The sequence below is a fragment of the Spermophilus citellus genome (assembly GCF_964194105.1).
Source record: "Spermophilus citellus genome assembly, chromosome: X".
In the NCBI taxonomy this organism is placed as follows: domain Eukaryota; kingdom Metazoa; phylum Chordata; class Mammalia; order Rodentia; family Sciuridae; genus Spermophilus; species Spermophilus citellus.
Window position 1 is genome coordinate 32168134 of NC_138190.1, and position 139326 is coordinate 32307459.

Below are 139326 nucleotides of genomic sequence, written 5' to 3' on the forward strand. Positions count from 1 at the left end.
TATTATAGACCTGTAAGGCAGTTAATGTCACCCTATTTACAAATGTGGCAGATTATATATGGAGAGAGTAGGAGTCCCACTTAGCTTTGTCCAGTTTGTAGTCTGAACAACCTTGCTTCCCAAAGGAGGGGAAAACTGAGGTGTATAGAATTCACTCAGTAATATTGTATTTTTGTAGGTCACATCTTGTTTTCCTATGCATTCATATGTAACCATCATAAAATAAAGAGGCAAAAAGTCATCTTCCAGAATGAGTACATTTATATATCTGTGGTAATTGTAAGCAAGGGCTCTAGAATCAGACCCAAGGATCCTTGAATTATTTGTGTGAACTAGAATGTGTTCCCAACTCTTTCTCAGGGAATTCACATTAAAATGGCAGTTTAAATTATCCATTAATCATTCATTAATCATTTACTTACAAAGCACACTGAGGCATGCTAAGAAACTGTTTAACAAGAAACACTTATCTGGTGTGGGATGTTAAAAAAGACTTATTATGTAACCCAATTGACCATGCCCTTTTTGTTGATACACTTTTCTATAGGTTCTTCCTTTATGGTCAGTTTATCTCCTTTTCAGTTTAACCATCTTTTACTGAGCCATTAAATTTTAAATTCTACGCTACTTATAATAGCCTCTTTTTCCTTCCCATTCTAGTTTACCTGTCCCCAAGGTTGTTATCACCACATAAACCCAGGAATTCACCAAATATGTGCCTCCATATGGGGCTTCTGCCTACCAATTGCCTGCTCAGCTCAAACCTTCACTTGGATATCTTAGTGTGCTCAAGGCTGAACCCATCTATCTAACCCAGAAAGGACTTTAAGTCTAAAAACTGAAGAAGGGGAAGCTGAAAGGGAAATGAGACCTCTGGGCAGAGTAAGTTGGCTGTGTGGCTCATAAGGCAGTTGGTTCTTTCCAGGAATTCAAAGAGGCTGGCTCCAGGTGAGGGGCAGGGTTTGGGGCCTGTTAAAGAATCTGAGATTTTATCCTCAGGAAACCACTGAGGGGTTTTAAGCAATGGAGGGACAGGACAGGATCAATTACAGGTGTTCCTGAAATCATTCTGCCTGGCTTGGCTACTCCGTGGGGAGTAAATTAGAGCAGCGAGAACAGTTCAAAGACTATCGCAGGTGCTGATAAATGGTCAGGCTGACTTGGATTTCAGTGCATTGGCACTGGAAAGGAGCAGGCAGATTTAAAAATATTTTAGGTGGTAAAATCTTTTTTTTTTTTGTGGTAAAATCTATAGGAAATGGTGTCTGTGTATCAACTCTTAAAAAGTGCTGGATTACCAAATAACAGATCAACAGCAAAAAAAGGACCCAAAGGATTTGTTGTTCACTTTTAAAGGATCATAATAGTTACTGTGGGAAAATCAGAATTTAAAAAAGACTTACATTAGTTATAATATGCTTTCATTTGCTTTTTTAAAATTTTCAGAATGCAGTAAAGCACATTTTGATGCTGAGCACTTCTGTAAGTATTGATGTACCCAACACTCAGTTTCCCAACATAAGCAAATTGGAGTGGGGTGGCACAATTTATGGATATGGGGAACTCTGAGGAAGGGGGCTTGGGTTAGATAGATGGGGTACTGTGAGTTCAGCCTTGAGCACACTAAGATATCCAAGTGGAGGTTTGAGCTGAGCAGGCAATTGGTAGGCAGAAGCCCCATATGGAGGCACATATTTGGTGAATTCCTGGGTTTATGTGGTGATAACAACCTTGGGGACAGGTAAACTAGCATGGGAAGGAAAAAGAGGCTATTATAAGTAGCATAGAATTTAAAATTTAATGGCTCAGCAAAAGATGGTTAAACTGAAAAGGAGATAAACTAACCATAAAGGAAGAACCTATAGAAAAGTGTATCAACAAGAAGGGCATGGCCAATTGGGTTACATAATATGGACAAATAGGGTAAAAGCCAAATGGCTACTTAATTGCGCAATGTGGTGATCATTAGTGTTGTTGAAAAGAGCTGTTTGGTAGGATGATTTGAATAGTTGCAGAATGGGAGAAACTGAGGGAGACATCAAGGTGATAGCTTTGGATAGGATATAGAGATGGATTCAGTGGGAAGGGGAGACAGTAGTCAGGGAAGTTAGGTGGATGAAGGGCTTTTGTGAAACTTGGAGAAACTTGAGAATACTGAGGACTCAAATGGAATAGCTGGAGAGAGTGTGCAGAGTCAGGAGAGTGTGAGAATGATCAATAACATAAAGCAGGAGGAGATGACATCCAGACCCCATGTGGAGGAGCTGTGTTAGTTAGAAGGAGACAACATTTCTAGCATACAGGAATTGAGGGAGAAAGACCCCATTTCACAATATAATTTTGATGTATATGATACATTTATATATGTAGATAGATGACATCTATATACTGTCAATATATATAATCTAGAGTTATGTCATATACATCATACTTATAGCTATGCTATAGTTCTAGATCATATATGATACAATATATGGTGATACTATTGTCCAGCTCAGAAGGCTTTTGGGAGATATTAGGTAATGCATGTGAAACAGCTTGGAGCCTGGTATAGAATAGCACTCAATCATGTTAGCTATTATTAATGAGGCAGAGTTGACTGTGCCAATTGTGCTCATCAGCAAAATTTAGGCTGTGCCTCAGTACAAACACCCAAATCTCAGTGGCCTAACACAAACAAAGAAGTTTCTTTCTCATACATGCTACACGTTCAATGTGGGTCAATGGGGATATCTGCTCCTTCTGGTTACACAGGGACCCAGGCTACTGATGGAGGGTCAGTTACCTTGTAGCTACATCATATGCAACTTGTGATCTCTTTGGATGCTGTAGCAGGGCTAGAGAGATGGAGCAGGAAATTAAATGCTTGAGGCCAGAAGTGACATGTTTCTCCTTCTTATAACCCATTGACCAGATCCAGTGTTATGTGCCTCTGTGTTCTACCAGGGGCCTGAGGAATGTGGGAGAGCCCTTGAACATTTAGTGAGCAGTAAATACCTCTGCTGCAATCACTGCAGTCAGATGGCTTCAGCTCATGGAGTTTCCTCCCTCATGTTGGAGAAGGCGGGTGTTCCGCAGTTTATGACTCTCAGCAGCAGTCATGTGCTCTCTTTTGATGTCCTCTGCATACAGGGCCAAACACTCAGATACTCCTCAGGAAATCGTGTTGATACACAAAAGTCATCACACATCTGAAAACATGTACAAGACTTAGCAATTTCCTCTATTAATTCTAGTTTTTATTCATTTCTGGAGCATTTTGTGTCAACTAAAAATAGAGGCATTTATGAACAGGGAAGACATTTGATAGATTATGCTTCCTAGCTGAATTCATTTCTTTTTTTGACAGCATTCATCAAAACTTCCAAGGTCTGCGTTCTGAGCTGCATTACAGTGCAGCTGCCATCACTGTTTATTTCTCTCTTTGGAACCATATAAACCGATGTGTCTCCACTTTGCAACCTCCATTATGAAATTTCCACAAGCATCCAAAATTTCAAAACATATTCTAATAGCTTTTTTGATTTCTGAATTTTTTCATGCAGCACTGAGGACTCATGAGTCCAAATCTTGGCTAAAGTTTTGCTTATGAAAAAGACAAAGGTAGGTGGGGTGTACTATGCTACTACCCCACCAAAAAAATTTGCATTTTTGTTTCTTTCATAATTAGTTGGTATTTAAAAATCCTTTATTTGTACACTGATCATCTAGAGATCTTGTTAAGATTTTGATTCTACAGATCTAGAGTAATCTGAATTTTTAAAAAATTCCCAACTGCTGCTGTTGCTGCTGATTATAGATCACACTTTGTGTAGTGTGTTAATCAGCATTTTATCACTGGGATCAACATATCTGACAATAACTACTTAGAGGAGAAAAGGTTTATTCTGGGCTCATGGTTTCAGAGGTTCAGTTTATGGTCTGCCAACTCCATTGCCCTGAGCCCAAGATGAAGCATAAGATCTTTCTAGAAGAGCATGGCAGAGAAAAGTGGTTCAACTCATAACAGACAGAATAGGGAGCACAAGGAGCCAGGAATGACCCACTTTCTCCAGTTACACTTACCTGTCTACAGTTACCACCCAGTTAGTTCATTCAAATTATTAATCCATAAAATCTGATTTATCTACTGTCTTGGTTATAGCTCTCCTAATCTAATCATTTCACCCCAAACATTTCTGCATTAATGCAGGAGCTTCTGGTAGATATCTCATATCCAAACGATAGTAGGTAACAAGAACTTAAACTGTGGAAAGGTATCAAAACTAGTCTATAGAAGCCAGAAAGGAAAAGACTGATATATGTGATTGTAGGTTCTCCCTTTATGGTCAGTTTCCTTTTTAATGGACAAAGAGGCTAGTATTAAGAATATGTACAGGACACCAATAAATCAATAAGGAAAAGGCAAAAGATGAGAAAAATGGTCAAAGGAGGTGCTGAGGTTGTGGCTCAGTGGCAGAGTGCATGCCTTGCACATGTGAGGCACTGGGTTCAATCCTTAATACCACATAAAAATAAATAAAAATAAACAAAAATAAAGATAAAAAATGGGCAAAGGATATTGCCTTCATAGAGGTAAAAATCCAAATGGCCAATATATTTACCAAAAGCTATTCAACCCTACTGGACATAAGGGAAATGTAAAATAAGTAATAATTAGATAACATATTATACTTGTAAGATTGGCATTAAATGTAATAATATCAATAACTTTAGTTTTGAGTGTTTATGCAGGATATATCTTCATAGGAAGACTACTGCAATCACATTAGAAATTAATTTGCTAATGCTAATCAAATTGAAAAGGTAATCTGTGCCAAAGAGGCATACATGAGGATTCTCATTACAGCAGTAACCTAGGAAAAAAATGGATATGATTTGCATCAGTTTCCTCCAAAAGAGGGAAGTGTGTTAAAGGTTTGTTTGCTAATCTACTACAATAATGGGAGATGGTGGAATCTTTAGTAGGTAGGGCCTACTGAAGGAAGTTAGGTCATTGGGGGCATGTTCTTGTAGTAGATATTGAGAGACCATGGTCTCTTCTCATTTCCTTTGCTTCCTGTTTGCCATCAGGTGAGAAGTTTCCTCTGTCACACCTCCTTCCACAATGTACTGCCTTGCCTCAAGCCCAAAAGCAGTGGGGCTAACCAACTGAATCTATGAAATTTTGAGTCAAAATAAAACTTTCCTCCCTATAAGTTGCTTATTTCCGATATTTTTGTTGCACTAATGGAAAGCTGACTAACATTTAACCTAAATGTCCATCAGTAAAGGAGTGGACACACTGTTTATTTATATAGCAGAATATTATGTAGCAGTTAAAACTAACGAACCAGTTCTACATGTATGAAAGTGAAGAATTCATGAAAACATAAATTTTGAGAGAAAAATAAAATCACAAAATGATGCATATTATATTATGCTATTTTATTAAAAAATTAAACTCAGAAATACCTTCCAGTGGCTACTGTGTTCATTCAAAATGAAAACCAAAGTCTGAAAGCCAAAGTCCCAACTATAGCCTACATGACTGCATTATATGGCTCTCTACCTCACTGAGCTCATCTCCCACTCCAAATCTGAACAGCAAGGAATAATTAAATCACTTTACACATGTTAGTGATTTGTAAGTGATTCTGTTAGCGAATATTGAACCAGGATTTAAACCTAGTTTTATTCCACACTGGACTCCCTCCGTTATACCATGCTCTAATAAGATGGTGATTTTTTGCTCTAATGTGAGCATTACTTTTGCTAGACATAACTCATATATCCAAATGAGACGAGTCCCTTTCTTTGGGAGGTCACCTAGCCTAGCATTGCTGCAAATTGCTGAGAAAATTCTTGGACTCTTTTTTTTGGAAAAGACACCAAAGCATGGGATATGTTTTGGTTAAAACGCTATGGAAATGGAAAATCCTTAATCTTTGCATATAAGAAAGATTTTTAGAAAACAATTTTCTTTTGATTAGATTTTAGGAAGCCAAGTTATTTTGAAGAAAATTTGAAGTGTAAATTGATGAAAATTTAAAATATTGTCAAGAACAAAAATAAGTTGCAAATACAGGATGACTACCAAGAAGTAGATCTGATGATCTTGGATGGCTCATAAATTAAATCAGGATGCAGTTGCAAAAGAAGAATTTTCCAGTAACTGTGACCATAGTTGTATGATGAGACAATGTCCTGGATAGCTACTTTGAAGGGCCGTGTAGTGTGGTGATTATAGCTTAGATTAATCTCTCTTATTATGCACTAGCTATTTCCTAAGCATTCTATGTATTAACTGCTTATATATTACAGGAGAGAAAACCAAGGTATACAGAGATTATGTTACCCATGGTCTCTCAGCTAAAATATAGTAGGGCTGAGGTTTGAACACAGGCAAACTGGTTCTAGAATCTATGCTTTTAAAAACTACACTACTGTCTCTTGAAACAGCACTGAGCAGTACCCTTCAAATTTCTAGATTACACGTCCTTCACTTCTCATAAACCCAAAGTCATAAGACTTAAGAGCCTATTGATGTAGCCATGCAAATCAGCTTTCCTGGGTTGATATTTGGCACTTAAGACTATCCACTGGTGCACAGACTCGGGGTGGGGGGAGACTGAGGAATGAGGCTCAGATGAGAGGGCAGAGATCAAAAGATACTACCCAGCCAAAGCAGTAATGTGCATTTACATATTTATATGTATGTACTACTGTTAATATGTTGTATGCATTGTAAAACATTCATAAAACAATAGAAGATTTAAAATGGTAAGATTAAAAAAATAACTAAAAGTTCCATTATTTGTTTTGCCTCACTGAGATGGATTGTCTTGAACATCCCATGGGGGACACACATCCCAGACTAGGCTTGGGATAGCAAGGTTTTGAATCCAGGCATTACCCTAGTACTCTGGGCAGTTTCTTGCTCTCTGCCTCTGACTCTTCATCTGTTGAATCAGGATAATAACTTCTAATTTGCAGAATTATATAGTTTAAATGAGATGCTGTGAACAAAACTATAGTTCCTGTCTTTTGGCAAGCTCTTTACATATTACTTTGCCTCATAGTTTTGATTCCCTTTATTTGTGTTTCATGGTCTGTGTTTTTAAAGTTTCATTACTTTGTACACACTCCTGTAATTAAGTTGGAAGCAGCCTTGCAGTTAGGCTTGGTGCATCTAGATGGAGCCAGATTAATAGCTTTTTCATGCTGCATCATTCTAAACATGGCACAGCTGTTTCTCTTTCACAGCAAAGAAAACTGGGCAGGAGACATCTGGAAGAACCTGTGTGCATTTTACTTTGTGTAAAGCACTATAGGAATCGGGAGGGAGAGAGGGAGGACTTAATGACTATCAGACACTTAAAAATGAATGGCCCAACTGTTCAGCAATTGTGTCTGTGAACAGAGGTTCCCTTTTACATCAGCTGTTTGTCATTGCCCTTTGTGACTGGGAATCAGGCTTGAAAACTCTCTCAGTGTATTCTGAGCCATTTTTATCTCAGCCTTTCCATGGGTCACTTTTTCCTAACCGGGTCGCTTGGATACATTCAGCCCATTTACCATTACCATTCACTGAAAATTTCACCTTTGATCCCAACTCTGAACTTTTGTTCCCTCCTTATCCTCCTCTTAAAATGCTAAGTCTGTTGGGTTTCCATGGCATAAAGTTAACTAGAAAAGGAATGTACTTGAAGGCCCATCAACTAGGTTTCCAACTAACAGGAACCAGTTTATAGGAGTTTATTGGATTAGACAAAGGGAGATGAAGGGAAGGGACCGGGATAGAAATAGGAAAGACAGTGGAATGAATTGGACATAACTTTCCTATGTTCACATATAAATGCACGACCAGTGTAACTCCCCATCATGTACAACCATAAGAATGGGAAGTTATATTCCATGTATGTGTGATATGTCAAAATACACTCTACTGTCATGTGTAGCTAAAAAGAACAAATTAAAAAATTTAAAAAGGAACCAATTTTAAAGGTGTTGGCACAAACCCAAGGCATAGTGCTAATATCAATGTTGGACACACCCAAGGCTAACAGCAGTGAAGGTGTTACTATCCTTTGGCCCAAAGACATAAAGGGATGGAGAGTTTATTAGAACTTGGAAAGAGAAGGAGTTGTGTAGAGCAGGTCACCTTGAAAGGAAAAGTAAATTTCTATTGAAGAGCAAGCCAACCCATGATATCCAGATAGGGAGAGAACAATGAGAATAAACAATCTTCACTTGACCTTTCCCCATTTTTCTGCTGGGATTCCAATAGTCAAATCCAACCAAAAGCTGGACGAATAAGAGAGCTCATTGATGTAGCCCACACAAATTAACTTTCAGAGGTAGATATCTAATATGTGGGGCAATCAACTGTGGCAGAATCAGTGCAAAGGCTGGGGATGACAGGGGAAGGAGGCTCAGTAATAGCAAAGACAGATCAAGAAAGGCCACTCAGGGCTGGGGATGTGGCTCAAGCGGTAGCGCGCTCGCCTGGCATGCGTGCAGCCCGGGTTCGATCCTCAGCACCACATACCGACAAAGATGTTGTGTCCGCCGAGAACTAAAAAATAAATATTAAAAAATTCTCTCTCTCTCTCTCTCTCTCTCTCTCTCTCTCTCTCTAAAAAAAAAAAAAAAGAAAGGCCACTCAGCAGGAGTAATCTAGCTCAGACATCACTTCTGGATGTAGCTGCTGCTTTCACCATACTTCTAATTTCATTGATTGTCCCTCCACCATTTGGTCACACTCTCAAGAGCAAAGTCCTGAGTGGGAACATTCAATTGGCTGAGGCTAATTCACCTGTCCACACCCTCTTTTCCAAGTGCCTGGTAGAGGCAATATTGCCTGCCTTTGGCTTTCCTGGTGGGAACTGGGAAACTGCCTTTTGAAACTCACACAATTAGAGATTTCTAGGTATTAAAAAAAAGTTCAGAAACAAGGCTGTGTCCTTTCTAAAAACAGACAAGTCTCTACTAACAAATGACCTCCTTAGTCTTTATTTTTATTAATCTGCAACAGTAAGACTATCAAACAAGAGTACTGACTTTTTAAAATTTCTAGTTCCCTCCCTGTCCTCTCTCTCTCTCATTTCCTTCCCTCCTCCATTTCCTGATCTCAGGAAGGCCTCTTTATCTCTCTAGATCTTTATGCAAGAGAGCAAGACCATGATACCCAAATTTAGTTAGGAGTTCAAATGCTGGGCAGTCAAAAATATATACAGGTCCATCTAATAGAATTCTCTAGTCAATATTTTCTTGGTAGAATGCTTAAAACCTTTTGGGCTATGGATGTATAAACGTCACTGAACATGCATTTCTGCTAATACAGTATTGGAGTTTTTCAGCTGCTATCTTTATAGGAAACATTTATATGATAGTTATGTCCTTAAAATGAAATGCAACATTTATTAACTGAGTCATAAACATGACAGACATAGGAGGCTGCCACCCTATATGGCTTCTGGTATGTACTCATAGGGACATCAACATTGCTACCCACTGAGAAGTCTGTCCACATTTTCCGTAAAAACCTTCTTGTCTCCAGTCTTTATCTTGCTCTTCCCATATGCCTAATTATCTGGCCAAATCATGAACCACTGCTCATGAAGTGGTATAGATCCATGCCTCGGATCATCTTTCCTTTCAGGTAAAATGCAGTGAGGCACACTGCTTGGACTTGTGCTCACTGAGAACATTACCTTATTCACTCCTTGGATTCAAGATGGCTGCTCTTCAATCTACAATGATTCTTGAATTATTGGACCAATATAAAATTACATTTCTCATCCTTGATCAAACATCGTTATACTCTATTCCATATACACTTCTCAGAGTTTTACCAACAAAAACTAGAAATTTGGAAGTTCATTGACTTTTTTTGGCTTTTGACTTTGTTAGTGCCACCTCCTTCTCAGGGTCATGCTGACATCTGACAATCTTGGGAATTGATGGGGGAGGGAGGAGGATGAAGTGAACTGGCTTCATCTTGCAAGGTAACTCCCTCAGGTGAAAGAGCATCTTCAATCAAGGGAAGAATAGTCTCATCAGGCAAGGTAGGAAAGGTTTCTTAAGCTGGCAAGGAAAATTCAATGAGAATTAAGGGTTCAACGTTCGTAGGGTCCTCTAAATCCTCTCATATATTTCCATGTCAATTTTCCAGCTTTCAATCTAACCCAGATAATGCCACAATATGCAACTCAGAAACCTGTCAGGGCTGTGAATACTACTGATATTGTAATTCATCAACACACTGGATCAAGTCAAAGTCTGAATTTATCTTCAACCATCTCAGATCTGCTGAGGCAAATGACTTTTTTTACACCATTAAGCTATTTATTATAAGAAGCAGTCACCTCATCAGCTGCCATTGAACTCATCGTGCCCTTCATACTATTCTCCTTTGAATTGGATGTTCATTGGACATTCCAGGCAACCATAGGCAATTGTTTAATAAACTGGTTTGCTGCTGTGTTTCTAAGGGGGAGTTTTACTGTCAGTCAACCAATTCCAGTTTTATCAATTTTCTCTGAAGGTCAGTTGCCTCCAGCTTATTTTATGATACCAATTTCTGAATCAGGGTTCTTGGAGGAAAAAAAGATTTAGTGGGAAACCATCAGGGAACTCATAGAATTAACATGAAGGCTGGAGAGGAATGCTTGGGTAAAGGTGGGAAACTAGGGAGGGGAGGCAATAGGAGATTAGGTTGGGGTGTAACCAGTATCTTTGCTGTATTCCACAGCTACTACTGGACCTAGTCACTAAGGCAAGACCTTGCTAGCCACTGGATATGGCCAGAAATACTGGTGGATACAAGCATGGTTGTCAGGATCCGTCCATGGGTTGCATGTGGGTGACTGTTCATGGAAGCCTCGTGGATAGAGACATCTGGTGTCTGGGAATGGCCAGTGGACATTTCCTCTGGTCAATTGTCCAGGGACAATGTGAACCTCTATCCCACTCTGCTGTGGCCCACACAGCACCTGAGATGGGTGTGACCTGCCAAGATGTCAATCAACCTGCTGACTACAAGACATCACAAAGCAAAACTCTGTCTTTGAAACCTTATCCCTGCCTCTGATGTGCCCCCTTAAATAAACCACTAGATGTCATTTTGTCTTTGTCTAGTTTCAGAATCCATGTAGACTAGATCTATCAGGGGCTTTGCTTTCTGTAAATATATTTCTGAGTATTTGTGCTTTGTTATTTACTAATTATTTGAGATTGTTTTAGGGTAGATTATCCTGGGCAGGAAGAGGAACCCCTTAATGAGCCAATGGTGCTCTCCCCAACCCCGTACATGGTAAATTTCATTTCACTGGATCTTTTTCTTTAGTCATTCAAGATTCAAAGCCCAAGGTAGGAGCATCTACTGGACTGTGTGCCAATAAGTTATATTTGTGAAGGGTGGAGAAAGAGTAAAACTTTATACTAACTGAAGTGGGGGTTTAGATGCTGGGCAGTGAAAACCCTTCCTTTTCCCTCAATCAAGAGTAAAAAGAGCCCCCTCCCCCCGCACCTGCAAGGTAGGTGGACCTGCGACCCACCGGCAGGTCAGGCACAGCAACCTGCGGAGTGGCAGAGCTGACCCACGCGCCTGCAGGGTAGGCGGAGCTGCGACCCACCAGCAGAACAGGTCCAGCGGCCTGCTGAGGGGCAGGCCCGCCCCCTCCCCCCGTGCCTGCAAGGTAGGCGGACCTGCGACCCACCAGCAGAACAGGTCCAGCGGGGGAACCCGAGGAGACTGCTTCTTGGAGCCTGCTCCTAGCAGAGCGTGCACCGAGCTCAGAGCAGCCGGGTTCTGGCACCCGGAGCTGCTTTGGCCCAGGGCTGGGGAACCCGCGGAGACTGATACTTGGAGCTTGCTCCTAGCAGGGCGTGCACCGAGCTCGAAGCGGCCGGGTTCTGGCTCCCGGAGCTGCTTTGGCCCAGGGCTAGGGATCCCGCGGAAACTGCTTCTCGGTCCGAGTCCTGCTGGGTGCTGTGGGGGCCAGAGGGGCTGAGTGGAGCTGCCGCCTGCGCCCAGAACAGGCCAAGCAACCCGCCGGCTTGGTATCATGTCACCCCAACTGCAGCTGGGGCCGAAGAGAGCAGCCGCCCACGCCTGGAACAGGACCAGCGACCCGACGGCGTGGTAGTCAAGTCACCCCATTTGGAGTAGGGGCCGAGCAGAGCCACCGCCCGAGCCTGCAAGGTAGGCAGACCTGCGACCCACCCACGGGACAGGCCCGGTGGCCTGCCAGCGTGGTGGACACGTCGCACCGATTGGAGTGGGGGCTGAGCGGGGCCACTGCCTGTGCCCGGAAAACGCCCAGCGACCCACCGACATGGCAGTCAAGTCACCCCATTTGGAGTGGGGGCCGAGCAGAGCCGCCACCCGAGCTCGCAAGGTAGGCAGACCAGCGGCCCACCGGCGGAACGGGCCCAGCGGCTGGCCGGCGAAGCAGACACGTCACACTGGTTGGAGTGGGGGCGGAGCAGAGCCGCCGCCCGTGTCCAGAAAAGGCCCAGCGACCTGCCGGAGTGGCAGTCAGGTAGCCCCATTTGGAGTGGGGGCCAAGCAGAGCTGCCTCCCAAGCCCGCAAGGTAGGCAGACCTGCGACCCACCAGCGGAACAGGCCCAGAGGCCTGCCGGCGTGGTAGACACGTCACACCAATTGGAGTAGGGGCGGAGCAGAGCCGCCGCCCGCATCTGGATCAGGCCCAACGACCCGAGGGCGTGGTAGTCACGTCACCACAATTGGAGTAGGGGCAGAGCAGAGCCGCCACCCACGCCCGCAGGGTGGGCAGACCTGCGACCAACCGGCAGAGCACACCTAGCGGCCCGCCAGCGTGGTAGACAGAAAACCCCAATTGGAGGAGGATCACAGCCACTACCTGCCCTGCAAGGGAGATTTTTCAACTATACAAGAGCAATATAAATAAATAGAGGGAAAATTTCAAAAAAATAACAGTTTCACCAAGCAGAAAGAAACGCGAGCAGTATGAAAAGACAAGGAAAGAAAGGACCACAAGCAATGCAGGTCAACTCAACTCTAGAAGAGGTAATAGCTGCAACAGATGGAATGTCAGATAAAGAATTCAGGATATACATGCTTCAGATGATCTGGAGTCTCAAGGAAGACATGAGACAGCAAAATCAGACAATGAAAGATCACTTTGACAATGAATTACATAAACAAATCCAAGAAGCAAAAGATCAATTACACAGGGAGATAGAGGTAATAAAAAACAAATAGAAATCCTAGAAATGCAGGAAGCAATAAACCAACTTAAAAACTCAATTGAGAATACTACCAGCAGAGTAGAACACTTAGAAGATAGAACATCAGACAATGAAGACAAAGTATTTCAACTTGAAAAGAACATGGACAGCTCAGCAAGACTATTAAGAAACCATGAGCAGAACATCCAAGAAATATGGGATAACATAAAGAGACCAAACTTAAGAGTCATTGGGATACAGGAAGGCATAGAGGTCCAAACCAAAGGAATAAACAATCTATTCAATGAAATAATATGAGAAAACTTCCCAGACTTGAAGAATGAGACAGAATCCCAAATCCTAGAAGCCTACAGGACGCCGAATGTGCAAAATCATAAGAGATCCACACCTAGACACATTATAATGAAGATGCCCAACATACAGAATAAGGAGAGAATTTTAAAAGCTACAAGAGAAAGGAAGCAGATTACATTTAGGGGTAAACCAATCAGGATAACAACTGATCTTTCAACACAGACTCTGAAAGCTAGAAGATCCTGGAATAACATATTTCAAACACTGAAAGAAAATGGGTTCCAACCAAGAATCATGTATCCGGCGAAATTAAGCTTCAGGATGGAAGATGAAATTAAAACCTTCCATGATAAACAAAAGTTAAAAGAATTTGCAGCTAGAAAACCATCTCTTCAAAAAATCCTTGGCAAAACATTACAGGAAGAGGAAATGGAAAATAACAATGAAAACCAACCGTGGGAGGTAGGACAGTAAACGGGGGAAAATAATCAAAGAGGAAAACAAATCAGGTTTAGTAACACTAATAAACAAATATGGCTGGAAGAACAAACCATATCTCAATAATAACCCTAAATGTTAATGGTTTAAACTCACCAATTAAGAGACACAGGCTAGTTGAATGGATCACAAAACAAGACCCAACAATATGCTGCCTACAGGAGACGCATTTGATAGGAAAAGATATACATAGACTGAAGGTGAAAGGTTGGGAAAAATCATATCACTCATATGGACTGCGGAAACAAGCAGGAGGGTCCATACTCATATCAAATAAAATAGATTTCAAGCCAAAGTTAATCAAAAGGGATAAAGAGGGACACTACATACTGCTCAAGGGAACCATACACCAACAAGACATAACAATCATAAATATATATGCCCCAAACAATGGTGCTGCTATGTTCATCAAGCAAACTCTTCTCAAGTTCAAGAGTCTAATAGACCACCATACAATAATCATGGGAGACTTCAACAAACCTCTCTCTCCACTAGACAGATCTTCCAAACAAAAGTTGAATAAGGAAACTATAGAACTCAATAACACAATTAACAACCTAGACTTAATTCACATATATAGAATATACCACCCAACATCAAGCAGTTACACTTTCTTCTCAGCAGCACATGGATCCTTCTCAAAAATAGATCATATATTATGTCACAGGGCAACTCTTAGACAATATAAAGGAGTAGAGATAATACCATGCATCTTATCTGATCATAATGGAATGAAACTGAAAATCAACGATAAAAGAAGGAAGGAAAAATCATGCATCACTTGGAGAATGAACAATAGGTTACTGAATGATCAATGGGTTTTAGAAGACATCAAGGAGGAAATTAAAAAATTCTTAGAGTTAAATGAAAACACAGACACAACATATCGGAATCTATGGGACACATTGAAAGCAGTTCTATGAGGAAAATTCATTGCATGGAGTTCATTCCTTAAAAAAAGAAAAAAACCAACAAATAAATGATCTCATACTTCATCTCAAAATCCTAGAAAAAGAAGAGCAAAACAATAGCAAAAGAAGTAGAAGGCAAGAAATAATTAAAATCAGAGCTGAAATCAATGAAATCGAAACAAAAGAAACAATTGAAAAAATTGACAAAACTAAAAGTTGGTTCTTTGAAAAAATAAATAAAATTGACAGACCCTTAGCCATGCTAACGAAGAGAAGAAGAGAGAGAACCCAAATTACTAGCATACGGGATGAAAAAGACAATATCACAACAGACACTTCAGAAATACAGAAGATAATCAGAAATTATTTTGAATCCTTATACTCCAATAAAATAGAAGATAGTGAAGGCATCGATAAATTTCTTAAGTCATATAATCTGCCCAGATTGAGTCAGGAGGATATAGACAACCTAAACAGACCAATATCAATTGAGGAAATAGAAGAAACCATCAAAAGACTACCATCTAAGAAAAGCCCAGGACCGGATGGGTATACAGCAGAGTTTTACAAAACCTTTAAAGAGGAACTAATACCAATACTTTTCAAGCTATTTCAGGAAATAGAAAAAGAGGGAGAACTTCCAAATTCATTCTATGAGGCCAACATCACCCTGATTCCTAAACCAGACAAAGACACTTCAAAGAAAGAAAACTACAGACCAATATCTCTAATGAACCTAGATGCAAAAATCCTCAATAAAATTCTGGCGAATTGGATACAAAAACATATCAAAAAGTTGTGCACCATGATCAAGTAGGATTCATCCCTGGGATGCAAGTCTGGTTCAACATACGGAAATCAATAAATGTTATTCACCACATCAATAGACTTAAAAATAAGAACCATATGATCATCTCGATAGATGCGGAAAAAGCATTCAACAAAGTACAGCATCCCTTTATGTTCAAAACTCTCGAAAAACTAGGGATAACAGGAACATACCTCAACGTTGTAAAAGCAATCTATGATAAGCCTCAGGCTAGCATCATTCTGAATGGAGAAAAATTGAAGGCATTCCCTCTAAAATCTGGAACAAGACAGGGATGCCCTCTATCACCACTTCTGTTCAACATAGTTCTTGAAACACTGGCCAGAGCAATTAGACAGCTGAAAGAAATTAAAGGCATAAAAATAGGAAAAGAAGAACTTAAATTATCACTATTTGCAGATGACATGATTCTATACCTAGAAGACCCAAAAGGGTCAACAAAGAAACTATTAGAGCTAATAAATGAATTCAGCAAAGTGGCAGGATATAAAATCAACATGCATAAATCAAAGGCATTCCTGTATATCAGTGACAAATCCTCTGAAATGGAAATGAGGACAACCACTCCATTCATAATATCCTAAAAAACAATAAAATACTTGGGAATCAACCTAACAAAAGAGGTGAAAGACTTATACAATGAAAACTACAGAATCCTAAAGAGAAAAATTGAAGAAGATCTTAGAAGATGGAAAAATATACCCTGTTCATGGATAGGCAGAACTAACATCATCAAAATGGTGATATTACCAAAAGTTCTCTATAGGTTTAATGCAATGCCAATCAAAATCCCAACGGCATTTCTTGTAGAAATAGAGAAAGCAATCATGAAATTCATATGGAAAAATAAAAGACCCAGAATAGCAAAAACAATGCTAAGCAGGAAGTGTGAATCAGGTGGTATAGCGATACCAGACTTCAAACTATACTACAGAGCAATAGTAACAAAAACAGCATGGTACTGGTACCAAAACAGGCGGGTGGACCAATGGTACAGAATAGAGGACACAGAAACCAACCCACAAAACTACAACTTTCTTATATTTGATAAAGGGGCTAAAAGCATGCAATGGAGGAAGGATAGCATCTTCAACAAATGGTGCTGGGAAAACTGGAAATCCATATGCAACAAAATGAAACTGAATCCCTTTCTCTCGCCATGCACAAAAGTTAACTCAAAATGGATCAAGGAGCTTGATATCAAATCAGAGACACGGCATCTGATAGAAGAAAAAGTTGGCTACGACCTACATACTGTGGGGTCGGGCTCCAAATTCCTCAATAGGACACCCATAGCACAAGAGTTAACATCTAGAATCAACAAATGGGACTTACTCAAACTAAAAAGTTTTTTCTCAGCAAAAGAAACAATAAGAGAGGTAAATAGGGAGCCTACATCATGGGAACAAATCTTTACTCCTCACACTTCAGATAGAGCCCTAATATCCAGAGTATATAAAGAACTCAAAAAATTAGACAATAAGATAACAAATCACCCAATCAACAAATGGGCCAAGGACCTGAACAGACGCTTCTCAGAGGAGGACATACAATCAATCAACAAGTACATGGAAAAATGCTCACCATCTCTAGCAGTCAGAGAAATGCAAATCAAAACCACCCTAAGATACCATCTCACTCCAGTAAGATTGGCAGCCATTATGAAGTCAAACAACAAGTGCTGGTGAGGATGTGGGGAAAAGGGTACACTTGTACATTGTTGGTGGGACTGCAAATTGGTGCAGCCAATTTGGAAAGCAGTATGGAGATTTCTTGGAAAGCTGGGAATGGAACCACCATTTGACCCAGCTATTCCCCTTCTCGGTCTATTCCCTAAAGACCTAAAAAGAGCATGCTACAGGGACACTGCTACATCGATGTTCATAGCAGCAGAATTCACGATAGCAAGACTGTGGATCCAACCTAGATGCCCTTCAATAGACGAATGGATAAAAAAATGTGGCATTTATACACAATGGAGTATTACTCTGCATTAAAAAATGACAAAATCATAGAATTTGGAGGGAAATGGATGGCATTAGAGCAGATTATGCTAAGTGAAGCTAGCCAAGCCCTAAAAAACAAATGCCAAATGTCTTCTTTGATATAAGGAGAGTAACTAAGAACAGACTAGGGAAGAAGAGCACGAGAAGAAGACCAACATTAAACAGGGATGAGAGGTGGGAGAGAAAGGGAGAGAGAAGGGAAATTGCATGGAAATGCAAGGAGACCCTCAGGGTTATACAAAATTACATAGAAGAGGAAGTGAGGGGAAAGGGAAAAATAATACAAGGGGGAGGAATGAATTACAGTAGAGGGGGTAGAGAGAGAAGAGGGGAGGGGAGGGGAGGGGAGGGGGGATAGTAGAGGATAGGAAAGGCAGCAGAATACAACAGGCATGAGTATGTCAATATGTAAATCAATGGAAGTGTAACTGATGTGATTCTGCAATCTGTATACGGGGTAAAAATGGGAGTTCATAACCCACTTGAATCAAAGTGTGAAACATGATATATCAAGAACTATGTAATGTTTTGAACAATAAAAAAAAAAATTAAAAAAAGAGTAAAAAGAGGAGAGGCGCAGTGGCACACGCCTTATCCCTGTACAAGGCTAACATTAGGAGTTTAATGCATGCATAATTTAAGATCTTACCTTTTATCTAATGAGTTGTTTCAAGTGATCGTTTTGACCCAGTTGTTTATTAAATATAATATTTCTACATATGTCACATTCTACATATTTATTGAATTTCCCTATAATATTAAATACTGAAGCATTTTTTACCTTACTTGCCTTATGACATTTCTTGTTGATTTTAATAATTCCCTTGGTAACCTCCTCCCCTGCCAATTTAAAATGAATATAAAAATCAAGGTGAATCTTAGGGAGAACAGTGATAAAGGAAGTTGATATTCCAGGAGGCCTTAGGGTCTTATCAAGGTTGATGCATCACTTTTACTTTAAATCTCTTATCTATCTAATTATTTCACCACTTTGATTAAATGAAGCTAAAATTGGTATTGATGAAAAGAGAAAGCACAATCAAAGAAGCAGATAAGCAAATAATTGAACACAAATAACTTTTAATTATACTCTCTTAATAAAGTTAAGGAATGGTGTCAGGTGTCAATATCACTTTGTCAAATCAAAGGGCAGAGTCAGGATGAAAAAGAAGAAAATAGCTCAGAATGTTTTGAAAATTGTGGTCCATTTCAAAAGTATAAAACACTTCTATAATAATGTGGCTCCAAAACAACCTTAAATCCTGGGCCAAGAATATGTTCATGCCCTCCAATGAAAACTCAATTGTTTACATCCCTCCTCATGTCTTAACCCTTTGTAGAATCCTACTAAAGTCTCCAGGATTCTTTAAACTCAAAGAAATAGGTGGGCTTCCAGACATGACAGTTATACCTGGCAAGTTTAAAATGCAGTTCAATTTGGAATTAAAGTAGGGAAACTAGCAAATAGCTTTCACTTTAAGTTGATCAAATAGTTTCTTCTGAACTCAATAATGCATTTACCCTTTGCCCCCTTCCTAACCCAAGGTTATCTGGATTATTTGTTCTCTCTGTCTAGTGTTCTGCTGCTATGATGCAGAGAGTATGAGAACAAATACATGGTAGTGATACATAGATGGTTCCTAACTTACAGTGGTTTGGCTTTTTTGTTGTTGTTGTTTGTTTTCTTTATAATGGTACAAAAATGATATGCATTTAACAGAAACTGTACTTGCAGTTTTGAATTTTGATCTTTTCCTGGGCTAGCTCTATGCAATCTGATACTCTCATGATTCTGACCAGCAGCAACAAGCTCCAGTTCCCAGTAAGCTACATAATCACAAGGGGGAAACAACTAACAATTGTGGTGTGCTGTGTTGCTAAGCTAGGATAGTCAGTAGGTTAGGTGTATTAAGTACATGTTTGACTTAAAATTATTCTTTTCTATTACTGAGGATTGAACCCAGGGGCACTCAACTACTGAGTTCTAGCCCCATCCCTTTTTATTTTTTATTTTGAAACAGGGCCTCACTAAGTTGCTGAGTGAGGCCTTGAACTTGTGCTTCAGCCTCCAGAGTCACAGGAATTACTGGCATGCACCACCGTGCCTAGCTTCTAAAGATGATTTTGATGTGTTATTTCCACATGGACTTTGTAAAATGTATTGTTGATGTCTCCAGAGTCATTTTGTGTTCAATTGATTGGGGCAAACCTCCTTTAGAAAATGACTGACTTGTTTTCATGGTCCTCATTGCTTTGAATAAGCAGACTGTAATTGTAAATTTTAAGTGGCAAAAAGAGTAGTGGCCATGATAGTGAAGAGATTTTATGATCCATTTTTATTATACTTCTTTACACTGGAAGGCAATAATCACTCTTGGCATTTATAGAGTGCTTTGTATTTTTGAAGCACTTAACAATCATTAATTACTTTATCTCATTTTCATCTCAAATGGGATAGGTTGCTTAGTGACAGGGTCACAGAAGGACAATAAAAGATTAGAAACTTACAATGTTAGTCAGTTGATGTATTGAGGGAGAACAAAGTTCTTTGTTTTCACATCATTTATGGGAAAAAGGAAAAGAGAAAAAGAAGCCACACCATAGGTACTCACTGCAAACCATTGCACTTGTTTCTTATTTTTTTTTTTATTTAGAGAACAACAGGGTGATTTGAAATTTCATACAACCCCAAAGAGTAGATGAAAGAAAGTAAGGCCCCCAAATACTTTTATTTCTAGGAAAGTGACTATTATAAAACAATCACAGGACCAGAGGTGGGGGCTCTCACCACATGTACTGATTGTAGTAATTTACAAAAGCTAATATTTATTGAACACTGATGGGTTAGGCACAAACATGGCTGTATTTAGTCTCCTTTGCCAAGACTTCTGGGGGGCTATGTTATATTTTTAGTGTGTACCAAGGCTGGGATTCAGTTATTTATGGTTAGTTAACGTTGTGGTTCAGTGTTTAGATTTAAGGTCATAAACATTAAGTTGTAAGCATGCGCCCCCTTATGTAACCTGTTGGCAGTGTGCCTTCTTTGTTTGGCCTGCATATAAAAGGGATAGGCTAATTGGGACAAAATGAGGACTAAAATGAAACTGGCTGGTGGTTGAAGCTGAAGCTGGGGGCTTGCTAAAGGTGATGGCCGCCTCCAAATAAAGGATGACCAATATCCCCACCATGCCTCTCATCTTTCAATTGCCAGAACCTCCAGCCCTGTTTCTTGGATCTCATGACAAACACTGAGCCACGTACCCTACAATCCACTATCACATTCCATCCTTACAACACAGCTACAAGTAGGAACTAATAGTACCACCAATCAACAAAGGAGGGATCTGAGGCTTAGAAAAACTAATTTGCTTAAGATAAATTGCTCCCTCCCAAATCCTTGGATTAACTCGCCTGCACTGCTTCCCAAATGATTTGCTTATTCCTTAATGGCAATACACTGGGTAACAATCAAGGGTGACCTGAGAATGAACTACTTGGTTTTCCAAAAGAAATGATCCTGAACTCCAGTTGAAAAATTCTGGAGGATGAAATCAGTGATGATGAGTGCCCAGTCTCATAACCCGGCCTCCAAATATTCAACTAAGTTGCATTAAAAGGGCTTGTTTCTCTTTTATATTAGAGACAAAAGATTCCCATAGTGTATCTTCTAGATACTGGATAGGTTGCATCTTTACAGGCCACCGAGTTGTTTCCAATGGATCAGCCTTAAGAAAAGAAGGCTGTGTTTAACCAACAGCTGAAGGTGAGGGCTGAGCACTTGCTTAGTACATGTAGCCTAAAAAAACAATCAAGAGCAAGTTAAGATGACTTCCCAAGTAGGGTCTGGAGAGAGGCATCAACCACAAAGATGATTGCATGTTTCATCAAGAAGTAGAAATGGGCATAGAAGGCATTCAATAAGCATGGCTTTTGAGTACATCTAAGGATATGTGTCCTGGACTTGAGGGGAGAATATTGCCATGGAAATTATTCCCGACACAGTGCTTGTAGACTAAGTAGGAAGCAATGCCAATGATCTCACAAGGTCTTCATTACTCAGGCCTGGAAGTGTCTAGTAGTCCCAGGGAGCTTCAGGGATGATGGTTGAGACACTGGTGAACTTTGAACATCTGTGATTTCCCTGTTTGCTTAATGCCTGATAGCCTTTGGTCTGCCAATAAATCTCCTTTATGCACAACTTGACCTCTGCACTTCCAAGGGGAGGAAGTGGAATCAGCCTATGGGGGAAGAGATGGCTCTAGGATTCTGGGTGGGAGCTTGAGCAAATAAAAGGGTACCCTTGAAAAAGAACTTGCCCTTTGTATCTCATCTACCTCTGACATGAGGTTGGATCATTAACCATAAAATTTTTACCCTTTTCCTAACTTATAAATTGTGCTGTGCATTTCTTAGTCTTGTCTTTTATGCTGAAATTTACTAGATCATAAAATAAAAGGCATTAGGCATAAAAACTTGAGATTTTTGTCCCTTCTAAACTCTGGAAAATTCAGAGCTCAGATTAAAACCAAGAACTGCAAGATTAAGTGATCATCAGAATGACTTCAATGGCAATGTGGTCTATATATCAAGAGAAGAAAGATTATATTTTCTTCTCTTTACATCAAATTTAAGATTTAAGCCAATCTTAAATTTGATGAACAGCATTTCACACTCTGTTCAGAATTTTGGACTTCATGGGGAAACTGATTACCTTCTTCAAATGCCTCAGTTGAAAGTATACAGTGGGAAAAGGGGTAGAGATAATCTTTACCGATTTCACAATTTCCCTTAGGGCCTGCCATTTGAACAAACACTTATCAGTGTCGTAGCAAGAAAACACCCCTGAATCAATATTTTTAGACAAAGTACCATTACCATCTGTTAATTGAAAAGTAATTTTCAGATTTTCTGTAAATCAGGAGCTCCTTGGGTAACATATAAACATGGGGAGAGAAAAATATAACCAGCTGATAGGTGATTTCTTTCACTACCATAATTCTAATTTTTTTTCTTATTGCCAGTTCCCATGAAGATCCAAGTCACATAATAATTCTTCCATAAGGCAGAGCTTTACAGCTTACGAAGCATTCCAGGGATATTAATGCATAAGAATTATTGGATTCTTCCCCATACTGGATCTGATCCAGGACATAGAAAGCTCATAAGAAAAGGGAAATTGGACATCAATATGTTGGGGGAAAAATCCTCAATCTAAACCACAAACCTTAGATGAAACTTATCTCAAATAGATCACAGATCTGAATACCAAATGTATGGCCATAAAACTTTCAGAATGCAGAGAAGAAAATCTTTGTGACCTTGGGTTATGCAAAAAGTTTGTAGATATAATATCAACAACTTGATCCGTGAAAAGAAAAAAATGGTAAATTGAACTTGATCAAAATTTAATTTTTTTTCTTTACAAAATATACTGCGTAGAGGCTGGGTTTGTGGCTCAGTGGTAGAGCGCTTGCCTAGCATGCGTGAGGCATTGAGTTTGATTCCTGGCGCCACATAAAAATAAACTAATAAATAAAAGTATTGTGTCCATCTACAACTAAAAAAAATATTTAAAAAAAAACTTAAAAAATATATACTGTCTGACCAGGGGGAGGGAGAAGGGAAGAGAAAGGGGGAATACTGGGGAATAATATTTGCTAAATTATATTGTTATATTATGTGCATGTACAAATATGTAACAATGAATCCTTACTTTATATACAACTATAATACATTAATAATAATAAGGAAAAAAGACACTGTCTGGAAAACAAAATACAAGCTACAGACTGGGAAAAAAGTATTTGCATGTCAAATATACAATAAAGATCTTGTATCAAGAATATATATGTATGTGACTATATATACACAATAAGAAGTAAATTAATTTTTAAAGGGTAGACAATAGGTTCTAACAGAAATTTCACTAAAGAAGACATGGATGACAAATAATCACATAAAAAGATGTTCAAAATTATTAACCTTTATAGAAATTCAAATTAAAACCATAATTTGCACTACATATCTGAAAAATAGTGACAATACCAAGTGCTGGAAGGATCTCTCATGCTTTACTTCTGGTGCAAAATGGTGTAGTCATTTTGGAAAACAATGTGACAGTGTTTTCAAAAGTTAAGCATATAACTACAATAAGATCCAGTCTTTCTACTCTTAGATATTTACCCTAGGTAAATCAAATGTATGTTCTCACAAAAACATTTACAGAAATGTTTATAGCCGATCTATTTAGTATAAGCTCCCCAACCAAGAAGCACCCAAGTGTCCTTTATGGGGAATGGATAAATAAACTGTGATATGTTCTCACAATTGGGTACTATTCAACAATAAAAGGAAAAAACTAGTGATACATGCAACAAGGATAAATTTTGAAGACATTATGCTGAGTGAAAGAAGCCAATCTGAAAAGATTATGTATGATTCAATTTATGTTACATTCTGAAAAAGGCAAAGCTGTAAGGGAGAGAAAAATCATCAGTATACAATGGGTTAGAGGAGAAGGTGTGATTACTTATGGATTTAGGGGCAGGTTTTCTGGGGCTGAGGTTGTGGCTCAGTGGTAGAGCACTTGCCTAGCAGGCATGAGGCACTGGGTTCGATTCTCAGCACCATGTACAAATAAATAAAATAAAGATCCATCAGCAACTAAAAAAAATAATAATAAAGGCAGGTTTTCTGGTGTGATGGAACTTGTTTCTATTTATAAATAAAGAAATTGACTTGCTTAAGGTTATTCAACCAATAAGCAATAGGTTCTGAACTAGACATGATTTTTTCCATGTTGTTATATAAGAAATAAATCCTTCAAAACCTAATCCAAATTGTGTATTAGTAGGCATTTGGCAACAAGTAACTAAACCCCATTTCGGAGTGATTTCAAGAACAAGGACATTAATTATTTCACATAATAAGGTGTTAAATGGTAGTGAAGGTAATTATGTTGGTTGATTTTAAAATTTAATAATGTCATAAATGACTGAGTTTTTTCCTTTTTCCACTCTGCCAATCACAATTTCATTCTAAGGCTACTTCCTCTCATGTCCATAGGATGGACACTGGGCTCAGACAAGGATACAAGGTTTTTTGTTCATATCCAGTAGAAAATACAACATCTGCAACAATTTCACAGAACTTGGAAGACAACTAAAGGGTGTATTGCGTGCAAATGCTGTGGTTTCTTTAGGAGTCTATAGACAACTGGCTATAAACATTATTTATGTAATTAGTCAAACTCAGAAATAAACCAGAGCTTCTCACTATAGTAACAACTATATTCCTTTTTGTATAGAGCTCAAATTTGCAATATATGTTTTTTGTAATAGTTATACCATGCTGTTAGACACTTTACCTCATGTTTGGTAAGCATGCTAAGGTTTCCCAAGCACTGTCTAAGTCATTTTATAAAAACTTTTGTTGGATAGATGAGGATTCTGAGGATCTCAAGTGACTCAATCAAGTTCACCATCAGTGACTGAGTCAGAGATCACATTTGATCTTCAAACATCATTCTCTTCATTCTTTCTTTTACATCACATTGATTCCCTGTCTAGTGCATGGATTTTACTAGGGATATAACTGGAGGGACATCATGTTAAGCAAAATAAGCCAAACATAGAAAGACAAGTATCATGTTTTCTGTCAATGAGGAAACTAAACAAACAAGAAGATGGTCTAAATATAGGAGAGGGACTATGAGGGACTGGGAAGGGGGTTGTGGGGAAAAGGAAGGATGGACACAATAAAGCAGAATATATGCATGTATGGAAATATCCCATTAACTTATACAATTAATAAGTGTTAATTATAATAATAAAAAGGAGTGTCAGGTATGTCAGGGAAGACTGAATGCCAAGGAGATACAAACAGGACACAGACACTCATGGTTTTATATTTTTCATGGCGTTCTTTGTGGTAGCAGGACTTCATTTAAATGGTCAATGGATGGGGTGGACCCTTCTTTCCACCTGTGAATCATTGGTCGTTACCCTATATACTCTATTTGTTCAGTCTTCTGTGTCTATTCAAAGCTTCTTCATTTGCTATAAAATCCCTTTAGATCCTTCCAATTTTGAAAATTCTCCAGTTCTTGCAATTCATTGAAGATCAGGACCACCTCCTTCAGAAAACCTATCTAATCCCTATCCTCTGATGGTGGAAGCTGACTGAGGGTCAAGCCAAGCTGGAGGATCTCATGTGGCCAAAGAAGGGAGTAGGTAACAAACCCCTCTCCCTTAATTAGGATGTACGGAGTCAAAGGACAGAGACAAAAGTTGTATCCCAGAGTCATTCCAAATGATGAACTCCAGATGGGAAGGGACTCATCTCTCATCACTATATTCCTCAGAGCCCACCCAGCACAGAAAAAAAATATGAATGAATGGAAGACAGAATAAACAAAGGGAACAAGGTAGGAAGTCAAACTAGGCAGTTGAAGCTGGATTACAGAAATCACGAGGGGTCGACAAGAGCCCTTGGATGAATTCTGAGGATGGGCATCAAAGCCAATAAGGTAAATAGGCTCCAGAGATGGCTTAGTCAGTGAGAGAGCCTATCTTTTCAGATTCAGTGAAATGCCTTTAATCTCAACTCACTTCAAGTGCAGCTACTAATTTCTATGGGCAGCATCCATTTCCCTCAGTCCCCTCCAGCTTTGAGCTCCTACTTCCTTAGAATTAAGATTTGTGTGTTGTTTCAGCATCTCAGAAGTGGTACCCACGTTCTCTAGCTCAGAACTACAAACACAGAAGACAAGAATGACTTCTCCCTGAGAATTGCTCATGCAAGTTGTTTGTGTGGTTAGCACAATTTGCTGACGATAACAAGGTGATGATATGCACTATTCCCATGCAAACATCCAATTTGCCTCCCTTGTATTACGTGAGCAATTTGACTTTTCTGAAACCTGTCCAACAAATGGCCTCATTTTGCCTCTTTAAAGATGCTTTACTGTCTTTTCAAACAAAGCAGCCATCTATTCTACTTGGCACATTTACTTTCTAATGTCTCATCTCTGTGCCTTTACAGTTGCTTCTTCCTGGAATATTCTTTTCCAGAATAGAATATTTGGCAAAGGTTCAGAAATTTGTCTTTCTCTTTATCTCACATCATTCTCCATGAGTAGAAGGGAATAGTGTCAAGATTTATTCCCCTGCTAACATCAATTATGGCATCACAACTATCCTTGTCCCTGAAGTGGCCATAGTTGGTTTTAAAATCACACTCATTTTTGTATTGTTCAGACTTCTAGAAAGTGCTTTCCTAGGTTGGGTAAGTCATATAAATTGGCCAGAAGAGGTGGCACCCACCCCTTTCCCTTCTTCCTAGCCCTTCCTATCTTGGAACATTCCCCCTTCCCTGTGATGCAAGACAAATTTATCTGGACCACTCCTGTGGGATTGTGTTATGGATGTTTATTTACAAATATTATCATCTTTATTGAAATGCAAACTTTGCAAAGGTCAGATCATTTCCTTTTCCGAAATTCTAGTCTAGCCCACTGTCTAAGACACAATACACTTTGGAAACATCTGATTTATATCTATGGATAAATGAATGAATGTGAAGCTGTGGATGGTCCCTTGGTGATCTGGAGAGACTGCTGGTGGGGAGGGAGGACAATATAAGACTCCCTCCTCACTTCTACTGATGGTCCGATCCTGCTAGAACTAATAAGCAGCTATTTATTTATTGAAACCTACTATGTGCAAGGAACAAGGGAAGCTCCAAGACAGATCTTTTTATCATACCTCTTTCCTATCTCTAGATTCTCCTCTCTCTCTCTCTCTCTCTCTCTCTCTCTCTCTCTCTCACACACACACACACACACACACACACACACACACCTTCCAAGCCACTTCTTTCTGTTTGCTTTTGTGGAAAGCCTGGGACAGAGAGGTAGGAAAGTGGAAATACTCAGGGCTGTCACATCTACATCTGGGGTTCTGCACTGCCAGTTCACATTTTCTGAATGAGTTATTTCTATGTACCTTCACAGCAGCCAGCACCACAGTGCCTTGCATACATTATATGCTCAATGGGTACTTGTCAACTGATTTTATACAAGTATCTGACAGTATAAATACATTATGAAAAATGAGGAGGCTGGGCACTAAAAGAGTCAGGATTTTTTTTTTTTCAAAAAATACACAGCAGTGGAATTAGGCTTAAAGTTCAAATGCTCTTGCACCCTGCCCTGTTGTATCTGTAACCAGAACAAACGGATAAGGTGGTTGAAGGGTGATTCAACCTTTGCCCCCTCTCTGCAATTGAAAGCATTCACAGCTTTGAGGTGGCTCCCACTGGCTGACTTGCTGTGGAGTTGTCAAGAGCATAGAGTTATTCTTTACACATCAAAAGAAGATGCTGTTTAATTTGAGGATCCTGTTCAACAATGCATCTCTTAGAAATGGTCACAATTTTGTGGTACGAAATTTTCGGTAAGTGACAGAGATTTGGGTCTGGTTTAGGAACCATAGTGATAAATGAAATTGCATTCTGCAGAGGAGTGCAGTTGCAAAAGATCTCTTTCTGCAGAGTGTAACAGCATGGTCTAGCTTACGTGAGACAGCTGTCTCTAATTCCAGTGAAGCTTTCATTTCTCAGTCTTTCTGTAATCAGATTTCATTGTGCACCGGGTTGGGGGAAGCTACCAGCAGCAGGTATAACAGACTAAATATTCTTGACATCTTCCATTTGTGTACATTTTAAACAAGCAACTGGCTGAAGGAAATGAGAGGAACTAATTTACGCAGGGCCTTCAACTTGTATTTGGGTTTTCTGGAAAATAATATATCACTCTAGGGTGTTGGGACTAATCAGTTCCTTTTAAAAGCAGACTACAAATAGCAACCCGGAAAATATTTACAAAGCTACAGTAAAGGACCCTTATATGTAATGAGGATAACTGTGGGGTTTTTTTTTGTTTATAAAATCCAAATTTGAAATTCATCTCTGAAATTGTTGGTGGCATGTGCAAAGGAGGTTGCCTACAATGAATTCATGATAAAAGCTTATATCCTGCTTGCAGCCATTGAGCATGTGGTTGAAGGTGACATGGAGGATGGCAGTGGGGAAGAGGGAAGAGAGAGCAGGAAAATGAGTTAGCTGGGTAAGCAAGGCCATGAAGTACAGACACGAGTGCCAGGAAGCTTCTAGAGTATAATTGCCTGTTGACAATCAGAATTTCCTCAGAGCCTCTTTACACTCTAAACCAACCTTAAAAGAACCTCTCTGACTTCCTAAAGGAAGAAGGTTCTGGTGTGGAGTTTTCTCCTACTATTAGGAAGTGGACCTAATCTGACAGTGGCCCTGGGCCTCACTTCTCTGGATCACCTGACAGCTCTAGGTTCTCTGTACTCCACTGTTAGCTCTCCTTCTCCTCCTCCTCCTCCTTCTCCTCCTCCTCCTCCTCCCCCTCCTCCTCCTCCTCCTCCTCCTCCTCTCCTCAGCCTTATTTTTCTTTTTGGTACTGGGGATTGAACCCAGGGGCACTTTGCTACTTAGCCACACCCCTAGCCCCTTCTAATTATTTAATTTTGAGAAAGGTCTCTCTAAGTTGCTTAGGGTCTTGCTACATTTCTGAGGCTGACCTTGACTTGGCATCCTCCTGCCCCATCCTCCTAAATTGCTAGGATTATAGGCATCTGCTACTACGCCTGGCTAGCACCACTTCTTTGGTGAGGCTCTTGGAAGTCAAAATGGCATAGTGACTGATGATGTAAATTAAGCCCATAGTATTAGACTTAGGTGAGACTTCATAGCTATGAAATAATGCCTTCTCTTATTTTATAGAGAAGATCAATGAAACCCACAGAGATTATGGGGTTTACCAATTAATGCCAGAGTTAGGCCATATAATCCAAGAATCTGGAGAAAAACTCGGATTTAAGAGCCTAAAGAACTAAGTTCTGGGGCTGGAACTAACTAGCTATATGACCTTAAATAAGTCATTAAACTAATCTGTAATGTTGTTTCCCCTACAAAATGGGAAAAGGATAATACTTGGCTCTGCCTACATTACAAGGTAGTTCAATCATTAAGCCTACAAACATTAATTGAGCACCATTTCATGCCATGCCCTATGCAAGATGTTGGATATATAGTAGTAAATAAGGTAATAAGATATTTCATGCCGGGGCTGGGGTTGTAGCTCAGTGGTAGAGCACCTGCCTTGCATGTGTGAGGCACTGGGTTTGATTCTCAACACCACACAAAAATAAATAAACAAGATAAAGTAATTGTGTCCATCTACAACTAAAAGAATACATTAAAAAAGATACTTCATTCCAGCCACATGAAGTCACAATCTAGTGATAATCAATGAGACAGTGTGTGAGACCTATAAAGTAACAGATCAATGTCCGTTGTTTCTTTATTATCTTATTCCAGTGAGTTATATCAGATAAAAATGTGATGGAATTTTATTCCATACTTTTAAAAAAATTTTAAACAATGTTTAGTTGTTGATGAATCTTTATTTATTTTATTTATTTTTATGTGGTGCTGAGGATTGAACCCAGTGACTCACACATGTTGGGGAAGTGCTCTACCACTGAGCTACAACCCCAGCCCTTATTCCATAGTTTTTAACAAAGAAAAAAATTGTTGAGATGAAAATACTCTAATGAATGGATAACCAAAACTTGATACTTGTACTCTTCTTGGAAAATTACAGTTGTTTGATTTTTTTAAACTATTCTTGCAGATTAAATTTGGCAGGTAGAACTTCTTCCAAATAACTGGGCCTTTTTTGAATATACACTAATATTCTCTTCTCTATATCCAATTAGCTAGACTACATTTCTGAAAATCCTGGCTAGCTATCTTTCATAGTGAAGGAGACAAGGGCAAAATATGGCTAAAGCAAGCCAAATCTATACTTGCTGTTTGAAAATAAGAAAGCCTCAAGCCACCTAGGTTGTGAGAAATCCAATAGTACGTCTCCATTGAAAAAATAAGTTATCCTTGAAATGGTTTCAATACGGTGTTCTCGTGTGGCACAGGTATTTTTCTTTCCTACTATGTTGTTTAGCCATACTACCTGCCAGCTAGATGAATTCAGAATTGCTGGTCTTTAATAAGACCTACAACCTTTCATAAAAAAAAAAAAAAAAAAAAAAAAAAAACCTCCCCTCAATGAGAGAGAAAAGCTCCTGGGCAACTTTGTGTTATATTTTTATTTTGATTTTCAGCCTTCCACCAAGATTTGGGTTCTTTGTGTTTTTTTCCCATCTCTTGGAGAAAGTGGAAGATCCTTGTTATGCAACATACCATATGAGTTTACCACTAGAGACTAATGGGAAATAGGTGGTTAGGATTTGGCAGTGCTATAAAAAAGAAATTGCACAGTTTTGAAGTGAGGAGCCATTTTGCCATGGACAAGATAAAATAACAGCTGAAGTGAGACTGTAGCCATCTACACAGGCCCCTGGATCAATCATTTTTAGTCAATTAATTTTTCTTTTTTACAAAATCAATAAGATCAGACACCAAGACTGCTGAAAACATCCAATCCACAGGCTTTCCATCTCACAAACAAGGCTCTGGAGCCTGGCTGTGTTTGGATAATAGTGTCCTATGATTTGTTGCCTATTAGGGAAACCACTTAGAGCTTTTAAAGAAACCACTAAAAATCTCTTTCTTTATCAGAGAAGACCAATTTGTAAGCGCAGTTCAATTTCATCTCACAAATAGAAATTTCTTCAAAGAATATTGAGCTAAGCTACCAATTCTGTAGAGGTTATGGATTGGAGCTGGAGGTGACTGGTTTTCAGCTATTTCATTCCAGACCTCTATAAGGACTCACATAACTCATTATGTTCCCTTCATCCCACACACGTGCCCATCTGTACACACATGGACACACAGATGAAGCAATTACAGACCTTCCATGCTTTTGTATAGAGGAGAGAAAACAGTGCTCTTTGATTATTCACATTTTATGTCAAAACTAAAATGAATGCCTTTTGAAAAAAACATTCATCTTAACTTGACTTCAGAAAACCATGTAAGACATGATACTAGGACCAGAATAGAGACATGATGTTTCCTTTGGCCAACAGCCGAATTGTTTCCTAGTTTGTTATTTTTAGCAATTTAACTAAGAAAAGAACCCATGTATTTTTAAGCAGGTTCAGGTTTCCAGCCCTTTCATAATAAATCTACCTAAAGTAAGCCCTCATCTGATCTTCAAGTCTCAGAGAGTTTCCACAAATTTAGAATATTAACAATCAAAGATATTTTAGAAACACCCTTTCACTCAGTTGTTAATAATAATTTACACTTCATATGGACATACTCTTTCCATGAGTTGAGAAGATTTCAAGTGAATTCTGCTTAAAAATGATTATAGCTGCTAAAAATAAAATTAATAATTTTAGAAAATATTTGTATTTTTTTATATATACATATATCCACGGAATCATTTCAAAAGTATTGTGAAAATAAAGTTGCTTTCCCTTGCTTACTTTCTAATATACCTTTTTGAGAATGAGAGAAAGGGATGAGATTAAAGAGAACTGAGAATTGAGAAATATTGTGTTTATAAACATCATGAGTATTGTGGAAGACAAAGACATGGAGAAGCACTAATTTAGTTCATTTTCTCAGTTTTTTCAAATGGGCAATTGAGACCAGAGATGGCCAATGACCTTCCCAAGGTCATAGTTTATTCCTGCAACTGGGCTGTAGTAGGTCATATTCAACTATTTAAAGCCACAGTTCTTTTCAATATGCTAACTTTGGTCCCTCCAAATTGATCAGGTTGGCCAATCTACCCTTGCCCCTCCTTTTTTAGGTATGACCAGAATAACTCAAAAAAGTAAAAAAAAAAAAAAACACAAGAAAATATGCCTTAACTCTTGCATTAATAAAAGGTTAAGAAAATATCAATTTCAGGCTTCAGGCCTTTTGGCCCTCTCTTATGACTCCAGAAGCTAAAGTCTTTATCTCAGATTCTCAAGGGAGTTCAGAATATCATTTGACACTGAAGTTTTCTCTATTCTGGCAAAGTCAGTATCTGACTGACCATATTTTACTCAAATCAAACACTTTCTTTTCCAACAAAATACAGTTATAGCAGAGAACCCCTCCAAATCTCTTCCATCCCCCAATTTACCAGATTTGGAAAATGCAGACTGTAGCAATGAAAGGCTTCATTTTGCCAGTAGCAAATTCTCTTCCATTTTCTAACTAGGAAGATATTTGGGTAAAGCTAATTCAAGAATCTATTATTACCTTGGCTTAGCTTCTTAGCATTCAGTGATTTGAGGTTAAGAAATCTCTGTAATTACTTTTTCAAGGGGTAAAATTAATATAAAGAATGAGTCGTGCCTTTTTTTTCAAAGGCTCTGGCTCTAGCCAGGCTGCAAATGACATTTTAAAAAATCTTTATTTTATTTTGTTTTTTGATTGACACATAATATTAGTACACATTTATGAGGTACAATGTGATATTTTGATTCATGTATATATCGGATAGTGATCAACTCAGGGTAATTAGCATATCCATCACCTTGACAGTTTTGATGGAAAATCTGTAAGTGGCTCCCATTGTTTTCCCAAAAGTTGTCTCCTCCTTATTATATGTGAGCTAAAGAATGATAATGTGCTGTAGGTCTGGTTTAGCAAGGCAATTGCTTATTTCTTTCTGGCTTACTTCTTATACACTCTGATATAAGAAGACCAAGCCTTTGATGGAAGGATAACATAGTGATTTGGGCCTTGGTTCTGGAGCTTGTGAGCCAGAGCAGGCTGTCTCTAATTGAGGCATGGAGTCTCTTTAGGAACTTAATGACCTTATGCCAGCAGCTGTGACTAATTCAAGTGTGCATTTATCATCAAAAAGCAAGAAAATTATTGATACAGACCAGATAAAAAGAAGCCTGTATTAGAGGCATTTCTATGTGCTCCAATTGTAGAGCTCTAATTCTCTAATTTTTATTAACTTTGCAAAGAGGAGTGGCAGCTTCATTTTGGAGCCAAAGGGAGGTCTTTGAGGAGATAATAAACAGGATAGGAATTTAAAGTTGGACCATTGTGTTTGCTTTCCTTCCAGTGATAAATTTTCCTGGTTAGTTCTTGATATCTCTGAAAAACAACTCTTTCCCAAGCTAACATTTCCTGCCCCACCTCTTGGATAGAATGGAGGGAGGTGGTGATTACTCTAATGACTTTTCAACCATATAAACAGCATGGCCCCCTTCATCAGTAGAGCTACAGTTTTTTAAAAAGTTTTCTAGTTAATCACTCAAGTCCTCACACACTGGTGTGACAAAATGTACAGTATCCATCTCTCTACCATTTTTGTTCCCAAGGACCCTGAGGATTTATTCTATCCAAAAGGGGTTTGTCCATCACTATCACTGTACTTCACATTCAACCCTCACCATGCTGTGGGCAAATGCTGGTCCTGCTTGGTCTTCTCACCAGTTTTTCGGGTTTGGACACTTTATTCAAAGAAATGTTCTTAAGATACAAGGTTATAATGCTCTTGTTTCATGAATATATGTCCAACCCTTGTTCCCAGTAGGAAAACTAATATATCAGACTAGTTGGGCTCTACAGCCTTTCAGCTTTAGCAACACTCTAGGCCACAATCAATTGTCCTCCATGACTCTCTTATTGGTACCAGGAATTGAACCCAGGAGTTCTCAACCACTGAGCCACACACCCCAGCCATTTTTATTTTTTAATTTTGAGACAGGGTCTTGCTAAGTTGCTTAGGGCCTTGCTAAATTGCTTGAGGCTGGCTTTGAACTTGAGATTCTCCTAACTCAGCCTCCCCAGCCACTGGGATTATAGGCATGTGCCACTGTACCTGGCCCTCCATGACTCTTAAACCTGTGTTGAGCCTGGTTCACAGCCTATACTTGCTCTTGCTCAACTTGTTTTGAAGGTTCTTGGTGTCTTGGATCAGAATTTCGTTAAGACATTGAAAATCCATCATGGTAAATCTCTCTAAATTCATTCCCAGAAATCTACTGAATTTGGTGGTTCCAGAGACCTACTATCATTTTTTCTTTTTTTTTTATTGGATGTTCACAACTTTACAAAGCTCATGACAAATCATATTTCATAAATTAGAATCAATTGGGTTATGAACTCCCATTTTTTCCCAAATACAGATTGCAGAATCACATCGGTTACACATCACATTTTTACATACTGCCATATTAGTGACTGTTGTATTCTGCTACTTTTCCTATCCTCTACTATCCCCCCTCCCCTCCCCTCCCATCTTCTCTCTCTACCCCCTCTACTGTAATTCATTTCCCTCCATGTTTGTTATCCCATTCCCCTCATAACCTCTTATATGTAATTTTGTATAACAATGAGGGTCTCCCTCCATTTCCATGTGATTTCCCTTTTTTTTCTCCCTTTCCCTCCTGCCTCATGTCTCTGTTTAATGCTAATCTTTTCTTCCTGCTCATCCTCCCTGTTCTGTTCTTAGTTGCTCTCATTATATCAAGGAAGACATTTGGTATTTGTTTTTTAGGGATTGGCTAGCTTCACTAAGCATAATCTGCTCTAGTGCCATCCATTTCCCTGCAAATTCTGTGATTTTGTCATTTTTTAGTGCTGCGTAATACTCCATGGTGTATAAATGCCACATTTTTTTTATCCATTCATCTATTGAAGGGCATCTGGGTTGATTCCACAGTCTAGCAATTGTGTATTGTGCTGCTATGAACATCGATGTGGCAGTATCCCTGTAGTGTGCTCTTCTAAGCAGGAAGTGTGAATCAGGTGGTATAGCGATACCAGATTTCAAACTATATTACAGAGCAATAGTAATAAAAACAGCATGGTACTGGTACCAGAACAGGCGGGTGGACCAATGGTACAGAATAGAGGACACAGAGACTAAACCACAAAGCTACAACTATCTTATATTTGATAAAGGAGCTAAAAACATGCAATGGAGAAAGGATAGCATCTTCAACAAATGGTGTTGGGAAAACTGGAAATCCATATGCAACAAAATGAAACTGAATCCCCTCCTCTCGCCATGCACAAAAGTCAACTCAAAGTGGATAAAGGAGCTAGATATCAAATCAGAGACTCTCCGTCTGATAGAAGAAAAAGTTGGCTCCGATCTACAGATTGTGGGGACGGGCTCAAAATTCCTTAATAGGACACCCATAGCACAAGAGTTAATAACAAGAATCAACAAATGGGACTTTCTTAAACTGAAAAGTTTTTTCTCAGCAAGAGAAACAATAAGAGAGGTAAATAGGGAGCCTACATCCTGGGAACAAATTTTTACTCCTCACACTTCAGATAGAGCCCTAATATCCAGAGTATACAAAGAACTCAAAAAATTAGACAATAAGAAAACAAATAACCCAATTAACAAATGGGCCAAGGACCTGAACAGACACTTCTCAGAGGAGGACATACAATCAATCAACAAGTACATGAAATAATGCTCACCATCCCTAGCAGTCAGAGAAATGCAAATCAAAACCACCCTAAGATACCACCTCACCCCAGTAAGATTGGCAGCCATTATGAAGTCAAACAAGTGCTGGCGAGGATGTGGGGAAAAGGGTACTCTTGTACACTGCTGGTGGGACTGCAAACGGGTGCGGCCAATTTGGAAAGCAGTATGGAGATTCCTGGGAAAGCTGGGAATGGAACCACCATTTGACCCAGCTATTGCCCTACTATCATTTTTTCATTCATTTACTTGAATTATTTGTTGAGTGCCTACTCTATCTCAAGTACTGTAATAAATACTGGGTATATATTAGTGAATAAAACAGGCAAAGTCCCTGACATCATGGATCATATAATCCAATAAGAAGTTTAAAAGTAAGCAACAGACAGACATATGAATATATATTAAAAACCATGACAAATGTTATGAACAAATTGAAGGTAAAATTAAGAACACTTAGCACTATTAGGGAAGGAATCTCACAGGAGACAGTATTTAAACTCCCAGCCCAAAGAGAAGGAGTCAGCCTTGGAGCTGAGGGAAGAGTGTTATAGACAGAAGAAATGATATATCAAAGTGTCCTGTGTTGAGAAAGCATTTGGAGTAAAGGATGCCTTTCTCTTTCATGGTTCTAATATGCATGAATTTTAACCACCACAGTTTAGTTAATAGCACTAGTATCCCAAAAATACAGTTTAATTTTTTTTCCATTTTTTATTTGCTTTTTTCTTTTTTAAAATTGATTTAAAAAATGACAGCAGAATGCATTACAATTCTTAATACACATATATACCACAATTTTTCATATCTCTGTATATAAAACATGTTGACACCCAATTCGTGTCTTCATACATGTACTTTGGATAATGATGCCCATCACGTTCCACCATCCTTGCTAGTCCCCTGCCCACTCCCTTTCCCTCCCACCCCTCTGCCCTATCTAGAATGCATCTATTCCTCTCATGTTCCCCCTCCCTACCCCAATATTAGTCAGCCTCTTTATTTCAGAGAAAACATTCAGCATTTGTTTTTTTGGGATTGGCAAACTTCACTTAGCATTATCTTCTCCATCACCATCTATTTACCTGCAAATGCCATGATTTTATTCTCTTTTATTGCTGAGTAAAATTTCATTGTGTATATATATGCCACTTTTTAAAAAAATCCATAACTCTGCATCTAATAGAAGAAAAAATAGGCCCTAATCTTCATCATGTGGGATTAGGCCCCAACTTCCTTAATAAGACTCCTATAGCACAAGAATTAAAACCAAGGAATAATAAAAGACCCAGAATAGCAAAAACAATGCTAAGCAGGAAGTGTGAATCAGGCGGTATAGTGATACCAGACTTCAAACTATACTACAGAGCAATAGTAACAAAAACAGCATGGTACTGGTACCAAAACAGGCGAGTGGACCAATGGTGCAGAATAGAAGACACAGTAACCAATCCACAAAACTACAACTATCTTATATTTGATAAAGGGGCTAAAAGCATGCAATGGAGGAAGGATAGCATCTTCAACAAATGGTGCTGGGAAAACTGGAAATCCATTTGCATCAAAATGAAACTGAATCCCTTTCTCTCGCCATGCACAAAAGTTAACTCAAACTGGATCAAGGAGCTCGATATTAAATCAGAGACACGGCGTCTGATAGAAGAAAAAGTCGGCTATGATCTACATACTGTGGGGTCGGGCTCCAAATTCCTCAATAGGACACCCATAGCACAAGAGTTAACAACCAGAATCAACAAATGGGACTTACTCAAACTAAAAAGTTTTCTCTCAACAAAAGAAACAATAAGAGAGATAAACAGGGAGCCTACATCCTGGGAACAAATCTTTACCCCACACACTTCAGATAGAGCCCTAATATCCAGAGTATACAAAGAACTCAAAAAATTAGATAATAAGATAACAAATAACCCAATCAACAAATGGGCCAAGGACCTGAGCAGACACTTCTCAGAGGAGGACATACAATCAATTAACAAGTACATGAAAAAATGCTCAACATCGCTAGCAGTCAGAGAAATGCAAATCAAAACCACCCTAAGATACCATCTCACTCCAGTAAGATTGGCAGCCATTAAGAAGTCCAACAACAACAAGTGCTGGCGAGGATGCGGGGAAATGGGTACACTTGTTCATTGTTGGTGGGACTGCAAAATGGTGCAGCCAATTAGGAAAGCAGTATGGAGATTTCTTGGAAAGCTGGGAATGGAACCACCATTTGACCCAGCTATTCCCCTTCTCGGTCTATTCCCTAAAGACCTAACAAGAGCATGCTACAGGGACACTGCTACATCGATGTTCATAGCAGCACAATTCACGATAGCAAGATTGTGGAACCAACCTAGAAGCCCTTCAATAGATGAATGGATTAAAAAAATGTGGCATTTATACACAATGGAGTATTACTCTGCAATAAGAAATGACAAAATCATAGAATTTGGAGGGAAATGGATGGCATTAGAGCAGATTATGCTAAGCGAAGCTAGCCAATCCTTAAAAAACAAATGCCAAATGTCTTCTTTGATATAAGGGGAGTAACCAAGGACAGGGTAGAGACGAAGAGCTTGAGAAGAAGATTAACATTAGACAGGGATGATAGGCGGGAGGGAAAGGGAGAGAGAAGGGAAATTGCATGGAATTGGAAGGTGAGCCTCAGGGTTATACACAATTACATATAAGAGGAAAGGAGGAGTAGGAGAAAAATTATATAAGTGGAAGAAACGATTTATAGTAGAGGGGGTGGAGAGAGAGAAGGGGAGGGGAGGGGAGGGGAGGGGAGGGGGGATAGTGGAGAATGGGATAGACAGCAGAATACATCAGTCACTAGAAAGGCAATTTGTAAATCAATGGAAATGTAACTGATGTGACACAGCAATCTGTATACAGGGTAAAAATGGGAGTTCATAACCCACTTGAATCAATCTGTGAAATATGGTATATTAAGAACTATGTAATGTTTTGAACAACCAACAATAAAAAAAAGAATTAAAACCAAGAATCAATAAATTGGATGGAATCAAACTAAAAAGTTTCTTCTCAGCAAAAGAAACAATCTTTGAGGTGAAGAGAGAGCCTACATCCTGGGAGCAAATTTTTACCCCTCACACATCAGATAGAGCATTAATCTCTAGTGTATATAAAGAACTCAAAAAACTAAGCACCAAAAACACAAATAACCCAATCAACAAATGGGCCAAGGACCTGAATAGACACTTCTCATAAGAGGATATACAATCAACCAACAAATATATGAAAAAATGCTCAGCATCTCTAGCAATCAGAGAAATGCAAATCAAAACCACTCTAAGATATCATCTCATTCCAGTCAGAATGGCAGCCATTATGAAGACAAACAACAATAAGTGTTGGTAAGGATGTGGGGAAAAGGTACACTCATACATTGCTGGTGGGACTGCAAATTGGTGCAGCCAATATGGAAAGCAGTATGGAGATTCCTTGGAAATCTGGGAATAGAATCACCATTTGACCAGGTATCCCTCTCCTCGGTCTATACCCAAAGGACTTAAAAACAGCATACTACAGGGACACATCCCTATCAATGTTTATAGCAGCAAAATTCACAATAGCTAAACTGTGGAGCCAACCTAGATGCCCTACAGTTCAAATTTTTATTACCATAAATTGTCAGTAATTGTATAAAGTGAAATCTATATTGTTAGCTCTTCAGTCCACAAATCAGTATGCAAATAACAGATATGCATCATGATCAGTGACCAATCACATCACTTCTTTCAAGTCTGTTGGTAATTGGTCATTGCCTATCTGTTACTCAATTCACATACAGACAGCAAAGAGTGTAGTTGTGCAGCCTCCTTTTCTCCTAGTGATAAACCCATGGATGTTTTATGGAAATGGATAATCAAAAGAGGGAATTGCCAGCTGACAAGAAAGTTCAATAGAGAAATAAAATGTGATAGCACTGCAAGTTAAATTTGAACTGAATGTAGATAGAATTATGGAAGAAAAAGCTGATTGAGACATTGTCAACATTGCCTCTGTTTGAGAAGCACTAGATACACAGCCAGAGGAATTTAGTGAAGGCAAGGCTATTGATGTAAATGCTGAAAATGGTTGTGATGATAAGGATAGAGATGTCCCAGAGGATGTTATTCTTTGTGGATTAATAAGAATAAAGTGATTTTTTTCTGCTTCTTCTTCTTCAAAAAAGATGTCTTAGAGGAAGTGACAAAACACTTGACATTAAAGGAATTCTAAGAGATGTTATTAAACACTGAAAGTGCAAAGGATAAAATGTTGGAAGTTAGTTCAAACTGGGAATGGAATATGATAATTCACCAAAGCACAGAAAAGATGCTTTCTCTATATGCTAAGTTATATGATTAGAAGGCAAGCACTTTGCAAACTACCTCTGACAAGAGATTTTTGCAAAAAAATAAACTACTATAATTCTCAGTGTTTCTTTTAAAATTGTGGTGTAGCAAATATACATCAGTTTTACTTTTTATCACTTCCCTACACATTTGAATGGGCCATAAAAGAGTTTTCTATGCTTTAACAAAAATTTTTAAAATCATGGAATGAAGCTAGGCACAGTAGTACAGGCATGTAATCCCAGAGACTCAGGAGGCTGAGCAAAAGAATTGCAAGTTCAAGGCCAGCCTCACCAACTTAGTGAGGCCCTGTCTCAAAATAAAGAAATACAAAGGGCTGGGGTGGTAAAGAGTCTCTGAGATCAACACTCAGTATCCAAAAAAAAAAGTCATAGAATGATCATTATTTTCCCCACTATTAAGGTTGCTTTGCACAGTTTAAGATTTAATGGTTATTTATAGTCTCACACTACTATGCAAAGCCAAGACAGCCTACCTGTTTTTCTTTTTTAAAGCAAGCTTTGGAAGACATTATGCTTAGTGAAATGAGCCAGTCACAAAGACAAATATTCCATGATTTCATTTATATGATGTGTCTAAAATAGTCAAAGTCATAGAATCAGGTGATACAATAGTGGTTGTCAGGATCTGGGGAGTGATAGGTATGGGGAGTGTTCAACTGATATATAAGGTTGCAGTTATGCAAAATGAGAAAATTCTAAAGATCTGTTGTACAACTTAGTGTCTATAGTTAGCAATATGGTATTGTACACTACAAAATTTGTTAGAATACCAGACTTCATGTTAAATGTTCTTTCTGAAAAACAAACAAACAAAACCAAAAAAGGACACAAGGAAGCATTGGTGGAGTGAGCTTATCTGTTACCTGTTTATTGCTGGTGCAATCTCAGGGCAACAAGAGTGAGAGGAACATCATCGGAAGCCATTATCATGGAAGAGAGATTCTTCTGATCACATATACACCCAGGAGAAGTATTTAAAATACAATTTCTGTTCTATATAAATTTGAATATCAAATTTGGCAAAAGTGAAAGATTCAATCAGGATGTTTGTTCTTTCTACCTTTGTACTTATATGCCTTCTGTCAGTGGACACAGAAATGGTTCTATCTCAAATATAATCCCAACAGCGGAATATAAATCTGAACCCTAAACACAAGCTTAACCCCACCTCCAACCCAGAAACGTCTCAAAGTGTGTAAGAAGAAATATAAAAAAGCCACAGAGATTTTATATCTCCTTCAATCTGTCTTTTATTTTCTAGCAGGGGAAGGGTAATAAGAACTGGAAGTTGGAGTAGTAAAGTTGGTTCTCCCTTTTTCTGTATCCTTTCATGAAAAGTTGGGAGAAAAGTTTAGATCCTTGAAATTTTACCTTTTCCTTTTTATTTCTACTTGGATTTCTCTGAGGCTCAACAAGAACAACATAATTTTAAAATCTATGATATTATTTTAAATGAAACTTGGAATCCTGTGATAATTGAGAAGGAAGGTATATGACAAAATCCTACAGAAGATGAGAGTGGCAGAGAATATTGAATTCCTTATATTCAGTTTTCATTAGCTCCAAAGTAACTAGAAGTCTGAGCTTGAGTTCAAGAGAAAAATTAAGGCCTTGAAATTAGAACCGTAGTTGTTTTTCCTGTTGTTGGTGAGGTGAGTTCTACAGCTATGGTGATGCTCCCCAAATTCCTGAAACATAGAAGTAGGGTTTTCCAGAAAAGTATTTAAAATAATGTTTAAGGAAGTCTTAAGTCATGGAATAGAAACTTGTTTATGTAAAAAAAAAAAAGAGTCAAGAGAGTATATCTTCTACAATTATATGTTGCTTTGATCTTATTTCACAATTAAAAAAATATTTTCAAAACTGCCCTAAATGTGAATTATTAAAGATTAAGCTACTGTGCCTCCATTCCAGGCCAGATATGTAAAATAGGTTTTACAGATCCTCCAAAGCCTCCAGTTGACCCTGAAAATGCATGAATATCTGTCAATGGATCTACTTCTCAACAGGGTCAGTATTGCTATATTACAAGTGTTGCTTAATATTATCACGAATTAATATTATCAGAGCCAAACATATAACTTAAAATCTCACATAAATTCAAATTTCCTACCAAAAGGCCATGCTTCCAAAGCTGTTGAAGTACTATGATTGAGATATTATGTACACTTAAATATGCTTTTTGCTAGGGTTCCAGTAGAAGGAAGCAAATGAAGTCCTGTTATAAAAACTTTTTAGCCATCAGAATGTTTTTGTATATATACAAACTAGTTTTTAAAATATTTTGCTCTTCTTAGTCTCAATATTTTTGTTTAGGTTTTGCTACATGGATTATCTATTAGTATAATAGCATATATATTATAAATAAGTAAGCATAAACTATGAACCCATGCTCATAATTTTTTTTAAATGCAAGGGTATGTAGTTCAGAAATTAAGGTCATTATTTATTATGACCTTAGTTATTATGTAATGTATACATGTACTTGAACATCACATCATACCCATAAATATATACAATTATTATTTTTCAAATAAAATGAAACAAAACTTTTTTTTAAAAAAAAGAAAAGAAAATCATTAAAAACAAAACAAAGAGAGGGGATAAAAGGAGGATTTTTAGAAAGTGTTACCTTTGTGTATGATGTGCCCTCCCATCAAGTGGGTACCTTTTCTTCAGTTTAAGCATAGGGAAAGTGGTTCCAATGGGACTAATATCCTCACTAGGAGAGTTTGGGGGCCCTGCAAACAGATGTCAGTACTATGACTGAGAAAACTAAAGTAAGAAGTACTGGCTAATTAGCTGTTCTGAGGACAAACCAAGAGAGGCGTCTATTCTGAGATGGACCTGACTCTTGTCAGAGCAATGAGTATGGAAGATATGGAAGACTTCACATGAACCAATATGGTGTAGCAAAGAAACTTACCATCATATTGTTTCAGATAGGACCAAGAGATCTCCTGAAGAAGTGGAAAAATCTTAGAAACAAAAAGGTTGGTGTATCTCTTCAGTGACAGAGGAAATGTAATAATGTAATTGTCCACATCAAGAACTGGTGTGAGAGATTCCTGGTGATGATGGAACTCTCCAAAGGATCCCCCAGAGCAACCTGCAAGACAGAATCAGCCTCAAACCCCTAAACCAACACTAGATAGTCTGAACATAAGCTTAGAACAGAACTGGACTTTCTATTGGCTCTTAACTTCTCACCTTCCCTTGGCTTCACTTGGAGAAATGGATGGCAAGGACACAGAGGAAACAGCTCATAGCCCTTCTTCCCCCATAGAGAAGGCCTGTTTGTATCAAGCATGAGTTAGAAGATAAAGGTGTCAACTTGCAGTAAAGTTCTTAAGCATTTTAAAAAAATGTTATTATATTATTACATGTTATTTTACTTGTTATTTTACTGTTATTAACTCTTTGGGTTAATATAATAAGCAGAGGTCTTCTTGTTTGTGAAAGTTACAAGAAAAGCTACAGGGTCCATTGTATTTTCATTCAGGAACAAAAAAAAAAAAAAAAAAAAAAAAACCCAGAGCCAAAAGAACAAGTCTTAAGAACACATTCGAAAGGGAGTTGTAGAGGGAGTGTGAAATGGTATCTACAGTGCATTACAAATTCTGCTTATACAGTCTAATAATTTTAATAATAATAGTTAAATGTATAAAATGCATATTATATGCCAGACACTATCTGTTTTATATGTATTAAATGATTTCATCTTTGCAATAACCCTGTAAGATTATTATACTCATTTTGTCAGTGAGAACTTTAGGTACAGAGAGAAGTTAAGAAACTTGCAGGAAATTCCATGACTAGTAAGGGTCAAAGCTACTCGTATGGGCTATTTCAAGTGAATCATGTTTTGGTTTGGATATGAGGTGTCCCCAAAAAGCTTATGTTTAAGACAATGCAAGAAGGTCCAGAAGAGAAATGATTGTGTTGTAAGAGTCTTAACTCAAATCAGTGAATTAATACCTGATGGGATTAACTGAGTGGTAACTGAAGGTAGGTAGGGTGTGGCTGGAGGAGGTGAGCATTGGGGGTGTGCTTTTGGGGCATATATTTTGTATCTGGAGAGTGGAGTCTCTCTACTTTCTGATCATCACGTGAGCTGCTTCCCTCTGCCACACTCTTCTGCCATGATGTTCTGCCTCGCCTTGAGCCCCGAGGAATAGAGCTGGCTATCTATGGACTGAGACATCTGAAACCATGAGCCCCCAAATAAACTTTCCTCCTCTAAAATTGTCCTTTTCAGGTCCTTTAGTCACAGCAGCAAAAAAAGCTGACTAAAACAAATCAGAATCCAATTTCTTTCCTCAAATTCTTCTTTTCTTTCAACCATTCAAAGTACTTTTCTTTCAACCATCCAAAGTACTGGATATCTGAAATATAAATCATGGCCATATCAGTTTCAAAACACTAACACTTTGTAGGCACACACCAGAGCATTGTCATATTTTGTTTGAAGAATAGAAAAACAGACCACTGTACAACATGTTTTTTTTTCTTAAGTCAATTTTTCTCTTCTTTTTCTTCTTTTATAGGTGTGGACAACCGCTACAAAATGAAGTACGGCTAAAGGGTCGTGACCTTCTGACTCTAAAGGACTTTACAGGAGAAGAAATCAAGTACATGCTGTGGCTATCAGCAGATCTGAAATTCAGAATAAAACAGAAAGGAGAAGTACGTAACATTTGCTTTTTACATTCCATTAATGTAATCAGCCTTTTCAAAGGCAATCTTCTCAAAGAAAGAGGGAAAATAAAATACATTAAAATTCCTTAACAGTAGCTAAGTAATGAAACCTCACAGTCAAGGTAATTGATTATCACTGAGTGTACAGGCATATAAAAAGCATAAAAATCAGTTATTCTATGACAAGTCATTGCAATTCTTTCATGTGGAATGCTGAAATTCATTATTAACTGGATCAGAACCTAAGGAACCATTTGTCTGGAAAGATTTTATTTTTACACCTTTTTTCTGTGTATTTTCTATCAAGTTAAAAATAAGGATGGTTTATTTTTTTCTGGCACTAAATTCCAGTTCTAGATGCATATCAGATGTAAGATCATTAGGATAATATTTTAAAATTCTCAACAATGTGATGGTGTTTAAAAAGCATTAGATTAGCAAAGAAACAATTAAATGGTAGCCAAGTAGGGAAAGAGATAGGATATGGTACTTAGCTATAAGCATTATTCTGCATTTTGAGCAATTTATGTTTGAAACACAGTTAATTAATGCAGTGGCTTCATTTAGGCTGCTTAATTGTGAAAGCATTTTTGTATTCCAAGCTTGTTCAAAAGCTTTCTAAAGAGCTTGTTTCAGGTTGATAAAGTTCGACACAACCTTGATTTTCTTATCTAGTTGGCTAGCTCTCCAAGCTTCAATGTACAAACAGAGAACGGGAGTGACTCCAGCTGCTGTGGGTTGGTGTTCCTATGGAACCCTTGAAATGAAGAGAAAAGGTGTCCCTAGATCCCAGGCCTTTGTTCTTCACAGTCTGTACATGAGGAAGGTTAGCTGGCAGAAATCTGTTTGCTGTAGAACTTATCCTATCAGGAAATCCATCAACAGGAGAGGAAGGAGGAAGAGCTCCACCCCACACCCAAACTCTCCAGATTGTTTTCAACTGACTTCCAGAAACAAAGCCTTTGTATTCCCACGAGAATATGAGATGAGCGTCTAGCTGAAAATCTGAGGCTTTCACTACTGACCTAAGTAGGAGTCTTAATGCTTAGTGATCTAGTAGCTTATTCCCAACTGAGAAAACACCACAGAACCAAAAATATTTTCAAGGTCATTAACAATTGAATGGGGATTTCAACAGGGTTAAGTATGACGATGGTTCCAATATGAAATATCATTATACTTTGGAACAAATGCCCAGGTTGAACCCATAATAATTAATATTGCTTTCCTAATTACATGTCAATAAGCTGTGGGAGTAACTATTCCCTTTCCCCATTTGTATTGAAAAAGAAAAAAAAAACTGCTTTAGATTAACTTTTTAAACAATACTGTGAATATTTATTTAAGTGGTGATTAATTATTCTATATTTCTAGTAGTGTAAACAATAAGTTTTGAAACATAATCCTCCATGTTGGATAGGAAATATATTTTGCATTTTAATTATATTTTGTTCTTGATTTTCAGTATTTGCCTTTATTGCAAGGGAAGTCCTTAGGCATGATTTTTGAGAAAAGAAGTACTCGAACAAGATTGTCCACAGAAACAGGTGAGTCCACTGAAGAACTTCCATTTATGTTAAAGAGGACTTAAACCCACTTGTTGTCCGGTAAGGACTTGGGAGTGTAAGTCAGTGGGGGAGTTTGTTTGCCTCTTTAGCAACCACAAATAGCAAACATTTTCACTGGGAGCAGTAGTGTAAGCCCATGAATGCTTCTTCCAATTCTCATAAAAAACTGTGAGCAGAAAGATTAGCTTCATCTCTTGGAATTCCATGACGATTTGAGTACAAGTCCAACACAATTCTTCATGTTGAGGGCAAAATGTAGATGGATGCAAAATCTCAGGCCTTAAACTCATGTGAGTAAATGATGTGTTCATTTTTATGACACATTAAGAATTTTTTCTTGTGTGTCCCATTTCTGCTGGTGGGTGCAAATGATCTCTGCCACATTAGGCAATCCTCAGTTGTTTTAGGGTTTTCTTTGTCAATTTCAGGTCTTCTCTCCCTTCCCCTACAGGCAGGGCTAATCCTGGAGGGTATCTGAATGTCAAGATATCTAGGGATCTGGTTCTTGGTCATCAGAATTTCATCATCAAATGTCTATGTTAGAGTCTGCTGGGACTTCTATATTTCTGTTGGATCTTGGCAATCTCTAATTTACTGCAGGGTTTGCTTCACTCTAATCAAAAGACTGAATATATCTTTGTTTGGTTCTCTATCCAACCTACAATGGGCACAGAGATACCGCAAGGTTGTCTGTGCTCTATTGTTCTTTCCACAAGCTGGGTGCCAGGGAGATTTTTTTTTTTTTTTTTTTTTTTTTTTTTTTTTGCAGATGGGTACCAGGGATTGAACTCAGGGGCACTTGACCACCAAGCCCCCATCCCCAGCCCTATTTTGTATTTTATTTAGAGACAGGGTCTCACTAAGTTGCTTAGTGCCTCACCATTGCTGAGGCTGGCTTTGAACTCGTGATCCTCCTGCCTTAGCCTCCCAAGCCACTGAGATTCAGGCGTGTGCCACCATACCCAGCCAGAGAGCTTTTGAACTGTCACTCCTTTGTAGAGCTCTGTTTTAAAAGCAAGAAACAGTTGTTTTCAGTTCTGGGGTTCTTCAAACTCATCTGAGATTTCTATCATGTTCCCTACCCTTTGGAAATTGGCCTGGGGAACACACATCTGGTACAGTGTCAATTCTATTTCTGTTGCTTCCTCTCTCTTACTCCCCTTTGGGTTCCCAGTGTTGAAGGCCAGGTGATAAAACAGGAGAAAAAACTGGTTCTGACTAGCCATGTGTTTTTCCAAATCTATTGTTTGTGCCTAGAATTCCAGGCTGTGAAACTCAAATTTTCTCATTTTTTCTCAAGCTATTATCTCTGTGATGAGTTTCAAAAAGCCTATTTTGACATTTATAAGCCATGAATTGCCTCTTTCTTTCTCTCTGTATTTCTGCTCCATCAGACCTCCCTTAAATCAATAATATGACTGCTTAAATGGACTATCAGACAAAGCTGAGGAGGAAATATCAAAAACAAAAACATATCAGCTGGGCTAGGGTTGTGGCTCAGTGGTAAACCATTTGTCTAGCACATGTGAAGCACTGCATCTGATCCTCTGCACCACATAAAAAATAAATACATTGGACTGGGTTTGTGGCTCAGTGGTGGAGTGCTTGCCTAGCATGTGTGAGGTACTGGGTTCAATTCTCAGCACCACATATAAATAAAGAAATAAAATAAAGGCACATAAACAACTAAAAATATTAAAATAAATAAATAAATGCATACATAGAATGAAGGTATTATGTCCATCTACAACTAAAAATAATTTTTAAAAATATCAGCTGGTTCTTTTAGTATCTTATCCTAATTTATAAGCATCAGAGCTTTCTAGAGCTTAGATGTAAACCACTACTGTACTACATGTGATTTTTGCCTTCCTTGTAATGAATGATCAATAATGAAATTCACCAAATAGATAACAAAAATGTTTATTATCTAGGGGGATTAAGTGACTTCTAAGTTCACTCAATTAATACAAATAGCACCAGAATTCAAATATCAAACCCACTTTTCTTATTACTGCAATCCCTTTGCTCCTTGAGAGAAGGAAGCTGGAAGAGGAGAAACATATAAGTTTTTCAATCAATAGTTTTCAAATTCTGCTCCCTTCTGACACCAGTCTTTTATGAGTTGAGCTGAATTTTATTTCATCTTTTTAAAAATTTTAGCATTACAAATTAAAACTACACTGAGATCCCATCTCATTACAGTTAGAATGGCAATTATCAAGGATACAAGTAGGGCTGGGGTTGTGGCTCAGTGGTACAGTGCCCACCTAGCATATGTGAGGCACTGGGTTCAATCCTTAGCACCACATAAAAATGAAATAAAGATATTGTGTGCCCACCTACAACTAAAAATCCATATTAAAAAAGAATACAAGTAACAATAAATTTTGGTGAGGATGTGGGGAAAAAGGTTCACTTATATATAGCTGGTGGGACTGAAAATTGGTGCAACTACTCTGGAAAGCAGTGTGGAATGGAACCACCATTTGATCCAGTTATCTCACTCCTCCCTCTATACCCAAAGTACTTAAATTCAGCATACTACAGTGACGTAATGGATCAATGTTTATAGTGGCTCAATTCACAATACTCAAGCTATAGAACCAACCTAGGTACCCTTTACCAGATGAATGGATAAAGAAAATACACTGGAACATTACTCAGTCATAAAGAAGGATGAAATTATGGCATTTGCTGGTAAATGGATGGAACTGAAGATTATCATGCTAAGGGAAATAAGCCAGTCCCAAAAAACTAAAGGCTGAATGTTCTCTCTGATATGTGGATGCTAATTCACAACAAGGGAAGGAAGAGAGGGGAAGAACAGAAGTTCATTGGATTAGACAAAGGGGAATGAAGGGAAGGAAGAGGGGATGGGAATAGGAAAGATACTTAAATGAATTGGACATAACTTTCCTATGTTCTTATATAAATACACAAATAATGAAACTCCACATCATGTACAACCACAAGAATGGGATCCTAATTAGAATAAGTTATACTCCATGTATGTATAACATGTCAAAATACACTCTACTGTCAACTATAACTAAACAGAACAAAATTTAATAGCAAAAAAAATTAGCATTAGTCCTTAACACAGGTGGTCTTCTTGGAATCCGCCAAAAGAACTGTTGAATAGAATTTTGAGTTGATAGATTGACTGAAATGGACTTTTCTTTGTTGTTTGTGTTTCTACCACTTTTCTCTGTTCAACTGTTATGTTTAATATCAAAATGTCCCTGAAGAATTGATCAATTTCACCATTCACAATAATATGGTAGTTAAGCTACGAATGAAAACAAGAGCGAGGATTTAACATGGTTTTGGATGTAGACTTTGTGCCAAGTGCTCTATATTAATTGCATGGATTATCTCGCTTAATCCTCACAACAACTCTATGAGGCAAGACCATTAATGAAAACGGGCTGCAATGGATTCAGGAAATGACCAGTGGAGACATAGTTAATGAACAACAGGCCCAGGATTGGAAGCTATTATTAAATATATTAAATATATTTTAAATATCCAGTTTAATTCAGGCATGTAATGGTCATGTTTTGTTCTAGTAAGTTTTTTTTTCTACAAATGGCATTAAGCCTTTTGTTAAATTTTGGCTTTCTCTAAAGAGGTGTTATAAAACCTGCACATAATTGCAAACCATCACAATAAATATATGAGGGATGTTTGTCCCTTAAAACTTAGGGTTCACAGAGTATTTGTTATTATCCTCAATAAGTACCTGTGGGTCTAATTGCTTATGGCATGCTGCCCAACTTGGTAGTAGAACAACCTGGCAGAGTGAGAAGCTGCTCAAAAGCTTATGGAAATCATAATCATGGTAGAGCATTTCTTTGTGTTTGTGCATCTCAATAGTTGTCATTCAGTATGATTTTTTTCAACAGATAGAACAGGTCCGACCTGTTTCATTGGCGTTTAGAATGAAAATAAGATGCAATTAACTGTCTATTACTGCCCTCAGAGTTGTACCAACCCCTAGGATGGGGTGATCCTCACATGATGGTCCTTGAGGATTCCATCTCAAGCTGGACAGAGATCCAAGGGCCAGGAATGTAGCTTAGTGGAGAGTGCTAGTCTAGCATGTGTGCGGTCTGGGGTTCCACCCCCAGCACCACAAACAAACAAAACAGCACAGATATTTTGGGGAATATAATAAAATTCTGTACTCAATTTAAACCATATTAATTGTTTATGTAACATGTTCATTAAAATGTAACATGTCAGCCAGGCACAGTGGCACCCTCCTGTAATCCCAGCAGTTTGGGTGGCTGAGGCAGGAGGATCAGGAGTTCAAAGCCAGCCTCAGCAACTTAGCAAGGCCCTAAGTAACTCAGTGAGGCCCTGTCTCAAAATAGAAAATGAAAAGGGCTTGGGATGTAGCTTAGTGGTTAAGTGCCCCTGAGTTCAATCCCTGGTACCAAAAATAAATAAATAAATAAATAAATAAATAAACAAACAAACAAACAAATAAATAAAATGTAACATGTCTATAGAAAAACACACAAATCATTAAGTGTACATGTAGTTCAATGAATTCTTACAGTGAATTCACTGTTGTCACTAATACACAGGTATAGAAATAGAATATTATTAAGTACCCAGAAGCCCTCTCCTCCCCCCTTGTATTTCCTTCCACTTGCCCCATCCAAGGGTAAACATTATACTGGCTTCTAATGCAGATTAGTTTTGCAACTTCATGTAAATGGAGTCATTCAGCATGTATGCTTTGAGTCTGGCTTCTTTCAGCATTTGTGTTTGTGAGGTGTGTCCTTGTTGCTGTGTGTGCTTGGAGCTCTTTCCCTCCTCATCCGATCTGTGTATACCTCCCTGGCCAACCAGGCAATTCTCCTGTGTGTCTGATGATTATATTCTTTTATTCCAAATTAATTGAGCTGATGGACAGATACATTTATTAATCTCAGGAAGTGCAGTAGCTGATAGAAAAATGCACAGGGCATTCTAAGAGATGGTTCTTTTCATCATTTAACAGATATGATTCACTTTCAAGGTGAAATAGAAGTTGGTGCCTTAGCAGCTGTTTCAAGTTCATCATCTTTGAAAAGAGGCTAATACGAAAATTGTGATACTATTCTGTAGCTATGAAAGTCAAGCACAGAGAAGTTAGTAAGACCCTGTCTTAAACAAATAAGCAAAAAATCTGGGAGTTTGGCTCAGTGGTAAAGTGCCCCGGGTTAAATCTCCAGTCCCCCCCCCCAAAAAAAAGGTTATTGGTTATAATCATCATTAAACTCAAGTATCTCACTTCAGAGATAATAGAAATTTGTTTATTTTTATTTTTTTTGTATTAACAAGATGAGGGAGAATTTGCCAATGTGGAAAATGAGCCCTTTCTCCCAAGTCCTTCCTTCTTTTCATTCAAGGAGTGTTTCTTGAGCACTTACTATCCACCAATATTTATTTTAAGTGCTTGAGTAAAAGATACATGAGTAAGCAAAACAGGAAATTCCCCACATTTGTGGAGCTTGCCTTCTAATGTATACACAGACAACAGACATAAGAAATAAATGCTTGATATAATGTGTTGGAAGGTGATAAGTGCTCTCAGCAAGCAGAAGAATGTGCCCAGAACTGAGTGGGAAATGTACGCCATTATTGCCATTATTGGGACTTTGGTTTTCACTCTGAGTGAAATATGGGCTCATTGGAGAGTTTTGAACAAAGGAGGGACATGATCTAATTTGCACTTTAAAAGATCACTTTGATTGCTCTATTGAGAATAGGCCTTAGGGAAGGGGGGTTTGTAGAAACAAGATACAAGCAGTGAAGCTTGTCAAGAGAGGGGAGAGGGGTAAGAGGGGCACATTCTAGATATGTTTGGAAGGGAGAGCCATCAAGATGATTTATGAGGGGCTGGGGTTGTGGCTCAGTGTTAGAGCACTTGCCTAGTGTGTGAGGCAGTGGGTTCAATCCTCAGCAACACATAAAAATACATAAATAAATCAAAGGTATCATGTCCACTAAAATTTTTTGGAAAAAAAAAAGGCGATTTATGAATTTGGCAGAAGAGTGATATCTAGAATGACTTCAAGATTTCTGCCTGAGCAACTTGAAAACTGCCGCTGAGGCAGATTGAAAGGGGAAGATCAGGAGTTCAGTTTGGGGTGTATTGAGTTTGAGATGTTTATCAGATGTACAAAGAAAGGTGTTGAAAAGGCAGTTGGATAAGAGTCTGGAGTTTCGGAGTGAGATCTGGCTAAGAGAAATTTGGAAGTCATCAGTATATAGAGGGCATTTAAGTCCATGGGACTGGATACTGGATTTGAATTTTTTGCTAGTGCTAAAGCAAGGAACACCTGCATTTTCCTAGAATACCCAGATGTAGGGCAGAAGAGGAAGGTGGAAAGGTGAGCTTGAACACTTTCAGGAGTCAAACATCAAAAATGTCATCAGACTCTTTATTACTGGACCTATGGCAAGAAGGACCATTTGGGTGTTTCATATTCTCTAATTCTACTTGGAACCTAGCACATCTAATCTACAAGGGATCTCAGGACTTTAGTCATTTTCCAGAAGAAAAAACATCTGAGTACAGTTTCACTATGTTGTCCTGTTCCTGTAGATCACAATGTGGGCAGGCTCAGAGGGAAGCTCCCCTACAGGGATTATAAAACAATCTTCCACAATTTTTTATATTCTTTGATTCTCAGAACCCCCATCTATAAAATTCTTATAACAGCATATACTATGCACTTTATCAGAGCAGAGGATTCAGTAGAAGGATGTTTATAAAACTTGCACATGACTGTGTTCTGTGAATAATTATTGCAAATGTCAGAACATGGTGGCCTCTGGATGAAAAACATTTGGTTTGGATTTATTTCAGGGAGAACTTTTAAGTATAAAATAGGTAGAATATAATTATTTCATTTTTAAACAGTGACAGAAACAATGACAAGTTTTCAAATGAATAGAAAAATAGAAAGATTACCAGAGGGAGCACACTAATACTCTTTTTATCAATCTAACAATTGTCAATATACTGCTTACTGTCTTTTATTTATTTTTTTATTGCTGAAATCTTTTTGATTTTTTTTAGTTGTAGATGGACCAATACCTTTATTTATTTATTTATGGTTTTTTTGAGGGGGGGGGTACCAGGGATTGAACCCAGGGGCATTTGACCACTGAGCTACATCCCCAGCCCTATTTTGTATTATATTTAGAGACAGGGTCTCACTGACTTGCTTAGCACCTCACTGTTGCTGAGGCTGGCTTTGAACTCGTAATCCTCCTGCCTCAGCTTCCCAAGGTGCTAGGATTACAGGCAAGCGCCACTGTGCCCGGCAATTTTATTTATTTATTTTTATGTGGTGCTGAGGATCGAATCTAGGGCCTCACTCATGCTAGGCAAGCGCTCTACCACTGAGCTACAACCCAGTCCACTGCTAAAATATTTTAAATTGAATTAAAAGTACAATATTTTTATCCCCAAATACATCAATTTGCATCTTTTTAAAAACAAAGGATATTTTACTATATAGCTATATCATTACTTACATAAGACAAATAATGATTCCTTAATATCATTTAATACCAGTCCATTTTCAAATTACATTATTCTAATTTTGTTAAGGCATCAGAGGAGAATTTCATAAGTCCTTGAGTCAAATTCTCATTTGTGGGTCTAAAACAAACTCCTCATCTCTGGTGTGGGGCTGTGGCTCAGTGGCAGAGCACTTGCCTAGCACATGTGAGGGCCTGGGTTCAGTCCTTAGCACCACATATAAATAAATAAATAAATAAATAAAATTGTTAAAAAAAAAAAACCCTCACCTCCTCCAATTCACTATGCAATTAATGATTTCCTCCTCTTTCATGGAAAACAGATGGGATTATCAAACTGTGACTGTTGCATATTTCCCAAAAGATAAATTAGGCACAATGTAGTATGAAAGGAAAAGTAATATTTGCAAAATACCTCAGACAATTTTCTATCTTGTAATTATGCTTATTTGCCTTTAATTATGTTTTGGAGGAAGTCTGCCCGTTGAACCTGTCTCCAATGAGATAGCAATGTTCTGGCTGGATGTCACCATCTCCCACAGTTTTGCCCCAGAGGAAGTGACAAAAGGCTCTGCTTGTGCCTGCAAGTTAAGCTGTGACTTGGAGCAGAGTCCTCTGTGTAGCATTCTCTTCTAAACAATAGAATGTGTTACAAGGGCAGAACAGGGTGGGAGCCATCCTCACCTGCTCAGGTATCCACAATACTCTCTCAATGCAAGGGTGATTGAAAAAGCAGTGAGCATAATGTGTGAATGGAACTTCACAAGAAAATGTGAATGTCTTCATTAGAAAATGTAGAAATCAGTAAAGTAACCCTTTAACACTTAGTGACTTGAAAGCACAATTTCTTTGCTTACTTTATTTTACTTTTAAAAAAATTAAGGTACTTTTAGTAAAATGCATAGCTTTTAAGCATATACTTTAATCAGTGTTGACAAGTGTGTATATCCATGTAATCCACAGTAACCCACACTGTATATAAAAGATATAAAACATTTTCATTGCCTGACACAGTGGTGCACACCTGTAATCCCAGTGGCTCAGGAGGCTGAGACAGGAGGATTGAGAATTCAGGGTTAGCCTTAACAACTGAGGGAGCCCCTAAGCCACTTCGTGAGACCTTCTCTGAAAATAATAATAATATCAAAATAATAATAACAACAATAGGCTGGTGTTGTAGCTTAGTGGTTAAGTGCTCCTGAGTTAAGTCTACAATGCAAAAACCCACCAAACAAACATTTTCATTACCCTAGAAAATTCCCCAATGCTCCTTCCCACTCAATCCCCCACTCCAGAAGCAGCCACTGTTTTAATTTTTGCCACTCTAGGTTAGTTTTTTTGTTTTTGGTACCAGGGATTGAACCCAGGGACCTTAACCACTGAACAACACCACCAGCCCTGTTTGTATTTTATTTAGAGACAGGGTCTCACTGAGTTGCTTAGGGCCTCACTAAGTTGCTGAGGCTAGCTTTGAATTTGCAATCCTCCTGCCTCAGCCTTCTGAGCTGCTGGGATCACAGGTGTGCGCCACTGTTCCTGGCTCTATGTTAGTTTTGCCTAGACTAGAACTTCATATACACGGAATCATAGTATTTATTCTTCTGGATCTAGCTTCTCTCATATTATGTTGGAGATAGTTTATTCCTGCTTATTACTGAGTAGTATTCCATTATAATCCATAATAGCCCATATAACTATCTTATTTTTCTATTTTCCTGGCTGGACAGCTTTCTATATTGAAAGAATCAAACCTAGGCATAGATCCCAAAAGGGAACAATGTTCTATCACTGCCATGTCCCTAACAAATAGATGCAGAGATAAGTATACACCTGAAGGAAAGTTAAGACCTTATGCACAAAATTTCATCCACTTCCCTCAATTCTTCATTTTGCTTTGTTTGGAAATTCCCTGTCAGAGAGGTCGAGAGCTTTAAAGATGGTCACTTGTCAATTGAGATGGTGTCAATTGCTCGTAATTTTGTTTCACATTCCAGTTCTTTTTTTTTTATTATAGGTTTTGCACTTCTGGGAGGACACCCTTGTTTTCTTACTACACAAGATATTCATTTGGGTGTGAATGAAAGTCTCACGGACACAGCTCGGTTTGTAAATCTTTTCTTCTCTCCAAATATTATTTCAAAATTTGATGGATAAATTTCAAAAAGAAAATGTGCTACTCTGTAAATAATGGTTTTCCCTCTGAGAATCCTTTCTACCATTCTCCATTTTGTCTTTCTCTGTTTACCGGATATTTGGACTGCCTCTTCATCATCCTCTGGCCACTTTTTCATGAATTAAGATATTTTTTTGTGTGGTGCTGGGGATTGAACCCGGGGCCTTGTGCATGTGGGGCAAACTCTCTACCAACTGAGCTATATCCCGAGACCAAGATAAATTTTTCTTAGCATTTTTTGAAGAATTTCTGATTATAAAATTTCAAACAATGAAACTCGGAAACCATGAAGTATGATTCTTACGTTTAACAGTTGTGAAAATGGAGGTCCAGGAAAATTAACATAACTAGTTAGTATCAGAGTAGGTAATAATATGAATAGCTAACATTTATTGAACATTTATTATGTGCCAGCTCCTGTTCTCAGTTCATCTTTACAACAACCCACAAAGATTATCAAAAAGATGTTAAACATTCTAATTAGGAACATACTAGCTGCTCTAACACAAAATTTCAAATGTCTTAACGTAGTCAATGACTTAACTTAGTGCAGATATTCTTGATTGCTAAGAGGGAAGGACAGATTATTAAGTTACAGATTCTTTCAGCAACTGGCCGAGAGTAGCTCTGCCATCTTCAACATGTGGCCTCCAAGGTCACTCTGGATGTCAACATCCAGCTAGGACCTAGGAGAAGAGAGCATGAAGAAGGGATACTTGCTTCAAAGCCACCTTAGCGGGGAAGTGGCACAATCACTTCCATTCACATTCCATGGGCAAGTACTAGGAGCTCAGCCTAACTTAGATGAAAGGAGAGATGGCAAAAGGCTCTTGTCCTCTATGTTATAGTGAAATACTGAAACAGGCCTTCCGACTCCACATGCAATGCTCTCACCACTACAGAATGTCAGGCTGAGAAATCCAAGCAAACGTCTTTGTTAAATGTTTTACCCTCAACAGAGAAGACTAATGTTTTTTTCCCCCCCTGAAATGATATGCTATAAAGTAACTCCTTGCAGACACTGTCTGCTTTTTATGGCAACAATCCAAAGGTACACTAAAGAATTCACCTTATTTGACTTGCTGAAAAGATTTCAAATATCTCATCTTCAAAACTTTTAGTTATGTTATTTCAGGTGGGGCAATGCCAGAAATAAGAAGTGTGATTAGCCTCTGGATACTAGAGAAAGAATAAATGAACATAAATGAGTTTTTCTTCCAGATATGCTGCCACTGACTGCGATTATATTTGCCGAACATTTTGCTTATGCAAAAGTGAAACATTTTATTCATAAGCAAATATTAAAATCAGGTTAAAGGATGAAGTCAGTGAAGCATATAGGAGAGAAGTTTCAGTGGAGATTCTCCACTCAGGACCAGGTGAACCATGGTGACTAAGTCATGTGTGAACTAGTGGCTAGAAAATTGTGTAGTTAAAAGAACATGGAGCACCCAATAAAGACTTAAGCAGGGCAGATTAGCATCCAGAAAGAGGTCAGGGCCTAGAAATCAGTAGAGTGGGAAGGATCCTATAACAAATAGCCAAGCATAGTTTTAAATTTGAGGATGAGTATAAACATGCTCATTTTCGTGCCTGCTGTCCACACAATTCCCACTATGAGTCCTTGGATAGAGGAATTCTAGAAAGATACTAAGGAAAATTGTGCTCAAAAGTTCCAACATGATTGCAGCTTTCTGAGTTCATGTATTTAGTTCCATTGCTTCATAAATATATGCACACATAGGACTGGATCCACATAATTCTAATTGATCATTTCATCTGATCCAAAAGACTGAATGGAAATAATCGGCACACCTTAAAGGGTAACTGTTATGGACCTCTTATGTCATTATCTCTAGATCATTGTAAAGATCTTATAAAGTAAATATTATTGGTCTGTTTTTATAGATGAGGAAACCATGGCTCAGAGAAGTAATGGAACTTAGAAGCTAATTTAGGATTGAAGTCATGCCATCTTTCAAGGCCAGGTTGTTTTGATCACCCCAAATGCTTCTTCTATTTAGACCATGAGAGGGGCAGTGAAATAAGTTATGGAAAGCATTGGTTTATGTGTAAGGAGGCCCCCAGGGCCAGTAGAAGGCCTCAGGACTCAGCATAGTCATATTCAATCAGCAAGGGGAAAAGACACAGGTAGTAAAGTCCATAGGAAACCAGGTGAAAGCTTCCAAAAGTCTTCCCCTAGTGGGGTCACGTAGGGAACACACGTAATTCTCTTAGTAATGGATTCTGACAACACATGTGCAATGTCAACAAAGGAAACTCATTAGAGACTGTGCACCCAGGGTTTTTATTGGAACCTGGTAACATTGGAACCCTCTCCTTGGCATGTACCCAAATTCCATATGTCCAAAAGGAAAACAGGTGTTCACCTTATGTCATATTGTTTGTAAAAATGCTTGAGGCATGGTGAGTCATTCTTATCAATCCTGGGAATGGTGGAAACTCTTCCCAGAGTGAAGTTCCCAGATGTCATCCAAGTGCCAACCTTCAAGGAAATGTTTCAAAGAATAGCAGTCAGGTATATAGTTAGCGCATTTTGGTGAGGCTTGGAAATCAGGATACTTGAGACCTAATCTCAGCTTTCCAACTTACCTACTCTGATTTCATAGGAAAACATTTCACTGGATCTTCATTTCCTTTTCTACAAAAGGAAGTCATTCTGATTTTTAAGGTCCAATTTATCCTCCTAAAAGCATACAGTATATCAGATAACAGGTGATAGTCCTTAAACAGAGTTGTGTGTCCCAGTATAAACTATGTGTAGACAGATGCAGAGGAATTTAGATCAGGGTAGAGATAGTAGGTAGAGAGATTAATTCCAGGGTTTCTAAAACCCAGTTTGGGGATTATATTGGGGCATTTGTTAAAATGTAGAATTCTGGACCCCACACTCAGAAATTCTAATTCTCTATTTTAAGTTTCAGATGGCGTGAGGTAATCTACATTTTTACAAGCTTCCCACGTGATTCTAATGCAAGAGTAGGTGAACTATACTTTGAGAGATCCTGAGTTGACAGATGATATAGGAAACCTGGGCTGTTGTGCTGTGTATGTAGACTAGTAAAGTCATGAATGGTAAAGAATGGATTGATCATAAGAGATTTTTTTTGTGATTTCATGTCAACTGATTATGACAGATGATTAGATAATGGAGATGAAATGATTCCAGATTCATTACTCTTAAAGGATGTGTGTGTGAGTGTGTGTGTGTGTGTGTGTGTGTGTGTGTGTGTAGGCAGAAAAGGAAAGAGAAAGAAGTTTCTGCTTTGTGGAGAAGGAATATAGATCAGGTATTGGACATACTGCATTAAAGATTGAACCTTTAAATGTACCATGTTCACAAGCCACTGGAGATAAGCACCTTGGGTGACATTGGGAACTGGAAAAATATAAATACCTATAAGCTCAGTGGTAAAGAAAAAGAAATGAGCTCCAGAGTCTCTTGGGAGAATTGTAGAAGGCTGTACCTTGAGGGCAGGTGTAATTAGAGTAAAATGAGAATAAAGATAGTATAATATTAGAACATCTGGAATGGGAGATGTGGGGTGTCAGAAAAGGGGACAGAGCAGCTTACTGTGGAAATCTGTCTTTCTCCTGTGTGTCCCAGTATTGCTTAATCTGCCAAAATACCTAACAAACAAGATACGCTGAGACTCAGAAATTCAATAAATCCAAATTGAAGAAGACAAGAAAAATCCACTGCCTTTTACAGAAGTAATTGAACAGGAGAAGTAAAGAAGCAGATCTTAATGACATCTATTCTGCAACATGCACCACACAACCCTTAACAATTGCCTCTTTTGCTTTTTGTAGAAGTTTAAATTTTTAAGATGTAAAGGGATTGGGTGATGTTTAAGTGACAGTGCTTGCCCTTTCAAATCAAGAAAATAGTGCACACCTGACACTGATTGATGGTGTCGCTTCTTCAATCTACCTGTCTAGCTGCTCTGGGGGCCTGGTAGAATAAAAAAGTGCCTACACATTGGTGAAAGAAGAAACTGAGGGAGAATTTAGTGAATGCAGTAACAGAAATCGGGGGAGTAAAGCCAGGCCAGTCTCTTGAAAGGTGTTAAATGCAATTTCCAAAGTGTCACTTACTTTTTCAAGTGATTTAATTATCCATTTATTCAAAAACAGTTATTGAATACCTAGTTTTTCTTCCAGACATTTTAGCACTGAGAATAAAATGCTGATCAAGTCAAACAAGATCCTTGTTGGAGTGGAAATAAAATCCAGAGTGAGGAGAGCTTTTAATAAATAAACAAACAAAGCATGAATAAAAAAGCAGGTTGAAATATGTACTATAATGAAGCTAAGGCAAGGTGATCTGTCAGTGGAGCTGACCATCAAGTTTAGAACTCAATGAAAAGACAGAGCCAGAAATGCAAAGCTATGGGAAGAGCATCACAGACAGAAAGAACTGCTGGTGCAAAGGCCTAAGGCATACACATTGCATGTATGCAGGAATAGAAGGAAAAGCAGCAATGTTGGAAAATGTCCGAATTTTGGGTGAATTCTCCTCAGCTAAGTCTGAGTTGAATATTGTGAAATCTGAAGGTAAGTGAAGGGGAGCACTGATAGGAGCTGTCTATTGACATTTTGGAGGAGCTGGTATATCAGGGAGCCCCCAATTCCATTCCCAAGTTCAATGATTCATTAGGATTTATAAGGCTCAATGGTTATATTCATGGCTAAGATTTATGACAACTAAAGGATACAAATCAAGATTGTAACGGATGGTTAGGAGTATACATCATTGATAGAGCCCTTGCCAAGCATGTACAAGGCCCTGGGTTCAATTTTCAGCATCACACATATGCACACACATGCACACACGCATATGCACACACATGCACATTATCACTCCATCACGCATATGCATACACATACTACAAAGGAAAAAGGCACATAGAGTAAAGTCTAGAGGAATCTAGGTAAAAGTTTCCAAGTCTTACCCAGTGGAATTACACAGGGTGCACTTAATTTTCTCAGCAAACCAACTCTCAGAGTTTTTATGGGAAACTGGTCATTTAAGCACCCCTCTGCCTAGGACAAACCCCAATTTCAGTCACTCAGAAAGAAAGAATATATTTAGCCTAAATAATAGTGTGTGTACCCCCATCAGTTTTGGGAATGGTGGAAACTCTTCTAAAGTCCAGGTTCCAAGATGCCTGCTGAGGGTCACCCTTGTAAGCAGGTCTTCAAAGGATAGCTGTCTCATGGCCACCATATTAATTCTTTTCTGCACAACCAGGCTCTCATCTCTCTTCTGCATTTTGAAAAGAAAAAAAAATCCATATGTTCTCTAACTGGTAAGGATAGTCTTAAGATTTGAGTTGTCTACTCAGTTCAGTGCTGATCCCTAGAAGCCAAGGCTCCCATCAAATAGATTCAACCTTTTTGCTCACTTCCCTCTTTGAGAAGTCTCTCTCATTAACTCTTTTCCACCCTCTAACATATCAGAAAGCACCAAACATATACCTGTGCATTGAGCTAAATTTGCTTCACATTGGACAGCATTTTCAGATTTTGTCAATACCCTGGTGCTCTATTGGGGTTAAGAGATAGATATTCTATTTTTTCCCTTGCCCTGGGCTTGTACTTTTAGATGTAACAGCAGAAGTGACACCTTAGCATGACTCAGATCGCTGATTCTTTGGAAATTTAAAATCAGATGGAACTTAGCAACAGCAGTAGAACATTATCACTCCAGTTTCAAGGCTTTGTGTTTCTTCCATAATGATAGCTGTTCATGCCTAATGCTCTGAGTGCACAATTGAAAGGTGCATAATAGCTTCACAGTCATTTGCACTTTAATACAGTACTTAGTAATATGGCTTCAGGAACCATGTGTATGAAAGGCTCCATATAAAACCAAATAATGTAATGTTGTTCTACTCTAATTACTTTCCCTATAGAAGTAATTTACTTATGGTAGTGATTGTTAAAGTGTGTTCTACTAATGTAAAACTAAGAGAGGAATCAGCATAAACCATCATACTAGTTTCCTAGAGCTGCCACAACAAATTATCACAAACTTCAGTGCTTAAAACAATAGAAATTTATTTTCTTACCATTCGGGAGAGTAGAAACCCCAAATCCATGTGTCCACAGGACCATGAGTCCCTTTGTGGTGGCTCCTGTAATCCTTGGCACTTCTTCACTTGTAGTTACATCACTCCAAAATCTGTCTCCATCTTTACCCTGGCTTCTTCTCTATGTGTCTCTGTGTACCCTGTCCTCTTCATAAGAACAGTCATTGGATTTAGAACCTACCCCCACACCAGTATGACTTCGTTTTAACCAGTTACATCTGAAAGGCCCTACTTCCAAATGAGATCACATTCTGAGTTTTTAGTCACCAAGAAACAGGCCTTTTGGAGGGACAACATTCAACTCACTCTTCCCATGCAGCATCATGGAAGAGTTGCCAACTGTTATTCTGACACCCCAAATAATGGAAATTATGGAAGAATTTCTACATGAGAAGCAGTCAAGAGAAACAGGGAATCATGGTCATATTTAAAGGAATGTTTTTTAAAGTGTTCATACCAATGGTATAAAGATCAAAAAGGTAAAATTTATAGTCTTTATTGGCAAAATGTTTTAAAATATTGGTACCTAATGGGAAATATTTGCCTAATTAGGTACTCAATAGATCGGTGCCAAATGAGGAATATGACATCTCCTTGAATCTTTACAGAGGACACCAAGACACCACACAGGACAGTTATATATCCTTAGGTAAATGGTGACAATATAACATAGTTCTCACAGCCTGAACTATGTTATATTCTCTTAGAATCATGTGTTGTAGTATAAAGAACAAAGGCATTGAAGCAGAGTCAGGTTTTGATTCAATTCATAGCTCTCCTACACACTGGCTCTTGTGGTTTGGGCCAGTTGCTTCTGAGTCCCAGTTTCCTGAGTTGCAAAGTAGAGATGTTTTATGAATCATATGAAGAGAAATGTGATCATACTTGTAAAGTATGGGCATACAGAAGAAATTCAAGTTATGTTAGTTGAATCAAGTTATGATCTAACCCAATCTTGGGACAATCTCCAACTCAAATCTGGCCTTCTATGTGGTTTCCCAGATGGCTCACACTGAACTTCCTCTAGCTCATTTTGAAGAGATCATTCTGAATGCCATAGTGCCCTACTGATTTTTCTCAAAGGTTCTCAAACTTGGAATCTGACATTTAAGCCAAAACAATCTGGTCACTGTAAAATATTTCATGAATGAGTTGAAAATGGCAATTTCATTCCTTCTTGGCTTTTTCCAATACTGGCCTATTTGATAAGGCCCTATGTAGGCTTGATGAAGGTTTTCTTTCTTTCTTCATCATTCTTATATTGATATAACTAAAATGATAACCTGAGTATAAATACCAGAGGGTTGGAATATTCTCCCTCCTCAGGGGAGACTCAGAGAGTTTATCCTTTGACCAATTTACATTGCATATCCTATTTCTCCTCTAGGGCCTTGACCCACTTTTATAACAAATAAAATTAGGAAACATCCATTTTGGAAATGATGACAGTACTCTCAATGGTGTCATTATATGCAACCAAAGTTCTTCTCAGTTTCCTAGTCAGCTATTCAACTAATAAATGTTGTCATTGATAACAAACTGGAGTCTAGATTGCACATGGTCTAATTTGAGGCAGAATGGAGACAAAGGAGAGAATGAATAGCAAGGCCCTATGAGAATACAACTTCTGTTTGTCTTTGGCTTTTGTGAATCTGTAGGGATCCAGCTTGACTTGACTGCATACATCTTGAGTTACAATTACCCTTGTTGCCCCTGAATAACCCTGGCTTGTTTATAGATAAACAAAGCCATTAGAATGCTATGTACTGCACATGCCAGGAATGTGCCTGATGTCTTTGATGTAAGTTTGAGATAATCCAGGTACATTTCAGTTTAAATGAAAACCATTTTTGCTCTGATCACCATCTAAGCCCCCTCCATCTTGTCCAAGTCTTGTTGCTGCCCTTGACTGTTACAGGGCTGGGGTCTTCTAGGCGCAGTCTGAGCTGCCACTGAAGTTCTTGGGTGCTTGTTCTTATGAATCTGCTGGAAAGAATTTGAGAGAAACACAGAGTAGTAAGCAAAAAGACAGTGAAAGGACAGGGTAACATATGACACAGGACCTGTACAGACCACCTGGAAGAAATGGCAGTGCAGTGCTCACAGATTTGGAGTTTTTAAGGAAATTCCTTCCCTGTTCTTGCCTGGGTTCTCCTGATTCCTTAATTGGTTTATTATCCTTTGGATAATCCTTAGCAAACTTTCTTTGTGAGGTCTTGATGTTCTGGTTGACAGGGTGATTGGGGGATGTGAAATAGTTTCAGTGACAGGGGAGGGTTCTGGTGACTTGGTTACAAGAGGTAAGGACATTATGGTCTAAAAACAGTGATGTCCCTTGAGGAGCTACAATCAACTATAGCTGAGGGAGGTCTTGACATCCCAAAGCCCACTTTTCTGAAGCTTGTGTGCTTCAATTAGGTTTCCCCATGATTTTAATAGTTCCCTCAAAGGATCATAATTACCTACAGCTTGGGGAAGGTTGGGCATTCCAGCCCACATTCCCAAATGCTTGCCTGTTTAGATAAAGTTCCCTGTGGTTTCGGTTTTATGACTCTTGCATTTTTCTTGGTGCATAGGCCTAATGTCTGTCCTGCATTGTCCTTTTTTCCCACTCACCTGTTCATGGTTAACTAAACTACCTAACATTGACCACACTTCTCTCAATGAATCCTGAATAGATTGCACTCTGTTCAATCCTGAATCTATCTCTTTCTTTGTTCTCCTGGTACCTTGTAGCCAGTTCTCACGTATCAGCACTGGATTTTCCCAAAACAGTCACAGTCAGTGCGTTCTATTATTTTAGGAACAATTCAAGTCCTTCTAAGGACATTAGAATTGCTGGGGGATCATCCATCTCCACCATATCCACATTTGCTCTTAAGATTTGTCCCTGGAGCTGGGGATGTGGCTCAAATGGTAGCGTGCTCGCCTGGCATGCGCGGGGCGCTGGGTTTGATCCTCAGCACCATATAAAATAAAATAAAGATGCTGTGTCCACCGAAAACTAAAAAACAAATATTAAAAAATTCTCTCTCTCTCTTCTCTCTCTCTTAAAAAAAAAAAAAAAGATTTGTCCCAGCACACTACGTGTGTGTGTGTGTGTGTGTGTGTGTGTGTGTTCACTCAACCCCACAGACTCTGCACTAGGCCTCCCTGGGGCCATGGAGGACTTTGCTTACTATGTTTTTTTTTTTTTTTTTCATTTGGGGCTTGAGGGTGTTTTAGTTAAGTCCTAAGCAAGTTTCCATCTTATACTAAAAGAAAAAAAATCTAAAAATAACAGAAACTCAGGGTTGGAAAGGATTTATTTGATTCACTTTTTCCACATCACTCCTTAAAAAAATGGTCATTGAGCCCTGCATGAAAATATACAGTATGAGAGCACTCTACATACTAAGCCATCTTGTTCCATTTTTATGTAATGGGATTGTTCTACCCAAGAGTTTATATAATCTGAGAGTTCACTTTTATTTATATTTTATTTTTGTTACAGCATTATATACTGTGATATATATATATATATATATATATATATATATATATATATATATATATTTGGAATTTGATTTCAGTCCCTGTTCCCTGCCCTTTTCCTCCCTTTTCTCTTCCCCTATTCTCCTCCCTTACTCTACTGATCTTCCTTTTGCTCATTTATTTATTATTTTTTGATTGGTTGTTTCTACTTATACATAAAGGCAAAATTCCCTATGGTATATTTATATATGTGCTTAAAATGATTTTTTAATTTTTTTAGTTGAGGATGGACACAATACATTTATTTTATTAATTTTGAAAAATGTGGTGCTGGGGATTGAACCCAGTGCCTCACATGTGCTAGGCAAGTGCTTTACCACTGAGCTACAACTCCAGCCCCACAGAACGTGATTTTGTTAAATTTGCTCTATATTTCCTCCCTTTCTCATCCCTCTTTCCTCCCTTTCCATCTCCTTGTTCTAGTCCACTGATCTTCCCTGTATCTTTATAATATCTGATCCCCACTCATTCTTTCCTTTATTTTGGAGAGCCCTCTTTTAAAATAAGTTGAAATTGGCCTTGTTACTATTCTTCTCAATGTTCTTCTGATTTTTAGTATCTTTAGGAACTCATGGATTTTAATATATTTGAAGGTTTCACTTCATTCCAGTTATTATCATTATTGATGCTCAGATGTGACCAGTGTAATATGTGTTCAGGTTAGGTTATTTTGACCGAGCTCCATTTGTCTTTGATAATTCCCTTGCTTTTTTATATAACAGGATGTTCCCAGGCTCATCTTGTACATTTCTTTACCAAGGCCAAGAATTAGCCATTGCTCTAAGAAGCCTTAGTTCATTTTCATTTATTTTCAAAATGATATTTCAAAATGATATTTGAGAGAAATTTCCTTTTTGAATGATATTTTTCTGATCATTACAATAGTACTTCTTTTGATAGAAAATACTAAAAGAGATGAAAAAAATCTTATAAGCCACTGATACCACCATTATCTAGAAATAGTCAATGTTAGCATTTTATCTCACAAACCATCTTTTCATTTAAAGTCCCATACCATGCCTCTCCTTTTTCTAAACAGCAGAGAAATAGGCCACATATTAAACATTTAGGCAAAATAAATCGAATAACTTATTTTGAAAAATCTTGATATTGGCTATTCAACATCCAGAGCAAAGTGGTATGTGTGAAAAATGTGGATAATGTGGGTTTTGCAAAAGCTGTTTTGGCACCATTGTTGGCAATACCTAAAATCGTCTCCAAAGTTGCAGGAATCTGCTAGAAGGCAAGCAGAACTCCATATTTTCTTTTTTTTTATTTTTATTTATTTATTTTTTTATTGGTTGTTCACAACCTTACAAAGCTCTTGACATATCATACTTCATACATTAGATTGAAGTGGGTCATGAACCCCCAATTTTACCCCAAATGCAGACCGCAGAATCACGTCGGCTACACATCCACAATTTTACACAATGCCCCATTAGCAACTGCCGTACTCTACCACCCCTCCTATCCCCCACTATCCCCCCTCCCCACCCCTCCCAACTTCTCTCTCTACCCCATCTACTGTAATTCATTTCTCTCCTTGGTTATTTTCCCTTTCCCCTCACAACCTCTAATATGTAATTTTGTATAGCAATGAGGGTCTCCCTTAATTTCCATGCAATTTCCCTTTTCTCTCCCTTTCCCTCCCATCTCATGTCTCTGTTTAATGTTAATCTTTTCTTCCTACTCTTCCTCCCTGCTCTGTTCATAGTTGCTCTCATTATATCAAAGAAGACATTTGGTATTTGTTTTTTTAGGGATTGGCTAGCTTCACTAAGCATAATCTGCTCTAGTGCCATCCATTTCCCTGAAAATTCTATGATTTTGTCATTTTTTATTGCTGCATAGTACTCCATTGTGTATAGATGCCACATTTTTTTTTATCCATTCATCTATTGAAGGGCATCTGGGTTGGTTCCACAGTCTAGCTATTGTGAATTGTGCTGCTATGAACATCGATGTGGCAGTATCCCTGTAGCATGCTCTTTTAAGGTCTTCAGGGAATAGTCCGAGAAGGGCAATAGCAGGGTCAAATGGTGGTTCCATTCCCAGCTTTCCCAGGAATCTCCAAACTGCTTTCCAAATTGGCCGCACCAATTTGCAGTCCCACCAGCAATGTACAAGTGTACCCTTTTCTCCACATCCTCGCCAGGACTTGTTGTTGTTTGACTTCATAGTGGCTGCCAATCTTACTGGAGTGAGATGGTATCTTAGGGTGGTTTTGATTTGCATTTCTCTGACTGCTAGAGATGGAGAGCATTTTTTCATGTACTTGTTGATTGATTGTGTGTCCTCCTCTGAGAAGTGTCTGTTCAGGTCCTTGGCCCATTTGTTGATTGGGTTATTTGTTATCTTATTGTCTAATTTTTTGAAGAACTCCATATTTTCAATGAAAATGAAAATATACCAAAATGGAGTCTCTATGGAGCCAGAGAGTATTTTTAACTTGTCAACCTTTCATTTGTAGCACATATAATAAAGTTCTTAAAATGTTTAAAGCTGGGATTTTAAATTACTGGAGAGCTATATAAAGCTCAGGTTGCTATTATTGTGCCTGTAGTCCAACTCTAGTTACAGGGTTGTCATTGTTTCTGATGACAAGGTTTGTTTTTATTTTTTCCAAGATCTTTAGTAGCCTGGAAGAATAGGAATGGGGTCCTCTCCATGTTTACAGCAATTTCAAGCATAAAGTAGAAACCAGTGTCATGGACAAAATCATATGAACTAATTATCTAAAATGTTTTTAATATCTTTGTTCCCCCAAGTGTTTCCAATGTGAAAACAACCTGGGAACTGCTTTCCCTTGCCCCACCCCCATATCACTTGCATCTTCCCTGGTTGAAAGAGGACCAGGTGGCATTTACTACCAAGTTTTGTTCCTTTTGTCTACAGATGCTTCAGTGTCCAAAGGGCTTTTTGTGTCTACAGCAATATTCCTATAATCCCAGCAATGCAGAAGGCCGAGGCAGGAGGATCACAAGTTCCAGGCCAGTCTGAGCAATTTAGTGAGACCCAGTCTCAAAATATAAAATAAAAAGAGCTGAGGATATACCTCAGTGGTAGAGCCCTGCTGGGTTCAATCCCTAGTATCACACAAACACACAAAAAAATTAAAATCACTCCAAGTTACTAATGTACTCCAACAACGTTATATGTTTTGAAAACTATACAGTGGATCTTTTATTCGCCACTCTCATGTGCTAATATATAATATGCTTAGATAGTTAAGAGCAGTGGTTTACAAATCTTGCTCCCTCCACTGATGCCTACTATGGAGAAGCTCCCATCAGTATTGAAATAAGAAAAAAATTAAGAATAACAAAGTACATGTATGAAAACATGAATGGGTGTGAATATACTTTGTACACAACTAGAGATATGAAAAATTGTGCTCCATATGAGTAATAAGAATTTTAATGCATTCTGCTACCATATATAAATAAAAAAAATAAATTAAAAATAAAGAATAATATGGGAGTGGTTGGGGCTGTGGCTCAGTAGTAGAGTGCTTGCCTAGTATGTGTGGGACACTGGTTCAATCCCCAGCACCACATAAAAATAAATAAAATAAAGGTCCATTGACAACTAAAAACATTTTTTTAAAAAAAGAATAATATAGGAAATTTCATAAAGTTCAATTGATTCATTTCAAGGATTATTCTTTATAATTCTGTCTTTTCCCTTTTTTGTGTTAAAATGTTCTTTTCTTTATTAACTGAAGGTAATAACATATTATACCTCTTTTTCACACAATTACTTTTATTTTTGTGGCAAGTACATATTAAATATACTCTTTAAGCAAATTTCCAGTACACAGCATACAATGTGGTGTTAACTATAGTTTTCATGCTGTACAGTTGAATTCTAAACTTTTATCCTATATAACTGCAACTTTGTATCCTTTGGCTCACATCTACCCCTTTCTCCTGCCTCTCTGGATCCTTGTAACCATCTTTTGTTTAACTCATTTGCTTCTTTGCAGGGGTGAGCAGGATACTAGGGATTGAACTCAGGGGCGCTCAACCACTGAGTCACAACCTCAGTCCTATTTTGTATTTTATTTAGAGACAGGGTCTCACTGAGTTGCTTAGCACCTTGCTTTTGCTGAGGCTGGCTTTGAACTCATGATCCTCCTGCCTCAGCCTCCGGTGGCGCTGGGATTACAGGCATGTGCTACCAAGCCTGGTTCATTTGCTTTTTAAAGATTCCATGCATAAGTGCATAAGTGAGATAATACAATCGTTTCATTTGCTTTAGCATAGTATCCTCTAGGTTCATCTATGCGATCACAAAAGGCATGGTCTTCTCTTCTTTTTTCTTTCTTTCTTTCTTTTTTTTTTTTTTTTTTTTTTTTGGTGGTGCAGAGGATTGAATTTAGGACCTCATGCATGCTAGGCAAGCACTATACCACTGAGCTACATTCCCTGCTACTAATGGTCTTTCTGTAAGGTTGGACAATATTGCACAATTTCTTTATTTATTCATCTGTTGAAGGACAATTAGATTATTATTTGCTTGTTCCTTGTGCCCTTATTTTGTCAAACAGAGAGTTGAGACTCTTATGTTGATCTCCACGTGGTTTTTGGAAATTTTGATGATTTGTGAAATCTGAAAATCTAGGAATTATGGGTATGAGAAATCTGAAAGTTTGATGAAAAATTAAAAATTTGAGGAAATGTTGTAATAGGAATGTGATTTTCAGTCTTTGATCCTCTAATCCCTGGGGTAAGGAGTCTCTTGGGGGATCCCTGAATTTTCTAAGCACTGAGTTCATTGTTGACTTGACAGTTCAGGTCCACTAAGTAGCAGAATTGAAGATGGAATTAGAAGAGATTTATTATAGGAAACACCTGTGAAGGATAAAGAAGGGAGGGAGCAGGAGGGGATTCTGGGAGAGATGTATTAATGCTGAGATGCAGGTCTAACCTGTGTGGAAGAAAGGAAGTAAGGTGGGATGGGTAGGAAGAGCCCCAGAGAGCAGCACACTTCTGGGAAACATCTTGGCCAGGCCAATGGGGAATCCCAGAACAAAGACTGCCCATCAAAGAAGTCTCATGTCAGGCAGGTATGGCCCAGCTCTAGTCCCAAACTGTTCTCACTTCATGACTGAGCACTGATACAGCAGATCCTGAAGGTGCAGCAGCTAGACGTGGTAAGTCAAGAATTTTCCTCACAGAAAGAGTTTTCCTTGTAGAGCAATCTGTGTGGGCATTTCCATGGCTGTTACATAGGTACTTTCAGTTATACAGAGAGAATGTATATTTCTCTCTTGGATAAAGTGAGAGAAAATTAGCCACACACCAGGTCATTAATGTTTCTCTGTATATCTTGCTTTTGGTCTTGTCCCTTTAAATTTAACTAATGGCCACTTATTGATTATAATTTATCATTATGTCTGCTGGGCCCACAGTTGATTTCTTATTTGCATAAAAAGTGTAAAATCCTGGTGACTGTGGAAGATATGGCTGGAACAACATCTGTCTTCTGTAGGGACTATGTTTCATATTAGCTTTGAAATCTTTCATGTTGCTAGGTAGTTATATAATTTAGTAAAAATTTTAATATATTAACATTTCTTATTATTGTTTAGGACCTTGTATTAAAGAAGGAGTTTTTAAGCATAATTACTGTAGTGTGTCTTTTCTTGGTTTGCCACAGTGTGTTATCTAGCATGACAGATGCAGTGTTGGCTCGAGTGTACAAACAATCAGATCTGGACATCCTGGCTAGAGAAGCATCTATCCCAATTGTCAATGGACTCTCTGATTTGTATCATCCTATCCAGATCCTGGCTGATTACCTCACACTCCAGGTTGGTGTATTTCTTTGCCTTAAAAAACAACAAAATCAACAAATAATTCCAGACTAGCACCAAGTGGAACCATTTACTTAAGTTATAGTAATAGTGTTTCATTTCATATAACATCTTGACAAAGAATTGTAGCATATGTGTGCACACTACAAATCTGGGGAGGAAAGGGCATTGTGAAAAACAGACTATAAGATTCTTCCACTCTCAACCCTGTTCCCAACCCCGGTTCCCAAGTTCGATTCTTTCAATTACTTTGCTGTTTGGGTGCCATATTTAACACAATGGATGAATAGGGAATGCTGGAACATTCTGAGTGGACTAGTCTTGTGTGATCCTACACACATTGGACTACATGGCTTGGGTTTGGAGGCCAGGAGAGTTTGCTTAGAATATTCAAAATGGTAAAAAAAAAACACATTGAAGAAGGGGGCAAATTTTTATCATTTTAAGTCAAAATGAAGCTGTTCAGAGATGAGAATAAGATCCATGGAGAGAAGAAACAATGATTTCAGATGCCAAGGTTCTGTCTGCAGGTGTGACTTTGCATAGATACCAAGATTATTAGTAAAATAAATTCAATGAGGTGAAATGAGCTGTTCTGTTCCTCATAGTGTCCCCCGCAGGGTCTTGTGCAATGCTTTTATATAGGAGATTATAAAGTAGGATTTCAATGAATTGGAAGCTGCTTATCAAGAACATGAGATCTAAGTCAGATGAACCTGGATTTAAATCCTAGCTTAGGGGGGCTGGGGTTGTAGCTCAGTGGTAGAGCATCACTTAGCATGTGTGGAGCCCTGGGTTCAATCCTCAGCACCACATAAAAATGAATAAGTAAAATAAAGGTATTGTGTCCAACTACAACTAAAAAATAAATATTAAAAAATAAATAAATCCTAGCTTAGCTACTTAGTTCTGTCATCTCAAAACTGGTTAGCCTCTTTTTTTTATTTAAAAAAAATATTTGTTCTTTCTAGATATACACAGCAGTAGAGTGTATTTTGACATATTACACATACATGGAGTATAACTTCTCATTCTTATGCTGGTCATGTATTCATATATGAACATAGGAAAGATATGTCTGATTCATTCTACTGTCTTTCCTATTCCCATCCCCCCTTCCCTTCATTCCCCTTTGTCTAATCCAGTGAATTTCTATTCTTCCCTTCCCACCCTCTTATTGTGTATTAGCATCTGCATATCAGAGAGAAAGTTTGGCCTTTGCTTTTTTGGGATTGGGTGTGCCTCTTTTTAAAATCTTATCTTTATAAATACATAAATATTGATAAATACATGAAACCTATAGACACTTCAAGAAAACTAAAGCAAGTGCCATGTGCCCATTATGCAGTTTTCTAAAAAAAAAAAAAATTTTTTTTTGTACTGGGGATTAAGTCTAGGGATGCTTTCCCCCTGAGCCACATCACAGCCCTTTTTTATATTTTATTAAGAGACATGATCTCACTGAGTTGCTCAAGGCCTCACTAACTTGCTGAGTTTGGCTTTGAACTTGCCATCCTCCTGTCTCAGCATCCCAAGCTGCTGGGATTCCAGGCATGTGCCACTGTGCCCAGCAGTTTTCTGAAATCTTAATGTGATGAAGCAAATACTTTATAATTATTTATTGTTTTGAAAAAAAAACATTACAGGTATATTTGAAGCCCATGGTGTAACTGCCTGATCCTGTATACTCCAACTCTACTTAATTATTATTTTAATGTTTTTATTTATAATTTCCAGGTATGTGTCACACACATCTATACCCATAAACAACAACAGTATTGTTAGGCACGTTTTTTAACTTTACATAAATGTGAACATACTCAGAACACCACACTGGTGTTATGGGTGCATTGGATTTCCCCTTTCTTATACCCAACAGTGAAAGCTCTGTAAAAGCAACAATTTTTGTCTCCTTTGTCCTTTGTTATACCTCCAGGGACAAGGACAATGTCTGGACACTGTTGGTGCTCATTTCTTGATCGACTATGACTGAGATTCAGATTTGGAATGTGTGAAAATCTGAGTCTCTGTACAAGGTCATCTGATGTCTTGGTTTAAGATATTAGGATTCTTTACTATTGTTTTGTGATTGTTCATTCATATTATTAAATCATTCTATACAATGCAAAAGTTTAGTAGTTTATTCATTCCAAAAAGCATTAAAATTGAGGTGAAAAATGCTTCCTTTATTTTTACCTAATAATTGTTGCACAAAAGTGGATTTTCTCCCAGACTGAAACTCCTTCATCCCTTGCATTTTAGGAACACTATGGCTCTCTCAAAGGTCTTACCCTCAGCTGGATAGGCGATGGCAACAACATCTTGCACTCCATCATGATGAGTGCCGCGAAATTCGGGATGCACCTTCAGGCGGCCACTCCGAAGGTAGGGAAATTTTCTACCTTGAAATGAACTCCCACTTAAATCATATGCAATTACCTAGTGAAAATAAAGCTCTCTTCCATTCAAGGGCAGCATAGGTGAGGCCACAAAACTTAGGTTATGTTACCAGCCCTACTATTAAATAGCTATCCGGCCTCTTAAGAGCCCCATTTCCTATCTCTGCAATAAGAGCTAATCTTGGATGGTGCTTTTCATTCTGTGAGTCTGTGTTAAAAGCATGTCTGAATTATCCCTTTGAATGCCCTGATACCGGCCATTATGATGACTGGCATCCTTGTGCATTACCATCACACAGGCTGCAGAAAGCAGCAAAATCCAGCCAGTGTAGAATTCTCAACATATAGTAATGATGCTGTCATTTTTCTAATATTGCAATTTGGTAGAAAAATTTCAATCCGATATGAAGGTCACAGTGATGGCATCTACACCAGCTTAGTGTTTCAAACCTCAACTCTAGGGGTCCTTTGGCTTTTTAAATCTGAGTCTTTTGTGGCTGTGAAGATGATCCCTGCATACTTTCTACCATGTTGCTTATCTCCCACAGATTGTATGGAAAGCCTGACATCTTTCATAGGCCCAGGTTAACCCTCTTGATTCACAAGAAAATGGTAATAGTTGTTGCCTTTAAAGAGAAGAACTGAGAGGTTCAAGGATAGAGGCAGGAGGGAGATGTTATTTTCACCATTTATCCTTTCATATAGTTTGAATTTCTTCACATGAAATTATTTGATCTATATAATAGTATGCATGAATAAATTAATATACAAATGTGCAAATCTCTCTAGAAGAAGCCCCATTTTAAGATACTCCAGCCCCATACAAAATAAATAGCCTTTTTAGAGGGTAAAATTAATCCTACAAGAGACTCAAACACAAACCAGCTTTGAATGATGCAAAGAACCTTTTAAACACCCTATCTTTACAGATTCTCTTCTCTATTATGTTTTTCATCAGCTACAAATATCCTATCAGGAGTCCTTTGAAAGGAAAATTCCCCCAAATAAAAACGGGATCCCAAACAAAGTCTTCACTTGTGATAAAAGATAGAATTGACTCTCTCATTAAGAGATGATGCCTGTAAGTTCAGCGACTTGAGACCCTAGGGCAGGGGGATCCCAAATTTGAGGCCAACTTAGTGAGGCACTCAGCAATTTAACAAGATCCTGACTCAAAATAAAAGACTAAAAAGGGTTGGAGATGTGGTTCAGTGGTCAAGCTCTCCTGGGTTCAATCCCCAGTAGAAAGAGAGAGAGGTGGGGAGGGGATTGTTTACAATTATTGTGCACTAGTGCATCTCTGACCAAGCATATGTGTTCTATTATCTGCATAGTTACTACAGTGGTTAACCTGGAGAAGCCAAAGCATCCTGAGGTGAATATGTGGAGTTTCAAAATCCCTTTTTGTTTCTGATTCTTGAGTTTGTGATGTGTATTTGCCAACCACAGGGAACATAAATTACACAATGTGGATTAATGGCTGAATTTCTCCAACAGGAAATATCCAAATCCTTGAGTCTCTCAAGTACTTTTAAACCCCTTTCTGATCCCCACCAGTATTTTAGACCAGGTTCCTCACAAGCAGACACCAAATGGGAATTTGTGCACAAGTGATTTACTTCTAAGGGAGACCTATACAGGGAAAACAGGGAAAGGGAAGAATTCAAACAAGGGTGCCATTTATGGTGGCCAGACTTTCTGAAACTGAGGAACTTCTGTAGGAGAGGAGCTTTCACTGCTAAAATTGGAAGAATCTTGGGTAGACCAGATGATTTGGTTCTCCTAGTGTCATGTCAGGACCAGTCTCATGGAAAGTAGCTTCAGCTTGATCCCACAGATGAGCTCTGGAGGATAAGTTATTCCTCAGAATTGTCTCAATCAGGGGTGAGGATAGTGGGCTCTTATCCTTTTGAACCTGTTATTGATCAAGGGCAGCAGAAAATGTGGAATGGTAAATCCCCTGTCACTTTTGTAGGAAAGCAGCCTGGTAGCTGGAGGGTTGTCTTCTGAAGAAGAGCTGAAAGTACTAGGTGTTAAAAACCCACTGAAATTGGAGGAAGAAGCAAAAGTCATAAAAGCGGATCCTCTGAGGGCACCTGTGTAGGGCCCCAGCATCATCTGTTGCATCTTGCCAAAGCAAAATGAAACAATGCTAAGTACTTTTCCCTCGTGTTCTTGCTGAACCAGTTTGGGTCAATGCATCTTGCTCTCTTAGTTTCCAAGGGTGGCCATAAAAAATTATCACAAAGTGGGTGGCTTAAAACAACATAAATGCATTGTCTCACAGTTCTGGGGGCAAGATGCCTGAAATCAATGTGCTGGCAGGGCCACATTATGTCTGTTACTTAGCTCAGGGCTACATCACTCCAATCTCTGCCTCTGTCATTTTCCCTCTTTGTCAGTGTGTATCTCTCTGTAAAAATGCCCCTGTTCTTATAAGGATACAAGTAATTAAATTTAGGCCCACCCTAATCTAGTAAGCTGTCATCTTAACTAGCTATATCTGCAAAGTTCTTATTCCCAAATAAGGTCACATTCTGGGATTATGAGTGAGCATGTCTTTTTTCCTTTGGGCAATACTGGGGATGGAACCCAGAGCTTCCCATATACTAAGCAAGTATTCTACTGAGCTATACACACAGCCCTAGATACACATTTTTTGAGGACAGTATTCAATCCAATGTACCTGCCATTAGAAGAAATGGCATACATATGCAATAGCAGGTACTAGAAGCCCTCCTATTATGGTAAATATTTGTGACTCAGAGATATTACCCCTATAATAGATAATTTTCTTATTTTATTCAGCTTGAACTGAAATAAAGGGTCAGATATGACATGTGCTCACAGTGGGTTTTCTTCACTTATGAGATGAGCACACTCTCACAACAAATCTAGTTTGAAGAAAGGCTCTGAATTAACGCTATCTATTATTGCATTTGGTTCTATGGATGAAACACACATTAACAATAATTGTTTCCTGCTATAAGGTGCTTTTAGGGAGGCCTTATTCTGTTGAAAAAATATATGGTTTAAACATTTTATTGCATGTCAAAGATGTTTTATTAACATGAAAGGAAAAAATTCCAATATTACAGAGTAATTTCAGTATTGTTCTTATGCAGGAACTCATTTAAATGATAAAGAGTACTAAAACCCAGTTAAATCTTGGTGGGAGTAAGAGTTTTAAAAAATCTTCTGGAAAGTCTGATAATGCAGAAGTCAGTCCATCAATTTGTAATTCTTTAGTTGTTAGTAGACCTATTTCCTTTAAAGATAAAGCTAGGAGATTTATTGTAAATTTAAGAAACACTGAAAAGTTTCCACGGCTATAACTAATCCATTTCTCCATTTTTCAACCAACAATAACTTACATGTTCAAGAAAAAATTTTGTCCGTGATTGTACGATTACTCCATAAACTATCAATGGTAATGATTTTAACATTGTTCTAAGTGAATATTTAGACTGAAGTGGATTTGTTAATCATTCTCATCATCTGGTTTTAAGATTTATGTAAAGGCCAATGAGCGATTTAGTATTGAAAGCTGAGATGTGAGTAAAGAATTTCTCTCTGTATTCTAAGTCATGGTCCAGTGCCTGCAAGGTTGGGTGATTTTCTAATTTCCAAACCTCTTTCGGTTCTCTAAGTACTTATTGATTCCTTCTCTAAGAATGATTATACTGAGTATAAAACCTGCTCTCCAAAGGGAAGGCTAAATTTTCAGGGCAGGAGGTACCTGGGGTAATATCCAAGACTCTTCATTTATGTTTACCAGTATGACTGTTCACAGCATTAGTTATTAAATTAGCAAGGCTTTATTAATCACTTTCCCCAAGCTCATATAAACAGTGGCCCAGAATCCATGGCCATTAGATAATGGCAAAATGTCTTAAAAATATCTGTGACCACTATCATCAACATTGGAGTAGTTTTTAAAGAAGTTTGTAATTTGAGAGGAACTATAGTAGACAATCACATCAATCACATGTAAGTAAATGAATACAAATGAATAAACCAGGACATGCCTGTCACATGTTTCCGTGTACCAGAAAGCAGAATCTGAGAGTTCAGTGTGCAGGATGTGCAAGATGTTTATCACAGTGTGCCCTTGAGATCAACAACTGTGGAAAGGTAGAAAAGGAAGTAAGAGTGGACAGAGGTAGAGGCTGATCTGCAAAGCAGGCCTAACAACAGTCTTGGCCAACTAGGGAGTATTCTGAATCTGAGATGGCCATTTGGAGCTTTCCAGAGCTGGGCAGAGAGGGTCAGGTTTTCATACCCTCCTGTTAATCACTCATTGAATATGGGGCCCTGGAAAGATGCATGACCTGGGGTGAGGTAGTTCTCTGCAGCTCAGTCAGTACCCAAAGGGAGCCGACAGCTAAAGGCAGTCTTCTGGCAGCACCCCAGCAGCTAGAAGGAATAATTCTTTATGCATAATTATTCACGAAGGGAAGGGGGCTGAGAGACCACAATACTCCGCTGAAAAAAACTTAAAAGTCAAGAAATGTTCGGAAACCAGGAAGATGAGAAGAGTGGACGAAAGTGAATATAATCATGGTATTTGAACTGACTAGTTTTCCATATGGGAGGTCCAGAGGAAAGACTGAGCTGGGGTTTTGAGGAGTTGGCCTCTTCTGATGAAGATTCCCAGGAGGGGACAAAGGGGATAGTGTTCAAAGGTGAAAGGCTGTGGTTGGGTTGAGGCTCAGACCCAGAGAAACAGATTTAGGATGCTGGCCAGTGAAGGAAGATGCAAGGCACAGTTGAGACAGTAGACATGCTTTATTCAGTGGCAGCAGCAGCCTCCATTCCCCCAACCCACTCCAGGCTTTCTAGAAGCCTTTTTTTATATGTAGGTCCAACAAAGAAGGCACAGTACCAAAAGGTTACATAAGTGAATGCATGCTTATAAGGAGATATTTATGACCTTGAGTACATATGCTGGATCAGGGTGATTATGACCTTGACTACATACTAAAACATAACTGGCTGCAAGTCCCAGTGAGGGAGCCTAACTATAGCCATCTTGGGCCTTTCCTACAGCTGCAATGGCAGAAAAGAACAGAATGTGTCTAGGGATGACAAGAAGATTGGCTTTCCTATAGCAAGATATTGAGACGAATTAGAAGAGAGAGAAGCAGGGATGTAAGTAGGAGATCTTGATACTCTTAATCAGTTTTGACTTAAGAAACAAGTAGTAAACATGGAGGACTTCAGAGAAAACAATTCTTACTACTGTGTACAGAATAGATTGGAGGGTGAGGAAAGGCTACCTGTTGGAGACTGGAATAGCTTGGGTAGATTTAGTTTCCCCAAAATGTCCCTAAACTTGGACTAGGGTGAGCAAGGAAGGCACCTCGAATGCAAAATGTGTGCTTGTACTCTAAGAACAAGTGCTTTCTAGAATTTTGCACCTTATGCACCTTGCCTGCCTCACCATACCAATCAAAAAATAATATTAGTAAAAAAAAAAAAAAAAAAAAAACAGTGTACTTGTTGTGTGAAGACCATTTTAAGGCGAGTACCCTGCAAAAGAATAAGGTTTTGTGGGGGAAGTCTGGTAGTATTTAGCTGGGTGGTCAGTGAGGGTTTTCTGAGCAGGGTTCATTCAAACTGTGATCTGAAAGCATTATCTACATGGGATCGGTGGGGAAAAGCATTGCAGACAAAAAAGAACAGCATGTAGAAATGTTCAAACAAAAATGCATGAAGTTGTACAATTATGTATATAATCCTCTTAAGCTCTTAAGGGAACAAGATGAAGGTCTGCCAAGAGCTAGAAAGCATACTCCATGTTTATCTTTATGACTAAAAAGAGGTCAAAGATCATCAAAGAAAGGTGAGCCAATTAGTTGCCTTTTTAAATTTCAAAAGGCACTATGAGAGTTTGAAATTCTAGATATAAAAATCAATTCTACTGAATGTGATTGGGCGATATCTTTAAAAATGGAAGGAGAGAGGGCCTACTCTCAAAAATAAAATAGTCCATGCATTAAAAAAATGTATAAAACAATTACTTAAGGGAGGGTGTATCTCAGTGGTAGAGCACTTGTCTAGCATGCACCAAGCCCTGGGTTCCATCTCCAGCACTGAATAAAACAAAAACAAAACAAAAATTAAAAAAAAAAAACAATTACCTAAATAACAGTTAAATTCTTCCTCCTGCAGGGTTATGAGCCAGATCCCAGTATAACCCAGTTGGCAGAGCAGTATGCCAAGGAGGTATGTTCCTTATTTGTAAAGCTATAATTGCCTCACTCTGTCTCATGAAGTTGTTTAACCAGCATGCTTATGTATGCTAGAATGGTACCAAGCTGTCACTGACGAATGATCCATTGGAAGCGGCACATGGAGGCAATGTATTAATTACAGACACTTGGATAAGCATGGGACAAGAGGAGGAGAAGAAAAAGCGGCTCCAGGCTTTCCAAGGCTACCAGGTTACAATGAAGGTACAAGTTGATGCCTCTCTGAAGGTTCATTAATTCCATTCATAAAGGCCACAATCATCTAATCACTCATTCATTTTAGGAAGAGTAAACTATCCTTTCATACTCCATAAAGAACTCATGTATCCCCCAGGGATTTCTCTCATCCCAGTGATTACCTGTGTCCTTTGGGAAAGACACTTTTTTTGCTGGACAAAGAAATTTGAAACCCAGGCAGCAGAGAGAAGCGTGCTGTTCCCTGTTACAGGAACAGAGATATCAGAATATCATACATCCATGTATGTTTAGAGATATTAGGTTACTTCTGATGCATGCAATTTCTTCTGATTTCTCTTGTAAGAAAAGCCCCATAATCATGCTCATTCTTGCTTCTATTTTCTAAGGACCCTACATTCAGTTTAGTTTTGCCAAATCCTTCAGGGCATTCCCAGCAAACTCATTCAATTTGATACCTTCTGGTAAGACCTGAAGCAGTGTAATTTTGATCAGTCATTAGAATCACCTGGAGGAAATGTTCATGCATTGCTATCTGAGCCCCTCTTCCAAGGGTTCTGATTCAGTAGGTCATGGGTGAGACATGAGAATTTGCATTTCTATCTAGTTCCCAGGTGATGTAATACTATTGGTCCAGGGCCACACTTTGAGAACTGCTGTCTGGGCTGGTCACAGTACTGCATGACTGTAATCCTGGTGACTGGGGAGGCTGGATCACAAGTTCCAAGCCAACTGGGGCAAAAAATAAAAATAAAAATAAAAGGGTTCGGGCTATAGCATGATGGCAGAGTGCCCCTAGGTTTAGTCCCTAGTGGTCCCACCCCAGATACCCTGAAAGTCAGGTGCACATGGAGATTTTGTCAGCAGAACAACTGATCTACTTTGTTGAAGAAAGTGATTAAGCAAGTACAAAAAATATTTTAGCCTGACTTGCTGGCGCATGCCTGTAATCCCAGTTGCTCAGGAGGCTGAGGCAGGAGGATCACAAGTTCAAAGCCAGCCTCAGCAACTCAGTGAGATCCTGTTTCTAAATAAAATGTCAAAAAGGATTGAGGAGGGGCTGGGGATGTGGCTCAAGTGGTAGCGCGCTCACCTGGCATGCGTGCAGCCTGGGTTCGAGCCTCAGCACCACATACAAACAAAGATGTTGTGTCCACTGAAAACTAAATAATAAAAAATATTTAAAAAAAGGATTGAGGATATAGCCCAGTGGTTAAGGCCCCAGGTATCAAAAAATATATATTTTATTGGTAAGGTATATGTATACAAGTTTCTTATTATTTCATGTCAAACAGAGTGAAAGTTTGAAAAACAGAAAGTGAAAATATATTTTTCCTACCTTCTTAACAAGTCACTGTTACTGTAAGTATCCTAACAATTCCATGTGTTTCTTTGCAGACCTTTTCTGTGCATTTACATATGTATGCCTACACACGCACAATCACATTATGACTTTTCATAAGTATTATTTTAGACCTATTATTCTGACTTACTTTTTCCACCTAACAAATATATTCATTGAAATATCTCCATTCTTTTTAATAGCTGCATAGAATTCTGAAGAATGAAACGTAACTTGCCTATAATATTTCCTATTGATAAATTAAGCTATTTCCAAATATCCAAGTTGCAAACAATGCTAATGTACACAATTTACAGATTTATTTATACAAATGTTACTGGAAAATAAATACCTAAAAAATTTTCAAAATATGGGAGATGCTGTTAAATTGTCCATCTAAAAAGGATGAGCAATTTATTTTCCACAGATGCATATGATACTTTCTTTCTCCACATGTTTTCCATTCTTAGTTATTTACACTTTTAACTTTTGTAAATATGAAAGGAAAAGGTAACTCATGCTTTTTAGAATTAGAATTTGCATGATTGCTAATGAAGTTAAGCATCTTTTCATGTTTATTGGCCATTTTCACTTCTTTTTCTATGAATTGCTATCATATCTTTTGCTTGTTTTCTAATTTTTGCCTTTTAATTATTGATTATAGGGGCTTTTTATATGTTACAGTGAATCCCTTATCATATATGTTGCACATATTTTCATGGAGATATTTTAAATTATCCATGGTTTCCCACATAATTACCTTGACTACTCTTAGGTGTTCTTCTGGTGTCAGGAATGTAGGTGTGAAGAATGGTTATTCACTAATGTATGACTAATGTAAATGCTACTCCTTTTCCTTGTCATTTTTCTAGTATTTTAGAAATTAAGAATGTTCTGAACTTAAAGCTAGGGTGGAGGTAGAGAAAATTTTTAGTACAAAAGTAATGTTTTTAATGTAAGAAAGTATGAGGAAATATAATTTTGAATCTGTTAAGTGTACTATGGAAATATAATGGAAAATGTAACTTTCAAAAATTAACTGTTAGAAGCCTGGCATGGTGGCACATGCCTGTCATCCCAGTGGCTTGGGAGGCTGAGACAGGAGGATTGTGAGTTCAAAGCCAGCCTCAGCAAAAGTGAGGTGCTAAGCAACTCAGTGAGACCCTGTTTCTAAATAAAACACACACAAAAAAATAGGGCTGGAAGAGCGGCTCAGTGGTTCAGTCGCCCCTCAGTTCAATCCCCAGTACCCCCCGTCAAAGCAAAGAACTAACTGTTAGAGAAAATTGTGACTGCTAGTACATTTACATTAAGAATGAACTATCCTTAGAACTGTAATAAATAAATAATGTTGGTTTTAAGTAAAAAAAAAAAAAAGAACACATTTGTTATTACTGTAATTACCTGTAATCTGATATTACTACCAGTATTTTCTTAACGAACAATGTAGTGGTGGTTAATATGAATATTGTTGACTATAATATTTTTGTTATTTCTTATAAGTAAATAAAGTATTACATAATTTTTAAAAAAAGAATGAACTATATAGTGTACAGTGTTCATAATCCTGTTTAATGCACTCTTACTTTTGGGCTTTTTTTTCCCAAAAAATGCCATAGTTAGACACAACGTATGCTTCAAGTGCTAAAATAATTCTTTGAAAATAAGCTTAAAATCGAATATTCAAAGCAACTTCTTAAATATATTGAGATAAAATTGGTGACTTTTGCTATCAGCCACATATTATACTAGTAGAGTTCTTTATTGAAACGTTCACTATTCCACTAGACAGAATACCAGAAAATCAAGTTTAACTTGGAGGTGATGATCTCCCAAATAAAATAAATGATTATTGAAATGCCATAAGGTTAAAATACTATATACATTTCCCTTGGGTGTCTTGTGCTAAAAACTTTACTCTGCCTCTTTGTCTCTCTCATTACATTGATCCCTGACTCCATGTTATATGTGTTTTTAAATACTGAAAAAAGATAAACATGACTGCCACATGTAATAGTCAAACTGTGATCTTGTCTCCATTTCTTTAGACTGCCAAAGTTGCTGCCTCTGATTGGACATTTTTACACTGCTTGCCCAGAAAGCCAGAAGAGGTGGATGATGAAGTGTTTTATTCCCCACGGTCACTAGTGTTCCCAGAGGCAGAAAACAGAAAGTGGACAATCATGGTAAGCGAAAATGGGAAATTAAGGGATAAGGAATTCTCTGTGTCATTCCAACTTGGTTGTTCATGCCTTCTGGTAAATAATAAGCAACCAAGGTTATCCAATATATTACTTGTTCATACAGCATCTATTTCTTTTCCAGAAAACTCATGATAAATTGTTATTATTCATTAGTATTTATAACATATTTTAGTGAAGTAAAATTTTAGTGAATTACCTGGTCTTAATAGTTGTACCAGCCAGGGTCTTACACACAAACAATTGAGTCCATTCTAGGTGGATAAATAGAAAGGCATTTATTAAAAGATATTAAGCAGTTCCCAGAATCTCTCAGGAAGGGGATGTAATGAATAATTCTTGGACACCACATACCAGGGTCAACACAGCAGGAAATTTACTCGACAACATTGCAGATCACTTATAGCAATAAAACCATTGATATAGTCACTCACAACTTAGTACCAAAGGCCTTTGAATTAGATGCCATACTCCAGCTAAAACAAATACTTCTACCTGCATATGGAGCAGAAGATCCAATCTCTCAGAGTATGGCTTCTACTCCATGTTATTCACTTTTGCATCCAAGCAGCTGAGTCATATGCTTGCATCCTAGCTTCAAGGGAGTCTGGGATATGTAGTTTTTAGCTTTCAGTCTTGGAGTAGAGAAAAGTTGGAGATGACTATCTGCTAAGAATTTATAAGTAAGAATGTGGTGTTGTGAATATTAAAATGATACATGTAAAGAATTTAGTAGTACCTAAAACATTGTAAATATTATAATTATTATCATCTTCATTGTTGATTTGATACAATGACCAGCAGGAGTTCAAATTCCACTATGGCTGCTTAGAAGCCAATCATGGCTTCTTTTTCTGGGGGAGGTACTCTATCAGGCCTAAATTTGTCATATCCAATAATAATTATTTTACTGTATCTATCCCACTTGTCACCTCAGGATACTAACTTTGTCAAATGTTAGATAGCAAATGAGTTTTAATCTTGGGTTCTTAATCTCATCAACTGGCCACTTGGAATCTGCCTGTGGTATGGGACAGAAAGAGTGACATAACCAATTAATTAGTGTATATGATATGGACACTGGAAAGGTACTCCTTATGTCTCTGAGCTGGATGATCTGGAGGTTTCTTTGAGTTTGGTTCATTTCAGCAGTCATAGCTTAGCATCTACTATGACAAATGACAATTGCCATGTCATCCAGACTGGATCTTCTGAAGCTTTTGTGCACTTAACTCACCCAGATATCTTGTTAAGTGCAGATTCAGATTCAGTAGGTTTGAGATGGGGCCCCAAATTTGGCACTTCTGATAAGCACCCAGGTAATTGAGGTGTCACTGCCTTGTGAACCACATTTTGAGTAGCAAAGAACTAGATGACAAGAAAGAAAATGGAAGCTCTCCAACTGTATACCTCAGGAAGAGAAAAAAATATATATCCTCAAGTTCTGTTTTTCTCATCAGAAGACAATTGGAGTTACAAAGATAAATCAACCAAATCTATTACAGCAGATTGTAGAAATTCAGGGGGTAAAACTTGGGAAAAAAACCCTTCTAAAATATTAATTTTAGAGATGCTCTACAATTCTAAATTTTTAGAGCCTAGTGAACAGTATATTTAGATTCAATTTATTTAAAATTAAATAGCACATTCACATGGTTGAAATGTTTACAAGGAGACACACACAGTGAAATCTTATGTTCCATTTTGCATCCATATAGGTCTTGCTGCTGTCTCATCATTCCCTATTCTCCTGAGATACCCATATTATTAGCAGAAAATGTGTCCAAAAAAACGTGAAAGCAGAACCATGTTAAACTGAAGATAGAGAATCTAAAGTAGAAAGAATGCTCAACTAGGAGTGAGGAGATGACTTCTATAACTGGCTTCTGTATCTGCGCCATCTTGGAAAAAAGTGTTACCTCTCTAGGTCCCAGTTTCCCCACCGATAAGTAGATTGAGCCATAGAGATGGAAAATGAGTTTTAATCTTGGGTTCCTAATCTCGTCAATGGGCCACTTGGAATCCTGTGTGGAGAAGGATTCTGAATCTGCTTGTGGTGTGGGACAGAAAGAGTGGCATAACCAATTAATTAGTGTGTGTGATATGGACACTGGAAAGGCACTCCTTATGTCTGAGCTGGATGATTTGGAGGTTTCTTTGAGTTTAGTTCATTTCAGCAGTCATAGCTTAGCATCTAGTGTGTACCAGAACCTCTGCCCAGCATTGGAGATTTAAGAGAGAAAAAGAAAAATATGCAGTCCTCACATAGTCTATATAATTCACAGATGCATAAACTTTTCAAGTAGGATGAGAGCTTAGAGATCAACTGGACTAAGTTCCTATTTTATAGGCAAAGAAATTATTCATAGACAATTTATTCAGAATGGCCTTTAGGCTCAGCACCACTGTGATTGATTTTTTTCTAGGATCTCTAAAGGGACAATACTTGTTTACCTCTAGAACTGCCCTATCCAATATAGTTGCCACTAGGCACATGCAGCTATTTAAGTTTGAATTAAATTTTAATAAATTTGAAGAATCAATTCCTCAGTCACGCTAACCACAATACTCGTATTAAGTGCTGAATACTCACTGTGGTTAGTGACTACCATGTTGGAAAGCACAGACAGAACATTTCTATCATTTCAGAAAGTTTCTATTGGACAACATCACCCTGGGGAATGATTTTTGCACACATAAATTCATTTAAGATGGAAGAAGGAAGAAAAGACACAATCTGGCCTCTAGTTCTGAGCTGATGATATCTATAATGACTGATGTAATGTAAAGTCTAACTAAGAGGGTGAAGAACTTATTCCTAAAGCATGTGACAACTTTCAAGCAGAAGTGTACTCTTTCAGTAGCTTTTATTTTTTGTTTGGTTTTCATTCAGAGTAACTTTTTAACAGCTTCATGCTGGGTGATTTTCAGCAGTGATGCTCTGAAGGTTCTAGTAATCACACCTTTCTCTCCACAGCACATAGGTCTTTGGATCCCTTTGTTTTAAAACAAAATTTACCCTTTTCTCCCTACAAAGCTTGCTCTTTTATTTTTAAATGATCAGTAAGGCAGTAGGTCTCCCAAAACGTCAGGTAGGTTTCTTCCCCTGCCAATAAATTTTGGAACTAAAGAAACATAAAGGGACTCTGCAAAAGGGCTGACACTTGATAACACTGTTATCTGAATGACCCTTAAGCACATAACACCATTGCAATTGTAGCTTACCGTATTTAGAGTCTAGGGTTACCAGATAAAATATAGACACCCAGTTAAATTTGAATTTCAGATAAACAATGAACAATTTTTTCTATAACTATGCCCCATGCAATATTTGGAATGTGCTTACAGTAAAAAATATTTTTTTTGTTTATCTGGCATCCCTATTAAACTGTCTGTATTTACTAAATCTGGCAGCCCTACCCCCAAGTTGGCTTTCTAAGTTTTTTATTTGAAAATAAGTTTGACATGTCCAATGACTCTGAACCTTGAACAAAGCAAAACCTCAGATGTGATCTCAGGAACTCATAAAAAGCTTAAAATATTTTTACCTGGTACATATTCTTATCCCAGATTTTAACTACTTCCGTCTTGTCATTCAGATCTCACCTTAAATGTCATTCGTTTAGCAAGGTCTTTCCAGTTTGGTTACTCTTCCCCCCCACTCTAGGCTACCTATTCTTAAGTGGTTCCTCAGCCTCCTTTTATGCACTTAAACTTTTATTTTTCAAAGGTACTACCTGGTATTTTCTTATTTCTTTGTTACCTGTCCCTCTCCCACACACACCAAAATGAAAAATCTGTCATAAGAGCAATCATCTTGTCTATAATATTTTGCATTATACCTAGAAGAGTGCATGAAACATACCCTAAATATATGCTCCATACACTTTTATAACTTAAAGTCAACATAGGGTACTGATTTTAGTACACAGGCTTTGGAATCAGGTTACAATTATTGATTTCTGTGAGATCTGAAGCAAGTACTTTAACTTCAGTAAGCCTAGTTTATTCATATGAAAAAATGGGGTTGAAAATAGAAACAACTTCATGAAGTCATGAGGATTCAATGAGATAAGAGTCATCTGAAAATGGTCAGGTTCCAGGGACAGTCAGGTGCATAACCACCTTTTGTCATTACCACTCAGGAAAACATACCTCAGCTTCTTCATGTGTATTTTACATCTCTTACCACTTCCTATTGTAGGAAAGGATATTAATTAGTATGAGTAAGCACAGGTGTCTGTTTAATAAATATATTCAATGAACACCTTTGAAATATAAAACCTGTTCTCCTGATACAGCCTAAGGACACTTGTGCAATACAGCTGAAGTATAAGAGCAAGTACCTGAGAGGCAGTGAAAACATCTCATAAGAGTGAAGTCAGAGAAACTGGATTCCAATCCATTTCTCACAATCTGTTGTTTAAAGGGTTGGTCTCTTAGTCTACAAACAATGATGTCAGAGGCCATCTTAGAAGATCAGTGCATCAAATGAGATAATGCATGAACTTTTCTCTCCAACTCACCATTACCTAGTACAATGCCTGGCAAATAGTTTTTGACTGACTGACACATGGTAAGGCATTTAATATACTGTCTGGTACCTAGTAAGAACTCAATATATGTTCACCGATGTTTCTGACATTGTTATTGTTGCTATTATGGAGATTGGGAAGAATAAAAGTGAAAGTCACTATTTGTGGCTGACAGCCCAAGGGGAAGCTATACTCTTGGCTATAAAGTTAATGTTCTTTCAAGAGGTCAAAAATTCATATTGCAGACGTTATTCATTAGCCCAAATAGTTTACTTTCATTAGTCTACATTTGATTTATCCTAAACTTCTCTAGGTTGCAAGTAACCAGACCACAGTGTAAACATGAGAACTGGGATAGGGGGGATTATATTTCTCTAAAACTGGCCAATTTATGGGTTTCAATTCATGATTGGAAAACGCAATCATGACAACCATTATGGCATTACATTTCATCTCTCTGACCTACTAGTCCTGGAATGAGGCCTAAGTAAGCATAGTGTTTGTGCTTATATTTGGGTCAGCTTGATCCCTCTGGACCTTCCTTTATCCGAATAAAAATAAATATCATCTCAGAACTGTTCCCTTATCATTTCCTTGGAAAAACACATTTTAACTCTAGGCCTGCAAAACTGAAACCGAACTCCCCTTCCTTAGGTCCCAAAGCAGAATCTTACTAATGTTTCTCTCTCTCTCTCTCTCTCTCTCTCTCTCTCTCTCTCTCTCTCTCTCTCTCTCTCTCTCTCTCTCTCGTTGTACTATCCCAGGCTGTCATGGTATCCCTGCTGACAGATTACTCACCTAAGCTCCAGAAGCCAAAGTTTTGATTCTGTGTTGCTTGTCAAGAGAAAATGTTCTTCAGTAACAACAGAATGGGAGAAAAAGAAGAGAATCTAAGATATAAACAAATCCCTAATACATGGTATGGGTGAACTGTATGATATTGCTTTGTCATTGTGAGACTTTCCTGAAACCCTTAATTTAAGTGCCGAGGCACTGTAATACCTGGCTTGACTTGGTTTATACTCTCTAATTCACAATTTCTGAGTTGCATTTGGGTATCATATTAATCATCATGTACATTTGCTTCAACTAAACATAAAATGCCATGTTCATCATGCATAATATCTAAGCCATTAAATGTAATCTATGCTTATTACTTTAATAAATGATAACCCATGCTAATTTATAAGTAAACATTTACCAGGCAGTCAGCTTCTGGTAGATCTGTGGACTGTGTTCATGTCCCTCAGGACCAACGAGAAAGCCAAATGATATATCTTGCAGATGTGGTAGTTTTCAGACCAATGAGGAAGACAGATAGTCACAGAGACAAATCATGAAAGTCTTGGAAAACAGCTATTACTGTGTCTAAACTGGAGGGTTTTTTTTTTTTTTTGAAACATTCATGGGAAAGGGCGGGGGTCCTTCAAGACTATGCACCTTTTCTCTGTAATGAATACTTAGTAGCACACTCTGAATGAAGCCTTTGCTAGCAAGTAGAAAAATCACAGCTACCTAGCCAGGAAGATAAGATCTAATAGAAAGTGAAATTTTCTTAGATTCATATTTTCCAGCAAGAGCAATCTAATTTTTTTTCATATCAGTCCTTATCGTGCATCTATTTACATCACACACTGGATATTTCCATAAATCTACCACTTGCCACGTTTTTGCCACTGTTTCTCCTCTAATATTTCTTCAGGATAATCAAAACTTGCAATATTGAATTGTCATAATATAATTAAAACTAGATTTCTCTTGTGGGTAACCAAAATTTATATTGTTAATTATTGTGATATAATTAGGAGTGTTTTGGTTAAAACATTAAATAACATAGGCAGAGCTTTAAAAATATAACATGGTACAGAGGATAAAATAATCCAATTTCCTTTATATTCCACTTCTAGTGTTAGAAGAATGTTTCTAGGCTGGTTGACTGATATTCTTCAGCAGACAGCTATGACTTAATTGAGTAAGCAAGAGATTAATTACAAATTAGATTTGCAATGAAGATGCAATAAAACATATTTTGTCAGGCAGGGGGAACTCATGACGTTTGGGAAAAAATCAATTTTTCCAGTAAATGTCAAAGGTGACTTTCACATCTATGGTAATTTATTGGAAGCACTTTAGAAAGAGAGTAGAGTTTAGTGGAATCTTTTTTTTTCCCAGCAGAAAGCATAGGAACAATTTAACCAGAAGGTGACACACATGGATTGTAGAGCTTTGCCCTCAAACTGCCTACATAGGAAGGAAAATTCTTCCTCTTACCAAATGGCCCCCTCATGCTAATGAACTCTCATATATTTTCCTGGCTACTTTTTGAACCAAATGGATGGTATTTATCCTTTTTTACTCAATCAGAAGGAACATGTAATCATTTTCTTGCTAAAATGTAATCGCTTTTTCCTCAAAAAGCCCCAAAGCTTTCTTTTTATGTATACACAATTTGACATACTTCTCCAACCAAGCCCATAGGAATTTCTTTGCTCTTTAAACTTCTCCTCTTAACAAGATATTATTTATATCATCAGGAAAAAAGAAAACAGTGGAGGAAAGTTTGGCTTTCATTTTTGCAAAGCTATTTTTATCTCGTCTTTCTTCTTATACTTGCCTTCATCATTCAATTTCTTATGTAACTACTGCAACTCCAAAGATTAACAAAAATTCTAGCAATGACCTTTGGGTCCCTGGTGTATATATGAAATTCTATCTACTTAATTAATATAACTAACCAAAGAATTCTTTTCTTCCAGGCTTTCGCCTCTGTAATATTGGGAATATAAATCCCAGGTGATTATACTGCAATGATTTCAATGTTAAGGAAGAATCCTCTGTGTGTGTGTGTGTGTGTGTGTGTGTGTGTGTGTGTGTGTTTGAGAGAGACAGAATGCAATATTAATTTTAGGGACTTCAGAAAAATAATTCAATGTCACATATGTCTAATGCATATTTTACTAAAGATTTGGCTTATTGTACAGTTCCCCAGGTACAGATAACTGCACAGAGGATTGACGTGGCAATGGCACTTTAGGCCTCCTACCCAAGTAACCCTAGAACCTCAGTGAAAATAGTAGGGGCTCCTTGATACAAAGCCAAATTTCTGAAGCAAGTCTTCTCATGTGATAAAAAAAGTTATGGAAGAATACATAAGGCGAGGGTATCCAGAACACACTCCCTTTGGGCCTTTTTGTTTTGGAAATTCTCATCAATGTCTATAGTGATGGTTGAGGTACATGGTGCCATTCAACAGTTTTGGAGTATTGATGTCTTTTGACAAATATGAAGGGTCATACTGAATAATGGAAAACCAGTCAAGTCACAACCAGGAGTGCCATATACTGCAAGTTGTGTATTGGGCAAAGGTCATAGGTGAAAGATGGGAATAAAAGCTGAGATGTGGTCTGCATTTCAGTTACCAAGTCTAGTATCTCCTTCCAGGCCTTCTAGCCAGGAGGAAAGAGTGCCTTTTTTGTGAATTTTCCATCCAGTATTTTGTAAGCTTGAATAGGTACTTTGTTTTAAGTTATACAGAAGATCAGTATTTGGTAGGCAACCTTGCCATCAACAATTTACAACAGGAATGTTTTCAATATCACCTTGTACTTGAAGACAATGACACACAGACACAATGCAGCAATGCTTTTAATGAAATTGGGTTTTGCTAGATTCCTTAATATCCCATAGTGGAAATAATAGTATCTGTCCATCTTTGGACATGACACAGATCATTGAAACAAGGATTTGAGAATCAACTCTAAAGTACTTTAAAGAATAAAGAAATTCTTCTTAAAAAGTATCCAGAAAAATTAATATCAATTATGGCTAAAAAAAGGACAACCATAGTCAGATCAAATGGAAGTGAATTCCTTATCATGGGATAAAATTTTCATAGTCTTATCAATGCCAGACTTATGCCAGTGAGAGGAAACTTCTTTCCTAATCAATGTTGTTGTGAAACTCATCCTTAGAGGAAATGTGAGCAAATGAATTTTAAAATTGGAACAGGGTTTTAAAATTATCCAGTCTATCCCTTCATTTTACAAAAAGAAAGATCTAGGAAATAACGACAATGTTCCAAGGTAGAAATTTGCCCAAAAGGGAGGGATAATTCATGGATTTAACACCCCTCTGTAATCTACTTGAGATCCTATAAATATAGCAACTTGGCTTGATTTGCCCATAGGCTGAGTGGAGAATGGGAAGCTGGCTGGTCCAGGACTATGGTTCTGTGAGGTCAGGGGGTTAGAGAGCAGAGTTCACTCTTGAGGCAGGGATGAACACTGATGTCCAGATGTATGCACAGAAACCCAAAAACTCCACATAGTAGACACCCATTCAGATCTCTTTTACCTGGGTTTATCTTTCCCCTAGCTATTGTCAGAGGTGGCTGCTGATACTCATGGCTGCCCCTTTCTATGAATTGAGGCTCTCGGCCACCAGAAATCACTTTTGGTCCAGGAGGTCACACTCACTTGCACCCTGCCATCAGCAGCCCTCCCTGCTTAGCTTCCCCTTGCTACTCTAACCTACTTCCCTTCTGAGAATGATTTCTCAATAACTCCTTTGCATATGAATCCCCATTTCAGGCTCTGCTTCTATGAAATCTGATCTAAGATGGTCTGTAATAAAAAGTTTGTGGGGAGTGGTGCTGAACAACTCTTCCTTTAGGCATCAGTAGAAGAGTAGGGTAACGACAATATTTTTCAGGTTCCTGGATCATCAGCCTTTTGTAGAAGGTAGCAGAATATTAGAAATGACAAATATTTTCCTGTAGCATGTTCAAATTCATTACAAGGAGTTTGTTACCAGCACAGAATAGAAGTAAGACCAATTTACTTTTCCTACAGAAGAAGATATCTAACGACACAGTACTTGTGATTTATTTCTGTGATATTCTAGCACCTTTACCGATTGGCAACCACAGCAGCTATAGGTGGTCTGCCCTTTGCACCGACTTTGAGACTGTATTGGCCTACTTTAGTGGTTCTCCAACTTGAGGGTGCAGCAGAATCCTCTAGATGCCTTGCTGATACATGCATCACTGAGCCCCACCCCAAGCTTCTGATGCAGCAGGTCTGGAGTGAGGCCTGAGAATTTGCATTACTAACAATTTCCCAGGGATGCTGATGCTGATGGTCCAGGGACCACACTTTAAGAATCATCAGTTTTGGACAATTCTGAAGACTAATATGAGGTGTTTTCATCCCCATATCCATAAAGTCCCACTATACGGTATTTGACACAACCCAGATTATCTAACCATCGACTTCTTTTGAGGCACTGAGGCCTGAGTTTCACCCATTCTCTATCTCTGCTATCTCATCCTGCTCTCCTCATCTGTAAAGTGTGAGTAATACAGATCATCCTATGGAGTTATTGGAAGGATAAAGCAAAGTAACATATATAATAATATTTGTCTCACAGCAAATGCTAAATAAATATTATCCCCCTTTTGTCTGTTCAGATGTTTCTAAAACCTTATATTTTTCTTTAGTCATTTATAAAATAATTATATCCCATTATCAGAAAAATGCTGAACAGCATAGCTGGTATAAAACATAAGGACAAGGAATGAGATTGTCTTTTGAAATTGGTAGAACCCAGCAGATTCAGTTAAGCCGTTTCTCTCCAGGGATTGGTTGTAAATATGCTACTCAAGGAAGTGACCTTGTTCTTAGCCAAACTGAATCATGGGGGCCAAGAAGACTGGAAATTCAATCAAGGTGACTAAGCTCTTTGCTTCGGAGGCCTTAATGTGAATATACATTTATGTGAAATAAACTGTAAGCATCCAGCAATTCTTGGATAGGGGTCCAGCTGATAAAAGCAGAAAAGGATTACGAAGAACTGATCAGGGTTGATCCATCTTTGAGGATAAGACCGCTTGAAAGAAGAAGTTTTTCAAAGTGTTCTTAAGATAGCAATTCTCAGACGTTTTCTTCTCAGAAATTTCACTCATAAATTGTGAAGATATCAAGTTCTGTTTATGGGAAATACATCTGTTGTGTATACCACACTAGAAAGCAAAACATAAATTTAAAAACATTTATTAATTCATTTTAAATAATAATAATAAATCTATTAGTGGTTAACATAAATAATGCATTTTATGAAAAACAATTATATTTTCCCCAAAAATGAAGTTAATAGAGTGGCTGACATTGTTTTATATTTTTGCACATGTCTTCAATGCCTGACTTAGTGGAAGACAGACGAATTTTCCTATGTACTTCTGCATTCCAGCTGTAGCTTTATGTTAGTTTGAAGTATAGAAAGAATACATGATTTCACACGGATAAGTAGCTGAAAGGGGAAGACTATTTTAATAGTATTTTCAGATAATCATGAATATTCCTTAATGCTATGCTGAAATTCTGCAAGTGATAGTTCCCTAAGTATTAATTGCAATGTAGCTGGGCATGGTGGCACAAGCCTGTAATCCAAGCAACTTGGAAGGCTGAGGCAGGAGGATCGCAAGCTGGAGATCAACCTTTGCAACTAAGTGAGGACCTAACCAACTTAGTGAGACCCTGACTCAAAATAAAGAATAAAAAGAGGTGGGGATGTAGCTTAGTGGTAAAGTGTCTCTGGGTTTAATCTCCAATACCAAAAAAAAAAAAAATAGTTGCAATGTGAAGTCCGAAACCAGATCAATGAACTTTTTTATACTCATACTTAATTCCATGTCTATTTTACAGTCTGAATAGATCTTTTAACCAGGCATGAGTCCACATTGGTCATTTGAAAAATCTTCATTCACCAAGATAGGCACATCCTCCAAATAATGACATAGCTCATTTTTATAAAAACACATTTGTTAATATCACCACTGATCTCTTTAGGAAAATCTTTAAGTATTGAGAAAGTAATAAAAATTTCATACAATTCCAATTTTCTCTTGAAGTCTCAAGTTTTATCTTTGACAACAAACATTATCAGTTGCTTTTGTTTTTTCTTTTTTTTATCAGTTGCTTTTTTTTTTACAATGACAGCTTCACCTCATTCATTTTCAAGATGTCTGGCAAATGTCCAAGTCTGGATGACCACAAGTTCGCCAATCATTTTTTTTTTCAAGTAAAACTGGTATCTTGTGAAGAAGGTAGTTTGTCAAAATAAGTCAAACTCAGAAGGTCAAGGGTCGCATGTTTTCTCATATGTGGAAACTAGAGAGGAAAAATGGGAAAAAAGGTGTGTTGCGGGGGCTGTTATAAAAATCAAAAAGAGATCTGTAGAGTAAAGGAAAGGGACCAGTGGAGGGAGAAGGGGAGGGAAAGGGGAAATACAGGGAAATGATATTGGCCAGATTATATTGTTATATTGTGTGCATGTATGAATATGTAACAGCAAATCCCACCATTATGTATAGCTAAAATGCACCAATTAAAAAATGGGGGGGGGCAGGGCTGAGGAATAGCTCAGTTGGTAGAATGCTTACCTTGCATGCACAAGGCCTTGGGTTCCATCCCCAGAACAACAACAACAAAAAAAAAATGTGGGAAAAGGAAGGTGGCTTGTTCAACATACAACTCAAAGAATTACACAAATGCCTTCCTGCAAGATGACCATCATACTTCATCACACAGAAGCAGAGTTCATTGCTCACCTCCCATTTCAACACATAGAATATTGAAAAGATGTGTACTTAAGAGTTGAAATTTAATACTAATAATTTTTCCTGATTCATTAAGGACATTCTTCAGTTTTTAAGTGCCTCTGTGTGATAGTGAAGAACGCAATAACTTTTGGTTCTACAGACTTGACTTCTGCTAAGGTGTCAGCAGTTTTACCCCCCAATCCTTTTTTTTTGTACCAGGGATTAAACCCAGGGGCACTTAACCACTGAGTCACATTGCTTAGTACCTTGCTAAGTTGCTGAGGCTGGCTTTGAACTCAAGATCCTCCTGCCTCAGCCTCCCAAGCTGCAGGGATTACAGGTGTGTGCGACTGCACCCAGCCTCATCATTCTTTTTTTGCACCATCTGTTCATGCTGCTGCTCCAGGGACCACCCTTTGTGAAGCATGGTTCTTTTCTGCCTCCAGTGATCCAAGAGAGGCCAAATGAGTAGAACTTGGGAATGGCCATTCCTGATTAAACCAGGACAAATGAGCCCATTCTGATTTTACCTTCCAAAAAGATTCTGGTGGAAAATAAAAAGTGTGTGATTCATTGTTATAAAGTAGGTCTTGGTTGCATTAACTATGGAAAAATCCAAGTTTTTTATTCTGTGCATATTAAGCTATCTATTTTTTGAGCATCAGCTTTGTTCTAGTGTTTAAGTCTCTGGGAAGACAGTAATTGACAAGAAAGATATGATCCCTGCCCTCATGGTACTTACAGCCTAGTAGGAGGAGATTGGCAACTGCTTGTAAATAGATGCTGTGATAAGAGCTGTGTGGGAAAGAATAAGGTGCTATAATAGAAAATAAAAGGGATGAGGGGCTGGGATTGTGGCTCAGCGGTAGAGGGATCATCTGTCATGTGCGAGGCCCTGGGTTCAAGCCTCAGCACCACATAAAAATAAATAAACAAAATAAAGGTATTGTGTCCAACTACTTCTAAAAAATAAATATTAAAAAAAAGAAAATAAAGGGATGAGAGGAAGAGTCAACCTTGGATCAATAGTTCTCAAACTTTGGTGAGTATCAGAACCACCTGGATAGCTAATAAAGAATACAGAAGCCCTAGCATATGGAAATAGGGAGTACCTGGATCTCTGTTTTTATGAAATAATTTTCCAAAATTTGACTAGTGATGCTTTAAATACAGTGCCCAGAGCAAGACTCTCAAAGAAGGTGACTGGTGAGAATAATTGGGGGGCTGTTCATTGGATTTAGATCAGGTTTGTTTGAGGTGATGCCAATATTTCTTCTACATCTATAGCTTCACCTGTAGGGTTGGCAGATTCTTTTATGACTTATATCAGCACATTCCTTTTCTTATTGCAAAAGTACTATATCACTCAAGTTTCTGTAACAAATATTTTATGAGTTGAAGTGATTTCATTAGACATTTTGTATTTATAAGCCTTGTCATGGAACTTCTCTGAAAGTCTATCCCATTGATAAGAGACTATATATCTTTAAAAAACTTTCACCCTAACTAGTTATTTTTCCAACACTGACTTTTTAACGTGGTTACTGGGATATAAATGTTCTCTGAAATTCTCCTGGATGTCTTGCTAAGAAGTTAACATCCAGCATGACACTTTGAATTAATTCTCAAAGTATTTATGCTAATAAGATTATCTCCCCTCAAGGCTTTTCATTAAGTATAATTGTAAAAATTACATTTCTTTAACTAAGGTCAGTAAAAGCAATTAAAGTATTTAATTTCTGATTCCCATATAATTAAGTGAAGAATGGAGGAGAAGAGTATTCCAGCTGGAGCGAACAGTGTACAGGTATAGGTTGTCCCTGAGGTGAAAAGGGGATCGTCTTTTTCAAGGAACAGGCAGAAAAGAGTACAGCGTGAGTGTAATGCATAAGGGAAAGAGGAACATCAAACTATTCTATAAAGTTTAGCAGGGGTTAGCCTACACTTGCCTTTGAGGCCAGGTAAGAATTTTGGCTTTTATTCTAAGTCCAAAGGGAAGCCATTGATGAGGTCTATCCATTAGGAATTCTCTGCGAAGACAACTTTGATTCAAATTTATCATAAAAATGACTCAAGAAATACACTGTATTCTGATTTATCCATTGATTTCTTTTTTTTTTTAAAGAGAGAGTGAGAGAGGAGAGAGAGAGAGAGAGAGAGAGAGAGAGAGAGAGAATTTTTTTTTAATATTTATTTTTTAGTTCTCGGCGGACACAACATCTTTGTTGGTATGTGGTGCTGAGGATCGAACCCGGGCCGCACGCATGCCAGGCGAGCGCGCTACCGCTTGAGCCACATCCCCAGCCCATCCATTGATTTCTTAGATATTTATTTAGTCTGATTATTTAAGTCTACTCAACTATTAAGAAATCAACAAAATGGCATTTCTACACCTTTAAAGCTGTGGGAATATTTGACCAATCTTGAGCCATTGAAGAATGTATGATGGTGTTCTCTGGAGGACAGTCAACTTTGACAGAACTAGCTCAAGAATCTCTTGAGCTCTGTTTTACTGGCTCATGCTACTCTCCATATTTCTGTTTCTTCATTGTTAATTCTTACTTTTCTCTGCTTCTCTGAATTCATCTTCCCATTGTAATCCTCCCAACTTCTCTATCTTTTTTCCTGGAATAATTGGAACTTGAGATCTCATCTTAAGTGTGCAGGATAAAATAAAGGATAAGAATATGGGCTATTCAAATTCCATCTCTCCTATTCTTACCTGGATGATATAAGTCCTACAGCCTCAGACTCCTCACCTGTAAATAGGGGATGTTAACAGTACCTAGTTATAGAAATAAACATGCAAGCAAGGGGAAATATTTAATGCATGGTCTGAAATGTGGCACATTCTCAAAGATATTAGTAATAGATCTTCAATTCCCATTTAAATTTTTCATTTATAAAGTCACCTCATATATTGAGCTCCTTCAGTTCAAGGAATAGATCACTTATTTTCAAATCTATTATATCACCTTGCATTCTGTTGCCACTCTGTAAATATTTGCTGTCTGCTTGTTACAGCTAGGAAATGCCATAAGACTTAAAAAGAGGGAAAAATAACCCCTGAAGGATTGATAAGAAAACCCTTCAAGTCAGTGGATGGATGCCACTCAATCCTTGCAGACTTGGCAACATTTGACTAGGAAAAGAAAAGGGAGGAAGGCATTCTAATTGACAGAACTGTCATAAAACCTGTGAAATGAGAATGTGTAGAGCTTGTTAAATGATAAGCAAGTATTCTATACTGTTGAAAGTGGAGGATTTGTGTGTGGATGGATTTGGAGAGGTATGTTAGCATGGAACTAATGAGTACCTTGATCAACTAGCTACTAAGTTTGTGATTTTTCCTGCAGGCTTGGGGGAACCATTGACAATTTTGACATAAAGGAGACATAGGAAAGTAGTGTTTCATCAAGGTTGATCTGGTAATGCCATGCAGATTTATTTGGGAAACAAGTTTTGTGGCTACTGTGTTCCCTAAATTAGGGCAGCAGTCATGGAAACAGGAGAGCTGAGCCAAGAGAAACCTGGCAGGACATGGCAGTTGAATCTAAAGTAAAAGAAAACAATAAACACTTTGAAGTTGAAATTATTATGAGGATGAATTGGACCTAGATTTCCTATGTACATATGTGAATACACTACAGTGAATCTCACCATCGTGTACATCCAAAAGACTGAGATCCTAATTAGAATAAGATGTACTCTATGTTTGTATAAATATGTCAAAATATACTCTACTGTTATTTATAACAAAAAGAACAAATTTTAAAAAGTAAAAAAGAAAAAAATTATCATGAGGCACAAAAAAGCAGGTCACTTCACCTCTTTGCCTTAATAGTTCTACATTTAAGGCAGAATTTAATAAAATATAATCTCTTAGCTTCACAGGGATGAGAAGATCTTAAGCAAGATTCTTGGTATGTAATATGAATATGATAACAGATGCAAGATCACTTATCCCCTTATCTAGCCCAAAGAAAAGCAGTTCGTAGATGTTTGTTCATTTTTAAACCGTTAGAAATAGAGCCTTATAGACAAATCAAAGCAGTTTGATAAGGTAAGAATAGCTAAGGGAAAGGATTAAAGAAAATACTGGATGTATTTTTTGTCTTCAAATTTGATTTACAGATGAATAGATCAAACGAAGATATTTCCTGCTCTTGGGTATGACAGAATACAGGAAGGAAGTTACTAGTTATCATTGTTGGTGGCTTCCCAGTCTTTCTTCTTTCATCAGTAAAACCTAAATTAACAGGAGAACTTTATGTATGCAAACATCCTTGTTTCTCTTACCCAACAAAATCCAAAATCTTTCATAATTAGATTATTAATCCTTTAAATGCCACTGGGAAGAAGTTATACACATTTAAGTAAGTGGACAGTTATTCTTAGTAATAAATACATAATCAGACCACTTGTATGGTCCCCAAAGTGGTGATTCCCCTCCTGATACCACTTCAATTTTGGCCATAGACCCAACTTTCAATTTCCAGGAATCACTTCTAGTGGCTTTTCTGAGGGCCTTTGTAATTATAAAACTCTTCTTTTGTTATTTCTATTAACTCTCTTCCAAAATACCTTAATATATAGACAATAAAATGAATCAACATCAACACCCTATGTTATCTGGCAGGATAAAACTATTCAAAGCTAAGAGGTGACTTACCTTTGTACTGACTGATAGTAGCTCAATGAGTCATATTAAAAAGTGGAGAATCTGCATTTTCCTAATATTAAGGATATTGAATTTTTTTCATATACTTGTTGACCATTTATAATTCTTCTATTGAGAAATGTCTATTTAATTCATTTGCCCACTTATTGATTGGGATATTTGTTTTTCTGATGTGTTTTTAACACTTTATACATTCTGCATATTAATCTATTGTTGGAAGAGTAGCTGGCAAAGATTTTGTTTCATTTCAGTGTTCTATCGAATAGAGGAAGGATATTGAGAAGGAGGGAGGAGGAGAGGACATGGGGAAGAAATCTACCAAATTATGCTGTGTGTATATGGTATCTGCACAAACAAATAACACACTGAATACAGCTTTTATATATAATGATAATGGACTAACTAAAATAATAATGATAAAAACAGGAGGTGGATTACTTGAGTAGAGCAATCAGATAAGGAGAGTGAGGAGGGGAGAAAAAGGGAATAAGATGAATCAAATTATGTTATATGCATGTACACATATGGCATAATGATTCCAAATATTATATAAAATTATAATGCACCAATTAAAAAATGGGGAATCCGCACCAAACAGCTAAATTTTAAATGGATTACAATTCCTAGTGTCTATGAGGACACTATATGGAATTACTTAAACTCTTACACTTTGCTGATGGAAATGTAAACTGGAACAACCATGTTGCAAAACTCTTTGACAGTCTTTAGCCAAGCTAAACATATGTATGTCCTCTGACTAACTTCACTTGATTTGGTTGATGGTTACGTGAGTGTATGTAAAATTTTATTGAGCTGTTTCCTTGGAAGTGTGTAAATGTAATCCCAATTAAAATTATTTTTTAAAACTATAAATGTGGCTGGATGTGGTAGTGCACATCCAGCAGCTTGGGAGGCTCAGGCAAGAGGATCACGAGTTCAAAGCCAGCCTCAGCAACTTGGCCAGACCCTAAACAACTCAGTGAGACCCTGTCTCTAAATAAAATATAAAAAGGGCTAGGGATGTGGCTCACTGGTTAAGAACCCTTGGGTTCAATTCCTAGTAGAAAGAAAAAAATAGTAAATGTGTAACCATTAAAGAAGATAGGAGGAATCCAAAATACAGGGGAAATAATGAATTGCCCAAAGTTATCCTGTCTTGATTTAGATACATGCTTCATTGTTTTGCTTCAACTGGGAGGCATATCAAAAAGAAATTACATTTTTAAATTATCTTATTTCATTAAAAAATCAGGTATGTTCTGTATTAGAATAAGGTCTAAACTTTCTGCAGCTGATCATTTCACCAAATTTCTGCTCTGTCAAACTATGAAGAAAGAGAGAGGTTGTTTCCTATTCTTACTGCTAAAACTATCCCTAAAATGAGACTTTTTGGGTTGTGTCCGTATTTGATATCTATCAACATATTCAGATTATCTAGAATGTATAATACGGTACTATATTTTATATTTAAAGTACATAACCCCCTTTTTAATTAAGAGGCTATATATCTCCTTAAGGAATTGTCTTAGTACATACCACAGCTTGGATAATTTATAAAAAATATAAATTATTTTCATAGTTCTGTAATATGAAGTTCAAGATCAAAGCACCAGTACATTCAATGTCTGGTAAGGGCTTGCCCTCTGCTTCAAATATGGTGCCTTGTGTCTGTGTCCTCACTTTGGCACAGGGCACAATGTTGACAGAGGATGAAGCTGCATGAAGCCTTTTTTATAGGGGTGTTAATCCTATTCATGAGCAAGGAGTCCTCATGACCTAGTCACTTTCTAAAAGCTCCACCTTCTCATACCATCACCTTGGGATTTAAGTTTCAACACACGAATTTTGGAGGGACTCATAGATTCAAACCATAGCAGGAATTTGTAGTGATTTTTGAAAATGCATTGTGTATCTTTTAGATAAAAGCTCACAGCAGTCTGTCTTGCTAAATGAGATGAACAATAAATTCTGAAAGAGGTTTTTTAAAACATTTTTATTTATTCTGATGTGTTATATATGACAGCAGAATGCATTACAATTCATATAACATTTTTACATATTTTTTCATATCTCTGGTTGGACACAAAGTAGAGTCACACCATTCGTGCCTTCATACATGTACTTAAGGTAACAATGTCAATCTCATTCCACCATCTTTAGTACCCCCATACCCCTTCCCTTCCCCTCCCACCCCCTTGCCCTATCTAGTGTTAATGTAATCTCCCATGCTCTCCCCCAACCCCATTATGAATCAGCCTCCTTACATCAGAGGAAAACATTCAGCATTTGTTTTTGTTTTTTTGGGTTTTTTTTTTTGGATTGGCTAACTTCACTTAGCATTGTATTCTCCAACTCCATCCATTTACCTGCAAATGCTATAATTTTATTCTCTTTTAACAGTGAGTAAAATTCCATTGTGTATATATACCACATTTTATTTATCCATTCATCTACTGAAGGGCATCTAGGTTGGTTCCACAGTTTAGCTATTGTGAATTGTGCTGCTATAAACATTGATGTGGCTGTGTCCCTGTAGTAGGCTGTTTTTAAGTCCTTTGGGTATAGACTGAGGAGTTGGATAGCTGGGTCAAATGGTGGTTCCATTCTCAGTTTTCCAAGGAATCTCCATACTGCTTTCCATATTGGCTGCAACAATTTGCAGTCCCACCAGCAATGTAAGAGTGCAGTACTGCTTTTTACTTTGGAAGGAATATCCCAGCCTGGCCCTGACCACTGAACTCCTCCACTGGGACTTCTCTTTTCTCTTTTCCCCCACATCCTCGCCAACACCTATTGTTCTTTGTCTTCATAATAGCTGCCATTCTGACTGGAGTGAGAGGAAATCTTAGAGTAGTTTTGATTTGCATTTCTCTGATTGCTAGAGATGTTGAACATTTCTGAAAAGAGGAGTTTTTAACCACTCATGAGGACTGTGAATGGACTTAAGTGGCACTATGAACCCCATGAAATCACACATGATATTTTTATGTGTGTATTAGTATGTTTCTTCTGTGAAGGGAATCAAAGCTTTTGTGGCAACCTTGAAAACACACCTCTCATATCTACTGTCAGGACAGTATGTGACTAATAGCCCCAGCACTTGGACGTCTATCACTCTGCTGATACCAAGACTATGCTTCCCACAGCAAGTTGCCATCCAATGATGCAGGACCCTTTAATGGCAACTCCAGATCAAGTTCCCTGGCAATCTTGCTTAACTCCTTCAGAATTGTACTTCAGTGTAGGATGTTTCTACCCATTTTTCTTCCTTTCATTTCTCTCTTTTCTCTCTCCTTCACCCAAGGTTAGTACTTTGAAGTCTCTAGCCTCCCTTGGTATTATGGTTTAAATATTAGGCATCCCCAAAAAGCTCATGCAAAAGACAATAAAAGAAAATTTAGAGGTGAAATGATTGGGTTATGAGAACCTTAACCTAATCAGTGCATTAATCCCTATGGGGATTAACTCATTGGTAACTGCAGGTAGGTGGGGTGGTGGCTGAAAGAGGTGGGTCACTGAAGGCATGCCTTGGGGTTTAGATTTTCTCCATGTTGAGGAGGGGATTCTTTCTCTCTCTCTCTCTCTCTCTCCCTCCCTCCTTCCTGGTGTGATATCCTAAGCTGTTTTCCTCTGCCACACCTTCTGCCATGATATTCAGCCTCATTTTGGGCCCAGAGCAGATCTTTTGGTCACAGCAGCAAAAAAGATGACTAGAACATCTGGTTCCCCTCAATTTCCTCACAGATGTTCTCTCTATTTAATCTCTTTCATGACTAATTCCACTGTGACGTCTACTTCTTGGAGGAGCTGGACTCCACAAATGGTATCAGGAGTAGTCTGAGAATACAGGCAGGAATTCAAACTCAGGCATTCACTGTATGGTAGGTGAATAGAACATTGTCCTGGTTGATAGATGAGGCATAGTTAGTCCCTGCCACAAGGCTGTGGCTCAATTGCTGAATATTTCATTGATGGTGAACCGGAATAATGTCCCAGTGGAGGAGTTCAGTGGTCAGGGACAGGCTGGGATACTCTTTCCAAAATAAAAAGCAGTACTGCATTTTAAGTCCCTGATCACAGAGAAGGAAGCATGGTATCTGGCAGACCATTTTGGGTTCTGGAGACAGCACATTCCACTCCTAGGAATATTCTTTTGGTCCATATATCAGGGGATGCCAGCTTTGAGGATGGTCCTGAACAGGGAACGGGATCTGCAGCTGTTCCAGGTTATGCTGCAAGTAATTCTGATTTTCAGACCATACAACCCAGTGGACCATATATTATTATAGGTGTCAGTAGTGGAAAAAGATACAGTATGGAGTTGATGGCAAGCAGCGGGAGATAAACAATGTAGGTTCTAAGGAGTCTGGAGCAAGGGCCTGCCATCCACAGTAATAAAAGATATGTCTTTTGAGAAACAGGTCCTGGCATGATACTGGGCCCTGTTAGAGACAAAGACTTGCTCATGGGCACCAAAAGACTATGCAGCTGGAACTACTCATTATGAGTTGGATTCTTTCTGACCTACCAAATGATAAATTCAGATGGGCCTAGCACTAGTCAATGCTGTACCATGTACCATGGAAATGGTTCATTCAGAATGGAGCCCAAGCAAAACCTGAGGACACAATTAAGTTGCAGGCACTAGTAGCTGAGACCCTCCTATCACCCATATGAGTTATACTAGTGCCCCTCAACACAGTTTGTATCTATAGTCATAATAGGGAAAGGCTTTTTATATAAATAGCTGAAGGAGAAGAATAAAGCTGTTTCTTGTTTATAAATGAGTCTACTCGGTATGTGAATGAAAGCTGAAAATGAATGATGGATGCATTCAGGAGTTCCCCTAAAAGACAGCAAGAGGGGAAAATCTTCCTAATGGATAGAGATGAAGTGGTACATCTGGTCATCCACTTTGTGTACAAGAAGTGGTCTGAGATGAAAATGTTTATACATTAATAGACAGTGGCCTGGCCATTGTTTCTTCAGGGGCCTGGAGAAAGACTAGATCAAAGACAAGAGGTTCTGGTATAGAGGCCAGTGGAGGGACCAATGAAGTGAGTGCAAAGTGTGAAGATACTTGTATATCTATAAATACCCACCAGAAATCACTCACCACAGAAATGGTACCAAACAAAGAAGATAAAATGACTTGGCCAGTTGACATTAGCTAGCTTTTTTCATCATTTAGTCCAGAATTAGCACAATGGGCACATTGCATGGAGGAGGTAAAAATTTGGGGAGGTAGGGTATAGTGGGAGGTCCTTAGGTTATTAAGGGTATGACATAGTTCAAATGGGACCACTTGGTAGTTCCTAAATGACCCCTTGAGTTCTCATGATAGGGCTGTTATAAAAAGAGCAAACTTGTACCCATCTGTTCTCTTTCTTTGTGTTCCTGTTTGACATATGATTGCTTGCTCCTACATGTGATCCTATCATACTATCTCCTGCATGAACCACCCTCATCAGAGGCCATATCAGTGGGGTTCATGTGATCTTGTACTTTGAACCTGTGAAACTGAACTAAATAAACATCTATGAGTTAGCTCCTTCCAGTATTTCACTGTAATACTTCAAACCTGATTAATACACCAGAGGACCCATTTATAGCAAAAGAAGGGTGGGAGTGATCCCATGACCATGAGATCCACTGGTTGTACTAGATAACATACTACTCAGAGGCAGCCAGCCTCATAGAATGCTGGAATGACCTTTGAAAGTGGTGACTAATGTGCAAGTTTAAAGGCAACACTTAAAAATAAGGAGGTGTCCTTTAGGGCATAGGTCACATATTAAATTAGAGAATTCTAGAGGGTACTCTTGCTGTAAAATGCATAAGGGGAGCACTGAACTACAGACCATGGCTGTCACCAGGACACTTTGAACTCCCTGTGTCCAGAGACCAGCAGACAAAAAGAAGAGGGATTATAATTGTGGCAAGAGTAATTGATGCTGCTGGGTGCAGTGGTGCATGACTGTAATCCCAATGACTCAGGAAGCTAAGGCAAGAGGATTGCAATTTTGAACCAGCCTCAGCAACTGAGAGAGACCCAGTTTCAAAGTAAAAAAGAATAAAATAAAAGAACTAAGGATATGGCTCAGTGACAAAGCATCATTAGGTTCAATCCCAGGTACCAACAACAACAACAAAAAGAAATTGATGCTGATGATCAGAGGAAGAAGGGGGGCTTTTACACAATGGGAACAAGGGGGACTGTGTTTTGTAGGCACTGACCTTGACCTGACTGGGCCATGTTGAATTGTAACCACTGTGATTGCTCCTGATTAATCCTGGTCTATTTTACTTACATAGTTTCTCAGCAAATCTTAAACAGACAAAAACATTAGAGTGGTATATGGAGATTTACTACCAAACCCTGCTGCCTTTAGCATCAGGAATATGCCTGAGGTTTTTAATTTTAACTTGAGATAAACCAGGTATATTTTGGCTTAGATAAAAATCACTTTTGTCCCTTTTTCTCTGATCCAAATTATGGGGATCCACTGGTCTTGCTGCTACCTTCAGCCATGCTTCTATTATTAATTCCTCAATAAATTGCACTGTCTGCATTCTGAATCTTTTTCTACAGTGTCACATCACCTTGTAACCAGTACTCACATATTGAGACTGAGTTTTTCCAGAACATGTGCTACCCAGATGATACACTTGAGTGCCTCTTGGTACCCTCTTGCCCAATTATGAATGTGAATGAGCAATGGTGAACCCAGCCTCAGAAATGTATGATTCTCAAGGGCTCAGATCTCTCAAGAATGAAAGTTTGGGTCACACAATCAAGTAAAGCCAGTAAGTCCTGCACACATGGTTGCTGAAGATGAAGGGAATTTAGAATGACTGGTAGAGGAGGGAGAGGACAAGCACCAGTTGCAGCCCCAAGTCCAACTGCAGCAACAGGGGTTGTGATTGATTCTATTAAGTTTCCTTTTATGAGTTTTTCCTTGCAAGTCAAGAAGTCTATGGGCACTATCCAGGATCTGTTCCTAGAACTTGGGTAAAGTAGATATGTGCACTGCAAAGAGTAGACTTTGACAGCCACAGAATGCCCTTTCAGACCTCCGAGAATACTGGAAATGTAATTGATCAACTGGCCTAGCTGCTGCTCAGAAATCCATCACTGGGGTAAAGCCATGCCCCCACCTGCTGCTCACATTATAGAGAAGGCTCAAGGAGAGTAAGGCAGGTTCCCTAGTGGGAGATGTGGGACTGCTCTGACTCACAATTTTGGCTTGAGGACTCCCACATAGACTTGCTTAGCTCTCTTAGATTTGCACTGAAGTCTAAGATAGATTCACCTAAACTTCCTTCCTTCCCTCTCTTCTCTACAGAGGATTGGGATATCAGTCTCAGTCTGGTGGCTCTCCTAACCTCCCCCAGGCCACCCCCTATTTTTACTCATAGGCTTTTCCCTCAATAAATATTTTGCATGGTTAATCTCACCTCAGAAGACCTGGATCAATACATATTTCACCATATATTCAGAAGCTCTGTAACCTATAAAAGATTAAGACCCATTTGCTAGATGCCAAGTTTGCATTCCTGCCTTGGAAGAACCAGAAACAGAATATGAGAGAGTTTTATCAACGATTTTATTCTAGCCATATCCCTAATCAAGATAAGATTGTGCTGAAGCATCAGAAGATGAGTCAATGCAGGGAGTAAGATTAGGCCCAAAAGTGAGTTTCCCCCCTCTGGCCAGGCAGGCCATCCTTCCAACCGAGTCAGCCTTATTATATGAACTATGGGGACTCAGTGGAATGTCAGAAAAGCAATTAAGCTGGAGAAATAGTCTTCTTTAAATTTGCTTATTAAAATAATACATTAAAGGGACTAAAAATCCTTCCTGAATCATCCAAGATTGCAGTGCTATCAGTCACTTCAAGAACTCACAGTGTCCCACAAACACAAAGACATGAGCTTTCTCCATCTTGAAAAATGCAGTGACAAGGAAAGATGACTGCAATCCATTTCTGGAGAAAATTAAATACATACATTTCAGGTTATAAACAGACCCTTTTTTTAAACGATGAAATGTATGCTCCCTCGCCAGCTTTGAGCTTTTTCCATGACATTAATTGTGTTCTGCTGGCACAGAGAGGGGTGCTATCTACCTGATAGATCTATTATTACCCATGGGAGACTATTTTAGAGGCTGGCAAATCTTTTCTCTGATTAGTGACAGGACTAACTCAGAGTGCTCCTTCCTGACCCATTAATTCATGGGTGTGTTCTCAAAAATTATGCCAAGCTTTCTATTTCACGGCATAATAAAAAATGAATAAACTCAAGCAAAATTCATGCCCTGTCCTTTTCCTGTCCAACTCTTGTCTTGATAATGTTTCTTGGATCTTTTCCCCTCAAAGCACTGAAATAAAACAGTCTCACATTATAATATTTCAGTGTCCCAAATCCCTCCAGATACCAGTCTAACTTAAAGTAATTGAGGGTATGACTCTTCGAGGGCCATGTGTGGATCAGCGAGATGGTGGGGCTGGAGGCTCGGGTATGAGTGGAGTAAAGCCTTTTTTCCAAAGCACATAAACTCCTAAGTTATATTTCCTCAAGAGTAATATGTCTGTGGAGCACTGTGCTGCTCATGGCAAGATATTAGGATGAAGAGGCTGCTGGAACATCAATGGATTGATTGGAGTTTATCTTCATTCTTATGTCTAAAGCTGTTCCAATTGCAAATATCATGTGGTCATTCTCTTTGGAACAAAAATCTCTGGGAGTCTATGTCCACTCTGCAATTGAATTAATTGGGGGACCCAATTCCCCAAGTGACCCTAGACCAAACATCTTATTTTTTGTGCTTAAATTCAACCATTTGTAAAACTGATTTTATCTTGCTTTCTTCATCCCCATTTCATAAGTTTTTATAAAGGGAAAAGATGCCCCAATTCTAAGTGAGTCAATGTTATAATCACTAGAAATGAAGTGTCAAATCTATGATTCACAGGAATCTTTCAACATTATCCATGTTGGTTTTGCATCCACCAAAGGAAAACTCAGGGCTCTGACAGATTCTGAAGATCCAGCTTTGAGGAGGAAAAGGACAAGGTCAAATATAACTAATTTAAAGGTAATGATACTAGTGTTACAAAACAATTCCTCACATGGGGTTATCTTCAAAGGAGCATATTTCATACAACTAAAAGCAAATTTTAAATAGGTTAATTTTTTTGCAGTGTTGAGGATGGAACCCAGGGCCTCATGCATGCCAGGCAAGTGCTCTACCATAGAGCTACACCCCAGCCCTTAAATAGGTTATTTTTTATATTTTAATTAATTTATTTATTTTAATTAGATGGATATGCATTTTGACTCATTGTACACAATTGCAGCACAACTTTTCATTTCTCTGGTTGTATACGATGTAGTGTCACACCATATGTGCAGTCTTACATGTACTTAGGGTAATGATATCCAGTCCATTCCACCACCTTTCCTGCTAAATAGATTATTTTTAAACTTATGTTTCAATGACTCCATGAAGGGAAACATATCAATAATCCCTAAATCTCCTTTTTTATTCCTCTTCTCTAAACTCCTCTCTCAATCTATAGGTGAGCCCCCACAGATCCTCTTTTCAACCATCACCTTCATTAGCAATCCTTGCCTACATGGATCTGTACCCACATCTAGCAAACCATGGTTCCATGAGACTCTTGTCCACATACTCTGCTTCACCATTTTCTTCTGATACACAGAACTCTCAAACCAGCTTCTCATCAGAAGTCCCTCCTTGGAATACAGGAAAAGGAGTGTGCAGGAAAACAATCCAATTTAGAGAGAATGGGGAGGGGAATGGTCAGATATTCTCAATTGCCAAGAAGTTTGGCTCCATCACACTATGATCTAGCTTTTATCTACCATATTACATATTTATAAATCTAAAAATATTTCCTAAATGGTTTTGCTACTAGCATATAAAGAGTAGTGGTACTCATCGGAGAGAGAGAGAAGCAAGTCATTTGACATGGAAATAGCAATAGCCTCTGTCTCTAGTTGGTCAACCACAGCTCCAGCAGTAATTGAGTTGGATGTTTTCCAAGTCATTCACCAAGAATTGTGCATAATGATGTCTGTGAAAGGGCTTTTTCCTTTTAATTTCACAAGGCATCTTTCAAAACAAAAAAGATGGTAGAAAAATTCTGGTACAAAATATACTGCTATTATCAAAGGAGATGTTTTAATGACGGTTGATATATATTAAATAATTTCTTTGGAATTCTGTAAATGGTATATGCCATTCCAGACAGGTAGTTAATATTTGAAGAAAATTTGTAAGTGCTATGAACTAGCTTTGTATTATAGCACATATTGTATTATATCTTGCATTATTATTATTTTTAACAGGTTTATCCTTATTAGCTCATAAATCTCTTGCATCCAATCCAAATCTCTTGCATAATCTTCTATTTCTTCGTGTTCTCTAACAAAGTGTTACATAAAATGTGGTTTGTGGATGGAGTTGGCCCTTGAATTATTTGCTTCCAGTCTTCAACAAGATAAATCTACAAGCTGAAAGTATGTATTTAACCAATTTTATATAAGTTTGACATGACCATATTAAGTGCATGATCATTGCATTCACCTTATTGAGCAAGGCATAGGCCAGATTGAGTGTTGTTGAACTTGCTTGGATGAGTTGCATATGGTCTGACTTGCAATTAATTAGGAAGAAATAAAACAAAACAAAACACATACACATGTGTGTACATGTGTGCACACATGCACATGCGTGTGAACACGAATGCAAGCATGCACACGCACATGCACGTGTACCCCCCCACACACACACACACTGGTGTTTTACCACAGATAGTCTGAAAAGTATTGCTGTAAATTAGGAGATGAAAAACTATGGCTTGTGAGTCATATCTTGCTGGCCATTTACCTGTTGTATGTTGAATTTTACTGTAACACAGCCATGCCCATTTGTTTATTATCTCTGCTTCTTTCCCCCTGTGGAGGCAGAGTTGAGTAGTTGCAACAGAGACCCTATGGTCTTGACAGTCCATTATATTTACATATTTATCTGATCCTTTGCAGAAAAGATTCACTAATCCTTACTCCAAAGTAGTGTTTTTTAAATCTTTATTTGGTGTTTATCAACATTAAGAAATGCATTTCACTTTGCAAATAAGTAGACACACCCATCTATGTATCTGAGACAAAGTTTTTACAATATTTACTCATACTGATATTCTTTTCTAGTCTGCTTTGTTCAGTTTTATTGAAAATAATATTGGACATACATACTAAATTTATATTATGATCTATTATAAATTTTCCACCCCAAATTCAAAAATCACTGCCCTAACACAGTGCTTGGAACGTAGCTGACACACAGGAAACATTTATTAAATTGTTTATTGATGCATACTAATGTTAGTGTTTCCTCCACGTAACATAGGGTTTGCTGATATTCAATATCATCTCCACTTTCTAAGTTCTCCCTCATACCACAAGGATGGGAAGCCTGGAAACTATATTTCCCAGATTTCTTGGCATCAGAATTCCAGTTAGATTCTGCTATGAGAGAAACTGAAGGTGGAATGAAGAAAGAGCTATTAATTCCCTGATGACAGGCAGATGGGCATCGACAGACTAACACAGCAGGCATGGGGTTTTCCCACACATTTGTGAGCATCCTCCTCTAGTGCTACATCCCCTGGGAAAACTGATGGCAGTTTCCCTGTACATGAACAGATTTGGTGACATCTAGATCAATCACCAAATTTTGCTACAGTTGAATTTGGGATACATGGAGCTTCCTAGGCCACTCCATTTGACAAGAATTATTCTAAAAAAGAATTATCCAGAGAAGGAAATTCATTCCAATTTATAGGAAGGTAACAGGATAATCGGTGACCTGTGGAAAAAGCCCTTACTGGTGAAGTATTTGAGGCAAACATCACAGAAAGGATGAGTTATAGTCAGGGTGTGCTGGTAAATGTTTAACAACTGGCTCTCCAAGGAGAAAGATAATCTGATTTGCAGGATTTGCCAATTTTCATGGAGCAAAGATTCCCATGATGGCCAATTTTAAGCTACTGATATGGTATCAAACAGTGAGTTTGGAAAAAGCTGCACACAATCAGCTCTGAAATTCAGTAGGAGCAGGCTGCAACTCACTACATACAATGAGAGGCGTCCAGGACAGTCCTTCTTGTCCCTATTGTCCAGATATTGTATCTTTCACTTCCCAAATATTTTCTTTTATACAGTCCATTCTTGTTATTCCTATTACTTGTCTTCTATAAAGTAACTGCAAACTGAGTTAGTGAAAACTCAACCATCACTCTTAAGGGTTATACAAGGTTAGTTTCCTGTGGGCTTCTAATCGTAGTTTCATCAACCAATTAATGCAGTACCTTATGTTATATGTGTTTCTATATAAAGACACCTTGTTTAACATATATTATTGGTTTGCTAATGTTGAACTCATGGCAAACAGCATTATAATTCATGCCTCATGCCTGAAAATGTAGTTTATCTAACACATATTTTCTCCTTAAAGCACATCACAGACTTTCACGCTAAGGAACACTAGACAGCACTTCAGCACTAACTTAAGGGCCATTTTAAACAGCCAAATCACCCACTAAATGTACAAAAAACGGGGGGGGGCATGACAATAAATGTACAAGAGGAACACTTGTTTAAGGATTACAGCTGAACAGAAATGTGGAGTGTCACCTTTTCAACTTCAGCTAGGAACGTGCACGTTGGGTGATTCCATTTTTTTTTTTTTTGCCATTTAGCATATATCTGTGAGTGACAGCAGAGGCATCATGAGCATTGATTTTGGTGTTACAAATAAATTTTAGTGAGTAGGCAAATTTGCAAATATGTATATTGAGATCATTTTAGATATTAGATGACACAAATCATTAGTTCTTTTCATGGATAGGAAGGATCAGTTGAAGAAGGAAGACTTGCAGTCTGGGCAAGATTTTGTTGAAGATTAATGTTTAAAATCTACTTAGGAGTTGTAAGGGGCTAGACAGATTGGATTTGTCACAGGTTTTATCTTCCTCTGTAGTCACCAGAGCTCGGAATTTTAACCGAGCTATAAGTGTTTTTAGTCTCCTAGATGGTAAAAGGGATGAACAGTGTTAATGTAGTTTTCATCCTGAGGACTCTGATGCAATTGATTGCAACACCAACGAGCTTCATATTTTTTCTTTTTTCTTTCTTTCCCTCTTCCCTGTCTTCCTCACCCCTTTTATCTCCCCTTCCCTCCTCTCTCTCTCTCTCTCTCTCTCTCTCTCTCTCTCTCTCTCTAGCTGGTGATTGAATCCAGGGCCTCACTCATGCTAAGCACATGACACTGAGCTACCCATCCATATTCCTTCATATTAGTATTCAATATGAGGGAGAAATTGAGAAATCCTGAGTGCTGGAAGCATCCTTATGTTATTTAATCTTTTTTGTTCAGGTCTATTAAAAAGTCAGATTGGTGCTAAAAAGTTTTGTCCTTTGAGTGCCAGATATGATTTCCTTTCCATTTCTACTCTTCACCTTGGTATTTGTCCCAAGAACTTTTATAGACAGGTTCAGCAGATTTCTTTGTCCCCTGACTCCTGTTTCCCTAATGGTAGGGACCTGTATATCACTGAATGGGAAGAGGGTAAAGTCACCAAATTTATTCCCCTAGTTTGCTTCCCATCTGGGTTGACAGTAATTACATTCATTTCTCTATGGAAGTACACAGCTCTCACTGGGTGGCCTTCTCAGAGAGCTATAGCTCTGTCTCTACACTTCAGTAACTTATCTCTCCCTTTACCACTTTTAGGTATAGGGTTAATGGGATCCTGCTCATCTAAATCTAGGATACTTTGTCATTACTTATTGGTTTCTGTAACTATGCCCATGCCTTGGTAAGCGTGGGCATAGTTACAGAAACTATTTGAAACTATCCTCAAATATCTTACTTGGCTATGCCATATTGTTTCCTTCTGTGACTTGATAAATGTCATTGTATTCAGATATTTTCTGATCCTTCCATTACAAATGTCCCCATTGATATCCACCTAATGATTTTGACAACTTATGATGATTGCTGTTATAAATGCTATGCATCACCTATGTGGTTACCCTAAAATATAGCTTCTATAAGGTGTGAAATAAATGTTTTCTTCTCTTTCTCAATTTTCAGAATGGAATTGATATTCTAGTAACTTCCAACCCTTCTCCTTTTTAAATATTGGAAATATATATATATATATATATATATATATATATATACACACACACACACACACACACACACACACAATGTATATATATGCATACATATGTGTATATATATGTATATATATACATTTCATACACAACAAATATATGTAATATAATATGTAATATAAATATAAACAAATATATATATATATATATATATATATATATATATATATATATATATATATATTTGTTGTGTTTCATCATTTCTTTTGGTACTTTAATTGTCCCATATTATACCAACAGTAGTCCCTTCATGCTGCTGCTTTGTAGTCATGACCCCAATAGGATTTGATAGCTTCCTTTCTTTCTGGAACAATGTGGTGTCTGAAATTCCTTTTATACATTTCCTGCTCTAGACTTGGAACCAAACATTCTAAGAAGCCTTGATTCCTTTTTGTGGCAAATGCTATTTAGAGACCATAATTGGGGCACTAGGGATTCTCATTCCTACTGAGTTTTCATTACTTCTATATTTTTTCAGTGAACAAAATTAGGAATATGTACATTTTTAGAAAGTGAAAAATTATGAGTTTATACTGACAGTTCCAAGGCAAAATTAAAATTACAGGGATTTTGATGTTTTTTATTTTAGACATGCATCCCTTTTCTCTTGTATTGAAAATGTTCATTCCTAATGACACTAACACGGTCATTTGATTAATCCTAGTTTACATATCAGTCTCAGAAATAGCAATATTACTATTAAAAATAAAATTATTGGGTCTTATTTATTTGTGATATTTGCTTGAGGTTACTTAAGCTTTATGGCATCACTGGAGGAGATCTGAGGATTTCCTGGAGAGGGGAACCTCAACAAGTAACAAGTGAGGTTCTTGATAAACTTTGCAGAAATTAATTTAAGGATGTGTCAGAGGTACAGACATTTAGAAAAACAAGAAATACACAGTCAGAGGAGAAAAGGGGCCATATCTAAAGTGAGAGATGCTTTTGGAGTTCTTAGGTTCTTTTAAAGGAAACTTGACGAGGAGACATGGGAAGGTATGTGAAGATGACATCAGTCTAGGGATCACAAGATGGTTTATGTGGTCTTGCCATTCTCAGGCTCCTTAGGCTGACATGGTCTCCACTATCTGATCAGTACATAACTTTGGAAAGTACCCTAAATTATAGGTTTCCTAAAATATCATATATTTTTCTTCCTAGTATGATGGCACCACCTGTAATCCCAGCCATTTGGGATAATCCCAGCTACTTGGGAGGTTGACACAGGAGATAGTGAGTTTGAAGCCAGCCTCAGCAATTTAGTGAAAAATTGTCTCAAAATGAAAAGGGTTGAGGATGTATCTCAGTGGTAGAACAACCTGGGTTCAATCCCCAGTACCCCACAAAAAATGTATCTCTTTACTTAATCTATTTATTGGTGGGCTAATTAACAGTACACAGGTAATTTTCATAAGTGAGTAAGTTTTTGGTAACTCTAAGATTTACAGGTTTCCCAGAAATTTGGGAGTGACAGGCCTGGAGAGGAAAGGTATATGGAACTTTGGCACAAGGCTTTTAGATTGAAGTTAGAGTCTCTGACACACCTGCATTCACAGTTCAAGGCAGTTTGGTAATCTACTGAGACTCCATCTTAAAAGGAAGTTAGAGGGCTGGTGTTGTGGTTTAGCGGTAGAATGCTCACCTAGCACATGTGAGGCCCTGGGTTTGATCCTTAACATCACATAAAAAATAATAAATAGCCGCTGGAGTTGTGCCTCAACGGTAGAGCACTTGCCTAGCATGTGCAGGGCGCTGGGTTCAATCCGCAGCACCACATAACAATAAATAAAATAAAGATATTGTGTCCAACTACAACTAAAAAACATTTAAAAAAAGAAACTTAAGTTACTTTTTCTTCCTTTTGTCTCCTTTCTACCCATCTTTTATTTTATTTCTTCTCACATGTATTCCTCAATCCTCAAAGAATGTAAAGAGATATAGAAGGGATGCATTTTAAAGTCACTTGAAATCATTTTTCTGTGGTTATGCCATCAAATTGGTCTATAATTTGATTTGTCACCAATGTTGTATATTTTAGAGGTTGCTTTGTTTTTTAATTCAAATTTAATTTTTTGTGTAAAGAATTCTCTGATTCCAAAGTCAAAATTATAGAATAAGCATATTCAAAGAGTAGCTTTCATCAATGTCCCTTCACATTTACAATCCATATTAGCTTTATGTTTCTATTGTTTTTGTTGTTGTTGTTTTTACTGAAAAGAAAAAGAAAAGTTTGTTATGTCTCTCAAGACTTTTCTTTTACCAAAGGTAGCCAACTATACACATTTTACTCCTCTTGTTTTTTTAATTTTTTAATTTTAAATTTTTTTTGCTTTTAACAATACGTCCTGGATAATACTCTATAGCAGTATGGATAGGTCTTCCTATCACTTTTTTAACACAAACTGATTCTTCATTGTTTAGGTGTACCATAGTTTGTTCAAGGCCAAAGTTGTTGAAGGCCACTGGGTTATTTCCAATCTTTTGCTATTATAAGTAGTGGTGAAAGGAATCATTTGGTAAGTGTTATCTTGGTTTTTTTTTTTTTTTTTGCTAGATTTCTAAAATTAAGATTGCTTGGTCAAAGGATAAATATACATAATTTCTAAAAGATGTTACAAATTCTTCAAAGGAATTGCATTTCCAATAGCTCTGTATTGAGAGTGCCTAATTCTCCTCAATTTCACCAATGGAGAATGTTGTCAAATTTTGAGAATTTTTGCCAACTGAATGGTATCTCAGTGTAGTTTTAATTTACATTTCTCTTCCTATGATTATTGTAGAACATCTTTGCATATGCTTGATCTATTTTACACAGTCATTCGCTTTGGGATGGTAGAGATTGGAATGTTCTTCAAATTACATAATGTGAGTGTTTTAGACTAAGTTTCCCAGGGGCAGACCTTAAGACAGAGTCATGTGAAAGTGAATTAGGAAGTATTTCCATGGATCAGTAGCATGTTAATGAAGAAATGGAACAAGGAAGGGAAGGAGGCAAGACAAGGGTATAATTAGTAAGCAAAGTTCCAAGGACTATTGTTCTGGGTCAGTCTCATAGTGGGATTATGGAGACTGTGGAACATGCACTTCAGAATTGTCTCCAGCTGGTGGTAAGGGAACTGGGATGTTTATTCTCTTCATTGTTAGACACTGATTGGTTAAAGATTGCTCTCAGGAGAGACAGATTTCCAGGCACTTCCTGCTATCTCTGACCAGCTGCTTGAGGATAGTCATCCAACTAAAAGATATGGATGCTGGCTGTTGGAAATACAAGCCTATGGGGAGCCAGGAAGCACGAAAATGGTAAAGAGATGAGAGGGGTTACAAGCTGAACACTGGCAGCATCTCCTCCAATGAGCAACAATCCATCCCACACTGATGAGAGGTCTACATTGTACAAAAGGGTCATTATCAGGAATGATTTCAAAATCAACACAGATAAATAAGAAAGCATCACTGGTATTTTATTTACTTGATTTGACTTCACAGCTATTTGCTAATCACATGTTAAAAGAAAATTACAGTATATTATGCACACCCAGTTTTCCCTAGTCACACAGTGTTGAGTCAGATGGCTCCTATGAGGCTGCCTTTGAAATTTCACAGACGCCCAAGGTAATCCCTTTGTGTGAAATCAACACCCAGACCTGTGTTGGAATTAAACCAGGGTTCCCCTGATACCAGCAAGAGGAATAAACAGAGCTTTGTTTTCCCAGCTAATGAGAGCAAACAGCTCTATCCCGGGTGGCCTTCCTTAGAGGTTTTGCAACTGTAAGATAATCACTTGTGGGCCAGAGCTCAGCTCAACAATCCTGAATGAGAAACCAGGAAGGGAATAAAACAAAATGCCTTGCTTGAGACTCAAGAATTTTAACCCTGTGGCAAGAAGCTTATTGACAAAGGGAACAGATTTTACCTGTTAGGCTTTTGTCCCTGGTCTCTAAGTTTTGATTTATAGGATGACCCAAGGAGCTGTAAGACTCTAACATTGCAGAGAGCAAAGCTATTCCTCATTCCACTTATTTTCTTAATACTTAAAATCATTAAGCAGAAATATAGATTGTGAAAGAAGAGCTAGCATGAATGCAAATTGACCCAGAGTATAATTTCACCATATTTGGATATTTTTCTCCTCAGTTCTAAAGCTTTGGTCAATTTTAGATAGACTTTTTTGTCTTTATGCCTGGGATTTTTCCATTTTTAGCACACTCAATCCAGGTCAAAGTGGGATGGCTGGTTACCCTAGTACTTTCTTGAATAATTCTGGTTATGTTAATGATTTAGGATAGGGATTATCAAACCAAAGCATATCCATATTCTCTGAGTTTCTTGGTAACATGCAGATTTTGATTCAAAAGGCCAACGGTGGGAGATGCAATTCTGCATTTCTAGTTTCTAGGTGACACTGCTGTTTCTGGTCTACCCATGGGCCATACTTGGAGTAGCAAAGATCAAGGGCAGAGACAATACCAATGCCAAGTTTTGCTGCTGCAAATTCCAAACATTTCAAATTGTATCTTGGTTTATCTCAATATGGTAATGTTTCTTTATGAGCGTGCAAGGTGAAGGAAGAAAAAATTGACTTACTAATAGTGCATTCACATTTATGAAAAACAGCTTAAAGGAAGGATATTCAATTTGTACAAAGAACATTTAATTAATATAAAATTATAAATTTTGGTTGTTGCTTTACTGTTTTGTATTGTATGTTTTATTTAGTTTTTAAAATTTTGAACAAATTTTGAACTTGATATTTTCCAAGGTATTTTTTATTTTATTATCATGTCCACACTACCTATTCCTCTCACAATCAGATATAACCACCATTCACATGCACCTTCAAATGGAGTTGTATGTTTTTTATCCTTATTCATTCTTATAAAAGGCTTAATTCTATATATTTCTTGTATAGTTCCATATATATGACATGAAAATGCTTACTAGGGGCTCTTCTACATTTATTTCATTGACTTCATATCTAAAACTTCATTTATGTACTTTTGTTTGGGCACATTTCCCAATAGCAAATCTCCTTTAAATGACACATTTTGTCAGTGTTATGAGACAGCTTTGATTCCAGAAAAGTTGGTTTGGAGTATTCTTAAATACCAGAGAAGGCTTGTCACTATTTGTCTCCATTGCTACCACGAATACGATAAACAACATCTATATGCTTTTCCAATGAGTTGTCTAGAATTATTTTTTTGCCAGGTGTGTCAAATGCAGGATACCCACTATTATTCCTATTTGGTCAAGTTTCCATCTATTGTAGAAAAGGACTAATAGAATACAGGGGACATTTCATTTATCGAACCTATCACAACTGTGAGATGTCCTCTCAAACCCAACTTCACTGGATTTATAAATCTATTAATGTTTAGTAACTTTTTTAGGTGTGCATTGTATGTGTGTATTTTTGTGTGTGCACACATGCTAGTATAAGTGTAGTGAGGTAAAAATTCATATCACTCTTGACTATGATAAAAGAAGAAAACCCTAAGAAGTTTATTTTACTTTGTTTTTAAAAATTATGTTTTACTACATACCAAAAAGATTTCACATAACTTGCATGGGTGCATGTCAACATAGAAAATTAGCAAGCATTAAAAATGGAATGAGGAGCCACGCATGGTGGCACACCCCTATAATTCCAGTAGCTTGGGAGGCTGAGGCAGGAGGATCACAAGTTTGAGGATAGGCTCAGCAACTTAGAGAGATCCTGACTCAAAATAAAACATAAAAAGGACTGGGGGTGCAGCTCAATGGTAGAGCTTCCTTGGGTTTAATCTCCGGTATCACACACACACACACACACAAAAAAAAAAAAAGGAGTGAAGGAAAATTAATCAGAAGGTAAAGAGAATCTAGGAATAAACTTAGAAGTAGATACAACATTAACATCTAGAATTTATACTTCTAGAAACAGATATAATAGTGTCAAGAGAGAAAAGCAGATCAACTGATCTGTATATTGCACAGGGTCATTTCAATATATTTTATCTTGCTCCCTGGCATCAATGCCAAAGACAAACTAGTGTTTGTCCTAAGAAGATGAAACTTTCTAATCAACAAAATTGACATCATTTAGATACACTAAAGTGATCCTATTTAAGTGTTTATGTTGATTAGTTTTGACAAATTTATAAACCTGTGTAAGTACTACTACAATCTAGATGCAAAACATTTCTAAAACCCATATTTCCTTGCACCCCATACCAGTTTATCTTCCCCACTTCTAGCCCCAGGCAACAACTGCTCCTGTTTTCTGTTACTGTAGATCAGATTTGTCTTTTCTAAAATGTTATATAAATGGAGTAAGAGAGCATGTGGTCTTTGGAGTCTGTCTTTGTTCCCTCACCATATTGTTTTTGAGATTCGACCATGTTGTATGTATCAAAAGTTATTTTTACTAATGAGTGATATTCCATTGTGTGAATATACCATGATGTGTTCATTTATTCACTAGTTTATAGGAGAATTATTGTAAGAGAAGGAAATCTGGAAGAAAAACAAACCTGTAGACCTGTCAGCTTTGCTTTATGCATAATAAAATGTAAAGGGAATAGAATTTTTGCTAAAATATATATCCTTTAACTCAACAGCTAAACTTTTTTCTCTCTCTCTCTAGACCTATCACTTTTTTAAATTAGTAAACATTTTTTATTATAGAAACCTAAAATACTTTAGATTTATTTAAATTCTCATTGTTGGAAATCAATGTATGTCATAATTATAATCTTTGGCTCACATATCATCCCAGAATGGCAGACAGATAGCAGATTGTATTAACCTCCCTCAATTTCAAAGGAAACAAAACTTCTGGAAGTACATTAATATATTAGGCTAAAGTAGAAAGCTAAGACTGAAACTAGGAACACAATAAGATTTTCAAAGTTACTCTATCCCTTCCTGTGTTCTTATTCTGAAAGAGGTGTGTGTGTGTGTGTGTGTGTGTGTGTGTGTGTGTGTGTGACCAAGGGACAGGGTGTGTGTCACGGGGAGGGAGGTGGAATGAAAAGGCAAGGAACTTCATTCCCACCCCAATGGGTTCTTCTCATTCAACCCCAAGCTGTTGATCTTTTAAATTTGTTTTATAAATAAGTTTCTGTGTTGAAAACCCATTGATTGAACCAAATCAATCCAGGAAAATGAGGATTCTCTGTCTTAAAATACAAATTTCAATGATGTCATAATGCCTTCCATTTACAGGGCACGGTCTACTTCTTTAAAGGGTTTTCACAGACATTTCATTTAGCTAGAAGAACAAAGCTAATCAATAAAGGTAATTAATTAAGACTATGTATTCACAAATGTCTTAAATCCAGTTAACATTTAATTATCCTTGTTAATGGGAAATGGACCCAGTTTGTGTGTAAGGCCACACAAAAACTAAAAATTCAATTATAGCAAATAGTTTCTAACTTCTTTTTCATTAAACTTTGTATGGAGATCTTAGAAAATATCCAACAGTGATTAAAGAAAATATTTTAAAAAGCAATGCATGTGGGTTCCATTTCCTATTTCTCTTTCAAGAGAAAGGTGGTGAACAAGTGAAATAAGAATGCTAAGAAAATACATTTTTAAAACCCTCAAAATTATTTTCCAAAACATGGTTGCCAAAATCTATATGATGAAAACACATGTGTTTTTAAAGTAATTTAAAAGTCTTCCAATGGGCAAATATTAAATCATCAACACAGCATAGCTTCACTTTGAGCTGTTGCTGGGACCAAGAGGAGAGACAAGACAGATCTGAGCAGGGAGACAATGGGTCTCAAGTTGCCCGGATGGTTATAGTTAACTATTTTACTAGCATAATTGCTAATAGCTCCTTTTCATTCTCAACAGTGATCTGATTTAGACAACAAATTATATGGTCATCCTAGCTCTAAGGAAACAGCACAGAAGCACAAAAGATCAAAATGAGAAAATTTCCTCTTTTTTTTTCCCATCTCTCCTTCTCCAAAGTTTGAGCATCTGCTCAAACTGACATCTTGCCTGTTCTAAATTATAGATACAGTGAGGCTTCCTCTCCCTTCTATTCATATTGAATCAGTGATTTGAAACTGTGGGTGTTCATTAGAATCACTGAGAGGCTTATAAATGCCAGTGCCTGAGAAATATCTTGGAACAATTAAATCAGTGTCTCTGGAGGTGGGCCCTAGTCTTGATAATATTAGAATTTCCAGAAAATTCTAATATTAATTCTAATGGTCTTCAAATAATAATTTCTATTATAAGGTACCTGATATTGTGAGTAATGGAGAAACTTAAGGTCTCCTTGGGGAAAAATGATTTCCATGCCTGTTATCCTTGACCAAGGACCATAGAATACTTCCCTTTCCTCCATTCTCTGGGTGGTCAAAGTTTCTTCTCATTCTTGTTATCTGCTGTTCACACAGAGAGAAATCATTCTACTTTTCCCTCTGAAATCTTTGTTGCCTGCAATAATAATATAACAAAGCTTAAAATATAATAAGCCAAATGAAGAGTTCCTTTGTCCTGAGATAAAGGCACTTGAACTGAGAAATGATCAAGGCATTTGAAGGGACCTGAAACTTGGCCACTCATTACTTGATGGAGGCTCTGACATTCAGAAAGCTTAGGCAACAGAAGCTAGGTGGCAGTCCTGCTTAGCAATTAAAGAACATGTCATAAAGACAACTTATAAGGAGGATCCACAGAAGAAAACCAAAATGAACTTATCGTTGATTTAACACCAGCATGGGATCAACTGGGAAAAACTTGCTAATATCATTACTTTAAATATGATTTTTCTTATTAAAGTTGAGGAATTTCCCTTACATTATAGGCAACTCTGAAGTTTCTCAGATGCTTCTCAATAGGCTCCATAACCATTTTACATTCCATTCTAGAGGTTAACCCCACTCAGGTGAATGTCTGTAATAGAAATGGCTAGTCACTTATCCTTCATTATCTGAAAGCATATGAAGAGTTTATGGGGAATATTGCAAAACATCTGAAATGGCAATTGGTGGGATACCCAAACCAGGCAAAGAGTCATTCTTTTTAAAAGATATGACATAGTTGTTTATCAGGAAGTTTACCAAAATATTAAAAGTGTCTGTATCTAGGCTAGGGGATTTGTGAAGATTTGTGTGTTCTTTCTTTCATATTTGTGGTCTTGTTTAAATTTTTTATAATAAAGATATGTAATTTTCTTTAAGATTTTCACTTCTTTTTTATGAGAGTCAAAATGCCCTTCAACTCACTAATGTCCATTAGTGATTAGATAATTAGCAGATCATGACTGTTTTCTGTCATGTCTACTCTCAGCCCAAGGCCTGCTTTACTTTAATTGATGGCTCCCCTAATTAGAGTTGTTAATAGATGATGCCAGTGTGTGTTCATCCCAGACAATCAATAGATTGTTCTTGTACTCACTCTTATTTGGAAAGCTGACCAGAAGTTGATGTTTTTGTTTGTTTGCTGTTGTTCTGAGGAATATTCAAGATGAAGATAGGGGATATTGAGGTGTGTAGATTTCATACACCTTGAAGTATTTAACAAACTACCCCTTATAATAGATATCATTTTTGAAACAATAAGATAAATTTCTACATCAAAACTAAGAGCTCAGAAAGATTTAGTGAGTCTTCTAAACATATATTCATTTAACTATTTGAGTTAAGCACAGTATACTAAGGAATAGAGTTGAGAATACAATCGGCAGTAACAGTTGAATATCTCAGTGGTTAAGCAAACTGTCTCAAAACTAATGTTCTATGTATTGAGTGGGATTTTCCCTTTTCTCTGAAATTTCAGTTAATGCATAAAACTGATGATAAAAAAACTAATTAATACCCTATATCTAAGTTCATAAAGTCATTTAGAGTTAAGATCAGCCACTCTCCTGTGAGGAATCTGAACTGGAGATTTTTTAAAATGATCCTACCTGACCCCTCTCCTAGTGAGTGCAATGGGAGAATTGGTGTTAGGGGAAAGCTTATGGTCTTTAATATCTGTAAACTGAGCTATTTTGGCCCTTTAGCATTATCATCACTCTTTCTCTGATTACGCAGGGGAGGTACTTCCCTTTTTAAAAGTTAAGGTGGGGACTTCAAGAGAATCATTCATAAATTATGGATAACTATTAGAAAAGGAGACTGGAATTTCACTCGTTCATTGGATGTTTCCATAGCCAGATAATTTGGTGGCCTATCCCTGTACTATTAGAAGAAGGAAACAAGAATTGGAGAAGCTGGTAAAGTGAAGGACTACCAAATAGACAGGTTTCCAGGAACAGACTCCACTTTAATTCATGTTTCCTGAGAGTGACATAAAATACATGAAAAGAGGGAAGGTGCAACCAGGAGCCCAAGTTCTACAGCACTACTGCAGTGTTGGAGTAAAAGCGGCAGAACCATCAGAGAATCGTGTTGTGGCAGCACCAGGGAGGAAATCTGAAGGCACAGTCTAGAATGTAACCCAGAAAGACAAGATAAAATCTATTAAAAAAAAAGATTAAAAGACACGAAGTAGGAGCTGGGAATATAGCTCACTGATAGAGCATGTACTTAGCATGTATAAGACCCTGGATTCAATCCATAACACCAAAAAGAAAAAAAAAGGAGGGGGGTGGAGATATGAAGGAAAGGAACTATTCAAAGAAGAGATAATGGAGAATGAGAATTTTCCAGATTTACTGTCAGACACCAAACTTCATTATGAAATCCTAAGGAGTTCCAAATAGGATAAATAAAAAGGAATCTACATCATGATATACCTTAGTGGAACTTCAGTTTAACAAAGACAAAGAAAATATTAAAAGCAGCCAGAGAGAAAAGATTAATAATTGTTTATAAAAGGATGGCTACTAGACCAATAGATACAATGAAGACAGAAGGCAGTGGAATAATTCATTAATATTTTGAGATTAAATACCTGTAAAATTAGAATTTTGTTCCTAGATAAACTTTCAAGAATAAAAATGAAATAAGAAATTTTTTTATAAACAATACTTAAAAGGTCTATTAGTATATCCTCATTAAGATCAAATATTTAATTTATTTATTTAAAAAAAATAGTGGCACTGAGGATTGAACTCAGGGCCTCATGCATGCTGGGCAAGTGCTCTACAACTGAACTATACTCCAAACCCATTAAAGTAAATTCTAACAGATTGCCAATCAAGCAAGAGAAAATAATCTCAGATCCATGGTCTGAAATGCAAGAAGAGATGATAATGGATAAAAATCCAAATTAAATGCATAAACTAATAAAACAACTAAAGCTATCAATGCTTAAAAATGACCATTTAGGCTGAGTATGTGGCTCAGTGGTACAGCATCTGCCTGGTATGTGTGAGGCCCTGGGTTTGATCCCCAAGATGGAAAAAAAAAAGAAAAAGAATACAAAATAATTTTTAAAGAATTATATGGGAAGCCATATGATCAGCAAAGAAACAAGAAGCACACTCCCAACTCATTTGATAAGGCCAGCACAATCTTGATTCAATAACCAATCAAGAATAATACAAGAAGAAGAGCCAGGTGTGGAGGCTGATGCAGGAGAATCACGAGTTCAAAGCCAATCTCAGCAAGCAAGGTGGTAAGCAACTCAGTGAGACCCTCTCTAAATAAAAATACAAAATAGGGCTGGAAATAACTAGAAATAACAGGGAACTTTTCTAACTTAATAAAGGACATCTATGATGTGGCTCAGTGGTTGAGTGCCCCTGAGTTCAATCCTTGTAACACCTCCCCCCAAAAAAATAAACAAAAAAGAATAATACAAGAAGAGAAAATTGTGGACAGTTCTTATTGATGAATATAGATATAGGAGAGTCAAACATTATATTACAAACTGAATCTAGTGATGTTTAAAAAGGTAAAGTGTAGGAAGAGAAAAACAAAACAGAACAAAAAGATTTTAACTCCTCTCCCAAAACAAAAATAAAAACCCCAAATTGATGACCAGGTTTAGTTTACATCAGGAATGCAAAATTAATTTAATATTAGGATATTAATCAATGTAATTCACAATATTGATAATTTAAAGATGAAAAATCATATGGATAATGAAAATGAGGGATAGTAAAGTTAATATCTATCTGCTATGGTTTGAAAGTTCTCTGCCATTTTGACAGTATTAGAAGGTGAGATTTTAAAGAGATGTTTAGTTATCATGGGAATGGATTTGCTAAGAAAAAGCAAGCTTTCTTGCACCCTATGTGTTCTTTTGCTTCTACCCTCTTGCTCTTTCTCTATTACTATTAAGTGGTCTGTCTCCAGGCGATGCTCCATGCTATGGTATGACACAAGGAAAGTCCCTCACAAGATACTAGATTAGATAGCACCCTGATACTGAACTTCCCAGCCTCCAGAACTGTGAAAAATACATTCATTTTCTTAATTAGTTACCCAGTCTGTGATATTCTGTTATAGCAGCAGAAAATGGATTAACACACTAATCATAATTGTAACATTCAGCAAACTACAAATAACAGGGAACTTTTCTAACCTGATAAAGGACATCTATGAATGTAATGGACATTATTGCACTAATGGTGACAAAATGAAAGGTTTTTTTAAGATCAGAAAAAATAACAAGAGAACTTCCTGAACCTGCCTTTTTTTTTAATATACCAGGAATTGAACCCAGGGGCACTTAACCACTGAGCCACATCCCCAGTCTATTTTTTTAATTTTTTAGTGGAAGACAGGGCCTCGCTAAGTTACCTAGGGCCTTGCAAAGTTGCCGATGCTGGCTTTGAAATCAAGATCCTTCTGTCTCAACCTCCTGAGCCCCTGGAATTAACAGGTATAAGCCATTTCACCTGGCTAACCTGGCTTTTGAACATTGTACTGGATATCCTAGCAAGTGCAATATAACAAAGAAAACAAATTAATGTCAGAATTTAAAAGGAAGGAAAAGCTGTCATTATGGCAAGATGATGTCATTATCTGTTTAGAAAATCTGAAAGAATTCATAGTTTACTAGAGCCAAGAAGAATGTTAAGCAAGTTTCCTGAATCTAAAAACAACGAAATGTATAGAAGTCAATTGCATCTCTGCAAATGAGTAATAATGTGTTAGAATATATATCTCCAGGGGATTCCAACATGGTGGCGGGTGCAGAGAGATCAAGTCTCTGACCTCTTCAGCCGTGCAGGCATAGGGAGTCTTAAACAACCTAAATCTGTTTGCTCAGGATCACTAGGCAATGCTGAGCTGACGTGGATCTGGGGCGAACAGTCTGGGCCTCTCAGAACACACTCTGAGCCCGGATCGGCTGAATTCAAGCTCCCGTTCCCCTGCTTCCCGCAGACAAACAGCTGTGACTCAGCACTAATCCATCCGGCTGAAACAACTGGTCAGCCCTTCTCTTCCTACGGAGGTAAATGCCTACCGAGCCTTCATAGGTAGTGGCCACAGGTTTGAAACGGGGCTTGGGAGAGACAGTAAGGACCCACCCGTTGAATTGGTCGCCTGGCAAAGGGAAATGAACTGTCGCCATTTGCAAGAGATACCACCATGGCAGAGATCTGACGTCATCAGACTGCGGCGGAGGAGATAACTTCATTGAAACCTGAGCCTACAGGTATGTAATTCCCTAGCCTTCCCTCTGCACACAGCGGGGAAACCTTAAGGGCCCCTCCCAGCTCTCCCGTGAGCGCGAAAGCCAGACCGAGGGAATCGGAAGTGGCGCGGGACCCGCGGCGCAGAACTCCCGGCTACGGCTCCCACCAGTGCTGACAACTGAGGTCTCTTGCACCAGCTACCGGGGGTGTGGCTACCAGAGGGCAAGTAAAATTCGCTGAGGATTCTCAGCCCCAAGCTCTACAAACTTAGGGTCTGAGGGAATGGCAAACAGGGAGAGTGTGCCCAGTCGCTCATGAAAACAGGGCTCCCGGGAGCAGCAGACCTGGGGTGTAGCCAGTATTGTGGTGAGCGGTGCCCGTGAGAGGGGCCTGGCTAGAGGAAAAGTGGGAAGTGACTAGACACAAGAGGAGGCCCTAGGCACTCAGGATTGGAGACTCGCCAAGTCTGGGAGGAGCTGCTGCACAGTGATTGGTTCCCGCATATTGACAGGAGAAACTTGGCCTGGTGGGCACAGCGCCACCTACTGGAAGAGAAGTTAATCAAACTCTAAGACTGCATTTGTTAGTTTTTTTTTCTTTTCTCTTTTTTTTTTGATTTGGGTTTTTCTTTCATTTTCATTTTTCTTTCTTGTTGTTTTTTTAAATTTTTTTTACAATTTTTTTAAACTTTTTTTCTTCTAATTTTAATTTTAATTTTTTAATTTTTTTTAATTTTTTTTCTTTTTTTAATTTCCTATTTTTTTCTTCTTTTCTCTTTGCATTTCTTTTCAATTATCTTATCCCCCCCTTCCTTGAATTCTACCTGCTTACTCTCATTCTCTTTAGTGACTTCTTCCCTTCCCTTCTAATACCTTTCCTCCCAAGCATCAAATAAATTTATAGGAGTAAACAGTAACTCAGCAGTCAAACAGAACAAGAAGTAACATGAGCAACTTGAAAAATCAAGGAAGAAAAGGAGTACAAACAATGCAGGACAGCCTAAATATTCAGGAGGACCTAGAGTCATCAGAAAAATGGTCATATAAAGAACTCAAGGAACACCTTAGACAGATGGAATGGAACGTTAAAGAGGATACAAGACAGCAAATTCAAGCAGCGAAAGAACACATTGAGAATGAATTACATAAACAGATAAAAGAAGAAGTTAAGCATCTTTATCAGGAGATAGAGATTATAAAAAATAATCAAACAATAATTCTAGAAATGAAGGAAACGATAAACCAAATTAAAAACTCAATTGAGAGTATCACTAACAGAGTGGAGCAAGTAGAAGCCAGAACGTCAGATAATGAAGACAAAATATATCATCTTGAAAAGAGTCTAGCCAACTCAGAAAGGCTGGTAAAAAATCACGAGAAAAACATCCAAGAGTTATGGGATAACATAAAAAAACCAAACTTACGAGTCATTGGGACAGAAGAAAGTACAGAGATTCAAGCCCAGGGAATGAGTAACCTGCTGAATGAAATAATTACAGAAAACTTTCCAGAAATAAAAAAGGAAACAGATATACAAATTGAAGATGCATACAGGACACCGAGCACACAAAATCACAGTAGACCAACGCCAAGACACATTGTTATGAAGATATCCAATATACAGAACAAAGAGAAAATATTAAAAGCTACAAGAGAAAGGAGACAGATTACATTCAGGGGTAAACCAATAAGGTTAACAACGGATTTTTCATCACAGACACTGAAAGCAAGAAGGTCATGGAACAATGTATTTCAAACACTGAAAGACAATGGATGCCAATCAAGAATTCTGTATCTGGCAAAATTAAGCTTCAGGTATGACAACGAAATAAAAATCTTTCATGATAAACAAAAGTTAAAAGAATTTGCAGCCAGAAAACCAGCATTGCAAAGCATTTTGAGCAAAACACTACACGAGGAAGAAATGAAAAACAATAACCAAAACCATCAGTGGGAAGTGCCTCAGTAAAGACAGAGGGCGAGGGGAAAGATAATCATGGAGAAACAAACTAAATTTTTTTAAAAAAGGATAAATAATCAAACATGGATGGAAGTACAAACCATATATCAATAGTAACTCTGAATGTTAATGGCTTAAACTCTCCAATAAAGCGACATAGGCTGGTATCATGGATTATAAAAACAAATCCAACAATATGCTGCCTCCAGGAGACACATCTGATTGGAAAAGACATACACAGGCTGAAGGTGAAAGGATGGGAAAAAATATACCACGCACACGGTCCTCGTAAGCAAGCAGGGGTGGCCATCCTCATATCGAATAAAATTGACTTCAGGACTAAGTTAATCAAAAGGGATAAAGAAGGACATTATATACTGTTAAAAGGAACCATTCACCAACAAGACATAACAATTATCAATATGTATGCACCAAATAATGGTGCTGCGACATTCATAAAACAAATTCTCCTCAAGTTCAAGAATCAAATAGACCACAACACAATAATTATGGGTGACTTCAACACACCTCTCTCACCATTGGACAGATCCTCCAAACAAAAGTTGAATAAAGAAACTATAGAACTCAATATCACAATCAATAACCTAGACTTAACTGACATATATAGAATATATCAACCATCATCAAATGGATATACTTTTTTCTCAGCAGCACATGGATCCTTCTCAAAAATAGACCATATATTATGCCATAGGGCAACCCTCAGTAAATATAAAGGGGTGAAGATAATACCTTGCATTTTATCTGACCATAATGGAATGAAACTGGAAATCAATGATAAAAGAAGGAAGGAAAAATCCTACATCACATGGAAAATGAACAATATGTTACTGAATGATCAATGGGTTACAGAAGACATAAAGGAGGAAATCAGAAAATTCTTAGAGATAAATGAAAATACAGACACAACATATCGGAATCTATGGGACACAATGAAAGCAGTTTTAAGAGGAAAATTCATCGCCTGGTGGTCATTCCTCAAAAAAAGAAAAAACCAACAAATAAATGAGCTCACACTTCATCTCAAAGCCCTTGAAAAGGAAGAGCAAAACAAAAGCAAATGTAGCAGAAGGCAAGAAATAATTAAAATCAGAGCGGAAATCAATGAAATTGAAACAAAAGAAACTATTGAAAAAATTAACAAAACTAAAAGTTGGTTCTTCGAAAAAATAAATAAGATCGACAGACCTTTAGCCATGCTAACGAAGAGAAGAAGAGAGAGAACTCAAATTACTAACATACGTGATGAAAAAGGCAATATCACAACAGACACTTCAGAAATACAGAAGATAATCAGAAATTATTTTGAATCCTTATACTCCAATAAAATAGAAGATAGTGAAGACATCGATAAATTTCTTAAGTCATATGATTTGCCCAGACTGAGTCAGGAGGATACACACAATTTGAACAGACCAATATCAATGGATGAAATTGAAGAAGCCATCAAAAGACTACCAACCAAGAAAAGCCCAGGACCAGATGGGTATACAGCGGAGTTTTACAAAACCTTTAAAGAAGAATTAATACCAATACTTTTCAAGTTATTTCAGGAAATAGAAAAAGAGGGAGCTCTTCCAAATTCATTCTATGAGGCCAACATCACCCTGATTCCGAAACCAGACAAAGACACCTCAAAGAAAGAAAACTACAGACCAATATCTATGATGAACCTAGATGCAAAAATCCTCAATAAAATTCTGGCAAATCGAATACAAAAACACATCAAAAAAATTGTGCACCATGATCAAGTAGGATTCATCCCTGGGATGCAAGGATGTTTCAATATACGGAAATCAATAAATGTTATTCACCACATCAATAGACTTAAAGATAAGAACCATATGATCATCTCGATAGGCGCAGAGAAAGCATTCGACAAAGTACAGCATCCCTTTATGTTCAAAACATTAGAAAAACTAGGGATAACAGGAACTTACCTTGACATTGTAAAAGCTATCTATGCTAAGCCTCAGGCTAGCAACATTCTGAATGGACAAAAGTTAAAGGCATTCCCTCTAAAATCTGGAACAAGACAGGGATGCCCTCTATCACCACTTCTACTCAATATAGTTCTCGAAACACTGGCCAGAGCAATTAGACAGACGAAAGAAATTAAAGGCATAAAAATAGGAAAAGAAGAACTTAAATTATCACTATTTGCAGATGACATGATTCTATACTTAGAAGACCCAAAAGGGTCTACAAAGAAACTACTCGAACTAATAAGTGAATTCAGCAAAGTGGCAGGATATAAAATCAACACGCATAAATCAAAGGCATTTCTGTATATCAGCGACAAAACTTCTGAAACGGAAATGAGGAAAAACACTCCATTCACAATATCCTCAAAAAAAAATAAAATACTTGGGAATCAACCTAACAAAAGAGGTGAAAGATTTATACAATGAAAACTACAGAACCCTAAAGAGAGAAGTAGAAGAAGATCTTAGAAGATGGAAAAATATACCCTGTTCATGGATAGGCAGAACTAACATTATCAAAATGGCGATATTACCAAAAGTTCTCTATAGGTTTAAGGCAATGCCAATCAAAATCCCAACGGCATTTCTTGTAGAAATAGATAAAGCAATCATGGAATTCATATGGAAAAATAAAAGACCCAGAATAGCAAAAGCAATTCTAAGCAGGAAGTGTGAATCAGGCGGTATAGCGATACCAGATTTCAAACTATATTACAGAGCAATAGTGACAAAAACAGCATGGTACTGGTACCAAAACAGGCGGGTGGACCAATGGTATAGAATAGAGGACACAGAGACTAATCCACAAAGTTACAACTATCTTATATTTGATAAAGGGGCTAAAAGCATGCAATGGAGGAAGGATAGCATCTTCAACAAATGGTGTTGGGAAAACTGGAAATCCATATACAACAAAGTGAAACTGGATCCCTTTCTCTCGCCATGCACAAAAGTTAACTCAAAATGGATCAAGGAGCTTGATGTCAAATCAGAGACTCTGCGTCTGATAGAAGAAAAAGTTGGCTCCGATCTACATATTGTGGGGTCGGGCTCCAAATTCCTTAATAGGACACCCATAGCACAAGAGTTAATAACAAGAATCAACAAATGGGACTTACTTAAACTGAAAAGTTTTTTCTCAGCAAGAGAAACAATAAGAGAGGTAAATAGGGAGTCTACATCCTGGGAACACATTTTTACTCCTCACACTTCAGATAGAGCCCTAATATCCAGAGTATACAAAGAACTCAAAAAATTAGACAATAAGATAACAAATCACCCAATCAACAAATGGGCCAAGGACCTGAACAGACACTTCTCAGAGGAGGATATACAATCAATCAACAAGTACATGAAAAAATGCTCACCATCTCTAGCAGTCAGAGAAATGCAAATCAAAACCACCCTAAGATACCATCTCACTCCAGTAAGATTGGCAGCCACTATGAAGTCAAACAACAACAAGTCCTGGCGAGGATGTGGAGAAAAGGGTACACTTGTACATTGCTGGTGGGACTGCAAATTGGTGCGGCCAATTTGGAAAGTAGTTTGGAGATTCCTGGGAAAGCTGGGAATGGAACCACCATTTGACCCTGCTATTGCCCTTCTCGGACTATTCCCTTAAGACCTTAAAAGAGCATGCTACAGGGATACTGCCACATCGATGTTCATAGCAGCACAATTCACAATAGCTAGACTGTGGAACCAACCCAGATGCCCTTCAATAGATGAATGGATTAAAAAAATGTGGCATCTATACACAATGGAGTACTATGCAGCAATAAAAAATGACAAAATCATAGAATTTTCAGGGAAATGGATGGCACTAGAGCAGATTATGCTTAGTGAAGCTAGCCAATCCCTAAAAAACAAATACCAAATGTCTTCTTTGATATAATGAGAGCAACTATGAACAGAGCAGGGAGGAAGAGCAAGAAGAAAAGATTAACATTAAACAGAGACATGAGATGGGAGGGAAAGGGAGAGAAAAGGGAAATTGCATGGAAATGAAGGGAGACCCTCATTGTTATACAAAATTACATATAAGAGGTTATGAGGGGAATGGGATAACAAACATGGAGGGAAATGAATTACAGTAGATGGGGTAGAGAGAGAAGATGGGAGGGGAGGGGAGGGGGGATAGTAGAGGATAGGAAAGGTAGCAGAATACAACAGTCACTAATATGGCAGTATGTAAAAATGTGATGTGTAACCAATGTGATTCTGCAATCTGTATTTGAGGTAAAAATGGGAGTTCATAACCCACTTGATTCTAATGTATGAAATATGATATGTCAAGAGCTTTGTAATGTTGTGAACAACCAATAAAAAAAAAGATTTCAAAGGAATATATTAATTGAGTTTTTGCAGAGTGAAAAATATTTATTTGTTGGTTTTATACTTGAACAATATTTATTTGGCTGTAACATTGCTAGGACTCTTTTTCTCATAGAGGTATATAGGCATTGCTGTGCTCTTCATAGGTGACTTTATGTTTTATTACCTACATGATTCTCTTTACTTAAAAAAATTTAGTAAGATTTATTGGTAGTACCAGTATTAGGTTCACAGCCTGTGTGAAATGTAGCCTTCCATTCACTCCCTCTTCACATAGGAGCATAGCATCCCTCTCTCAATAGCTCCCATTGTAGTGGAACCCTTCTTACTATTCATGAACATATATTGACACATTATTATTATCCAATCCTGTTGAGCACGTGGTTCACTCTTGTGTTATTCATTCTGTGACTGTGGCGGGGGGAGTGGAGGGGGAGAGATTGAACCCCAAACCATTGTTTTTCTGAGCTGCATCAGCAACCATTTTTCAAATTTTATTTTATTATATTTTATTTGATGTTTTATTTAATTTGTTATACATGACAGTAGAATGCATTTATGCACTTTGATATATATCATACATAGATGGGAGATAATTTCTCATTTTTCTGAGTGTACATGCTGCAGAATCATATTGGTCATGTAGTGATATCTATCTATCTATCTATCTATCTATCTATCTATATATATATATATATATATATACACACACACACACACAGTAATAATGTCTGTTTCACTCTACTATCTTTCCTATCCCCACATCCCCTCCCCTTCCCTCCCATCACTTCCCTCTACCAAATCTAAGGTAATGCTATTTTTCCCTAGTGCTCCCCTGCCTTATTATTAATTAGCATGCACATATTAGAGAAAACATTCGGCCTTTGGTTTTGTGGGATTGGCTTATTTTGCTTAGCATGATATTCTCCAACTCCAACCATTTACTGACAAATGCCATTATTTTACTCTTCTTTAAAGCTGATTAATATTCCATTGAGTGTATACACCACATTTTCTTTATCCATTCATCTATGAGGGACACCTAGGTTGGTTCCATAGTCTAGCTATTGTGAATTGAGCTACTATAAACATTGATGTGGCTGCATCACTATAGTATGCTGATTTTAAATTCTTTGGGTATAAACCAAGGAGTGGGATAGCTGGGTCAAATGGTGGATCCATTCCCAATTTTCTGAGGAATCTCCATACTGCTTTCCATGGTGATTGCACCAATTTGCAGTCCCATCATTCTTCCTAGAAATAGAAAAAGCAATCATGAAGTTTATTTGGAAAAATAAGAGACCCAGAATAACTAAGACAATCCTTAGCAAGAAAAGTGAAGCAGGAGGCAACACAATATCAGACCTTAAACTATAATACACAGCTATAGTAATAAAAGTGACATGATACTGACACCAAAATAGATTTGTAGACCAATGGTGCAGAATAGAGGACAACAATTTGTGCTGGCAAAACTGGAAATCCATATGAAGCAAAATGAAATTAAACCTTTATCTCTCACCCTGCACAAAAATCAAATCAAAGTGGATCAGAAACTTAGGCACTAGAACAGAGACCCTGTGCCTAATATAAGAAAAAACAGGCCCAAATCTTTACCACGTCAGCCTAGGATCTGACTTCCTTAACGAGACTCCTAAAGTGCAAGAATTAAAATCAAGAATCAATAAATGGGATGAATTCAAATTAAAAATCTTCTTCTCAGCAAAGGAAACAATCCATAATGTGGGGAGAGAGCCTAAAAATTGGGAGAAAATCTTTACCACATGCACCTCTGATAAAGAATTAATCTTTAGAATATATAAGGAACTAAAAAAAATTAACACCAAAAAAACAAATAACCCAATCAATAAATGGGCTAAGGAAATGAACAGACACTTCACAGAAGAAAAAATACAATTGGTCAACAAATATATGAAAAAGTGTTCATCATCTCTAGCAATTAGAGAAATGCAAATCAAAACCACACTAAGATTTCATCTCACTCCTGTCATAATGGCAATCATCAAGAATACAGGTAACAATAAATGTTGGTGAGGATGTGGTGAAAAAGGTCCATTCATACTTTTTAAAAATTTGTGTTTATTTGTGGTACTGGGGATCAAACCCAGGGCCTCATGCATTCTAGGCAGGCATTCTACCACTGAGCTACATCCCCAGCCACACTCTCTTCTTGAACTCCAGAAAAACTTATGAAGATAAATATTAGTTTTGTTCATTCTATCCATCAGGGCCTACTCAAAAAATAGACACCACATTAGGTAAGTTAACAGAGAAGATTTAATATAAGCATCTATTTGGCTATGAGAGGGCCAAAAGAACAAAAGGGAAATACTGAGGGAACCTGAAGATAAAACCTGATATAGTTACCATTTCTAAGAATGGAGAAACAAAGGGAACGGGTGATCAGAACCTAGAAACCTGGAGGCAGGGACTTCAACCTCTGAGGAAGGAGTGCAGACTGGCTGGTGCCAGGCATTTTGGGAGCTTGAAGAGGTCCAGCAGAACTGAATCTCAAACTTCTAAAGAGGTCAGCCACTTTAATCACTGGAGGTGGGGGCAAAATAAGTTTGTTGTGAGAATAACAAAAGTAATTGGAAATAGAAACTAACAAAGAGCCCTTGCTGGAGGGATGCTGACAGGAGCATCATGCATAAAAGAGAAAGGATATTCCCCCCTCTTGATTTCTGATATCCCTCTAGTTAAGGGTCTAATTGGTGATGAAAAATGTAATTTGCAGAATTCCAGCCCCAGTGAAATATAAAAAGGTGGATTTGGAGATGAGAGTTTACTAACTGGCGTGCTCATTTAGTACTTTTTTCCTGGGTATGCTTTTTCAATCTGCATATTCGTAGTTCCTTTTAATTCAGCATTGTTTTATTTTTTTTCTTGTCTTTGTGCATTATAGTTAAACATAATAGTTGGATTCATTTTGAAAAAAATCATACATGCATGAAATTTAATTTATTCCATTTCAGTCCCCCAGTGCCCTCCTTTCCTTTCCCTCCTCCCTTCCCTTATTCTCCTTCCTCAACTCTACTGATATTCCTTTTGCTCATTTATTGATTTATTTTTGATTGGTAATTTATAGATATACATAAAGATGAAATTCACTGTGGTATATTATATATGCACATAGCTTGATTTTGTTAAATTCATTCCACATTTCCTCTCCTTTTCTATCCCTTTTTTCTTCCTCTTGATCTCTTTCCTCTACATCACTGATCTTCACTATATTTTTATAATATCCGATCCCCTCTCTTTTTTCCTCTCATTTTGCTCTAGCTTCTGCATATGAGAAAAAACACTCAACCCTTGATTTTCTAGTCTGGCTTATTTCACTCATCATGATGTTCTCCAGTTCCATCCATTTACCAGTAAATGCCATAATTTCATTTTTCTTTATGGCTGAGTAAAACTCCATTGCGTATATATACCACATTTTCTTGATTCATCCATCCGTTGACAGGCATCTGGGTTGGTTCCATAATTTGAGTATTGTGAATTGCACTGCTACAAACGTTGATATGGCTGTATCACTATGGTATTCAGCAATATTTTCTTTATTTATATTTGTGATTGTTTTCCTGTTCTATTTTTTTCTCCTTAGATTTTTTTTTTTTCATATAGGATACAGGTTGGTGAAAAGAAATCATCCCATATAACTAAATTCTTAGCTTGTGGAGCATGGCATATATAAACCTAGCAGTTACAAAGTAGCCACACTGTGTAGCAAAGCTCTGCTTTCAGAGTTCTCTACTACCACCACTATGCCCTCAATAGGGGAATACAACTGTCATTTCCACTATCTGCACAAGGTGAGGTCTTGCTGAATCTAAGAAGCTAGATTTCATAATTGCATTCCAGTGTGATACTCAGGGAAAATGCTAATGATGTCACAAACATAGCTTTAGTTTTCTCATTCT

The 139326-nt window shown here is 37.7% G+C and overlaps 1 protein-coding gene across 3 annotated transcripts; it reads left to right on the forward strand.

The window, feature by feature from the left end:
• Positions 1 to 28134: 28134 nt before the first annotated feature.
• Positions 28135 to 89815, forward strand: OTC (ornithine transcarbamylase; the record flags this gene model as incomplete). 3 transcript variants are annotated; one of them, XM_081277898.1, is made up of 10 exons in its annotated part: positions 28135 to 28211; positions 45155 to 45293; positions 46771 to 46852; positions 56436 to 56523; positions 71909 to 72062; positions 74328 to 74450; positions 80639 to 80692; positions 80773 to 80922; positions 84304 to 84441; positions 89756 to 89815. In XM_081277898.1, the coding sequence occupies 10 exons, from the start codon at positions 28135 to 28137 to the stop codon at positions 89813 to 89815; spliced, it is 1065 nt and encodes a 354-aa protein (XP_081134024.1). The 3 variants fall into 3 exon arrangements, with proteins under 3 accessions (XP_081134024.1, XP_081134026.1, XP_081134025.1); XM_081277900.1 differs by lacking the exon at positions 84304 to 84441; XM_081277899.1 differs by lacking the exon at positions 74328 to 74450.
• Between the last annotated feature and the right edge of the window lie 49511 nt (positions 89816 to 139326).